The sequence below is a fragment of the Bos indicus x Bos taurus genome, chromosome 13 (genome assembly GCF_003369695.1).
Source record: "Bos indicus x Bos taurus breed Angus x Brahman F1 hybrid chromosome 13, Bos_hybrid_MaternalHap_v2.0, whole genome shotgun sequence".
Lineage (NCBI taxonomy): Eukaryota > Metazoa > Chordata > Mammalia > Artiodactyla > Bovidae > Bos > Bos indicus x Bos taurus.
The window spans coordinates 55,473,880-55,618,058 of NC_040088.1; the positions used below are offsets into that span (position 1 = coordinate 55,473,880).

General features: G+C 40.9%; 3 protein-coding genes across 14 annotated transcripts in view; 1 reads left to right on the forward strand and 2 right to left on the reverse strand.

Moving 5' to 3' along the window:
* UCMA (upper zone of growth plate and cartilage matrix associated) overlaps window positions 1-6,694 on the forward strand; it is a 7,320-nt gene extending 626 nt beyond the window's left edge. Inside the window, exons 3-5 of the mRNA XM_027559914.1 lie at window positions 1-84; window positions 2,653-2,751; window positions 6,255-6,694. The exon at window positions 1-84 is cut by the window's left edge and continues 9 nt beyond it. Of these exons, the coding sequence (XP_027415715.1) occupies window positions 1-84; window positions 2,653-2,751; window positions 6,255-6,352 (281 nt within the window). The 3' untranslated portion in view covers window positions 6,353-6,694. The remainder of the gene's footprint in view (window positions 85-2,652; window positions 2,752-6,254) is intronic.
* Window positions 6,695-12,419: 5,725 nt separating this feature from the next.
* MCM10 (minichromosome maintenance 10 replication initiation factor) lies at window positions 12,420-49,202 on the reverse strand. Of its 8 annotated transcripts, none has more exons than XM_027559916.1 (21): window positions 49,112-49,202; window positions 46,685-46,769; window positions 43,323-43,664; window positions 41,882-41,986; window positions 41,615-41,746; window positions 39,579-39,750; window positions 37,386-37,551; window positions 35,503-35,670; window positions 34,016-34,132; window positions 31,599-31,798; window positions 29,981-30,081; window positions 29,271-29,381; window positions 29,066-29,183; window positions 27,053-27,281; window positions 26,373-26,514; window positions 25,302-25,420; window positions 23,944-24,057; window positions 21,762-21,907; window positions 19,775-19,817; window positions 19,589-19,688; window positions 12,420-14,051 (listed from the first exon to the last, which is right to left on the reverse strand). In XM_027559916.1, the coding sequence occupies exons 2-20, from the start codon at window positions 46,689-46,691 to the stop codon at window positions 19,605-19,607; spliced, it is 2,616 nt and encodes an 871-aa protein (XP_027415717.1). In that variant the 5' UTR covers window positions 46,692-46,769; window positions 49,112-49,202; the 3' UTR covers window positions 12,420-14,051; window positions 19,589-19,604. The 8 variants fall into 8 exon arrangements, with proteins under 8 accessions (XP_027415717.1, XP_027415723.1, XP_027415718.1 ...); XM_027559922.1 differs by having other exon boundaries at window positions 41,615-41,743; window positions 49,112-49,201; XM_027559917.1 differs by having other exon boundaries at window positions 49,067-49,151.
* A 13,586-nt stretch (window positions 49,203-62,788) lies between these two features.
* On the reverse strand, window positions 62,789-103,066 carry OPTN (optineurin). 5 transcript variants are annotated; one of them, XM_027559924.1, is made up of 15 exons: window positions 102,840-103,057; window positions 98,850-98,856; window positions 96,206-96,382; window positions 94,259-94,461; window positions 89,830-90,012; window positions 87,512-87,585; window positions 85,593-85,727; window positions 79,682-79,784; window positions 78,409-78,524; window positions 77,083-77,232; window positions 76,621-76,714; window positions 75,654-75,812; window positions 72,235-72,365; window positions 68,794-68,876; window positions 62,791-64,255 (listed from the first exon to the last, which is right to left on the reverse strand). In XM_027559924.1, the coding sequence occupies exons 3-15, from the start codon at window positions 96,369-96,371 to the stop codon at window positions 64,131-64,133; spliced, it is 1,722 nt and encodes a 573-aa protein (XP_027415725.1). In that variant the 5' UTR covers window positions 96,372-96,382; window positions 98,850-98,856; window positions 102,840-103,057; the 3' UTR covers window positions 62,791-64,130. The 5 variants fall into 5 exon arrangements, with proteins under 5 accessions (XP_027415729.1, XP_027415725.1, XP_027415726.1 ...); XM_027559925.1 differs by lacking the exon at window positions 98,850-98,856 and adding an exon at window positions 98,958-99,048 and having other exon boundaries at window positions 102,840-103,032; XM_027559928.1 differs by lacking the exon at window positions 98,850-98,856 and having other exon boundaries at window positions 62,789-64,255; window positions 68,794-68,873; window positions 102,840-103,032.
* Window positions 103,067-144,179: the final 41,113 nt, after the last annotated feature.

Here is a 144,179-nt window from a genome sequence, read left to right on the forward strand (position 1 = left end):
AGATTTTCATGCAGGAATCAGATGCCTTGAATTTCCTCAAGAAGCACAGCAAGCGGTCCCCCAGATTCCAGGACGAGGTCAATGGTAAGACACTGTGGCCTGCCTTCTGCTCTTGCTCCTTCCTGTTCCTTCTCTCTCCCACAGTCAACTGGGCTGTGGGGATGGCCAGGGTCGGAGGGCTCAACCCAGGTCCTCGAGTGTCAAAGTAACTGTGGCTCTGAGTCAGAAGTTACACCACGTTTCTTTGACTGTAGGTCAGTCTTGACTGCCTATGCCGTCAGGGTAAGGAACAAAGAGGGAAGGGCCACATGACTGCACTGAAGTCGATGAACTGGCCCTCAATTTCTGAAAGTTAAAATGTTAAGAGGGAGAACTTCCCTGGTGGTTCAGTGGTTAGGACTTTGCACTTTCACTGCAGAGGGCACAGGTCAATCCGCAGTTGGGGAACTAAGATTCCACATGCATGTGGAGCAGCCAAAAAAAAGAAAAAGTTATGGGGGAAATCTATGTTCTGGTGGAGTGCAGACACCGCAGCTCAGTGTGTGCTTTCTGGATAATTTGTGGTGTACCTTTATAGCCAAGAGAGCAGCACTGCAGGCAGGAAGAGGCACGTGGGACAGGGAACTGGAAATGTGGGCTTGGTGACAGCTTTGCTGCTAAGTGGCCTTGACCACTTCCTCTCACTGTGCCCAAGTTTCCTTCTTTATAAGCCCCTTATTTAAAGAATGGTGTTCAGTCAGCAGTGTTTTTAAGTTTTCACTTCCAATGCAGTTGGGAGACTTTTGAGCTTGGAAGAATGTCTGCTCAGCCTAAAGTAGGCTTTGGTGTCTACTTGCCTGCCTGTAACAACCTGGCAATGGCCCTCATTTCCATGACCTGTCAACCCTTGAAGGCATTTGAGTTTTCTGTCCTTGAACTAGATTCTTCCAAGGACTCAGCTCTGACAGTCACTGAGTCCAAGGCTTGATTCGTCACTTCTGTGTGTGTCTGAATAAACTCTTTGTGCCTCTCAGCACACTCAGCAAGGTAACTCGCTCAGTGAAAATAACAGGACTGTTTTCAAATGATGGGCAAGAAGTGAGATGAAAATGCTTTGAGATAAAATTAGTATCTATTTATTTTTTAATTGGAGAAGTACAATCCACACTGGAAATATCTCCAGGCCTCACACAATTTGAGATTTAGAGGTTAGCAAATCTCAAGAAACACTGAAAAGACTGTGATGGAGCTTGGACTGTTCTTGATGGAAATGAGAGAAGCAACAGTCTGGCAGACTCCCAGTGGGGAATGGGCGTGAATTTAGGAGGTGAATAGTTTCCATCCTTTAAGGGGATTCAGAACGAGGCACATGATTAAGCCAGAGGTCTGTCACCTGGGTTGGAAGCTCAGGGTTTCAGGCATTGCCCAGGACAACCTGGTGAACACCGAGGACACACCTGAGTTCACCTGCTGTCGCCCAGTCAGCTCTGGCGCTGGGCAGCAAAACAATGCCCACTTATGTCTCAGGTTCAGTAAAGGAAGGCGACACTTTGATAAATGAACTTGGAAGCAGAAAACAGGCATCTCCTATCTCTAAGCTTCTGGGTAAAGACGCAGGTTACTTTATAGTGAAAGGAACTAATCGGAGGAAAGGCACATTCCTGAGGAGGGATGTATTCTAGGTACGCGGTGCATGGTATAAAAACAGCATCTAGCATCTTGTCTTATTCATTGCCGAGTCAGAGGTCCAATTTGTGGCTCTCTTAGTTTCAAGATACTGATTTTGATGAGGCTTTCATTGGAAAGATCCATAGGCAGGAAGGCCATGTGTGGGGAGGGAGAGCTGGCCCTCAGAATGCCTCACACAAATATGGTGTGATTCCCTCACGTCACAGTGGGGAGACTGAGGTGCTCTTGAAAGAATTTCCTCCAGACAATCACAGTTCTCACACTGAAGAGGTCAATGTAAAGATGATTACACCATCTTCAGGCCCTGTGGTGATTTCTATCACAGCAGCCACAATGTTGAATGCAATTTATTTTCCTATCTTTTTCCTTAAGCAGACTACAGACTTCTTAGGCAGAGGGATAGATAGGATCTTTCTTACTTGCTTTTTTAATCCCAGTGCTTAGCATATATTCTGGCCATGACAGGTGCTCAAAGTTGCAGAATGGATATGCAAGTGTTAGTGTCAAGTTGGATTATTCCCTCAGGGAATTCATTTCTATCATCTGAGAAAGAATTCCTAGCTTCTAAGAGAACCAGCAAGCTTGGCTACACTGCTCATTTTATGACTGGAGCTAAATGGCTTCTGGAGAAGGAAATGGCAACCCACTCCAGTATTCTTGCCTGGAGAATCCCATGGACAAAGGAGCCTGGCAGGCTAGTCTATGAGGTCGCAAACTACTGAGCGACTAAGCACACAAACGGCTTCACCTTTTGGGGTCTCAGTCCTCTTAATACACAAAATGAGGTGGTTGGCTGGGATGCTCTCCCAGGTCCCTCAGGTTTTAAAGTCTATGTCAGGGGTGAACCACTGCAGTAAGGCCCCGCATTTAGCCCCTCACAAACAGCCTCATCTGCACCTGAGTTTCTTATGCAGAATGACTGGTGTCCCCCTCAATGCATGTGGCTGCCCCTATTCTTGGGGGCAACTCTCACCTTTCCCTCAGTGGAGAACAGGCAGAAGCTGTGGGCAGACGAGCTGCGGAGAGAGTATCATGAAGAACAAAGGAACGAGTTTGAGAACTTCGTGGAGGAGCAAAACGACGGTAAGAGCTCATCAGCCGGTGACTTTTGGGAACTGGAAGTTTGTGGGAAAACCATGTGATCTGTCTATACTTTTCCTTTTGCTGCTGCGTCGCTTCAGTCATGTCCGACTCTGTGCGACCCCATAAACGGCAGCCTACCAGGCTTCTCCATCCCTGGGATTCTCCAGGCAAGAACACTGGAGTAGGTTGCCATTTCCTTCTCCAATGCATGAAAGTGGAAAGGGAAAGTGAAGTCGCTCAGTCGTGCCTGACTCTTAGCGACCCCATGGACTGCAGCCTACCAGGCTCCTCCATCCATGGGATTTTCCAGGCAAGAGTACTGGAGTGGGGTGCCATTGCCTTCTCCCTACTTTTCCTTTAAGTTTTATTTATTTATGTCCCAAGTTTTAATTAGAGGAGGGAGATAAGAGCAGCTCTACTTTCAATTCGTATCTATGGGAGTCTCAAAAAAAAAAAAAAAGGGAAAAAGTCACAAAAGTAGCTACAGAACCTGAGAAGGCATGGAAAAGGTCAGAACACGTAGGGTACCACTGGCTGGGGACTGTGGGGCTGGGGAGTTTTTGGTTGATAGTATTTTCTCCTCCTACTTGGGTGTGTTCTGTCTCAGTACCTACACTTGTGCCTTCATTCCCAGAGTTGGGTTGGGAGGATTTCAAACTCACTTTCAAGTGGTTTGGATTTACATCAACGTCATGGCTCTAGAACTGCCCATCCTGGAAAACCTAGGACTTCCATATCCCTAGTCACTATTATCAGCGTTTGGTGACTGGTGGAAGCAAACCCGACAAATGAACTCAGTTCTGTACCCTCCCTGCTCCAACCTGAACATCCACAGCCCTCAGGACAGCTCCCCTCACTCATAGCATTGGGCCCCTGCAAGTTCCTGTGTGGTTTGCAAACCCATCCAGTTGCTGCAAGTGTTTGTTTGGAAAGCCTTGGCCTTTGCCTGTGTGTCTCGCACCAGGCAGTCTGCACACCTTATCCCCACCCTCTGTTCCTGGGAGATGGCTCCAGCCTCCCCTTGGGAATGCTGGTTTCAACAGGGCCTCTGGGTGTGGGCATGGGTGGACAGACACTCTACCTTCGAACCACAGCCTCCCACACTGAGGGGATTCGACTTTGTATTTATTGACTATTATCACGTGTCACTCATGGCCAAAAATCCACAGAACATGTACAGGGTTCAGACCGGGCAGGCCAACATGTGTGTTTATTACTTTTTTGGTCTTTCTTGAAACTTCAAGATTGAAATGCTTCTGAGTAAGTTTCTGGATGCAGGTGAGAGTAGGCATTAAGACCCCAGTTACGGTGACCTTTGTTAGAGAAAGTGTGATTTCATTTCTGAAGTCACCAACCTCCTTACTTGCTCGCTCTGGTGCAGTTGAGAGGTGAGGTGCCCTTAGGGCATCTCTTAGTGGAAAGGACACAATCACCAGGGCCCAGAGGGCTGCAGGATCCTGGCAAATCAACTGTCCCAGAAAAAGCTAAGACTGTTGTAACTCGGAAGCAAATATTTCTGTTACAGATTTGTTTAACTTGGTGGACAGCTTGGGGCAAGGCATTTAAAAAATGAGGATGTGGCCTCTAAAATTCTTTCAGTGTTTTTTTTTTTTTAACTCATAGTATTAATAACAGCATTTTATTTTGTGCATTTTTAAATGTTTCAGGTCGAAATCCCTAGCACCTGGATGGAAAATGTTCACTGTTTTCCTTCCACAATGAATCAGGATGAGGGGTGAGGCACCTGAGGGATGCCAGGTCCTCCAGCAAAGCCAGAGGAGACTGAGGCTTAGGCCTCAGGTGCTGCCCACAGACGGAGAGGCTGCAGGACACAGGCCTTCGGGGAACGCTGTGACAGCAGCTGTTGTCATCGGTTGAGCACCTGTCCTGCCAGACTCTGTGCTGAACCACATAATCCTTATGGCCAGTTCTCAGGTCTTACAATTTCCAGTTTACAGTTTCAAAAACCCAGTCTTTGAAAGAATATGTGAATGTCCAAGGTGAGACAGGTAGTAAGGAATTTAAACGCAGGTGTTTGCCAGCAAAGCCCATGTTTTTGTAAACGAAGGATGACCAAATGCATCATAGAGCTTGCAATTATCTTCTATTAACTTTCTCTCTTCCCAACATTTTCCCCAGATACTCAAAAAAAGTGTGGTAAAATATACAGAACATTAAAATTTGCCACCTTCACTTATTTTAAGTGTACAATTCAGTGGCGTTTAGTACATTCACAACAACCATCATTATTTATTTCCAAAACACTTTTATCACCTCAAACTTTGCACCCATTATGCATTAATTCCCCTATCCCCACAGTCTCTGGAAACCTCTAATATATTCTCTGTCCATACACATTTGTCTATACCACATACTTCACAGAAGACAAATCACACAATATCTGTCTTTTTGTGTCTGGTGTGTTTCACCTAGCATGTTTCAAGGTTCATTCATGTTATAGCAGATATTAAAACCTCATTCCTTTTCATGGCTGAATACACACAGACATATCTAGACATTATAGTCTATCTTCTCACATTTCATCTTTTCATCTCTTCCCACATGGTAATTCTGTTTAACTTTTTGAGGATGCTTTTTAAACACTGATGGCCTTGGGATGTCTGCTCGTGGTTCAGTGGTACCTAACAGTGGCTAACAAAGACAGGGAAGTTCATGCAGTCGCAAAGAGTCAGACAAAACTCACCAATTGAACAACAACAGTGGCTAACAGGCAGTCCTGAACTGGCACCAGGAGCCTAATTCTATAGCTTCAAAAATGCATTATTTGGATTCTTTATCAGTTGAGCCACAACGGAAGCCCTATTCAGAAACACATCTCATCAAAGACAGAAAAATTGAGACTTCTTACTCATTAAAAATTCCCTTCTGTTCTTTCTAGCTTTTTACTATGAAACATTTCAAAAATATGGAAAAATATGTATTATAACAAACCCTCATATAACCATCACCCAGAATCAGCAATTATTAAGATCTTCCTGCACTTGCTTGGTCCAGTCCCTTTCCCAATTAGTTCTAACAACGTAACTTTATTTTTAAAGCTAAGAAACAGAGGGAAAACCTCACTCACAATCCCATCACTTGAAATTGACAGTGATTTCCTTCCGTGAGTTTTTCAACAGTATGCTTTTGCAATCTATTTTTCTGCTGCTGTGATTTTGTATTCTGTCTTAGTTGGTGAGTCTCCGGGCCAGTTTTTGCACGTGGCTATCCCGTCTTTGCTGGCTGAGCAGGAACATGCACTGAATGGAATGTAGGATCCTGGTTTTGCTCTCCTGGCAACTCGCTCTAGGCCAGATCTGTAAAAGGGAGGCTTTAGATTTGGCATCCTTTTAGGCCCTTCCAGCTGGGACATTCTGTCACCCATGTACACAGGCACAATGGTTCATGTCATGGGGGCAGAGTGGATACTTTGGGGGACTTGATGGCTGTGCCCAGATCCGAGCCCTCCATCCTCACATGAGGACTTCATCTCTTGTCCCCAGAACAGGGAGAGAGAAGCCGGGAGGCTGTCGAGCAGTGGCGCCAGTGGCATTACGACGGCCTGTACCCATCCTACCTCTACAACCGCCACCACATCTGAGCTCAGTTTGAGGGACACAGAAGATTGAGCCTGAGACACCCGCTTACCCCTGGTATTCGGGCACCTCTCCCGCACACAAACAGGCCCCTTCACAGGGCCTCAGTCACCTAGGGCCTTCTGTTCTCATGGATGGAAACGCCCAGGCTTGCGCTTCTTGGCAGATGATTTTCTGAGGTGAGCAAAGGCCTGTGGGGCCTCTTGGTATCCCTCCTAGAGGTTCCCTGTTGCTTCACCATCGCTCCCACACTGAGACTCCTGGTCCACACAAAGATGAGAAATCACAGTAGAGAGAAAAGATCGTGTATCTGCTTACAGCTTATGAATAAAAACGCTGAGTCAACACTGTATCGTCTTCTTGAATCTCATGCTGAGTGGCGCCAACTTGTCCCTCCCAAATGACAGTGGGGCTCACACAGACTTGGGTATCAGGAAGCTTGGACTTGGGAGCATGTCTCACTATTTCATCAGCCTGTCTCAGTAGTTATGTGACTGAAAGGGACCTGTAAATGCAACTGTTTGGGTAAAAACCATTCTCTGAGCCCAGGTGCTTCTCACGTCTCTAAAAAGTCTTAAGGTTCAATGGTGGTTTCTTAATGGCATCAATCAAAAGCCAGGGTTACAGTGAGGCCAGCTGTAACCAAAAGTAGCCAGCAGATAAGGTTCAGTTTTAGTACCATCTCCTTTTTCTTCATAGTGTTAGTTTGCTAGAGCTTCCGTAACAATGTGCCAGAAACTGGGAGACTTAAAATGAACACTTATCCTCTCACAGTTGTGGAGGCTGGAGTCTGAAATCAAGGTGTTGGCAGGGCCACACTCCCTCCCAAGGCTCCAGGGGAGGTCCTCTCTCGCCTCTTCTAACTTCTGGGGGCTCAGCTGTCCCCTGGCTTGTGGCAGCATTGCTCCAGTCACTCCTTGCACCATCACATGGCCTTTACTCCCCATGTCTCCACACACTCCTCCCTCTGTCTGTGTCTCTTCTCTTGTTCTAAGGACACCCGTCGTTAAGGGCCAACCCATTCCAGTACTTCTGCCTGGAAAATTCCATGGACTGAGCAGCCTGGTAGGCTACAGTCCATGGGGTCGCAGAGTTGGACACGACTGAGCGACTTCACTTTCACTTTCTGCTACCTCAATAACAGAATTACATCTGTAAAGACCCTATTTCTAAATAAGGTCAATATTCACAGGTCTCAGGGGTTTGGTTTCTGTGTATCTTTTCCTGGAAAACAACTCAGCCCGTAACAGTGCCCTCTCTTGTTCCAGTGGCTCTGCCTTCCTGCCACAGACTAAGCACTAGGTTATTTCCAGCCTTGCTCCCAACTGTCTTCAGGGATTCCACACTAAGAATGCAGAAAACTCAAGAACAACGTTAAGTGGGCACCTCTGTGGGATCAGAGGATCATCTTTCTTCTCAAAGATGAAGAAAAAGCACCCACTCCTGGCCATCTCCCAGTCCCCTCCCCTGGGTCTTCTGCTTCCCCCTTGCCTTGGGTCCCTAGCTGGTTAGTCCAGCCTACTTTGGAAGCCGGTTTCCAGGCCAGTATAGGGCAACATTTTTTTTTTTTTGAGAAAAAGCCAGCTGAGGTGGAGCAATTAGTTAGATCTGGACACTTGGCAATGAATACAAAGTAACTTTTTTAAAGACTAGGATAAAAGTCTTGAAAATACTCTAGTGATCAAGCAATTATGCACATTCCAAATTGCCTCATGTATAGTCATCACTGTATTTCCTCACACAAACTCCAAGCAGGAGCTGAACTAGCCTTGAGAAGGTAGGAAGGGGACTGGGCAAACTACCACTAAATGGTATTACCTGGGCAGGGGGAAGAGGGGAGCCACTCTCTTCTTAGGAGTCCTGCGATTCATCATTTGGAGAGAGAGGCTTGGGGCACAAGTGAAGACCCAACACAACAAAAGTCAAAGCTGTGCCAAATTGTTTTAGACATGACACAATTGTGTTTGCCTATCGGCAGCTGAGGCTTACAGTATTTTGATTATGCTCTTTTGGGGATCACTGAGATGTCTGCTCTAATGTTATGCAAGTCTTAGATGTCTCTGTGTATGTAAACTCAACCTAAACCAAACCAAAAGGAAATCAGTGAAACCCAACCTACTCAATCCACATATTCCCAACAGCCACCCACCTGCCTCTGGGCGTGTTTTCAACACACAGGCTTTGTAGGAAACCCCCTGCTCCCCACAGTGCTCACTGCAAGTACCAGGCACTTCAAATTAGGTGAAAGCAGAAGAAAAAAATGGCAAGAAACAAAAACTGCAGATGCTTCAGTACTTCATTAGTTTTTTATTATCTGATGAGACTGAAATTATTTGGAAAGAATGAGTATTTCTAAGTTTTGGAAAAAGCTAAACAGACCAAAATGGAATTCTGCTGTTTGTCCTCCACCTCTGCAGGCTCTGGTTTACACTGGAGAAATCAGTCAGCTTGAGGGGGGGAAAAGGTCAGAGATCGTCCTCTCTGAGCTACAGGGGAGACTCAGATGTGCATCCCACCCACTTCCTATTCCACTCTGCAAAGTAGCACGACAGGGAGGCTTGGCAAATGGGCCAGGTAGACCCCCTGTGCTCTCCATAGCGAGGCTCCCTCATGTACCCAGCCCCACACACAGATCAGAAATTTTTACTAACAGGCATGCAGGAGCCACAATGCCTCTCCTCAGCTTGGTTACCCAGGAAAGGTGGGTTACCTGAGAGACGAGGTTGTTATGGGGCAGGTGCAAGCTCTGCTGACAGCCAGCTCAGGTCCTGAGCCAGGGTTGCTGGCTGCTGGGTGGGTCTATCCTCTATCCACACAAAATGCCCTCTTGGTTGGCCAAAACTCAGACATCATACCAGTAAATTCAGTCCCTGACCTTTAAGTTGGTAACCCCAAGTTACGAGGGTGTGTGTTTTCACATGCCCAGATGTTACTACAGAGAAAAGGCAAAGCACTGCTCTCTCAGCTCAGCCAGGGAACAAGAGGAGCCACAGATTGGCTCATATGGTGACAATCACTCAGCCGTTGCCTTCTGGCAGGAGAGCCAGCAATTAGATGCATGGCAGCCGATGATGAGGTCTGACTCAAGGCCATACCCTGCAGCCACCTGGGTCAAAAACCCTGCTGCATGCAGAGGAGGGAATGCTGGAGTCATAGATGTCAAACACCAACAACAGTCTAGGTGAGTGGCCAGATCAAAATAACAAAATGGCCCGTCCTGGCCTCTTCAGTGACTACGTTTGGCACGTTAACTCGAGATAAAGATCTCTGGCAGAAAAAATTCTGAGTTCTACCCCCATCCTTAACAAGGGCTCCACTGTATCTCAGAGTTTTAGAATTTCTTCATTCAAATCCAATTGCAGCCATTTCTCGGGCAAGGAGAAAGATGCCAAAGGAAACAGGACTGGAATCTGGGCAGCAGAATTTCATAGGAAATACACTAATGGAGAATCCATATTTTCAGCAACTGGCCTTATCAAAAGGGTGGCCCTTGGGACACTCTCTTAACTAACTCTTCTCTGTCCTTTCCTTACTATTTCCTAGTCCTTCAGGGTTTCCAGGAAAGAGACTGAAAAACCTTGTCAAAAGATGAACTGGTAAAAACCCATTGTCTTTTCACACAATTTTGTATGTTGTGATTTTCTTCATTATCTTCTTTTTAGAGTGCATGTGCTCCAAGGAGATTTTGCAACTTATTATCTTGTGCCTTTGTTTATTTAGATTTTTGGAAGGAGGTGGTAATTTTCTTGAGACCCAGAATGATTTTAAAAATTTACAAAACAAAAAACTTGACATGTGCTTTTTATCAGTTTGATTTCATTGGGAAAGTTCATTTCTAATTTCTTTTCAACCAATTATGTTCTAATCCTTTGGCAAGATTTTCATAATTTAAGAGTTAAGGGATCTGTCCAAAAGCAAACTGGTTACGTACTAATAATCTGGTCCCATCACTTCATGGGAAATAGATGGGGAAACAGTGGAAACAGTGTCAGACTTTATTTTTTTGGGCTCCAAAATCACTGCAGATGGTGATTGCAGCCATGAAATTAAAAGACGCTTACTCCTTGGAAGGAAAGTTATGACCAACCTAGACAGCATATTCAAAAGCAGAGACATTACTTTGCCAACAAGAGTCCGTCTAGTCAAGGCTATGGTTTTTCCAGTGGTCACGTACGGATGCGAGAGTTGGACTGTGAATAAAGCTGAGCGCCAAAGAATTGATGCTTTTGAACTGTGGTGTTGGAGAAGACTCTTGAGAGTCCCTTGGACTGCAAGGAGATGCAACCAGTCCATTCTGAAGGAGATCAGCCCTGGGATTTCTTTGGAAGGAATGATGCTGAAGCTGAAGCTCCAGTACTTTGGCCACCTCATGCTAAGAGTTGACTCATTGGAAAAGACTCTGATGCTGGGAGGGATTGGGGGCAGGAGGAGAAGGGGATGACACAGGATGAGATGGCTGGATGGCATCACTGACTCGATGGACGTGAGTCTGAGTGAACTCAAGGAGTTGGTGATGGACAGGGAGGCCTGGCGTGCTGCGATTCATGGGGTCGCAAACAGTCGGACACGACTGAGCGACTGAACTAAACTGAACTGGAACTTTGGTATACTCTATGATCTTACAATGTATGGCACTTTAAAAAAAGTTCTGTCCACTTTCCGTATTATTTTGATTTTTCAAATAGGAGTCTATTTACAAAGTTGGTATATTAGTATGCAAGTTTTGCATGGTCCCAGGATACAAAGCCAATAGACAAATATACATTTTATTTCTGTATACTAGCATGTATGCAAAATAACTGGAATTTAAAATGGAAAAAAACGCCATATGACACCATAAAACTATTTAAAAATAGATACGTATACTGAAACCAGTAAACACTGCTGAGAAAATTAAAGGAGATTCAGATAAATGAAGAGACATATTATATTCACAGATGAAAAATCTTAAAATTATATTTTAATCTTAAATTTTCAGCAGGGTTTTTGGGGTAGAAATTGATAAGCTTATTCAAATTCACATCAAAATGCAAAGGACCTAGAATTGCCAAAACAAATTTTAAAAAGAACAAGCTGGTACTACCTGATTCCTACACTTATATAGCTACACTAACTAAGACAATAGTACTAGCGTAAGGAATAACATGCAGATTAACTTAACAGAACTAAGTCCAGAAGTAGACCCTAATGGTCAACTGATTTTCTGACAAAGAAGTGAATATAATATGAGAAAATTATAGCATCTTAACTGAATGGTACTGTAACAATTGAATGTTCATTTGGAAAACAATGACCCATAATCTTTAACTCACAGCTTAAACAGAAATTAATTTGAAATGGATCATAGACCTAATGAAAAGTGAAAGTCTCTCAGTTGTGTCCGACTCTGCGACCCTATGGACTATATAGTCTATGGAATTTTCCAGGCCAGAATACTGGAATGGGTAGCCTTTTGCTTCTCCAGGGGATCATCCCAACCCAGGGATCGAACTCAGGTATCCCGCATTGCGGGCAGATTCTTTACCAGCTGAGCCACAAGGGAAGCCCAAGAATACTGGAGTGGGTAGCCTATCCCTTCTCCAGCAGATCTTCCCAACCCAGGAATTGAACCGGGGTATCCTGCATTGCAGGCGGATTCTTTACCAACTGAGCTATGAGGGAAGACCTTATAGTAAAGCTAAAACTAGGTAACACATATATCTGCAAAAAGCACTTGCATCTAGAACACAGAATTTTTTCAACTTGACCTAGTAAGAAAGTAAATAGATACATCACCAAAAAGATACATACAAATGGCCAACTGCACAGGAAAAAATGTCATGAAGGAAATGCAAATTAAAACCACAATAAGATACACCCATCAGAATGGCTAAAATTGAAAAGGCTGACAATACCAAGTACTGGTGAGGATGTGGAGCAAATGGAACTCTCATGCATCATTAACAGGCATGTAAAATCGTACCACTTGGAAAATAGTTTAGTGGTTTCTTACAGAGTAAACTTACACTTTCCAGAAATCCCATTCCTATTTACTGACACCTAAGAGAAACAAAAATATATCCACAGAAAGACTTGTATCTGAATATTGTTATTTATTCATAACAGCCCCAAATTAGAAACAATTCAACCCAAATTATCTATCAATAGGTGAATAATGACATAGTAACATAATAAATGACATAAGTGACATCCATATTATGAAATATTAAGCAATAAAAAATGAACTATGGACACAGGCAACAACATGGCTTTATTTCAAAATATGTGAAGTATAAGAGTATGTTCTGTTTTGACTCCATTTATATGAAACTCTAGGAAACACAGATCTAAACAGCTCAGTGATGGATGTGACCAGGGCATGTGGCCTGACTGGGAAGTGGCAAAGGCAACATTTTGGGGTAATGGCAATGCCCTCTATCTTGCCTTTGGTGGTGGTTATGTGGGTATATAAATTCGCCAACATTTACCAAACGATATATTTAATATGTGTGCTCTTTGCTGTGTGAAATTTAGCCCTTAATAAAGTTGACTTAAAAAAATACCAATAGTGAAGTCTCTGTTCAAGCAACATTATCACAGACTTAGTTGCAATCTATGTTTCAAATCACTTAATTTTCTAATCTGCAAAATGAGAACAATTCTGGTCTGGCTCTGTTTGGGGAAATATTACACAGTTGTGTTCCTCATTATTTGTGGATTCCGTGTTTTTCCAAAATCACCTAATAACTAAATTTTACTTCTAATTCCAAAAACAGTACCTGTGGTGTTTTTTTGTGGTCACTACAGACACCCACATGTGCAGACTAACAAGAAACTTGAGTTGCTCCTAGCTAAGGTCAAAGCAACATTATTGCTACTTTCAGCTCTGATGTGTAAAAAGATGTCCTTTTCGTGCCACGTTTGTCACAGTGTTGTGCTTTTTTGAGGTGCTTTTGATGTTGAAAATGGCTCCCAGGCGGAGCGCTGAAGTGCGATCTACTGTCCCTGAGGGTAAGAAGGATGGGATGCACGGATCATCCAGAGAAAATGCATGTGCTGAGATCAGCTTCATTTGGTGAGGAGGTCACAGGGCTGTCGACTGTGAGTTCCATGTTAATGAATTGACAATATATATTAAATAAGGTGTCTTTAAACAAACATGTATAATATAAAGTTATTTACTGAGCCAGTGAAGAAAACATGACTAGAGGCTCACAGAAACCTAACCTGTATTTCCTCTAGGAGCAGTGACTGTGTATCTACTAGCTCTGTTGGTAACTTCATGAAACAATTACTATGAATAACAAAAACCCACTGTATATATATTTCTAGTCTTTCTTTCTCAGTGAAAATGCTTTGAGTTTTCACCGCCTCAATTACCGCTGTCTGGCTTTTCTCCAAAACACAAGTCAATTTCATTGGCTATGTGGTCTGACTGTAGGACATGGCAGGTCTCTTCTCCATTTGATCTGGAGAGTTCAGCTGTGTGGCGATATTCTTGGCTCTCTTTAATCTTCAAAACTTCCACAGCTTTTTCACAAACTACTGTCAAGCTGTGCCCACTGATTTCTTCCACCTTTTGTACCTGTTATTTTCTTTAGAAAATGGTTCTTTCTTTCCTCAATACTGACAAATACAGAATTTCATTTTTGGAGCCCATCATCCTTCTTGTGAGCGGCGCTGTTTCCAAATCTCTCCCCACGGCATCCAAAGTGTCTGCTTTACCTGTAAGAGCAGAGGCCGAGATGGGCTGCTATCAGTGACAACTCGGGCAAACAGATTTACACTCCTGAATTTAAAAAAGTAATGTCGTCAGACACATTTAGTCTCTTATAAACATCTAGCTTTACTTCTATCATCAACTTTTACACAAAAACTCAACTCATGCAATCGCTCTCTGTCAACTTTCCTATACATCAATTTGTAATGTTTTTAAAAGTTGAAAACTGGCAAATTTTAAAAGCTGAAATTCAATGTTTTCAGTTCTCTTTGGAGACAATTCCACACTCCTCATTCAGAAGCTTCTTGTTTGCTATTCTGGATCATTGCAACATAAATTAGTTCAGTTTTCCTTCTGTTGTTCGGAAAGGGAAAGTAGTTTAAGAAAACTCAAGAGAAAGATAATTTTCTTTAAAAAGCCACTTATTTCCTCTAAACAAAAAAAGGCACAGGGAGTTCTCTGTGGCCTACTGTTAGGATTCTGGGCTTTCATTGTTGTGGCTTGGATTTAATCCCTGGTCAAAGCACTAAGATATTACAAACTGTGCAGCATGCTCAAAACAAACAAACAAAATAAACCCCCCTCCCCCCAAAAAAAGTCTATTGTGAAGATCAGAATACTGTGATCAACCATGGAGGACATGACCATTTTTGTGTACTTAGACCACCATGTGCTTACCCTGTTCTGATTATACAATAAGCCCTACACTGCTATTAATACACATTGGTAAAGAGGGTAGGAGGATTTAAAGATTGGCCTTGTGATGAACCATACTTTTAATGTAAATGAGTATGTGCCCCCTCCGGCCTACCTACCCCTCTCATCCCTAAATATTCTAACAAAACACACACAAACAGCATCCCCCAGTGGAAGCCCCCCAAAACCTAGAGTAAATGAGAAGTAACTCAATTATATTTTTAATTATTCAAAATTTAAAAGTCAAATTTAAAAACAGGGGCATCTACATTCAGCTCACCCATCCACCTTTATAAGAATGTTACTGCACAACATATACAGAAGTGAATCTGAACTCTCACAACACCCTTGGTTCAAACAAGAACATGTTTCTTATACAGGGAGGGGTCTTCAAAGAGCAACCTGCAGCTCAGTGTCCAGGTGGCTGCTCAGGTGTGACCTACTTCAGACCCACAGCTGTTTTAAGTTTATGGGACAAGCACATCTACTTGAAATGAGCCATCAAAAATATAAGAATTTCAAGTGCTTTTGATTGTTTTTGAGATTTAAACATTTTCTCTGTTTAGAAAACAAAACAATACATTCCTCCTGGAAAATGAAATACTCCTAAAAGTGTGTGACCTTAAGGGGAACACAAGCCTCAGACACAGAAACTTCTACACACAGAGCAGACTTTGATGGAATCTAAGGCATGTGAAATTTATTCCAGGCTCTTGAAAACCTGAATCAACTATCTCCCACAACCACGTCCTTTTAAGAGTTATGTTCCTACTATAATACTATCCTGGGAGAAAGATGTATTGTTTCTAGCTAGAGTTTAAATTTCAAAATAATAATCCTATCAACTGATTCAATCGTTAGGTGGCATTCACTTGGGTCAAATGGTGTTTGCAAACTCAGGCTGCCCAAGCAGAGGACTCTCCTAAATGGAGTAGCCTGCATGTTTGACCTATCAGTTCAGTTCAGTGGCTCAGTAGAGTCTGACTCTTTGTGATCTCATGGACTGCAGCACACCAGGATTCCCTGTCCATCACCAACTTCCAGAGCCTACTCAAACTCATGTCCATTGCGTCGGTGAAGCCACCCAACCATCTCATCCTCTGTCATCCCCTTCTCTTCCCGCCTTCAATCTTTTCCAGCATCAGGGTCTTTTCCAATAAGTTGGTTCTTTGCATCAGGTGGCCAAAGTATTACAGTTTCAGCTCCAGCATCAGTCCTTCCAATGAATATTCAGGACTGATTTCCTTTAGGATTGACTGGTTGGATCTCCTTGCTGTCCATGGGACTCTCAAGAGTCTTCTCCAACACCATAGTTCAAAAACATCAATTCTTCGGCACTCAGCTTTCTTTATAGTCCAACTCTCACATCTGTACATGACTACTGGAAAAAACACAGCTTTGACTAGATGGACCTTTGTAACATCTCTACTTTTTAATACACTGTCTAGGTTGGTCATAGCTTTTCTTCCAAGAAGCAAGTGTCTTTTTAATTTTATGGCTGCAGTCACCATCTGCAGTGATTTTGGAGCCACCAAAAATAAAGTCTGTCACTATTTCCATTGTTTCCTCATCTATTTGCCATGAAGTGATGGGACTGGATGCCATGATTTTAGTTTTCTGAATGTTGAGCTTTAAGCCAACTTTTTCACTCTCCACTTTCACTTTCATCAAGAGGCTCTTTAGTTCTTCTTCACTTTCTGCCATAAGGGCGGTATCATCAGTGTATCTGAGGCTATTGATATTTCTCTTGGCAATCTTGATTTCAGCTTGTGCTTCATCCAGCCCGGCATTTTACATGATGTACTCTGCATATAAGTTAAATAAGCAGGGTGACAATATACAGCCTTGATGTACTCCTTTCCCTATTTGGAACCAGTCTGTTGTTCCACATCCAGTTCTCAATGTTGCTTCTTGACCTGCATACAGATTTCTCAGGAGGCAGGTCAGGTGGTCTGGTATTCCCATCTCTTTAATTTCCCACAGTTTTCTGTGATCCATACAGTCAAAGGGTTTGGCATAGTCAATAAAGCAAAAGTAGATGTTTTTCTGGAACTCTCTTTATTTTTCAATGATCCAGCAGATGTTGGCAATTTGATTTCTGGTTCCTCTGCCTTTTCTAAATCCAGCTTGAACATCTGGAAGTTCATGGTTCATGTACTGTTGAAGCCTGGCTTCAGAATTGTGATCATTACTTTGCTAGCATGTGAGATGAGTGCAATTGTGTGGTAGTTTGAGCATTCTTTGGAATTGCCTTTCTTTGGGATTCCAGTCCTGTGGTCACTGCTGAGTTTTCCAGATTTGTTGGCATATTGAGTGCAGCACTTTTACAGCATTGAACAATTCAGAAAACATTTATTAAGTTCCTTGTATTCACATTTTTTAAACTCTCTCCATCCACCCAACATTTACTGAACACCAGTAGGGTAGCACTGGGCTTGACACCTTGAAATTGAACCACATTAAAATATACATGCTAGCAGTTTGTATATTTGTGGATAAATATATGATATTTATATCATATCATATAATATATTGTGGATAAACAAACCCACTACAATAAGTTTTCTGCCATAGCAACGCTCAAAATACAGCAATAGACAGGAGGAAGGAGCAATAACTGGCCCCACGGATAATGGGTGGGTATCACAGAGAAGAAAAACTGGAGTTGCTTGTTTTTACCTTTCATCATGATATCTTACAACATATATGACAATACAGACACAAGCACCAGTCTCCATGTACCCATGACCCGGCTTAAATAATTAGGAACTCGGCCCCTTTTGGTTCACTGAAACCCCCACGTGCTGCCACCCAACCCTTTGTTTTGCTCTGAAAGCCAATCCTCAACATTTTTATCTGTGTTTGAAGACTGACCTGGAAAGGATCTTCGATGAGTAACTCACCTCCCCATCTATTTTCCTGCTTGCGACCCTGTCAGAGTCATATACCCTAATTCTTGCTGGTGACACCAAAACCCGAGCTGGTTCAGCACAAAGACCTAAGACGTTATGGGCACCTCTGAGTTGGGTGCAGGACAAGATGGAGCTGATCCAATGAGACCCCATACTGCCTTATCCGGAATGCTGACCGCATTCTTCTAGCCCTTAGTGCTCTTACAACTGCTCTTTCTTTAGAAGCCTGAGGATGTTTGTATACAACGTGGTTACAGTCCACACCGGACTTCCCTCATAGCTCAGTTGGTAAAGAATCCAGTTTGATTCCTGGGTCGGGAAGATCTGCTGGAGAAGGGACAGGCTACCCACTCCAGTATTCTTGGGCTTCCCTTGTGGCTCAGCTGGTAAAGAATCTGCCCACAATGTGGGAGACCTGGGTTTGATCCCTAGGTTGGGAAGATCCTCTGGAGAAGGGAAAGGCTACCCACTCCAGTATTCTGGCCTGGAAAACTGTAGTCCATGGGGTCACAAAGAGTCAGATATGACTGAGCAACTTTCATCTCACTTCACAGTCCACATTCCCATGAGTCCACTCCAACCTCAGACTGTATGGGTCTTGCCCTGGCGGCTAAGCTGCCCTGTCAGTAATGCCTAACGCGGCTCCCGAGTTAGGCATTACTGACACTGCCCCAGAGTTGGGTCCTGTCACCACCTTGATCTACCATTGGTGGGGAGCCTGGTGCATCTGAATGTCTGGGCTATCTACCTCCCATTCCTTCAGAGTTTCCTCTCAATATCCATGCAGTTAATTACCTAACCCAGAGCGTGACCCTGGACTCCCTCTCCAGCACAATCTGTCTGTTCCTTTGAGGCCATCCACCACTGTCCACCTCCATCATCACCCTTCTGTCCAGGCGCCCGTAACATCTCAGGTCTCTGTGCTCTTACATGGGAAGCTCCATTTCTCTCACTGATGACGAAAGTCACACCTACTGCGCTCCTGCACACATGCACCATCTCACAAGAGTCCATGCCACCAAGATATCACCTTCATTTTGCTGATGGGGAAACTGAGGACGGGCACCTCAGCCACAGTCCCAGAACCAGTGAGCAGAAGGGCCCAACTTGAGCGTAACCACAGGTCCCAGTGATCCCCGATCTAAAATTCTTAGTGTGTCTAATAAACAATATCTGCAAATCGGAAACTCCACAGGATTCTCCTTGTGAGATGTTTCTGTTTTCCAATTGGGTTTCATGGTTTCTCTAGTTTTACAGTTGTTTTGGTTAGAGGTTTCAGTTTCTTTAAGCCATATTTAAACAAAACCATATTTTAAGATGATGAAATTTTAGGTATTTCCATTACAGAGCTCTGCAATAATGTAAGGGCACAAAGAACCATATAGATATGAACTGAAATGCCACGTGGGTCAGTGACTTGACTTCCAAGAACAAAATGGAGGTAACAGCAGAATCAACAGAAGGAACCTGGGTTTTATTTAATATTAATATAGTGAAACTATATCAAGGGTGATGGTCATAATTTTCTAAATGGCAAAATGTTGTATTAACTTTAGAGTTGTGAATGCACATTTCAAGATCATTTAGTCCAACCTTCCTCATTTTACTGATGAGGAAACTGAAGCACAGAAGTTAGGCAAGTCACCTAAGCTAAATTCATTCTTTTGCCTCTGGTTGTCCACATAAATACCAGAACCTTACTGTGATTAAGAAGTGACGTCGTATATTCTATAACCCAACAGACAGAGAAACACAACTCTTCATCTACCTTTTAGTATCTCGATTTTCCACTTAAAGGTCATGTTAAATTTGATGTTAAACCAACGCAAAGTTGTAGGCTTAACAGTATTCGACTGTGTCAATCAGGAACATGGGCAATTCAGAGCCAAAACTGTTTTTCCAGAACCACAAGGGGCAATGTAAGCTACGGGTACCTGTTTGAAGTCAGGGCTATTTAAGGCTATTCAGAAATTTGGCATGTTCTTCTCCTCTTGGTAACAAGGTTTCTCCTCCTATCTTTGGACCTGTCTTTTCCTAGAAAAACAGAAACAGTTTAATAAGAAATGGGTCAACAGTATTTGCATAGGTCACTAAAATCTATCACCTTACAGATGACATACCTTTAACATTCCGTCCCGTTCCCATTTGAAGAGGCCACAATTACTGAAACAGAAAAGATCAGATTGACTCAGTGATGAAGTTACAGGTCCACATACATGAAGGTAATAGTGCTCCTTGCACTTGTGGGGAGATCCGCCTCATTTAAGCAGAAGCTCACTAAGGTGAGATTCATATTCCAGTTTACATTCTACTGCTACTGAAAATACACACATCAGTGATCTGAGCAATGGGTTTTGAAGTCTGTCAAAAGCCAGATAGATACTTCAGAAAAGGAATTTCAAATGGTAGTGCTGCATAGGGCTATGCACTCTACAGGCGAGGAGAGTGAGCTTGGTTTCCAGTGAAGATCACTGGGATGACCCTCAGATTGAGAAAGCCAGCCTATAGCGACAAGAAGCCCATGGCTTGTTCCTTTCTCCTTTTCTGGAACTCCACGGTTGTAGTAAGAGAGGATTACTCTTCCTTTGGGTTTGAACAATGCTTTCCCATTTTCAGTATTGAGAACAGGGAAGACAGTGATATCTTGACTTTTCCACTGAAAGGTCACTGTTAAATTTGGGGCCAAAGCAACACAACAGGAAGAAAATCTTTTCCTGGTCCAGAGATTTTTCACTCTCTTTTCGTCAAAGGGCCTAGAGACTCATTCTCATTGTTTAACATGGTAGTTGAGTCCAACCCTGAGAAAGCAGGGAGATACTACAAGGAAAGCTTATTTTCTAGCAATTTTACACTGGGGAGAGAGAAACAAATGAAATACAGTGAAGTAATGGGACTGTGGCTCCCAGGAGCCTTGGATCTGAGAGGGTCCTGGGCATAGGGCCACCCCATCAGGCTCATCCTTTCTCCCCATCTTCCTTAGACCCCACTCTGAGCATCAGCTGCAAAGGACTTAGCCGGGAGCCTTTCCATCACCTTTCCCAGCTACAGTCCTGTTTAACATCTACTGAGAGAACTTTCACAGCCTATTACCAGATCAATGATGATATTACACACAACTCACTGTCAGACAATTGTAACACATGGGCCAACTCCAGCCTGCCACAGTTTTCATGAATTCTTTTTTAACACAGCCATGTCTGTTTGAGTATTACCTATGACTAGCACAACAACATGTTTGAGTAGTGGTGAAACAGACCACAGGGCTGGCAAAGCCCAATATATTTACCATTTGGCCTTTTACAGAAAAAGTTTGCCCATTTCTGCTCTAGATCAAGAATTGACAAGAGAGGGACCAGAGAAAGCACAAGTTCTTAACAAAGTAACAGTGCCACCTGGGGGCTGAAAAGCATCATATTCCTTCATTTGAGTTGCACTTACTGCTTAGCCTTAATGATCACACTTCTCTGATACTCTGTTTTACACAAGCTCTTGCTGTTACAATATTCTGGAGAGAAGTCAAGTATCAATATATGAATAGGTACTTTAAACAATTCTAATCTCAATTGTTTAAAAAAAAAAGCACAAACCAGCTCTGACAAGGGGATGAACCAGCATGGGGTTTGGGTTCCTCCACCCCCACCCTCATTCCAAATCAGCCATGGAGAAACTTGACATGAGAGTGAAGTTTGGGCTCCAGGAAATAAACAACAACCCAAACGAAATAAGTGAACAACAACAAAAAGTAGTGAGGATATGCTGGTGAAACATTCTTGGGAAGACTAAAAGTGACAGCAAAATTGCCTCAAATTCCGAAGAATCAACATCATACAACCCACACCACCCAGGCTCCATTTAGTCAACAAACGTTTCTGATAACCTAGTGTCAGGCAATATATTTAGTACTGGGGTACTGTCGTGGAAGGGGGAGGATCCCCTCCCTCCAGGAGCAGTTGGGGATACCCAGGAGCTGTAAGGAGGCACAGAACAAGGCTGACCCTCTCGGGGTCAAGGACCGTCCGAAGTTTCTAGGGAACAGCATCACCCGGGAATTGCAAAAAGGAACGTTCAGGAAGCCTGTGGGACCAAGAACCCCAGGAATTCTCATACCTGCAGTGCTTCTGGGGGAGTCTGTCAAGGGAGATAGTTCTGTTTCCACAGGCACACTTGAAAAACCTCTTCACACCGTCATGCCAGTGGTAGTCATGCTGCTCACTGACGCAGGTCTCCAGAGGCTTGAAGTGGGTGTAGGCACACTGCACAGAACCAGCGCAAAGATCTGGTCAAGAGCTCTGAAGGAGAGAGGAGCTGGCTGCCATGAAGGTGGCCTGTTCCTCAGAACTTCTGTTCTCTTATCATTAGCAGGCAGTGATTAGTGGAGTTACCATCTTTCAGGTGCAGTGATCCCTGTGATTTCTTGACTTTCCCCCTATTATTACCATTTTTTTCTCATGTTTGCCCCCAACTTCAGGTGTAAAATTCACAGTAATCTTTTGTGACATCAAGACAATAGCTAGGGAGAAAAAAAGGACTAGAAATTTCTAGTAGCTTTAGTTGGTCTACCCTGTATTCACTCTAGGCCCTGATTATAAGACTACAGGTTATAGGCATGGGGCCTATTTAGGAAGGATGATGAGCTGCTTTTTCACTTTCTCTTATAAGGCCTCTGAAAAGGATTATAAGCTTATTACTACTCCTATTTCATAAGCAGTAAAACCAAGAAAGATCTTAAGTAATTTAATTTTGATCCTTAAAAGGACTGAACAGAACAAGAAATGGTAGGTGAGGGTTGAAACACAGTCAGGACAGTGCTATGTAATTTCTGGTAATCACACTGAGTCTAGATGAACAACTTTTGGTCTTGGCAGCCTCAAACAGGGCAGAATATGGTGGTATGCCAATTGTGTTAGGCAAAATAATCCTCTCATGATATGCACACCCTATTCCCTGGAACTCACAAGTATGTTATGTTACGGGCAAAGGGGAATTCAGGTTGCAGATGGAATGAAGGTTGCTAATCTGTTGATTTTAAGATTGGGAAATTATTCTGGATTGTCCAGGTGGGCCCAAAGGATTCACAAGAGTCCTCAAGAGTGGGAGAGAGGAAAGGAGGTTGGAGCCATGCGCTGAGAGGACCCCACCTCCCACTGCTGGTTCTGATGACGGAGGAAGGGGCTACGAGTCAAGGTATGCAGGCAAGCTCTAGAAGGTGGAAAAGGCAAGGACACGGATTCTCCCCTAGAGCTCTAGAAAGGAATGCACCCTACTGACACATGGATTTCACCCCAGCAAAACCCACATAAAATTCTGACCTATAGAACTGTGAGATAATATATCTGTGCTGTTCTGTGCCCCTAGTTGGTGGTCATTTGTTAAGCAGCGACAGGAAAGGAATACACCATCTCTGTCCTAATATGGCCATCTTGTCAGAGGAAAAGCTGTCCTCTAAGGTAAAGGCTTTACCGACTCCCTAGGGTCTGTTCTTCCTCAAAGGAGTAGTTGGTTCAGTGCTGCCCCCACCAAATATAAAGGAGAATCTAAGGTTTTAAAAATAAAGTCAGAGTAAGTTGTAAGCTAAGCCTCTTCTTCCTCTTACACATGCTCACAATGCTGATTAGTCATGTAGGTATACTCAAAAGGAATGGTAATACCAGGAAACATGTACAGAAAGAACTTTTCCAGGGGACATTTACATTAGGCCCTGAGGAGAAGGGAACAAAAGTGGTTGATCACATCTGATGCCAAGGCAAGTTTTTCAATTAAGGGCCCAAGGGACTGGAAACTAAGGGTTGAGGACATGTTAAAACTTGAGAAGGGTGGCTTCCCTGGTAGCTCAGTGGTAAAGAATCTACCTGCAAGAGACGTGTACAATCCCTGGGCCAGAAAGATCCCACATGCCACAGAGCCACTAAGTCCATGCGCCACAACTATTGAGGCTGTGCTCTAGAGCCCACAAGCTGCAATGACTGAATCCCGTGCTCCCTAGGGCCTGTGTTCTGCAACAAGAGAAGCCATTGTAATGTGAAGCCAAAACTGTAACTAGAGAGCAGTGCTCCCAATGGCTGCAACTACAGAAAAGCCCACACAGCAACGAAGACCCAGCACAGCCAAAAACAAACCAAAAAAACTTGAAGAGGAGAGATAACACTGGGGTCCTGCCTAATTAAATGACCCTAAACCCAGGCAGGACTCCGGTCACAAAACATGGCCCCACACCCCACTGAGTCTCCACACCCTGCAAGGTCACAGAGCCCACAGATAGGCCATAGGAAGAGCCATCTCCTGCACTCACCGTCTTGCATGTCACGACTCGACATTTTACTTCCCGGGTGTTTCTCATCTTTTCTTCCATTTGTTCTTTTTTCACCAGAGGCTCAAAATAGCGTTCCTGCAGCTCAGCCTCGGCCTGGAGTGACATGACACCCAGGAGTCCTTAAACCAAATCTGATACAGACTCAGGCAGTTGTTTAATAATAATCAAATCAGACCTGAAGAAACAAGCTAACTATATGAATGTATGGCTCAGTGAACTGCAATCCAAAAGATGCTAAGTAGAAATACGCCCTTAATGGACAAATAGAAGGCATGAAAGCATTTGGTGATGTGTAAGACACTAAATACAAATTTAAACTATTGACGTGATTAGCAGTGTCATGAGCTCAAGTGTGCCCCAGAAGGGAAATGTTTCCATTGTTTCAACACAGACTAGTTTATGGGAGGTGCTGGATGACTCCTCAGTGATGGCATCCCATCTGTTTGATTCTATTCTCCAGACCAAGCACTTGGAAGGAGCAACCCCTGCTTGTCTGGAACAATGTGTAGAAGATATGAGGGCAGAGAGCTATTCATGACAGAATGTGGTCACGGTTCAAGTCAGCACAGCTGAACAAGGCATAAAGTGCCAGGGAACTTGGCTCTATGGTCTCTCAGGGTTTGCTTGACCTCCTCTCTTGTCTCGAGTCCAGTAGAAAAGTATTTAATTGTCTCCTTAGGCCTTTATTAACCAAAAGAAAGGTAGATCATTTGGCATGCTGGCACTAAATAAGGGACATTTAAAAAATCTGCTGTAATACTTTTTTTGTTATCTCAGTGACCACTACCCCTGCTGCTGACAGGGACCACAAGCGCTACACCTTTTGCAGTGCACGGAACAGTACCTCATACACCAAAGGATTGTTCTGAATGTTCTATAGGGCATCCATGTTGATGGAAAACCTATTATAACTTTTGAACCTAATAGCTTTATTTATATACAACCCTACGACATTTGTGCATGGTTTTAATATACACTGACTGTTCCTAAGGTGCAACCGGACAAGTCCTATGGTTATGGAGAGACAGCTGTGCCTTGATGTCTTGTACAACACAGTAACTTGATATTTTTATACAATATAAAGTTATTATAAAACATGGACTGAAACACTTTAATATCAAAGTCAATTTAAATAATGTTGAATGATACTCTTCAAAGCAACAAAGGCAAAGCTAAAATCTATTAGCAATATTCCTGTTCTTCAAAATAAATTCAAACAAACCAACATACAATTAATGTTTCAGCTGAGGTTACAGGAACAAATTCTGAGTCCCATAACAAAGCACCCGAGTCAGAGGATAGCTCTGTTACCTGTGACATTCTGGGCTCTTTCTTACCTCTTTTAAGATCCCCGTGTGCCTCGATTTTGCTTTTAGAATTGTCTGAAATTCCTCAGATTCCAGGTAGGCAAGTTGCTCTCTCCTTTTTTTCTTGGCAGGCTCCAATTCATCCTCAGCTAGAGCAGAATGAAAAAGTGTGAGCTGTCACAGAGGAACTGCAGAGTCAGTGTGCCTCACCAACTCAGCTTCCCCCAGCTCTGTTCCCCGCCATAAGACCCTTCAACTGAATTTACCTCCCCTGGTACCAACAAAGGGAGGCTCTTAGAAGAAGTGAACTGAGAAGTACAAACTAGAATGGAGGAAGGGGATGGAGGTTTAATCACTAAATTAGAATCTCTTTTTCACCTTAAAATAAGGGCCAATTATGAAAAGAGGTAACAACAACAAAACTCCTATCTACAAATTGAGGTTAAAGTGACAATTGTCAGCTTCAGTTTTAAAAATTAAAATAGGGCAATTTAAAACAAGGTCTGCTCCTTTAAAACAAAGTAAATCTTTATACTAACATATAGGTGCAAAGATCCAATGAGTAATCTCAAGATTTTAAATTGTACATAATTTCATTTTAATTCAACATGATTATAAAAAACAATCAGTTCCAGCTGCAGAAATTCTACTTAGGTACTCTCCATAGAGGAAAAGTGGAAACAAAATAATGACTTTTGATGTCGAGGGCTTCCCTGATAGCTCAGTTGGTAAAGAATCTGCCTGCAAGGCGGGAGACCCCGATCCGATTCCTGGGTTGGAAAGATCCGCTGAAGGAATAGGCTACCCACTCCAGTACTGGGCTTCCCTTGTGGCTCAGCTGGTAAAGAATCTGCCTGCAATGCGGGAGACGTGGGTTTGATCCCTGGGTTGGGAAGATCTCCTAAAGAAGGGAAAGGCTACCCACTCCAGTATTCTGGCCTGGAGAATTTCATGGACTGTATAGTCCATGGGGGCGCAGAGTCGGACACGACTGAGCAACTTTCACTTTCAGTCTTTCAGCCTTCAGGCTGATTATGTTTTGGAACATTTCCTCTATAAGTAGTGTCTCTTTCCCACTGGACAGCTTCCCATTTGGAGTACCTTGAGGAGAAAATGTGCTGTTCTTTTCTACACGTTCCTTCACTTCCAGGACATCCTGGGGTTCCTTTAGCTTCTTAATGCTATTTGGGTCTGTTTTTGTAAGAATCCGGCCTTTTGACCTTAATTTGGTTATAGCAGCTAACTAGGAAAACAGAAAAGAGAGGGAGATAAAAATCTAAACGATAAGATAGGCATCTGTAGCTCTGTATCCCTTTCCAATGAATTAACCAGTGAATTCTGGCAGTTCTCAATCACACATTAGTAAAATATATCTTCATTTTACTTAGCGTTATTAACACAATCATTAAAACTTCAAAGAAGGGAAAACAGGTCTCTAAGTTAGCAAACCAAATCTCAGTTTATTTTTTAACTTCAAATAGTCTGTAAGCTTTTAGATCCACAAAAGAACCACATAAACATTTTAGAAGTTTGTTTCTTTCATGTTATCTCCTGCAGCCTGACAAGAAACAATGTGGAAACAGTGGCTAATTTTCTTGAATTAAATTAATGGCATTGTTGATACCAATTATCATTTAAAATTCCTTTGACTCTAATTATCATGATCAATAAATAGGTATGAGGTAAGTGTCTTTTCTGGTTACGGGTATATTAAGTTTGAAGCACCAGCTATGTCTCACAGAATACAAATCCAAGTGGTGAAGAAAACAGATGCCAGTTACCTTTTTGGCTTCTGCTAAGGCATTCAGTTTTGGTCTTGGTGGTGGTGACTCATCAAAAAAGAGGACATCATCTCCTTCTGAGATGCCTCTTCCAAGCTTGGGCATCTGCGTGGTTGGGGTTCCTTTCATCTTGGGGAATTCAGCCCCCATTGGTGGAGATCGACAAGGGGGCTGCTGAGAAGAGGATGGCACAGCTGGGCTCTTGATTTCACTGGAGCTTTGCAGAAAGCTTTATAAAGAAAAAGGCAGTCACAAACTACGCACACAAGCACAAAACACACAGACTGGGAGATTGCAGGCAGGCCACCAGCTGATAAGTAGTCGTTAATAAAATAATTTTCCATCCTTGGTTATTCAGATTAGCGCACAGTAAAAACAAAAGTAACCTCACTAATTCTTCAGTTAACTGATTTTTCACTGAATAAATGCTAATTGTTTCACCAATTTAGAACTGATTACTAATTTTATCAATTGGCTTTCTAGTGGGGTCGGTATATGGAGCATCTTCAGCCCTGAAGGTTTGCTGTGCCCTCTGGTTAGCTGAGATGCTTCAGGAACTCACTGAATCTGTGTATTTTGTCTATTCTACTAGGATGAGGTAACACACACGATACATTTGGAAGTCGTAGAAGAAGGGTGCTGTTAATATAATTCACACTGATTATTTTATATATGGGCTTTTTTTTAGTTTTAAGATGATATTTTATTTTTCTACTATAGTTGTTTTACAATATTGTGTTAATTTTTGCTGTATAATATACCTCCTCCTTCTTGAATCTCCTATTCCTTCATATGTGGCTTCAAGGGCTATGTAAAAACAACAAAGGTCAGAAATCACTTGTCCAAACCTCTCATTGTTGAGATGAAGAAACTGAGGCCCAAGACCCCACTGCCCATTAAGTGACAGGCTGAGGACTAGTACCAGGTAATCCTGAGCCAGTCTTCTTTTCACTACCATATTATCCCCACTTCTGTAAGTTTCAGGCTGAGTCTGCAAACAGCCTACCAGATGCTGCCCAAAGATAAGTTATGTTTGGCCAGGAAAACTTTGAAAAACTTTAAACCGTAATGCCTTTAAACTGACAGGTACTTTCCACTCCCCACAAGGTCCACATATGTCCATATACATTCATGTCATCTGTAGGCCCCTGATGAATACTGCTATAGATAGTCTACCAGGACCTCAAACTAACCCACCTGAGGCCAAATCTGTTCCCCTATTTTTCCAAAGCATCTCTTCCTGACTTGTAATAGACTTTTCCCCTCCATGGAACCACATTAAGAGCCCAGGTCTGGGACAGCAATGGTTCAACACTGGAGTAGAACAGGTAGGTATGAGTTTAAACTTGGCTCCACCATCTACTAGCTCTCTGGTCTTCAGTTACATTAGTCACAAAACAAGGATAATAACACTTCACAGATTATGGTAAGGACCAATGTGACGTTGTGTACAGTGTAAAGCATGGTGGTCAGTGTACACTGGGTGCCTGTAGACAGTAGCTTTTACTACCATTCAAATAACTTCCGTTCAAGAGTCTTTGATTCATTTTCCACACCCATTTTCACTTGATTTTGCCTCTCAAATGACTCTCCATTTCGGTGTCTCAATTTTATCACTGACCTGAACAAATGCAGAAGCCATGCACTGGCTCAAGACTATAATTAAAAAACCTAACTGGCAAAACTGAGAAACAGGTGGCAAACTGGCCACAGTCTACTTTCCTTTTTCACAAAACTGTCTTTGTATGTCATTACTTTCTCTTTTCTATAGCGACATTAATTACTACAGCCTGTAGTATCTGGTCTCAGGATTCACTAGCATCAGTCAGAAATACTTACCTTTAAATGCTTTATAACTTTAAAAGTTATGTTAAAATTATTCTTAAAAAACTTTCAAAGTTGAAAAGGTGGCCAACCACCTCAAATCCAGTCATTTCTGAAATCTACTAGGACAGCCCCAGAATTCACGAGATGAGCAATCTAAACAGGGAATATTAAACCTGTGACTCCTACCGTTTCTGTATTTCTTCTGACTTCTTTTTCCGCATCTCTAACATATGCTGCTTCTGTTGCTTCAAGAGGGCTGATGCTGAGATAGACTGGAAAGCAGGTTTCAGGCTCCCCACGATCCCTAAAACACAAACCACAGGCTGAGGAAGTTCTGAGAGGGGGCAGGGTCTCAGGTGTGGACACTTGAGCAGGTGCAGGCTGACTCTACCTGATGACTTGGCTTTGGCTAAATGATGTTTCAGGTTTCTGGCTCCAGATGTAGGCAAGTCCATCAATTCCCTGAATTCCTCAGAACAAGACAAGCTCTTCTGGGGTATTCCTGAAATATACATCAGATTTAGACGATTCAAAATTCAGTCTATTTTCTGTCATGTGTCTTATTCCTTTTTAAACTCTGCTTCATAATTTTTTCATTTGTAAAATGAAGTAGATGGAATATCAAGAGAAAAGAGAATCCTTAACCTCTAATATCAGACCAGTAGGACTGCAAAGGTAAGACAAATATCTCACTTTGAAAAATGATTAAAACACTATTATCTGAGGGGTCATTTCACACACTATTTCTGGATTATGCACTATGGGAGAGGGTCCATGCTAGACTTTGACTGCTGTTATAAACAGAGCCCCAAGGACAGAGTGGAGGTGGAATTCTCGGACCTGTTTTAGTTAAAGACAGGAAGCTGACAATACTGATTCTAGTGCCAGACACTAAGAGTTAGACCCAGATAAATCAAGACGTTTTAAAAACCTAAGACACAGCTAATACCAATATGCTGTTGCTTAAGATGCTGCCAACGAAGCTTGGGTCTCATAGTTCAGGTGACTTCACTCAGGATAATTTAGAGTTAGGAACTAACTGTTTTCAATCCTGAAGACTACAAATTTAAGATGGAGAAAGAAACAAAGAAACAAAGTTACCTAGTTTTTGTTGAGTTTCCTGAAGAATCAAGTCTGTGCCCTTAACCACCAGGTTACTCAGAGTGGTTTGAATCTTCTTTTTAGGAGCAACAGCAGCTGCACTGAAAAGGAAAATGAAAGCCACTTAAAGTCAATGCTCTATGAGGTAAAGAAGGCAGAAAAGTAGTAGTTACAAAATGTCAATGTTTCTCAAAGCTCCTTTTAAGTAGACTGTAGTTAATACCATGGTCCTACCCGTAACTGGTGTGTGCATTATGTCACAGACCTAAGACAGGCAACCTACAAACTTGCTTGAAGGCCATTCTGGAAAAGTAAATTGGCAAAAGAAATAAAAATATGCCAATACTTTGATCAGGACTAGGACTTATCAAGAAGTCTAGGATTTACGTTAAGATCTATGCAAAAATTTAGGATATTAATGGAAGGTTTGTATTGATAAAAGTTAGAAATACTATAAATGTTTATCCATAGGGAATTATTTAAATTATCAGAGCCATGTAAAAGAATACTATGTAGCCACCAAAAATAATGCTGTTAAGTGAATATTCCACAAAGAAAAATTCATTATTTTTATGGGAAAGAAGAACATTGCAAATTATAGGCATACTATGATCTCATTTTATACTCTTAAAAATTTATACTTATGGGAAATGTCCCCTCCAAACCATATTTACCAAAACTAACAGTTATGTAGATGGTGGGATTATAGATGGTTTTTATTGTTTCCTTTTGGCTAAATTGTACATATGTTTTAAAAAAAATAATGTTACGTGCATTGCATTTTGCAATTTGCTAAAATACAGACATTATTTTAAATCTTAAAAATGTTCTTGATATTACAAAATAGACAGGAGGTGAGAGTCCTCTAGCCCAATGTCTCTTGGATTGAGGACAAAATCTGTTTTATTCTTGGACCAACTGTAGCTCCCTTGAGCCAAATCCCTGCCTCAAATGTATTTTATAGAGTCAGGTGACAGGCGATCAATCACCTACTCAGGGACTCTAGGGAGAGGCTGAGATTCCCCAGGAATGCCAGCTTCAGCAGTACCCCCCTCCCCTGTGAGGTTTCTCTGCATATTCATTCACTAAATTCTCTGTGGGTTCCCTGAGATCTACAAACTCACACTCACAGTCACGATGGAAATGATTTCAAGGATGTCAACATTATGATGAACACTTTCAGTGGCCAATCAGTCCTGACAAAGTTGGACTATTCACATTTGAAGCCAAAGAGGAAGTGTGGGCTCCCTGTTAAAGACCAGGATAGCCCGACTCAGTTTCTCCTCCTTCTAAGTGTTTTCCTCTCTTTTCAGGAATGAAGTAACCTTGTTTTAGGTCTCTTCTCCTCTGCTACATTGTTTTAGGCAGCTTGTTATAAAAGATAAAACCTGTACAAACCTTCTAGGACTGGGACAAAAATGTACAACCACTGGGTTTACTTTTTGTTTTTTCCTTTTTGGCCACACAGCACAGCATGCAGAACTTCCCCAATCAGGGATGCAACTCACGCCCTCTGCAGTGGAAGCATGGAGTCCTAACCACTGAACCACCAGAGAAGTCCTGGGTTTACTCTTAAATGAAGACCCCAGCCCTCAAAGAAGCTCTGAGAATGTCTTACATTGAGGCTGCATATGAGGCTGAAGAAATGCCTCCGTAGTAAAAACCATCCTGACACAGCCGTTCTCTCAGGCTGATGCCTTTGCGAGCAAACTTCTTTGGAATGCGGCCTCCAGAGAAGGTGGACTGCAAGTCAGCTCGCCTGGCGCTAAGCCTCTTGTACTGGGCCTGGATGTGATACTGACAGTATTCACAGTCGTTCTGTGAAGAGAAAGAGCAGCTGTATCAACATTAGGGCAACAGGCCGGGGACAATGTTAATGGACACAACTCCTTTCTCCCAGCCTCACAGAGAGCTAGTCTGTGGGCAAAACCCTCTCGGCTAACTTCTGAGATCATTCTCTATCCACAGCTAAGAAGCAACTTAGAAGTTCATCCTCTAGGTAATGGGGTGGAGTAGGGGTGATAAATTGGAAGATGGGGATTCATACACACAAACTATTATATATAAAATACATAACTAATAAGGACCTACTCTATAGTACAGGGAACTCTATTCAGGACTCTGTAATGGCCTATATGGGAAAGGAACCTAAGAAAGAGCAGGTATAAGTATATATATAACTAATTCACTTTGTTGTATACCTGAAACGAACACAACATTATAAATCAACTATACTCATTAGAAATTAAGAAAAAAAAGTTAAGGGGACTGAACTCTGAACACACTATTCAGGTACAAGAAAAAGTGGTACTTTTCACTGCCTTCGTCCTCCTTCTACAGTGGAAATAAAGTTAGTTTCTAGGGTGAATCTTGAAAATGTTATGCCAAATAAAAGAAGTCAGACACAAAGGTCCCATGTTGTATGATTCCTTTTATGGCATATATCCACAGAGACAGAAAACAGATTACAGGTCATCAGGGAAATGGTTACTTATTTGCTAGGGGGTGTTTTTTAATGGCGCGATGAAAAGATTTTGAAACCTGAAGCTGGTGGTTACACAATAAAGTGAATACACTAAATATTACTGACGTAAATGGTTAACTGTACATAATGTGAATTTTACCTCAACAGAAGTTACAAAATAAAACAAAATCAATTTCCTTTCTGTTTCTCTGGTTGACTCTCAGACAAATGCTACCCTTACAGTGAAAGGAGCAAAGAGAAACTATGAAGTATTGTCGAACTGGGTGAAACTTAACAGATGCTGACAGTGGAGGTTTAATGGTCCAGCTCTTGTGATCTGACAGGTGCACTTCCTCTGAGACCTCTTTCCAACTGTCTCCTTCCTCCCTGTTTCCTGCTCACTAGTTCATCTGTTAGACAGCAATGAGAGAAATAAAAAGAGATGAAACCAGAACCTATTATCCAGTCCTTTCAAAGAGCTCTAAGAAGTACTACTTCACATGCACTTGGATGGTTGTAATCAAAGTCAGACAGTAACAAAGTGTTAGAGAAACCAGAACCCTCACATACTGCTAGGGAGATTGTAAAAGCCACCTGGGAAACCAGTTTGGTGGTTCCTCAAAAACCTAAATACAGATCCAGCAATTCCGCTCCAGGTTTATAGTTGAGGCAACTGAAATGGACTTCCACATAAAAACCTGTATATGCATGTTGACAGCACCATTATCTGTAACAGTCAGATATGGAAACCACCTAAGTGTCTATCAACCAATGGATAAACTGAGTGTAGTCTATCCATACCATGGAGTGTTATTCAAATACCAAAAGGAATGAAGTGCTGATAAAAGGCTTTGTAGCATGAGCATAGCACAGATGAATCTTAAAAACATTATTCTAAGTCCAAAGAAGCTAGATACAAAAGGCTGTACATTATACAATTCCACTGTATGAAACGTCTAGAATAGGCAAATCTATAGACAGAAAGTAGATGAGTAGTTGCCAGGACTGGAGGAGAAGGGGAATGGAGAATTACTGTTAGTGGGTATGGGTTTTTAGAAGGGGACTGAAAATGTTCTGAAATTACCTGGTGGAGATGATTTCACAACCCTGTGAATACATTAAAAATCACTAGATTGTGCACTTCAAAACTGAATGGTCTGGTATGTGCATTCTATCTCAGTACAATGTTTATTTACTTTTCAAAAAAGAGAGTCCTAATAAAAGGTAGAATACAGCTATGTACTGGCTAAAACAAGGTTGCAGTGTATTTCATCATTAGTGTTTGATCTTCAGCACTAGAAAGAATTGAGGGCAAATTAAAATTCTGTCTTTCTTAAAGTTCCCAATCAGCTGGTAATAAAAGATCAGTTTCCTAAGAGGTTAAATCCTTCCCCCGCCCTCAGCTTTTTAAACTGGCCATTATTAACCACACATTTTACTTTCTCACTTTGAAGCTTCCTATTATGTAGGAAACTCAGTTCCAAATAGGTCATTACAGGTAAAGTGCCTAAAATTTATTCCTATTAGTTTCTTTCTTTAGCAAAAACCACCCCAACAAAGCTTAAACCTACCAAATTCACAATCTGTGTACATGGTTCTCCATTCTTTTTCTTTGCTTTACAGGTTCCCAGGTCAAGAGCTTCCCCCATAATTAAGATCTTTTGAGGATGATCAATAGATAAGCACATCTGTAGAAAAAGAGGTAGTGGGAATTAAAAGCAAACAAAGGTATGGCCCCTCACCAGCAAGAATGGATATAATAACGGTTGGCACGAGTTAGGCTTTTTATCCTTTTCATCAGTGCCCTGGGATTTGAAGCCAGTGCCCTGTAAAACAGTTGTAGAAATGGGAGAGAGAGAAGACATTTAGTTCTCTGTTCCCTCCTGCATCTTTACTATCAGAATCCTAACGCTCAGCCTTGAGTGATAGAGCAGGTTCCCTGTTTTCCCAGCATTCTTTGCAGCTAGTGATTGTCATGTAACTCCACTCTGGCCAATGAGACTGAAGTAGGATTCTGCAGGGAAGGTAGCCAGGAAAGCTTCTGCTTTTCTATAAAAGCAGAGTGAAGAGGCTGGCTGACTTCCTGGCTTCAGTGGAGATGTGATGGCTAGGGTTTCAAAGCCATCTTGTGACCAAGAGGGAAATCTGAGAGACTCATGGACACCAGCTCTGGCATTAGGGCATTACGACTTGATGGACGTGGGTTTGGGTGAACTTCAGGAGTTGGTGATGGACAGGGAGGCCTGGCGTGCTGCAATTCATGGGGTTGCAGAGTCAGACACGACTGAGCAACTACACTGAACTGAACTGACACTGCCTATGTCTGGATTTTTTACTATCCAAGAAAAACAAAAACTTCAGTGTCTACCATTACAAAGAACTATAGCGCAGCTTTTTTGTTACTTGTGGCCAAACACCTTCCAAACCAATAAATGAAGATTTGTTGCTATTCTCTTGTGAAAGCAATGAATGCAACAACTTTGTCTCTTACTCCTCCTGATATAATGTGTCTATAACAGAAGCAGTAGCCTCTTGTTGACTCCTGTGGAGAAACTGTTAGTGTTCACAATGTACCTAGGTTTGCAGTTTACTAGAGAATCAGTAGGTAGTAACCCAAATTCTAATGCTGCTTAAGACAGTGAAAAGTCACTTTAAAAACCAAAATTCCTAAGTTGCAGCTATGATTGTACTAACAAACGGAACAAACCCTCCTCAACTATAAACCCTTCCTTCCTGATGCTATCAAGGATATTCATAGGAGATGGAAGGGAACCTGAGCCCAAGAACTGAAAAATAAATTCCAGGAAGCTTGGAATGAATTTGAAAAAATATAATGAAATAAGTTCTCATAAAATATTCTAGCGTAGTCTGAAATTCAGAATACTGGCAGGTAAGAAATGAACGACAAACAAAAAGCCAGTAAAATGGAGTCAAAATAATACAAAAGCTCGACTTATTACCTGGAGGTAGACCAGCATAAAGGTTTTTGATAGAACTCAGCCAAGTTGTAAAGACCACAAAAAAAAACCCAAACAAACCCATGGAAACAGAGTCTTACCTCCTCTGAACCATCCTTGGGCTTCATGGGGTTTGCATTGAGCAGCCCTATGACAGAACCCTGCTCTGTCTTCCAGAGTTCTTTGTGAACCTCTCCAAACAAGAACAGTGACACACATCGCGTCAGGTCACGAAGATCATTCAGTCGCCAGATGCTAAATGTTTTCCCCTGGAGCAAATCATTTATGCTTATCTTTAATAAATCTTGAACAATGGGTTACAAAGTCTTCATTTACAGTTCAAGTGTTCTACTGTGGAAAATATCTAAGCATGACCCAGTCTGAATAGATTAGCATCAGAATGTCTGTTAATTATAAATTAATCCTTTCTCAAGGCTTTGGTATGCTTCTTCTCATTTTAGAAATGAAGGTGAAGAAAGGCAAGCCTCAGAAAGAAATAGCTTTCTTGTTAACTTGTTAACTTTGTTTCTTTCTGTTATTAGCAGACACTAACTACTATATAAAATATTTAGACAATAAAGACTAGTACTGTAAAGCATAGGGAACTATATTCAATATCCTGTAATAAACCATAATGGAAAAGAACATGAAACATATCTACATATGTATAACAATCACTTTGCTGTACACCTAAAACACAACATTGTAAATCAACTATACTTCAAGAAAAAATTTACTGATATATATTTAATAAATATTATTTATCATTATGTTAATATTAATAAGGAAGTTTCAGTTCAATGCTTCTAAATCTTTCTTTAGCTTAGAAGAAAAACAGCATCATTTAAAGAAAACTGGTTGTATTTAACTCTAAAATTTTGGAAATACTATCACATACCAAGAAACTCAAAATGCTAGCCATATATAATATGAACAACTTCCATGTTTATAGATTTTTTAAAAAAAGCAGTTCACACAATACTGAATCAAGCTATTTCACAGAGGCAGCCCAGAGTGGGTATGGCTACAGGTTGTAGTGAATTATTGCCTAAACTCCAGTATTATAATTATTCTTCCCAGGATTTATACAACGCCATTCTTAGAGAAGTTCAGATAAATTTCACACCTATTATTTCAATGTCATTATAGCCAGTGGTGATGCAATTATGAACTTAATCAAATGAAAACCAGACTTGTTCACATTTACTGAAACAGACCAGATGTAGAGCAGGACTCAGAATCTGAAACTCAACTCCTGGTGTCAGAGCTCATAAAAAAATTTAAGGTTGAACAAGATCAAAACTGGAGAATGAAATTAGTTTTGAACAAGATAATCTGCAGTATTTTAGAGACAGCCTTTCAGGTAATCAAAAGACAATTCCTTCAATTTACAGATAAGAAAATGGATGTCCTTAAAGAAAGAGTAAGGGCCACCTAATACCAGAAGGCTCCTGATAAATGGAGAATGAGGCTTAGAATTCAGCTTTTCTGACTTAGCCACAGAATAATTTTGTTATTCCTCAGTCAACTGTGATTTTAAAATTTATCAGACCTCTTGTAATATTTGTCAAATGAAATGTACCATCCTGTACTGGCACAGGTCAGCAATATCAGGACTTCAGTGACTGACATCTTACATCTAATAAGGCTCTTCAAATGATCTTTGAGGACGTACTCCCCTTCCACAAGGGGGATTACTCAGAGCCGTAGGGCATCCACAGGCATCACCAAACAACAAGTAAAATGAGTAAGAATGATGTGGACAATAAAAAGCTCAAGAAACCTATCCAACCAGACCTTCTTTAAGTACGGCCTTCCTTACATATCTCCCCCTCTGGTACAAACCAGGTGATGGTGTGGCAATTTAAGAACTTACTAGCAATGACTACAAAATGAAACACTGATGGGCTCTAGGTAACAAATCAAGAACGTGAGTCTCCACTGCCAATCTGTGATGAAACAGCTGATTAATAAAATAGCTTACACTGTTAGAACTCTGTGGAGTGATTTTCTTCAATATAACCCCAAACGTCACCCAGTCTATTTCTTCCAGCTTCTCACTTGCCATCTTTTCCTTGAGCTGAGACAGTCTGATAAGTTTTCGGCCGATCATTTTCTTGTTCATTTCTGTGGAGGATACTCGAGGCTTTCTGGGTCAAGACACCAGTGATTTGTAGATTATTACTCTAACAGATAACCGGGCACTATAGCAAATTCGTTAGAAGAGATATTATGGAGAGAAATCTCTAAAGCACCTGTTCTCAGGGAGGCTTAGTATAAAGCCCATATTTTTTCAGTAGGTAAAACTTACCTGGTTGTTCCGTGGTTAAAACTTTGTGCTTTCACTGCAGGAGGCACGAGTTCCACCCTTATTGGGGAACTAAGATCCCCATGCTATACAGCATGGCCTTCTCCCCAAAAGGAGATAATTTTAAAGATCAGGTTTGCTTTTCCACGGATATAGAACTGGGACTTATGTAGAAAGTAAAGACCACAAATAATTTAAGTTCTTATGAATTCTAATATAATATACAAAATCATGAATTGCTTAGGTAAATTAAGATATTTCAATTCCATCAATTCTGTGAGAATTTCATAAGTTCTACTATTTCTAATTAGATTTTTCAAAAGCCAACATTTTCACATAATAAAAAGAACTGACTCGAGCTTCAATTAATATACTCTCGTTTCTAATGACTGGTTAAAACTCATAAAATTTGCAAATTGTTTTTCTCTAGTTGAATATTAAAATCTGTTTCATGTTGGATCATATAACATATTCTAGGACAAGAGAAAGCAGTCAGGAGAAAACAAGCTTTTTGACTCTTTCAGAAGTTTTCTAGAATAGAAACTCCAAGGGCTAACTCAACAATAAAGAATATTCAGGAGGGAAACACTGACATAAGTGGAGAAATCCTTTCCTTGTTTGATTTCTGAGTTAACAGGTTACTATAAAGCTACAATCCTACAGAGCATCTTCAGATTCTGAGGTTCAGGTAGAACAATCATAAGAAAGACTCAAACAACTCTGCAACCCCCTAAATTTGTAGGCCCCACAGAAGCTTTGGCTGACTAGTTTCAACTTCGTCTACTTCCATTCAGTTCAAATGTATAGCAATACTCGCATCAGCAACATCTTTATTATCTCTAGGGTGTTTCCACTGGGAAAGGCAGTATTATCTCAGAAGGGCCACATTTACCTTGAAAAAGAAGCCTGAAGTTCCGTCAGTGAGTTTTTACTATATTCCATTCCTCGGATTCTGTCTTAAATGTAATTAAAATATTGATCCGCCCCAATTTTGAAGAGTATGGAGTTATTATAATAAAGTTCTACTGCATGTCAGCAGTCACTTGTTCTCCCCTTAGTCAATAACATATAATTTAAAAGCTTAGCAGTTTTAGTTTAGGCTGACAAGGTTCAGGTGTTCTAGAAGGGTTGCACTTGGCTACTCAGACAGTACTAAAGGCAATCTGGTTTCAGAGTAAGGATGTTGTAGAGACATGAAGCCCAAGGGCTTCAAGAGCAGTAATAACAAAGGTGCAAAGCAGTAGACACAGAAGACTTAGAAGTCCAGGTTTTTCCCTGAACTGACCCTGGGATGTATTTCTATTTTTATTTTTTTCAAATTGGAGGATAATTGTTTTATAATGTTGTGTTAGTTTCTGCTGTACAATGTGAATCAGCTGTAAGTGTATATACATCCTCTCTTGAGCCTCTCTCCCACTTCCCATTTGTATTTTGCCTGAATATCTTAATTTCTCCACATAATAATACAAAAGAGCACAGTTATTTCTATTAACATTAATTATAGAAAGATACTACTATCCTAGTTAAACTGTATATTCCTTTACAAGAATACTATTTAAGAATAGTCTCTACCATTGTTCCTACTAGTTTCTGGTTAAATACAGTACTTATTATTTATTGATTTCATTTTAAAGAACATATATTTTTTATCCTCTACACAAACAGGAGAAAACTTTCCTTATTCATATGTAAATACACTGAGTCAAACTCAGTGCCAAAGGCCTAGTATGGTCAAGTACAAGAGCTATACGTCTCATGTGACTCAGCGGTACAAACACACTAATTCTGGAAGGCTCAGTCCCTAGGAAGAAGAGGCATCTTGTGGGGCCTACAAGCAGAGTGAAAGAGAGTGCTGTCACAATTACTGACCTGAGCCTCAGACCGGAGAAGGCTTCCACGGAGACTTCCTGAGCCATCTCCCCAGAGCTCCTGGGTGTCCCTGCACTCTGATCCCTAGTCACCCCACCAGGCTTGTTCCCAGGAGTTGTTCGGAGTGGTTGGGAGGGTACACTTGTCATCTTCAAAGGTGAGCATTGGGGCTCTAGAAAATATAAAAACCACACTGATAATTAAACATTATTAGAATTGTTTCTTTTTTAATCAACACATGTCAAATCTTGAGAGAATAACAGAAACCCACAGGATCATTTCTGTACTACCCCCAAACCTCTACAGTATAGTCCAGAACTTCCTGTGTATGGAAATGTTTTATACCACTGCTGTCCATGTGGTGGCCACCAGCCACAGGTGGACACTGACCACATGAAACTGACCAGTGTGTCTAAGGAAATTAATGCCTTAATTTGTAATCTAATTAGTCACAAGTGGCTAGTGGCTGCATCAGTTCTACTCTAAAACACGGTTTCTCTGTGCAATGCCATTTCTTGAATATTCACCATATACAGAGCACTGTGGTAGATTTCATAAGGGAGTAACAGCCCTCCTTCTGAAATCAGTAATTAGTGGAGATTTGTGCACAGGTCAAATTCTACCTGAAAGACATTCAAAGTTAGCTTCCCTTTGTTTTCTTGTTTCGTTTCAATTCATTTCACTTGTGTGAGAAGGCAATGGCACCCCACTCCAGTACTCTTGCCTGGAAAATCCCATTGACGGAAGAGTCTGGTAGGCTGCAGTCCATGGGGTCGCTAAGAGTCGGGCATGACTGAGCGACTTCACTTTCACATTTCACTTTCATCCACTGGAGAAGGAAATGGCAACCCACTCCAGTATTCTTGCCTGGAGAATCCAAGGGACAGAGAAGCCTAGTGGGCTGCCGTCTATGGGGTCGCACAGAGTCAGACACGACTGAAGTGACTTAGCAGCAGTAGCAGGAGTGGGGATGGGGGGGGGCGCGCAGCAGGAGTGTTAGGGGACCCAGGATATTCTGATATGGTTCTTTTCATATTTTACAAGCATTTGATAATGTTCCTGAGGGTCGGAAAGTTTGGGTATTCTCCTTAATAAGTATAACTCTCTCTCAAATAAGATTGGTATTTACTTTCAAAGTGACTTTGGATCACTACTCCCAAGGCAGAGGCCAGGGTAACCTTGGAACTTTTTAAATCGCCAGAAACCATGCCCTTATCTCAATGCCCCAAAACCCAACTTTGAACACTAATAAAATACCTTAGTAATATCAGAGGTCCTAAGGGAATGAACACTATAATAAGTGGATGCATGGAATATATCATCTGTTGTCAAATAAATATGAACACAGAGACTACAGCCATTCTGTATTGCTGTGTCATAAGCCAATGGTAGTCAAAAGGGCCTTTTTGAACATGTGTGATCAATAAAATGCTGCTTACTCTAAGCCAAGTTATCTTCAGGTCATTTTCTCTTAGATCTTCCAAAGAGTAATTGCTTTGGGCAAAAAGACAGTACAACAAAACCAATACAGAGTTTACAAATCCTTTACATTTTATTTTGTGCATATATACGTTATGTGCTGAAATAGGATTTTATTTGAGTACCACTCTATCCTCCTGGCAAAGATGACTTTTCATAAGAATGAACCCTCTGGCTTCAAATAAAACTTGACCATTTTATTAAAGAGTTCACTGTGCCTCAGTCTCACAGCCTGAAGATTAAATCTCTAGCTTTCTAGCATAAGAACTTAACCCAGTGGTTATACTTCACTATAATTCAACTACAGGACTATAGAACCAAAAAAAATTGAATCCACTAAGCATTTAAATACTTATTCTCTACCCAAGTATTTTCTAAGCACTTTGAGATGTACACAAAGATTATGAAATATAGAACGTAGTTCCCATTTCCAAGAAACTTACTTTTCTCAATGGGCAGGTAAGACAGACCAACACACACACCCATACATAATAGGACCAAAATATATTGTAAACAGAGCCCAGGCAGTGAGAAACTAGGGGCCATGAGTACCACACCTGCAGGTGAGACCTTTGGTGTCCGAGCCACTCGCTTGGGTTTTGGTAGAGTAGGGACGTCAAGTTCCGCAGAAAAGCACAATGACTCCTGAATTTTCTTCTCCTTAAGAGGGGGACGTGGAGACTTATCTACTTGATTAAAAGAAATTAGTAAAGAAAATTTAGAAAGGGGTTCAAAAACTGTTTTACCAGGAGTTGGATGCAGAAGTAATGTTATGATTTCTTTGTAATAGAAATGCATACTATCCCTAGAATTAGTTTGATTACCTGGGGTTTTACGTGAAAGGGCTGGACTTGCAGGCTGTTTAATTGTCGCTAGTTTCAGCTGTTCTTGTAAGGACTTCATTTGCTCTTGCAACTTCCTTAATTCATCTAGGGGGAAAAAATATACTGATTTAAAAACCAGACCAGATGAAATATCATACATAATGAAAGTGCTGAAATTATTTTTGATGTCTACCCATCACCTCTAAAACTTGAGACTCACAACAGAATCACATACTGAGAACTCACAATTAACTTTTGCACCTTAAATAGTTCCCCTTAGAGAAGTAAACATGGTATTTCCAGTAAACAAATCTCTAATACCAAAGCTGATTATGAATTTGTACTACTGACAGTTAGATACATGTCCATGGTTGACAAGTTTTTAAGAGTCAAGAAATGATTATGGCCCCTAAGCAAGGATGACATACAAATTTGTGAATCTTTCCATATTTAAAACACAAAACAAATAAGATACAAGGATATAATGTACAGTACAGAGAATAAGCCAATATTCAGTTAATAACTTTAAACGGAGTATAATCTATAAAAATGTCAAATAATTGTGCTATACACCTCAAACTAATAACACTGTAAATGAACTATATTTCAATTAAAAATATATATGTAAATTAAAAAAATACGTATCAGAGAAGATGTCAGGAATAAGAAAATGGCACTCCTCCCTGGAGAAGGAAATGGCAACCTACTCCAGTATTCCTGCCTGGGAAATCCCATGGACATAGGAGCCTGGTGGGCTATAGTTAGTCCACGGGGTCTCACAAGAGTTGGACACTATAGTGACTAAACAACAACTTCATAAAACTAACTAATATGTATAAACCTTTTCTAGTTGGGATTAAAATACAAATTCTGTAGCCAAAATCCACCTGGAATCCTAATCATACAGATTAGGATGAGTGACCTGGGACAAGTCACTTACATGCTCCAACGCTCCTGAAACAATGAACTAAAAAACCTGCCATGCTGCCTTTTTGTGAGATGATAAAAATAGGAAAAAAAATCTGTAACACTAAAAAAAAAAAAAAAAAAAAGAAAGAAAGAAAGAAAGAAAAAGCCACTCCTAGATGGATCTGTTCAGAAAAGGTCTTCTGTTCAAACAGAGTATGTGGTGGCTTTGTAGTCTTGTCCCTGGCTCCCTTTGCTAAATTCCAAAGTATTATTTTTCTGTAGTAAGTGTGAGAAATGTTAGAGCCATTTTGCAAAGGCTCAATTATAGCTGGCTGACTCTAATATCAGGGACTGACCGCTGTGCCCTCAAATGCTGGCTTTAAATGCTTGCTCCACTAACTTCTACAATTTTTTTTGCCAAGTCATTTATCTCTACCCCTGACTCAGCAGATATTTTGAAGAAAGCTGTCAGATGGGTAGTCTTCATCTGGTCTATCATAAAGAAATTAGAGAAAGCAAGTGGTTAGGGCACCTTGCAACTCCTGATTAGTTTTCCCTTGACTGGGACCAGGAGCAGGGACGACCCTCTCTTTAGTTGATTGTGATGTAGGAGCTTCTTCCTCATCTGTTAAGTCTCCCATGTCTCCAAAGAGAGTGGCCAAATTCTCCTTTTGGTTTTCAGCCTTTTCCACTTCTCCCTCATCAGTCTCCTCTGTGTAAGATTCACCATCACCATCAGCATCAAAGAGCTCATCATATGAGTCAGGTTCACCATCTTCCTGGGTCAAGGGCTGACTCTCTTCTGAATTACAACCCAAGGCCGACTCATTCTCCTCCAGCAATGCAGTCAGCAGAGACAAATCATCTTCCTCCCCTATGGGAAAAAGAAGAAAAAGGAAAGAAAGGAAGCCTATCTGTGAAAAACAGCCATTGACAAGCAGAGTTAAAACACTCCACATTCATAATGCAGTTAAAACGACTGCAGATTCACCATTTTGCCTGGTACATGTAACTATTGTTCTGGTTTCTACCTTTCTTCTCCCTAAGTGCTTCTTGGAGGGCACTAGGCTAAGAAAGTAGGGGCCAGTATCTACTTAGTTATCTCACTGGGCTAGCCACTGGGCTAGATCTCTTTACCTACACTACTTAAGCTAATCAGATGACTTCCTGCATATGAAATTCAATCCACAATGGAATAATTGAAAATCATGCTAAGTATACATTTAGTTCCTAGATGTATACATTCCCCTACTTTTTAATTGTTTGAGCAATTTTTAAAAACTACAGAAAGTTACAAAGCATTACATTAAATGTACTCATATCCCATCATCCAGAATTTGCCATAATTAACTTTTTATTAGAGAAGGAAAGGGCAACCATGCCAGCATTCTTGCCTGGAGAATCCCACGGACAGAGAAGCCTGGTGGGCTACAGTCCATAGGGTCTCAGAGAGTCAGACATGGCTGAAGTAACTTAACACACACACAACCTTTTATCATGTTTGCTTTTGGCTTTTACGTTAGAAGTTTATTATGTCAAATCTTATCCCAACTCCTTACTGTAGCCACCAGGTGCCAGTGTAATCACTGTCATAATTTTGATGTATCACTTAAGGCCATTCTCCATACTTTTAACATAAATACATATTCATTAACATATCTGGCAACTATTTACATAGCATTTACATTGCACTGGGTATTATAAGTCATCTAGAGATTAAAGTGTACAGGATGATATGTGTAGCTTGTAAGCAAAAAATATATGCCATTTTATTAACACATCATGGACTTGAACATCTGGATTCTGGTATCCATGCAGGGTCCTGGAATACATGCCCTGTGGATACCAGGGATGACTGTATTAACTGATTTTATCCTCAGAGCAAAACAGACAAGAAGACAGATGTTTGGTGACTTGTTACAGGTGAAACTGTCAAGAGCAGGAATTTGAACCCAGGTAGCCTCACTTCAGAGTTCACCTTTGATACTGAAATCTGTTGAAGTTTTAGTCTAGCTCTGACAAATTTTTATACTACTTGTAAATTTTGTTCATTTTGCAGGGATATGTGCAAAATATTTATTAGTACATAGTGAGAGAGGGATCAGCCCTGGTTCTCTCATGGAAAGATGGATTCAAGGTCAAGAGTGTGGAACCACTAGGCAGCCTTTCTCACCCAAGGTTCCCAGTGGTGTGGGCACAGGCCTCTTCCAGGATGGGCTCTCTATAACAGCTTGGAATGGGAGAGAGAGGTGGGCTTCTTGGCTCCGTTTTGGGTATGCGGTTATCTCACTTGGAGCCTGGGTAGCCAAGTAGCCTCTTCTCTCTTGCTACACCCTGCAGTCTTAGAGTCATTGCTGACTAAGCAATTCAGATTAATCATTATGCAATCTCTGACTTTAAGCTTTAGGTTCTTTCATCAGATTCTAGACCCTGAGTTGGCCACTGGCTCATTTCCTCCCAAGGTCAAGGAGCGTAGAGTGGTAGAAAGGGTATTGGTTTGCTGACCTAGAGGTCTCTCTCCTCACCCAGGCTCCTGTGCTGACCTGTTTCATCATGTGATCCTGAACAGGCCCTTAACTTCTCTAGATTTCAGCCCCTGTCTTTTCAGTGAGGGACTGTATCATGTATCCTTAATGCCTGTGCTTTAAATGCCTCTGATTTTATAAAGGAATCATGCCCAAATTGTGGGAAGGTAGGAATGAGCAAATAAAAGAAACAGGTAAATCAAGAATGAAGAAATCCAACTGTCCAATAAATAAACCAACAGTTCTCTATCTCACTAGTAATCCTGGAAATGCAATTAAAATAGGGAGCTACCTTTTAAAATCATCCATAAGATTAGTTAAAAAATCTTGGATGATGTCTCAGATGCTGGTGAGGTGGTAGAGAAACGCTCACACATGTGCCAAACAAAACAAAACAAGACAACATAATTGCAGCACAGTTTATAGTAGGAAAAGACTGGAACTAACCCATATGCCTTTTACTGGAAAATGGATTACTAAAATGTGATTCAATCTTACCATGGATTGTAATGGAAGGAAATACAGCAATTGAAAGAAATAAAATGAAACTATATTTTGATTTGGATCAACCTTACATGCAATGTTGAATGAAAGCAGGAGAGGAGTAATACATACAGTGTGAAATAATTTATATAAATATTTTAAAGTAACATGGATACCAAAACCCACACATGCTCAAATCCCTGATATATTAATAAAATGGCTTATGTATTTTTTGCATACAAGCTATGCATATCCTCCTGTACACTTTAAATAACCTTTAGAAGACTTATAACACCCAGTGCAATGTAAAAGCTATGTAAATGGTTGCCAGAGCTTAGCAGACTCAAGTTTAGCTTTTTGGAACTTTCTGGAATTTTTTTTCCCCCTAAAATATTCTCTATATGCAAGGAGTTGGTTGAATCTGCAGATGGGCAACCGTCAGATATGGAAGGCCAACTGTATGCATAAGATCTTAGAGCAGTGCCTGGCACATAGTAAGTATATGCCAACCATCATTATTATGAAAGACAACCAATGTTAGGAACAGAAGGTGTACCTGGTTAAAACAAATAACTTTCATTGACTGAAGTGAGATTTCTATTGAACTACTCAGACAATGCTTGAGGGTAAGGTAGCTATTTTCACTACTTTATAAGTGATTTAAGTAACAACTAAAGAAGGAAATGGCAACCCACTCCAGTATTCTTGCCTCAGAAATCCCATGGAAAGAGGAGCTTGGCAGGCTACAGTCCATGGGGCAGCAAAAAGAGCTGAACACGACTTAGTGACTAACAGAGAGAGAGAGAGATAAGTAACAGCAAGCCCATGGGCAAAAGATTGAATTTTCATGAAACAAAGGGAAATTGAGAAAACTGCCAGGACTCACCATCCATGCTGTCAAGTGAACAGTGGTGATGGAAAACTGAAGGAGTATCAGGTGCCCAGGAGATGGCAGCAGTGCAGAACCTTGGCTGTGTGGAATCAACGTAGGAAAAAATCACTCTCAACTGTTCTCTCTCACATTACATATCCAACCAATCCAGCATCCTACAAATTGTAGGAGCTTAAGCTCAGAATTAATCCGGGCTCTGGCCATTTCTCACCCCACCACCAACTTTCTCTCCCTCCTTGTATGGATGTGTCTTGTCTGCAAGCTACTGTTATGCAAACTTCATTGAGGTACAGAGTTGTTTGTGTGATACTAGATTACGTGGATGAGATAAACTGTGAACAGGTATTATGATGCTCAGAGGAATAGCTGGCATAGCTAAGTAGGATAACTTTATATTATCCTGTGCACTTTCCTCTTTTCATTTAAAATGATTTTTAAAACTACAAGAAAAAAGTGTAAATGTTCTAGGCTATTGTTTAACTTATAAGTGCTCTATAATATATATGATCTTGACAAGTTCGATGTCAAGGATTAATTACTGTGCTTTCTTTTCATTTATTCACCAGACATTCCCACAATCCATCATGTGTCTGGCACTGTGCTGTCAACTGGGGAATCTGCAAGACTGTAAGGTTCCTGAGGGTTGGATAGGGGAAAACTGTCTTGGTCATTTCTATAACCAACCCACCTCCCACCCTACCCCCCACCCCCATCATCTAGGACCATCTGACAAATGCTAAGGGTTCTTTCTTCAATATATTGCTAAAATCTTCTATGCTGTGCTCAGTTGCTCAGTCGTGTCTGACTTCTTGTGATCCCATGGACTGTAGCCCACCAGGCTCCTCTATCCATGGATTCTCCAGGCAAGAATACTGGAATGGGTTGCCATGACCTTCTCCAGGGGATCTTTCCCACCCAGGGATCAAACCCACATCTCCAGCACGGGCAGGAGGATTCTGTTACCAGTGAGCCATCTGAGAAGACTCTGACCTAAGCAGCCAGGTGGGAAAATCATGAGAGTACTGATGTCTTAAGGAGAGCATCTGGGTGCTGAGCCTTGTTTAGTATCTAGAACTCAGTGTATAGCTCAGAGCCCCCTACTGGGGAAAGATTAATTACAACACCGTTCCCTGATGGCCAGTACAGACCTCCTGCTCAGTCACTCTGGTTTTCAACTCTTTCAGTCGAAAATCTTCTACTTCTCCCCAATTTCATCCATAAACCTAGTCCAAGTCACCATCAATCTTTTGCCTGGAATACTGTATTAGATTCTCTGTCCCTCTGAAATTTATTCTCTGTGTAAACACGACAATGATCTTTTCTTTCCTCAGCAATATCTGCAATCTTTTAAGAACATAAGTCAGATCGCAGTATTCCCTTAATAAAATTCTAATTAGTTTTCCATTGCCCTTAGAACAAAATTTACAAAGCCTATTCGCTCTCCTATCTACTTTCACTTCCTCATTTTTTCTACAACCACTCCACCCGACCCCAACCCCGCAATAATGCTTCATCCAGACTAGCCTGCTTTGAACTTCTTGAACACGCAAGTGCTTTCAGGCCTCTTTGGAAAGCTCTCCCCTATCTCCTTCTCATTTCTCAGTCTGCTTAACTACCAGTTTTTCTAATCCTTTCCAGACCACTCTATCTGACCAGGCCCCTGGAATCCTCTCACCTCACTGCTTTACGACTTTATCGCACATTCCACTATGGTGTACTTGTTTGTTATCTGTTCCCTGGTGGCTCAGACGGTAAAGCGCCCGCCTACAATGAGGAAGACCAGGGTTCAATCCCTGGGTCGGGATGATCTCTTGAAAAAGGAAATGGCAACCCACTCCAGTATTCTTGCCTGGAAAATTCGATGCACGGAGGAGCCTGGTAGGCTACAGTCCATGGGGTCGCAAAGAATCGGACACGACTGAGCGACTTCACTTTCACTTTTTCACCCACTTTAAACTGGATAACACGAAAGTAAATGTGATGAGAGCCTTGCAGCCCTATTAGCAAATCATAAATTTAAGCATAAATTTATAAAAGAGAGAGTCCAAACGGCATGTATTTAGAAAACGTTTTAAACGGTTACCTTTAAAGAGAAAAAAATGGACCCTTACACAGCTTGGACGGCCGAACGCCTGGCACCTCTCGGAACTACCCGCCTTTCCCAGCTCCGGAACCGTCCACGGCTCCGCACACAAGGCCCTCCCTCCCGCCCGCCCGGCCCCGCGTCAGCCCAGCGCCAGCCCAGCGCTCGGCCCAAGCCACCTCCGCGTTCGCGTAGTTCCAGTCTCACCCACCTAAGCGCCCCCGAGCTCCGCGCCTCTCGCCCTAGGAGCTCGTTAAACTCACACAGACGCCTTCGGCGGCCCCTCAACCTACCCCTCAATACTCGCAGACCCGCTTCTTACCCGGCTCCTCACTCACCCCTCTACTCTGCACAGCCGGACCCGCCAAAATTCCAACTCCTCTCCGCCCCTGCTTCTGACGTCAGACGCACGCCTCCTCGCGCCTGTACGATTGGCTACTTCAGAGCTCTGGGCGGAAACGACCTCAAGGGGGCGGGGAGGTGACCGTTGCGTTTAGCAATCAGATTGGCTCACGTGACCGGCGCCCTTTTGGGGGGGTGGGGGGCAGGGGAACTTCCGGTCGGTGAAGTCCTAGGCTTCTCCGGTTAAGTCTTCCGGCGTCGGGAAGTAGATGTGTCTTTTTGTGTCCTGACACTTTCTGGGACTGACTGTGTCATCCGATTCTGAGCCTCGTTTTCTCTTCCTGCGAGGTGGAGGGTAACTCTTGATGCCGACAAGCCTAGACATTGAGGCTTAGACCGCGGAACCCATTGCAAACTTTCCCCCTGCCCTCACCGATTGCCGGTGGCTGCGTTGCCTGTATACAGATGTGGTTGATTATTTCTTTTAGTTGATTATTTTACAATCTTGTGTTGATATAATTGGACTAAAAAGTCTGGTCCACTTTTACCTCTGTCTTATCTTGGGGAAGTAATATCATCATCGTCTGTAAAATGAGAAGGAAAGACTAGGTCACATTCTTTAACACAGTAGAAACCACTGTTTCTAGAGGAGTGCGTGCTCCTTAGACTTTGGCAATTGCGTCAGAGTTGGGAGTAAATGTTTTCTACTTCTTCCCATCAAAATGTCAGCATCTGAAGACAAGGGACTGTATCTTCTTCATGGTCCTATCTCTTCCTCTCTCTCCTCTTGCTTGTACCTGGCACACACGAAATGTTTACAGAGAGAAAATGTTGAGAGCATTGCCTCCTTAGCAAATCACTTAGCTTTGGAGGGCTCATTTTTTTTCGTCTCTAGAGTGCTGATGAAAGCAATACCTGGGTTAGGCGGTTTCAGGAAGGATCAAATGAGAATTTCCAGTACATTTTTACACACTGGTTATCAGTCATAGCAGAGACATTACTTTGCCAACAAAGGTCCATCTAGTCAAGGCTATGGTTTTTCCTGTGGTCATGTATGGATGTGAGTGTTGGGCTGTGAAGAAGGCTGAGCGCCGAAGAATTGATGCTTTTGAATTGTGGTGTTGGAGAAGACTCTTGAGAGTCCCTTGGACTGCAAGGAGATCCAACCAGTCCATTCTGAAGGAGATCAGCCCTGGGATTTCTTTGGAAGGACTGATGCTAAAGCTGAAACTCCAATACTTTGGCCACCTCATGTGAAGAGTTGACTCATTGGAAAAGACTGATGCTGGGAGGGATTGGGGGTAGGAGGAGAAGGGGACGACAGAGGATGAGATGGCTGGATGGCATCACTGACTCGATGGACGTGAGTCTGAGTGAACTCCGGGAGTTGGTGATAGATACGGAGGCCTGGCATGCTGCGATTCATGGGGTTGCAAAGAGTCAGACACGACTGAGCGACTGATCTGATCTGATCTATCAGTCATAATCACTTAATGCTTCTTTTGGGCAAGGGTGGGCAAAGACGTCTAATTTGGGAGATGTGATCTATGCATAAAAGACAAATTACATAAGGTGACTGCTGCTACTGCTGCTGCCAAGTCGCTTCAATTGTGTCCGACTCTGTGCGACCCCATAGACGGCAGCCCACCAGGCTCCCCCGTTCCTGGCATTCTCCAGGCAAGAACACTGGAGTGGGTTGCCATTTCCTTCTCCAATGGATGAAAGTGAAAGTGAAGTTGCTCAGTCGTGTTCGACTCTTAGCAACCCCATGGACTGCAGCCCACCAGGCTTTCCATCCATGGAGTTTTCCAGGCGAGAGTACTGGAGTGGGGTGCCATCGCCTTCTCTGAACATAAGGTGACTAGGGGGCACCAATTTTGCTGAAGAGGTGAAAGAGTAGGTGAGGTCAAAACATTTTTTTTTTAAGTTGGTAAATCAAAGTGTGTGGCAGATGATAAATACCAAGTCAAGAACTTTATTCTGTAAGTGTTAAAAGGACCATGTTTGAGCAGGTGGGGGAGGAAGGTCCAAGAGCTAGATAGGGGAAGGTGTGGCTAAGTGCTTAGGCTCTGGAGTTAAGACGGTGTGATTTTTAACTGCCACATACTAACTATGCAGCCTTGGCTAAATTAGTTAACCTCTCTGAGCGCCAACTTACCCACCTACAAAACAAGAACAATCATAGTTATTTCACAGGGAATTCATGACAAAAATTTAAAAATTTGCAGTGTGCCCAGCACATGTAAGTAAGCATTAAATGTGTATTAACTTTTATTCTTACTACTTTATCAAGCAATGCTTAGGATGATTAAGCTAACAAAGATAGGTGCTCAGGAATTGGATATACCAGAAACTGGAGGCAAAGAAGCTCCATAGGAGATCGTGAGAGTCTCAGACTTTGAGAGCTGAAGGGAAGAGAAGAATGGGAAATATGTTATGAAGGAAATTTACCTGCTTTGGTAACTAACCAAAGGAAAGTTGTCTTTGGCAGGAAGAAGAGAGGATGATCGCCACATTAGCAATAGCTGGGAGACCAGCAGAATTATAGAGGCAGAATTTGGTTTACACAGTGTAGACATGGTGAGTTCAGCCTGAGGTGATGGTGTGGAGGTTTCAGCACTACCTTTAGGTTTGTGACCCAAGCCAAGGGGACATATCAGGGCTTCAAGTGTAGGTTTATTGAGTTCTCTAGAGATTTTAGAAGCAGAGTATCTTAGAGTATGTTTCTGGGGGTTAACATGCCAGATGATAGGCCCAGCAGAAAGCAGTGCTATTCAAAATCAGATCTAGGAGTAACGGCCAGTTTCCATAGCACCCCTGTCACCTGCCTGTAGGCATCTGTTTACACATGCCTTCATGTCTCATGCTTCATGGTACCGAATACTCTCGAGTCTTATCCCAAACTTGGATTTGTCCAGCTATCTGGACAAAACTCTTTACTGAAAAAAATATTATCCTTCCTCAGATGTAACACTCTACTGAGAGATGAATGACCCCTCTGAGAAAGAGGAACCCCAACCTCTAGTTTTCCTAATAGAATATTGTCTCTGTTGCCCAAATAAATGTCTGTTGCTTTTCAAACTATCTAGAGGTTACTTTAAGCAATAGGGTATGTTCTCCATCTCTACTGATGTTTTACAAGAGAAGCTAATAAACTCTCTAGCCTTGCTGGTTTTAATTAATTCATAAGAACATTCAACACATTGCTTCCTTGGTTTTTGCTGAGTTAACTACAATATATACTTTATGTATGTGGAATAAATGTTACCCATGATTATGGATCCATATATTTAAAGGACAAAATTGCTACATAAACAGTGAGAGTTCCTGAGCCAGTATTTTTTTTTGTATTATACTTCATATCTTTGTAATTATTTGGCTAGAAAAGAAGAACACCTATGGTATTCGGTGATGACTAGCATCTTCACAATGAGAACATAATGTTCCTTCAATAATTTTTAAAATGACAAACTCTGGAAGTCAAAAGATACCAAAGAGGATATAAAATTATTTCTACTTTTTGCCCTTCATACCAAAGCAGTTTTGGTACCTTTCCTTCTTTCATGGAAACATTTGAATATTGGTTCATATACTTGATTCCTGTTACACTTAATGCTGCAACTGGCTGTTATGTCAGCTTTCTTCCATTGAACTAATGATAGCATAATGAATCTGATACCTCATTAAAACCAATTCCAACAGAGTCTGTTCATTATGGGTCAGATGAAATTGTTAGGCAGTTTTTACCAGAATCTTGATTGTATGATGTACACAATATATGTGTATTCATATTAATCATATATAGTTCAAAGGTTTTTTCATTTTTTAAGAAAATACTTATTTTTTAGAGTAACTTTAGGATTACAGAAAAATTGAGTGGAAAGAATAGAGTTCCCACATAGCCCCTTGCACAATTTTATTATTAACATCCTGCTTTAGTATCAGACTTTTTGTTACAACCAATGAGCCAATATTGGCACATTATTATTATTAACTAAAGTCTATAGTTACCCTGAACATTCATTGGAAGGACTGATGCTGAAGCTCCAATACTTTGGCCACTTGATGTGAAGAGCTGACTCACTGGAAAAGACCCTGATGCTGGGAAAGATTGAAGGCAGAAGGAGGAGGGGGCAGCAGAGGATAAGATGGTTAGATACCATCACCAACTTGATGGACATGAACTTGAGCAAATTCTGGGAGATAATGGAGGACAGAGAAGCCTGGTGTGCTACAGTCCATGGGATTCTACGTCCGGCAAAGAACTGGACATGACTTAGCAAATGAACAATGATGACATAGTTTACATTAAGATTCCCTCTTTATGTTATACATTTGATAGGTTTTGACAAGAGGTATCCACCATCAGTATTATCCAGAATAGTTTTATTGCCCTAAACATCATCTGTGCTCTTACTATTCATTCCTCCTTCCATCTAACCCCTGGTAACCACTGATTTTTTTTTTTTTTTTACTATACTTACAGTTTTGCTTTTTCCAGAGTGTTACACAGCTCAAAGCATACAGTATGTAGTCATTTCAGAATAGTTTCTTTCACTTGACAATATGCAATTAAGGTTCCTCCATGTCTTTTTGTGGTTAGATACTAGCTTATTTCTTTTTATTAATACCACTGAATAGTATTCTGTCATATGGATATGATATCCATAGTTTGACTACCCATTTACCTTTTGAAGGACATCTTGGTTTCTTCCAAGTTTTGGCAGTTATGAGTAAAACTATTACAAACATTCAGGTGCAAGTTTTGTGTGGATGTAACTTTTCAGTTCATCTGGGTAAATAGCAAGGATTGTGTGCTTAGTTTTGCAACAAATTGCTGAACTGTCTTCCAAAGTACCATTCGGCAGTTCCACCAGCAATGAATTCCTGTTGTTCCACATACTCCCCAGGTGAATTTGGTGGTGGTATTGTTTTGAATTAGTAGCCATTCTAATAAGTATGTGATGGTATCTTGCTGGAATTTCCAATCCCCTAATGACATATGGGCTTCTCAGTGGTAAAGAATCTGCTTGCAATGCAGGAGACCCGGGTTCAATCCCTGGGTCTGGAAGATCCCCTGGGGAAGGGCACAGCAACCCACTCCAGTATTCGTGCGTGGGAAATCCCATGGACAGAGACGCCTGGGGGGCTACAGTCTATGGGGTTGCAAAGAGTCGGACACAACTGAGCTACTAACACTTTCACTTTCAACGACATAAGATGTTTAGCATCCTTTCAGTATTTGCCAACTGTACATCTTTGGTGAGGTATGTATTATCTCACTTCCCTTTAAAAAATTGGGCTGTTTCCTTATTGTTGCATTTTAAGAATTTTCATACCAGTCCTTTTTCGGATATATGTTTTGTAAAGATGTATTCCTGGTCTGTGGCTTGAGTTAGTTTTTGTGAAAGGTGTAAGGTCTGTGTCTAGAATCTTTTTCTCGCATTTGGATATTGTGCCAGCATTTCAGCATTTGTTGAAAATACTGTCTTTTCTCTATGGAATTGCTTTTGCTTCTTTGTCAAAGACTAGTGGACTCTCTGGGTCTATTTCTGGGCTCTCTACTCTGTTCCATTCATGTATTTATCTACTCTTTCACCAGTACCACCCTGCTTTTTACTGTAGTTTTATAGTAAGTCTTGAAGTTACTGTCATCGTCCAACTGTTCTCACTCAATACTGTGTTGGCTATTCTGGATATTTTGCTTTATTAATAGCCACAAAATAATTTGGGATTTTAATTGGAATTACTTGGAATCTGTAGATCAGGTTGGGGCAGTCTTCACAATATTGAGTCTCCTGTACAAGAACATGGAGTATCTCTCCATTTATTTAGTTCTTTGTCTTTCATCAGATCTTATACATATTTTACTAGATTTATAACTAAGCATTTCATTTTGGGATATTAATGTAGATGTTAAGAGTGTTTTAATTTCAAGTTCCACTTGTTCATAGTGTATTGATATTGGTAATATGTGTTTCTTCTTAATTAACATGACTAGAGGTTTATCAGTTTTATTGATTGTTTCAAAGAACCAGCTTTGGTTTCATCGATTTTCTCTAATGATTTCTTGGTTTAAATTTCACTGATTTTTGGTCTCATTTTTTCCCATTATTTTCTTCTGCTTATTTTGTGTTTAACTTGCCATTCTTTTTATAGTTTTATTTTCAAAAAAGCTTTAGTTATTGATGTTAGATTGATCATCTTTTCCACTTATGCATTCAGTGCTACACATTTCCAGTGCTTTCATTTCATCCCCAAATTTTGATGCTATATTTTATTCCATTTAGTTTATATTTAAACTTTTCTTGAGACTTCATTAGGCATGTATTTACAGAGTGTATTTAATCTCCAAGTGTTTTGAGAGTTTCTAGGTATCTTTGTTACTGATTTCTAGTTTAGTTCCATTGTGGCATGAGAACACACTGTGTATAATTTCTGTTGTTTAAAATTTTTAAAGCTGTTTTATGGCTTGGATGTGAGCCTAAGAAGAATGTGTATTCTGTCATATATAGAATATGAAGTTAGATCTAGTTGACTGATGCTGTTCAAGTCAACTATGTTAATGATTTTTTTGGCCTGTTAGGTCTGTTAATCACCAATAGAAGGATTTTGAAGTCTCCAACTACACTAGTGGATTCATGTTTTTCCCCTTACAGTTTTATCAGCTTTTGCCTTATGTATTTTGATGCTGTCTTTAGGTACATATATAACAGAGATTGTATGTCTTCTTAGAGAATTGATTCCTTCATCATTTCATAATGGCCCTTTATCCCTGATAATTTTCCTTGCTTTGAGTCTTTGTCTGAAATTAATATAGCTACGCCATCTTTTTTTGATTATATGTTCAGTCCATCTTTTTACACTTAATGTGTATGTGTCTGTATATTCAAAGTGGGTTTCTTGTATGTAGCATATAGGTGAGTCTTGTTTTTATTCATTCTCAAAGTTTGTTTTTTAACTGGTGTATTTAGACCAACGATGTTTAAATTGATTCTTGGTAATTGGATTAATATCTATCTCATTTTTACTGTTTCCTATTCATTGCCCTTGTTCTTGGTTTCTTCTGTTATCTTTCAATCTATTCTGACTTTTCTGGTTTTAATGCAGCATTTAAGTTACTCCATTTTCTCTCTTCTCTTCAGTTCAGGTCAGTTGCTCAGTCGTGTCTGACTCTTTGCAATCCCATGGACTGCAGCACACCAAGCTTCCCTGTCTTTCACCAACTCCCGGAGCTTACTCAAACTCATGTCCATAGAGTCAGTGATGCCATCCAACCATCTCATCCTCTGTTGTCCCCTTCTTCTCTCACCTTCAAGTTTTCCCAGCATCAGGGTCTTTTCTAATGAGTCAGCTCTTCGCATCAGGTGGCCAAAGGACTGGAGTTTCAGATTCAGCATCAGTACTTCCAATGAATATTCAGGACTGATTTCCTTTAGGATGGATTGGTTGGATCTCCTTGCTATCCAAGGGACTCTCAAGAGTCTTCTCCAACATCACAGTTCAAAAGCATCAATTCTTCAGTGCTCAGCTTTCTTTATAGTCCAACTCTCACATCCATACATGACTACTAGAAAAACCATAGCCTTGACTAGATGGACCTTTGTTGGCAAAGTAACGTCTCTGCTTTTTAATATGCTAGGTTGGCCGTAACTTTTCTTCCAAGGAGCAAGCGTCTTAATTTCATGGCTGCAGTCACTCACCATCTGCAGTCATTTTTGGAGCCCCCAAAATAAAGTCTTTCAATTTCCATTGTTTCTCCATCTATTTCCCATGAAGTGATGGGACCAGATGCCATGATCTTAGTTTTCTTAATGTTGAGTTTTGAGGCAACTTTTTCACTCTCCTCTTTCACGTTCATCAAGAGGCTCTTTAGTAGTTCTTCACTTTCTGCCATAAGGGTGGTGTCATCTGCATCAGTTCAGTTGAGTTCAGTCACTCAGTCATGTCTGACTCTTTGGGACCCCATGAACTGCAGCACGCCAGGCCTCCCTGTCAATCACCAACTCCCGGAGTTCACTGAGACTCATGTGCATCAAGTCGGTGATGCCATCCAGCCATCTCATCCTCTGTCATCCCCTTCTCCTCCTGCCCCCAATCCCTCCCAGCATTGGAGTCTTTTCCAATGAGTCAACTCCTTGCATGAGGTGGCCAAAGTATTGGAGTTTCAGCTTTAGCATCATTCCTTCCAAAGAACACCCAGGACTGATCTCCTTTAGAATGGACTGGTTGGATCTCTTTGCAGTCCAAGGGACTCGCAAGTCTTCTCCAACACCACAGTTCAAAAGCATCAATTCTGCATTTAGCTTTCTTCACAGTCCAACTCTCACATCTATACATGACCACTGGAAAAACCATAGCCTTGACCAGACGGACCTTTGTTGGCAAAGTAATATCTCTGCTTTTGAATATGCTATCTAGGTTGGTCATAACTTTCCTTCCAAGGAGTAAGCGTCTTTTAATTTCATGGTTGCAGTCACCATCTGTAGTGATTTTGGAGCCCCCCAAAATAAAGTCTGACAGTTTCCACTGTTTCCCCATCTATATGCCATGAAGTGATGGGACCAGATGCCATGATCTTAGTTTTCTGAATGTGAGCTTTAAGCCAACTTTTTCCTCTCCTCTTTCACTTTCATCAAGAGGCTTTTTAGTTCCTCTTCACTTTCTGCCATAAGGGTGGTGTCATCTGCATATCTGAGGTTATTGATATTTCTCCTGGCAATCTTGATTCCAGCTTGGGCTTCATCCAGTCCAGCATTTCACATGATGTACTCTGCATATAAATTAAATAAGCAGGATGACAATATACAGCCTTGATGTACTCCTTTCCCTATTTGGAAACAGTCTGTTGTTCCATGTCCAATTCTAACTGTTCCTTCCTGACCTGCATACAGATTTCTCAAGAGGCAGTTCAGGTGGTCTGGTATTCCCATCTCTTTCAGAATTTTCCACAGTTTATTGTGATCCACACAGTCAAAGGCTTTGGCGTAGTCAATAAAGCAGAAGTAGATGTTTTTCTGGAACTCTCTTGCTTTTTCGATGATCCAATGGATGTTGGCAATTTGGTCTCTGGTTCCTCTGCCTTTTCTAAATCCAGCTTGAACATCTGGAAGTTCACGGTTCATGTACTGTTAAAGCCTGGCTTCAGAATTTTAAGCATTACTCTGCTAGCATGTGGCACCCCACTCCAGTACTCTTTCCTGGAAAATCCCATGGACGGAGGAGCCTGGTAGGCTGCAGTCCATGGGGTCGCTAAGAGTCGGATACAACTGAGCTACTTCACTTTCACTTTTCACTTTCATGCATTGGAGAAAGAAATGGTAACCCACTCCAGTATTCTTGCCTGGAGAATCCCAGGGATGGGGGGAGCCTGGTAGGCTGCCGTCTATGGGGTCACACAGAGTCGGACATGACTGAAGTGACTTAGCAGCAGCAGCTGCTAGCATGTGAGATGAGTGCAATTGTGTAGTAGTTTGAATATTCTTTGGCATTGCCTTTCTTTGCGATTGGAATGAAAACTGACCTTTTCCAGTCCTGTGGCCACTGCTGAGTTTTCCAGATTTGTTGGCATATTGAGTGCAGCACTTTCACAGCATCATCTTTTAGGATCTGAAACAGCTCAACTGGAATTCCATCACGTCCACTAGCTTTGTTGGTAGTGATGCTTCCTAAGGCCCACTTGACTTCACTCTTTAGACTTCATGATTGGGGGCAGGAGGAGAAGGGGACGACAGAGGATGAGATGGCTGGATGGCATCACTGACTCGATGGACATGAGTTTGAGTGAACTCTGGGAGTTGGTGACGGACAGGGAGGCCTGGAGTGCTGCAATTCATGGGGTCACAAAGAGTTGGACACGACTGAGCGACTGAACTGAACTGAACTGAAAAACCCCATGGACAGTTCATGGTATTCTTCAGGCCAAAATACTGGAGTGGGTAGCCTTTCCCTTCTCCAGGGGATCTTCCCAACCCAGGGATCGAACCAAAGTGTCCTGTATTGCAGGCGAATTCTTTACCAACTGAGCCACAAGGGAAGCCCATTCTTCTCTTAGCACATCAATTATACTTCTAAAACTTTTTTTTGCAAGGGGGAGGGTGCCCTAAAGTTTGCAATATACATTGACTACTAATCCAAGTTCACTTTCAAAGAATACTATACCACGTCATGGGTAGGGAAAATACCTTGTAACAGAGATTCCCCAATTCTTCATTCCTTCCCTTAAAATATTATTGTCATTTATTTCATTTATCCATTAAATAATCATGAAATACATGTAGCTATTGTTACTCTGAAGAAACCATTGTCTGTTAATTAAGAATAAGAAAAATAAATGACTTTATCTTCATGTATTCTTTCTCTTGGGGCTTCCCAGGTGGTCAGTGGTAAAGAATCAGCCTGCCAGTGCAGGAGACATGGGTTCAATCTCTAGGTTGGGAAGATCCCCTGCATAAGGGAAGGGCAATCCACTCCAGTATTCTTGCCTGGGGAATCCCATGGACAGAAGAGCCTGGTGGGCTACAGTCCATAGGGTCACAAAGAGACGCAACTTAGCGACTAAAACAACATTGTCTAATGCTCTTTTTTTCTTATGCAGATCAGAGTTTCTGGTCTATATAATTTTCCTTTTCTCTGATGAACTTTTAACATTTCTTGCAAAGCTGGTCTACTGGCAACAGATTCCATCTGCCTACTTCTCCTTCACTTTTGAAGGATGATTTTCATACACACAGAATTCCAGGTTGGTGGTTTTTCACTCTCAGCTTTCTTGATTGTATGGTTGCTGAAGAGAGGTCTCATATATGTCTTATCCTTGCTCCTCTACAGGTAAGATTTTTTCCCTTCTGGCTTCTTTCAAAAAAATTTTGTTTGGTTTTGAATTTCTGCCTTTTGCACATGATATACTTAAGTGAAGATTTCTGGGGCATTTATCTCAAGTCATGTTCTCTGAGTTTCCTATATCTGTGGTTTGTGCCTGTAATTAGTTTTTGAAAATCTTCAGCCATTATTACTTCAGACATTCCTTTGTCCCCTTCTCTCCTACCTGGTATTCTCACTGTACATTTGTTATGCTTTTTATAACTATCTCACATTTCTTGGATATTGTATTTCTTAATTTCTTGTTCCATTTGCTTTTCAGTTTTGGAAGTTTCTCATGACATTTCTTCAAGCTTACCGAGTCTTTCCTCAGCCATGGTCAGTCTTCTGATAAGCCCATCATAGGCATTCTTCATTTCTGTTACAGGATTTTTGATTTCTAGTGTTTCCTTTTGACTTTTTCTTAAGAGTTTCCATCTCTCTGCTTATATTACCCCTCTGTTCCTGCATATTGTCATTTTCTTCCATTAGAGCCTATAGGATATTAATTGCAGTTGCTTTAAATTCACATTCTTATTATGTCTGAGTTTGGTTATGATGCCTTCTCTATCTTTACAAACTGTGTGGGTTTTTTTTTTTTTTGTCTTTCAGTTCAGTTCAGTTCAGTCGATCAGTCATATCCGACTCTTTGCAACACCATGAACTGCAGCACACCAGGCCTCCCTGTCCATCACCCACTCCCAGAGTTCACCCAAACCCATGTCCTTTGAGTCAGTGATGTCATCCAGCCATCTCATCCTCCGTCATCCCCTTCTCCTCCCGCCCCCAATCCCTCCCAGCATCAGAGTCTTTTCCAATCAGTCAACTCTTCACATGAGGTTAAACTCCGAAGTATTGGAGTTTCAGCTTTAGCATCAGTCCTTCCAATGAACACCAAGGACTGATCTCCTTCAGGATGGACTGGTTGGATCTCCTTGCAGTCCAAGGGACTCTCAAGAGTCTTCTCCAATACCACAGTTCAAAAGCATCGATTTTGTCTTTAGTATGCTTTTTAATTTTTTGTTGAACACTGAACATGATGTACTAGGTGAAAAAGAGCTACAGTAAACTGGCCTTTAGTTTGCGCTCGTTTGTTATCTGGTGAGGAGCTGGGCCATGTTTGTTGTTTGCTGCAGCTGTAAGTGTCATATGCTAAAATTTCCTCTGGTGTTCGCTTTTGTCTCCAGGTTTCCTTACAGACTTCTTCTTAGATAAAGTTTAAGACTGTGCAATTCTTTCTGTTGTAACCCACTGTTATTATATATGAGCCCTGTTGATGTGATGGTGAGGTGTAGTGGGGAGGGGACGCATTCTATAGGTCTATGATCACTCTTTTTTGTGAGACTGTGCCTCTGGGCAGTGACCTTTACAAGTATTTTCCCTCCTCCTCTGGTGAGAATAATAAGGCTAGAGGGGACAGAAGTTAGGTATATCTGTTTACCCAGGTTTCTTAGGCTCTGATAACTTCCCAGCAAGTTAGGCTCAGGTGAAAGAGTTTCCCTTGAGGGCAGGCCTTCTTAAGAAGAGCAGAATGTTCTGGTGTCTTTTTGAATGTCTACTTTCCCCCTCTCCCTGCTGCAATTATAGGGGAGTTTTTTTCTAATCTTTACTGTGAGAATCTGGTAGGGCTTGTGGAAGTAAAATTCACAAAAGTTCAGGGGTGCCCCCAAGACTCTGCTCCCTCTAGAGTTTTTAACTTTTGAGTTCATCCATGTGAGACTTTAGCAATTCTTCAATAATAGCTTTAAGTTTTTCTGCTTAGGTACTTGCTCTTACCGTGGTTTCTGCTTCTGAGACCTTGGTCCTCTAATCAGTGATGCTCTATGCCTGCCTGTCTGTCCAATTTGGGAACAGAGGTTTGCCCTGTGGCCTCAGATCTCTGAAGGATTTAAAAAGCATTGATGACTTTAAGTTTGCTCAGTTTTTCTTCTTATTGTAAGGATAGGAGTGATCATGTCCAAACTCCTTACATACCAGACCAGATCAAAATTACTTTTACATGTAATATCTGAAGACTGAATTTTGTAAAATTATTACATGTGACATTTGCATTTGCTCATGAAGGAGATCAGCCCTGGGATTTCTTTGGAAGGAATGATGCTAAAGCTGAAACTCCAGTACTTTGGCCACCTCATGCGAAGAGTTGACTCATTGGAAAAGACTCTGATGCTGGGAGGGATTGGGGGCAGGAGGAGAAGGGGACGACAGAGGATGAGATGGCTGGATGGCATCAGTGACTCGATGGACGTGAGTTTCAGTGAACTCCGGGAGTTGGTGATGGACAGGGAGGCCTGGCGTGCTGTGATTCATGGGGTCGCAAAGAGTCAGACACAACTGAGCGACTGATCTGATCTGATCTGATTCATATTTCTTCACAGTTCCCATCTTTCTATTATTCCCATTAAGCCACACAAGGCTACAGCATGGCTAAAATTCCAATGAGGTATATGGTAACCTAGAACAAGACCTTTGAAGATGAAATTAATGGAACAAGACATGTGCAGATTTTACAAGTTGTTTACCAAACTGTTTGAGTCCCCCAAACAATAGCCTTAATTTAACTTCACCATATGAACTTGCCTTCACCTGCAGTCCTAATTACCAAGGAAACAATTTGATGCCAGACTTAATAAGCACATTCACACTGTTACTTCCCATTGGGATCAGATTAATATTTTTACTTGAACAAAGCAAAAGGGTATTGCCAGTAACTTAAGGGTGGAACCATTTGGTTTGTTTTCTATTTAGGATACTATAGAAATTTATCTACTCCAATATAAAATAATAAGGAAAAATATTTTAAACTAGAAACTATAAATAAGAAATTAAAAATTTAATAGTTATTTTAGAAATGTCTTAAACAAACATTCTCTGTGGGGTCAGGTAGGGGACTCTAAATTACTATTGAATTTGTGCAATGTGTTCTATTGTAATGAAGCTGTAATTACCTGTTTTAATTCCTGTTTAAAAAAAAAAAATATATATATATATACATATATACACACACACAAGTCAGGTTTGTCTAGGAGAAAGTCTTAGGACAAAGCCAAACAGAAGAGATTTTAAACTTTTCTCTTAAATGTTTTAGTATATAGATACATAAGGACATTAATAACTTCTAAGCATGGCCCAATATTAGCTCATCTTGGTAAACTATATTTATAAAGTATGGCAAAGCCCTATCTTTCCATCTTCCTAGAAAGAACAATTTCTAATTCAAACAACACTTACTGGTCTCTAATAAAGAGATTTTGCTTATATTCATGGAATTAACAAGACAGATCTGAATAAGTATTAAATTTATGTGAAGCTGAATACAGAAAACACATCCTGTGAAATTAGCTAACCATATATGAACAATGTGTAAGACTCATAAGCAAAATTTTGCGGTAACTATTTTTGTGACTATGAATATAGAGCCTGGTCCAGGAAGAAAATTGATAGCCATTCTTTTTAGACATTCATAAACTATCTACTCTATAGTAGATAACATGTACCTTCATCACAAGGGAAGGAAAAGGGGACTTCACACTGTGGATGGTTACATGAAATCCAGTAAACCTACTGTATCTGCTTTGTGTAGGCCAGTAGTTTTTCACTTGTCCTGATGATCAAGTAAAAGCTCACAGGGCTCATCTGAAAAGAGCCACATCATAACTTTGGTGCTGTGCTTGAAATAAAACTGTAAGATATATACACAACCCCAAACAGATCTGTCTTAAATGGATAAAGAAAGATAACAATTTATTTAAAAATACTTCAAAAACACTTTTCTCGACTAAATCTGTGATGACTTCATTTTTCCTGCCTCCTTAGAAGGTTCTAATCAGTGAGGTTCTAATCTAATCTAATCTTACTACCGCCTTTACTCCATCCACAATGTCACACGCTCATTACCTGCATGAACAGTTCAGTGTTCACATCAACTAAATATTAAAAACAACGAGCCTATTAGAAGAGTGGTACGCTAAAGATTCTATTTTGCGAATTAAGGAAATGTGCCCCAAAATGTCCTTTATAGAACATGATTTTTCTTTCTCCTAAAATAAAAATAATGAGCCAAAATAGTTGCATGAAACAAATGACACAAAAGTACAACTCTTGGAGGAAAAAAAAATGAGATTTACCAACAGCTTGGGGGAGGTAAAAGGTCAACACTTAAATGATACAGTCCGTAACATGAATCAGTAGTGTATCTATGTCAGGCAGAACTTCTCCACATTTGGGGCAAGAATGAATTGGAATATTTTGTTGCTGCTGCAGCCAGTTTCTATCCTCGGCTCCTGGGAAGAAGCATTAAATGAAATGTTAATCCATTCCTTCCATAGTGCAAGCAGTTTTTAATAACAGATGGTTAATTTTAATGTTCAGGTAAACTTTGTAATCAATACCTCGTGGGAAAGGAATACAGGTTTTTCAGTCTTTAACTGAAGTAATCTATACACACAGAAAAAAAATCTCCAGAAGCAGTGCCTGCTTCCCTGTGATATTAGGATTTAGCCTCTATTCAAGGTTCTAGGTATATGAAAACATGTGGTTTCAGTTCCAGGTACAGGACAATACATGTTCTAGTGAAAACTAGGATATTTGAGAGAAGAAAAGAGATGAGGATGTAAGCGAAAGGGAAGGAGAGAATGTGGAGAAGACAGCGAGCAGAACGCTGAGAGGGATCCGGGAACAGCAGGTACCTTCTCAGAAGCGGAGACAACAATTAGGGTCAATCAGCAGTTGTGTTTGAGCACCTGGGGCTGGGCCAGAGGGACACAGACATGATGGGGACATCAGGCAAGAAAAGTGAGTGATAGGGGTGGGGTGTGCGAGAAGCGCCATGGTTGGTTTCCTGGGAGGGCAGAGAAGGGCTCAGACTGCTTGATGCAAACAGGCTCCCCTGATGAGATCAATTCCACATGTGAGAGGAGTTTTAAGAATGAAGAGTTATCCAGGCAAAGGAAGTGAGAAGGGACTGAAGAAAGAGTCCTGTCATTTCCCTCAATTTTGGAGTGGGACTGAGGTTCAAGTCTAAATCAAAGAATGCTTGATGTATGACAGAAATCAAAACAATATTGTAAAACAAACATCAACAATTAAAAATAAATAAATATATAAAAAAGAATGCTTTAAACAAGCCTTGACTGTTGGCAGGTCCCACGTGTGCGAACCATACTCCATGCAGGAAATGATTTCTGGCTCCTAGGACACCTCTTTGATCTGACCTTGCTGCACTGATGCAAACCATTTTTAGCTTTTTAGCACCTCTGCCCAGGTCTCTAGACTTGTTCAGGTCCCCCCAAATGTTTGTTTTTGCAGATTATAGTGGAGGTAACGTTTAACATTATTATCTACTTCTGAGCGTATTATTTGAATTGAATAACACGGGAGACTATTATGGATAGTTTGTGTCCAGCAAACTTTAGAAGCAACTTTGAATAGAAATTGTGATCACAAGGCATGATTTCTGGAGCAGTGGGCTTGCTAATGGTCTCATTGTTTTAGATCAGGGGCAGTAAACTTTTCCTGTAAAGGGCCGGATAATAAGTATTCCAGGCTTTACAGGTCATAAATTTCTGGCATAACTACTCAACTCTGCCATTGTTGCAAGAAAGTAGCCAGACAGTATGTCAACAAGAGAGTATGACTATGTTGCAATAAAACTTTACTTAGTCAAACAGCTGACAGACCAGTTTTGGCCTGTAGGCTGCAGTTTGTCAAAATCTGCTCTAGATGACAACTAGCCACTTATCAGGGACTGTTATTCATCCCTTTAAACTTTATGACATCCGTTGGCCCTTTTCTTTTTGTCCTGAAACCCTGTCTAGGTTTCAAGATGCAGACTTGGGCTGTTGTTATCACACAGCTAATGGTTCCCTCCACCTCCTGGCTTTTCACTGTAAAATAAGCTTAGTCAGTTTTCCTTATTTACACACCACACTCATTTCTGCCTTTGCCCTTTTATTCTCATACAAAAGTTATGGCTTCCAGGTGAAGCTTACAGTCACATCTTTCCAAGGCCTTTCTCAAGCCTCCTGGCCCTTTGGTGTCATCCTTTCCTCTTATTTCCAGCACTATTATTTCTGTCCTTTACTTGTTATATTATGAATTCATCTTGTTACATGCATATCCTGTCTAACTAGACCACAGGCTTTCACGGATCTGACCGTGCTTTATGCTTGCCTGTTCCCTCATGCTCAGCCAAGTGCCCTAGGCCAGAGAAGACACTTACATGGCTGCAGAAGACAACCATGATGAAATAACACTGAGAAGAGTTATACTGTTTAAGGCTGCTATGTTAGGAAACAAACCAAAAATTTTAGGACAATCTCTGTTTGGAATATTGTTACTTATATGACCAAAAACTTATTAGGATAATTATGAATACATTTGTATTTTGTGGCGAGTTTTAGATTATAAATAGAAGTCTTTGTGTTTGGTCAGTTTTTTTTTTTTTTTTTTCCCCTAAGTGTAAATAGATATTTGCCTTATATAGTTATGAGAAAGAAAAATTTTCCCGAGAAATCTAGGTGTAAGAACTGTCCTTTTTTTGAACCAAGACAATCGTGGAGGCACTTATAGATATATGGGTATTCCTAGGATATTTAAATTCAGGTTAGAGAAAAGGCCTGGCAGTGCACTAGTGGGTAGATGCAGCTTTCTCTTCTGATCCTAAAAAATGCCTAAGGCTAAAATTTAGACCAGTCCCTGTGCTCCTTCTGGGTATCTCCCCCCGCACCCCACCCCCCCACCACCAGGTGGTGCTAGTGGTAAAGAACCTGCCTGCCAACTTGGGTTCAATCCTTGGGTTGGGAAGATCCCTTGGAGGAGGAGATGGCAACCCACTCCAGTATTCTTGCCTGGAATATCCCATGGATTGAGGAGCCTGGCGGGCTACAGTCCTTAGGGTCGAAAACAGTGGGACACAACTGAAGTGACTTAGCATACACTGTGCTCCTTCTGCATATGCCCCATGAATACTATATGCACCTTTTTGGAATTTTTTTTTTATGTGTATTTTTAACCTGAATCACTACCTCTAATATTTACTTTAATCTATTTTTTCATGTAAAAGGACTTTGGCAGCGGCATGTTGGCAGAGACAGGTGGTAGAAGGGATGCTCAGAAAAATTTTGCTGTAATTTAACAGTTAACTATAATGGCACCCCACTCCAGTACTCTTGCCTGGAAAATCCCATGGACGGAGGAGCCTGGTGGGCTGCAGTCCATGGGGTCGCTAAGAGTCGGAAACAACTGAGTGACTTCACTTTCACTTTTCACTTTCATGCATTGGAGAAGGAAATGGCAACCCACTCCAGTACTCTTGCCTGGAAAATCTCATGGACGGAGGAGCCTGGTGGGCTGCAGTCCATGGGGTCGCTATGAGCTGGACACGACTGAAGCGACTTAGCAGCAGCATACGTACTATATTGCTTCCTTGCTGTTGATAACAACACTGATAGTTCCTTTTCAATAGTCAGTTGGTATGTGGAAGGATTCAGACTGATCTAGCATTAAAATATTAAGAATCAGTTTTATGTAAATTTAGATAACATCTTTTTGATAACATGTAATCAAATCACATAACATCTGATTCTCCTTAGTGGCATTGCTATTAACCTTTCATCTAGTTATGTCAGTCTTTGATCTTTTGACTATTAAGTTTTTTCCTATCTAGACTCAAGAATAATACTTCCCTTTCAGTGACATAATTTACTATAAATGACAGAACATTATTCCTGGAGTATTAAAACCATGTAATAAACACAGCACTATATTTTGTGTAAGTATTATGATCAATTTCACTAGGGAATTAAAATCTGGATATAGAACATAATGACAGGCTTATTACATGTAGTACTGTGTAGTGGCAAAGAGTAAAGATAACCTTGGGCTCCATGTTCAGTTATGCTCCTTAGAAGCCTTGTGATCCTGGGTTATTGAACCTTGTCTTCTGGAAGATGGTGATACAATATACCTGATGGAATTTTGTGAGGATCAGATGAAGTAATTTGCATGAAGGGATCAGCATAGCACCAGCACATAGTAAACTCTCAATAAATGGTAACCTTACTATGTGCATAACACCAGGTATTGGGTGAGGATATCAGCTCTGCAGGAGCTTATTTAATAGAGTACTTACATGCATATTTAGAACACATAAGTAACTATAAAATAGAAGATAAGTACTGGAACAGAAATAAAGTACTTTGGAAATTCAGGAGGGAAAGGTCACATTCTGTGGGATTCATGGGGATGGTATTTGAGATGGGTTTTAAAGATGGGATATTCTTGCCCAGAAAATCCCATGGATGGAGGAACCTGGTAGGCTACAGTCCATGGGGTCGTAAAGAGTCGGACACGACTAAGTGACTTCACTTTCACTTTCACTTTAAAGATGGGGTAGGAGTTCACTGGAAAGAGACTGTAGGAAGAGAGAGATGAATAAGGAAGGGCCTTTATATGAAGGATACCACATAAGCAAGTGCACATAGGTGTATAAGTTCAGGACAAGTTCAAGGAACAGGGAGTGATTCTGTTGGCTAATATCCATAGGGGAACAGAGTGAGAGAAGGCTCAGAATTTTGGCTATGCCAAGTGTTAACTGCCAATGTGAAGAGTCTGGTCTGGATTCAGGAGGGAATGGATGGAGTTTGGGGCACTCTGGAAATAAGCCTGATTTTTGCTGTATTTTGGTAACTTGACCTGGAATGTATAGAATGTAGTGAGATTTTAGTGTATATAGAATGTAGTGAAATTTTCCTTCAAGCAACTTCTTCACAGGATAGCAAACCCATGGAACCTCTACTACTTGGTATCACACGTGACTCACCTCTTTGAACGAGATAAGCCTGCTGGTCAGCGTCACTTGCTCTCGCCCCGTGACGGCTCTGCATTTCCATCAAGGTCTGCCTGCTGGGATAAAAAGTAACGTTATCTGTGAAACCTTGAAATATGACAACATTAAGCAGGCATTCAACAGAAGTATGAGAAAAAAGAGGTAAACTACAAAGCCAAGGTTCATAGAAACCAGAACTTATGAGTAATTTGAGTTTTAAATATGACTGGCACTAGGACTGCTGCTGCTGCTGCTAAGTTGCTTCAGTTGTGTCCGACTCTGCGACCCCATAGACGGCAGCCCACCAGGCTTCCCCGTCCCTGGGATTCTTCTGGCAAGAACATTGGAGTGGGTTGCCATTTCCTTCTCCAATGCATGAAAGTGAAAAGTGAAAGTGAAGTCGCTCAGTTGTATCCGACTCCTATCGACCCCATGGACTGCAGCCTACCAGGCTCCTCTGTCCATGGGATTTTCCAGGCAAGAGTACTGGAGTGGGGTGCCATTGCCTTCTCCGGCACTAGGACACAATGTAGTAAATATGATTTTTTAAAAATCAGGAAATAAACAGAATGTCAATCGATGGGAAATAGGTTGGAAAAAAGTGGCATATTTCTAAAGCAGGACACAACAGAGCAAACAATGAATTAAATCTGCATATACACACAGATTTATAGATATATATATATATAGTTATATATATATATAAATAGTTCAAAATCAGTTATCTATATAAAACAAGTTGCAGAATAATACCTTTAGTGACAATTTTGTAACCTATGCACCTTGTTCTAAGAAATTAATATTACCTTGTTTTAAGATATTATATAGGTGTGTATATATGCAAAAATACAAAACAGCTGGAGATGCTACACACGAGTTCCAAGCACTGTGGGAGAGGGAGAGAGGATTATACTGAGGGGTAGGGAGAAAGGAGACTGCAACTTCATCTACAGTTCTTTTTCTTCTTTTTATAAAATATACTTTAAGCAAATAAAAGAAATATTAGTAACTGTCAATCCTCGATGGGTAAGTATTGGCTTCCCTGGTGGCTCAAATGGTAAAGAATCCACCTGCTGTGTTCATGGATCGGAAGAATCAATATAGTGAAAATGAGTATACTACCCAAAGCAATCTATAGATTCAATGCAATCTCTATCAAGCTACCAACAGTATTTTTCAGAGAACTAGAACAAATAATTTCACAATTTGTATGGAAATACAAAAAACCTCAAATAGCCAAAGCAATCTTGAGAAAGAAGAATGGAACTGGAGGAATCAACCTGCCTGACTTCAGTCTCTACTACAAAGCCACAGTCATCAAGATAGTATGGTACTGGCACAAAGACAGAAATATAAATCAATGGAACAAAATAGAAAGCCCAGAGATAAATCCACGCACATATGGACACCTTATCTTTGACAAAGGAGGCAAGAATATACAATGGAGAAAAGACAATCTCTTTAACATTTGGTGCTGGGAAAACTGGTCAACCACTTGTAAAATAATGAAACTAGAAAACTTTCTAATACCATACATAAAAATAAACTCAAAATGGACTAAAGATCTAAATTTAAGACCAGAAACTATAAAACTCCTAGAGGAGAACATAGGCAAAACACCCTCCTACATAAACCACAGCAGGATCCTCTATGACCCACCTCCCAGAATATTGGAAATAAAAGCAAAAATAAACAAATGGGACCTAATTAAAATTAAAAGCTTCTGCACAACAAAGGAAACTATAAGCAAGGTGAAAAGACAGCCTTCAGAATGGGAGAAAATAATAGCAAACGAAGCAATGGACAAAGAATTAATCTCAAAAATATACAAGCAACTCCTGCAGCTCAATCCCAGAAGAATAAATGACCCAATCAAAAAGTGGGCCAAAGAACTAAATAGACATTTCTCCAAAGAGGACATACAGATGGCTAACAAACATATGAAAAGATGCTTGACATCACTCATTATCAGAGAAATGTAAATCAAAACCACAGTGAGGTACCATTTCACACCAGTCAGAATGGCTGCTATCCAAAAATCTACAAGCAGTAAATGCTGGAGAGGGTGTGGAGAAAAGGGAACCCTCTTACACTGTTGGTGGGAATGCAAACTAGTATAGCCACTATGGAGAACAGTGTGGAGATTCCTTAAAATACTGGAAATAGAACTGCCATATGACCCAGCAATCCCACTGCTGGGGATACACACCGAGGAAACCAGAATTGAAAGAGACAAAAGTACCCCAGTATTCATCACAGCACTGTTTGTAATAGCCAGGACATGGAAGCAACCTAGATGTCCATCAGCCCACGAATGGATAAGAAAGCTGTTGTACATGTACACAATGGACTATTACTCAGCCATTAAAAAGAATACATTTGAATCAGTTCTAATGAGGTGGATGAAACTGGAGCCTATTATACAGAGTGAAGTAAGCCAGAAAGAAAAACACCAATACAGTGTACTAACGCATATATATGGAATTTAGAAAGATGGTAACGATAACCCTGTATGCAAGACAGCAAAAGAGACACAGATATATAGAACAGTCTTTTTTGGACTCTGTGGGAGAGGATGAGGGCAGGATGATATAGGAGAATGGCATTGAAACATGTAAATTATCACATGTGGAAAAAATCACCAGTCCAGTTTTGATGCACGATACAGGGCGCTCGGGGCTGGTGCACTGGGATGACCCAGAGGGATAGGATGGGGAGGGATGTGGGAGGGGGGTTCAGGATGGGGAACGCATGTACACCCATGGCAGATTCATGTCAATGTATGGCAAAACCAATAAACTATTGTAAAGTAAAATAAATAAAACTGAAAAAAAAAAAAAGAAAAAGAATCCACCTGCAATGCAGGAGACTTGAGTTCAATCCCTGGGTCAGGAAGATCCCCTCAGGGGACCTTGCCTAAGGAAATGGCAACCCACTCCAGTATTCCTGCCTGGAGAATTCCATCAGCAGAGGAGCCTGGTGGGCTACAGTCCATGGGGTTGCAAAGAGTCAAACATGACTGAGCAACTAACATACACACCTTGGTGTGTGTTATTTTATTCTCTGTATTTTTATGTTTCTTACTCCTCTATATTTTGTTCTCAAAGGAAATTTTTAAAGATAGAAGTAATTTTAGCAGTACTTTCTTGTAAAACATATTACAGAATTACTTAAAGTATTAGGAATATTTCATCTATGACAATGACAGGATATGACTGGAACCCAGATTATTATGTTTTTACAATTTATCTAGAAGCAGAAACTCAATCAGGTTCCCACAAGATACTGCCAAGCCTTTTAAAGTAAACCAAGTGTCAGGAACACCGTCAGGCCAGGTGTACTCAAAGCGAGTCTTGTAGCTCAAACAGCTAAAACACTGTGGGTCCCTCTCCCACAACCTGGGTAATCTGTACTCCAAGTCTTTCCCTCATTTACCTGCCTCCATCTTCGAAAGCATTGTTTTCTTTCAGTAGAACTGCCAGCTGCAATGCCAGCTGCTCCTTTTCTTCATGAATCTTCTCTCTTGCTGCTCTTTCAGCATGAAAATCAGAACAATAAACCTCCATCTGTTAGAGGGAAAAAAAAAAGAGAAGTTACTACCCAGACAAATGTGGATTCTCTACAGCCTATCTGCTGATAAGTAGAAGAGGCTGTGCTACATCCTGTGACACGTCTTACAAATATTAATAACAGGTACATGCTCCTGCTAGAAACCAGTGTAATGACCATGACCATGTGAGTGAGCCATCCTGAAAATAGATCTTCAAGTCCATCCTGAGTATAGCCTCATGAGAGACCCTGAGTCAGAATCACCCAGCTAAGCTGCTCCCGGATTTCAGATCCATAGCAACTGAGATAATAAAAGCTTGTTGCTTTAGCTGCTTCATTAGGAGAATAATCTGTTACCTCTAAATAAATAAATATTATGCTATAATATGTAATTTCTTCATTGTTACAAAATTATAAAGTAAAAATGAATGCCTTCATAGTGAACTGAGCATTATTTTAATACCAATTTTTAACTTTCTATATTTTCAATTAGATTTTCCTTTTCAGATTTAGTGGTTCTAGGATATATTTTTTATCCATTATTTTAAAAAGTTAATAAAAATTTAAATATTCTAATCACAATTTTAGTTGCCAGAAAAAGTATGAAACAGATCATTTTAAGGGACTTCCTACCATTTGTGAGTGCTCTAACATTTTATAGTTTTCATTGGTAGATCATGGGCTTTTTTTGAGTCAGACATAAATCTGTGTTAGAATCTCATTTCCATCAAGTCATTAAGTTTGAGCCAGTAAGAACTAGGCCTTTGTTTTGTCCATCTCTATATCGCCAACATTGCTTTTAATTACATAAGCAATGAGGTGGTAGGAAGACTAATTCTGCTGCTGCTGCTGCTGCTAAGTCACTTCAGTTGTGTCCGACTCTGTGCGACCCCATAGATGGCAGCCCATCAGGCCCCCCGTCCCTGGGATTCTCCAGGCAAGAACACTGGAGTGGGTTGCCATTTCCTTCTCCAATGCATGAAAGTGAAAAGTAAAAGTGAAGTCTCTCAAAGACTAACTCTACCAGACATCAAAACATTTGTCAGGCCCAATCAAAGGAAATATCTGAAAAAGCTCAAGTTGAAATTCTATTCCTGAAGAAATAAAACCAAAGCTGTAAAAAGTGAAAGTTGCCAGTCATGTCTGACTCTTTGTGACCCTGTGGACTATACAGGCCATGGAATTCTCAAGGCCAGAATACTGGGAAAGGGTAGGATAGCCCTTCCCTTTTCCAGGGGATCATCCCAACCCAGGGATTGAACCCAGGTCTCCCACATCGCAGGTATATTCTTTACCAGGTAAGACACTAGGGAAACCCCAGAATACTGGAGTGGGTAGCCTATCCCTTCTCCAGCGGATCTTCCCAACCCAGGAATTGAACCAGGGTCTCTTGCATTGCAAGTGGATTCTTTACCAGCTGCGCTACCAGGGAAGCCTATAACTACAGTATCAGGCCCAATCAAACAATCAAAGAAAATAACTAAAAGAGCTCAGGTTGAAATTCTATTCCTATAGAAAAACTAAAGCTGTAAGTCCATTCAACCACTTCTATGCCACTATGGGCAGCAGGTAATGAGTATGTATATAGGGAATAGTAAACTTCTGGTATTGTTACATTGAAAATAATCTGTTTATCAGTTTGGCAAATGTTTAAAAGAGTAATGCAAGGATATAGGGAAATAGGGGCTTTCAGCTACTTTTGGTGAGCAAAAAATTTTGATTAAGCACTTCTGGAAGACAACTTGGAAATAGTTATTTAACTTAAAAACAATCTAACCCAATGACCCAACCATTCCATTTCCGTATCTTACTAGAGATTCCACAAATGCACAAGGATATACATACCAGAATGTTCAGTTCAGCATTGTTGATAAAAAGCAAAAATATTGGTACAAGCTACATGTCCATTAATAGAGGGCTGGTTAAATATATCAGGGTAATGCACACTTTGGACACCATACAACTGTTTTAAAAAGTACATATGGCTGTGAATAATAACATGGAGAGATATCCAAGATAGGTCAGGAATGAAAAAGTAGTACAATATGTATGGCATGATCCCGGTTTTAATTACACAAGCAATGAGGTGGTAGGAAGACTAACTCTACCGACATCAAAACATTTGATTATTTATAATGAGACAGTATGTACCAGACCGACAATGTACAAACAGCCCAATGGAACAGTGTAGAATCCAGAAATAGACCTGCGGGTACATTAACATAATATGTGACAGAGAGGGCAACAGAGTCCTTAAGAAAAGACGACCTTTTAAATAAATGGTGCCAAATGGATATTCATGTAGGAAAAAAAATATGAATCTTTACCCTTACTTCATTGCATATAGAAAAGCTAACTTCAGATATTTTTGTATCTTAATGTAAAAGACAAAACCATAAATCTTTTAGAAGTCAACACAGGAGAATATATTCATAGCCTTGAGGTAATGAAAGCTTTTAAAACAGGACACAGAAGTACTATAATCAAATGAAAAGACTGATAAACTAGACTACGTTAAAATTAAGAATTCTGTTCATCAAAAGACATGCTCATGAGTGGAAAGGCAAATCACAGAGTGAAGAAATCTGCAAAAAGCACTGGAAAGGGCTTATATCTGGACTCTATAAAGAACTCCTATAAAATTAAGAAAAAGCCAGCAAACCAGAAGAAAACTGGGCAAAGACCTGATCAGGCACTTCACAAAAGGAGATCCTTAAAAGGCCAGTAAACATTTCAAAAAGTACACTTTCAAACCAGCAGGGAAATGCAGATTAAATGAGACACCATTATAAACCCACCAGAATGGTTAAAAATTAAAATACTGATAATACAAGTATGGGTCAAGGTGGATGTAGAGCAATAGGAACTCTCTGCTGATGGGAGTGAAACCTGGTAGGTAGATCCACTCTGGAAACCTCTTTGGCATAATCAATGAACACTGAGTAACCTGCCTACTCTAGGAACAAGCAGTTTTGCTCCTAGGTGTGTACCCAAAAGAAATGAGTACACAGATGAATAAAGAGACTTGCGTAAGAATGTCAGAGCAACATTAAACACCAAGCCCCAAGCTGGGAATGATCCAGCTGTCCATCAACTATAGAATGGATAAATTCAATGAGCAGTACACTTAGAAGTGTGGTATGCTTTCCACATGTGATAAACTTCAGTAAAAAGGTTTTTTTTGAAAATATATTAGCATAAATAGTGTAAAATCAAAAAAATATATCTTAAGCACCACCACTTTCCTGTTTGAGAATATAATCAAGGTTGGCTTCCCTCAGCTCACTCTTGGGAACGAAGCCTACCTGAGCCCTGAGGACAGCCATGGTCTCCAGGTCCTTCTCCTGCTTGGCAATGGTCTGCTTCATCCCATCCATTTGGAGCTGCTTGGAAGCCAGGGCCTTCTCTGCCAGTTCTAGCTTTCCACTCAGTTCCTGCAGCACCACCTTATCCACTTTTTCTGACTGAAAAAGATAAGCTTATTCTGGACTTGGTTTTGAAATAATTCAACCTATTTTAATAAAATGTAACATGAAGGCTTAAATTAAAAATTTACTAGATCTTTAGAGAGGAACCATATTCTAGGAAAATTAAACAAAAAACAAAGTATATTTCTAAGAATATAAACTCAAAGACCCCTTCTAATTCAAAGCTCCCCTGGTCTTTACTTATTCCCACTTTTGTCAGGTAAAACTGACAAAATTGTAAAATATTTGAAGTGTAAAACGTGATGATTTGATATACATATACACTGTGAAAGGTTCCCCCAATTGGGTTAATTAACTCATCTCTCATTCTGACGTATCTATCCATGGTGTTTAAACTATCACACCATGCTGGGGACATTATTACTAAGTTAAGTTGCAGCCCAAGAAGTCCAGGGTCTCAAGTTCACTGACAGAGGCAAGCTAGCCTTGTGAGACCTCCCAGCAGCAGTCTTACTATACATCCATTACTCATGTAGAAGCCCATACTCGGCTTTCCTGCAAACTCACCCACCATTAGAAATGCTAACAGCTTACTCCATGACCATAAGGCATGCACCCCATCTTTGACTACATGGCACATTATACATATGCGGCAGGAGTTATGAACCCTTAGACACAAGAAATCAATTATAAATGGAAAAAAAAAAGATATAAAAGGAAAAAAAAAAACCTTTGAAACCAGACTTAGTTAAGGAGTAACACAACTACCTCACATATTTACATAAAACGTTCAATAGTTCCATTCACTACTAGGCTATGAAAATAATTTTTTTTCGATGAGTACCTCTCTCCTTTTCAGTTCCTCAATTGTCTTCAGTGCATTATTGTATTCTTGAAGAAGCCTGTTGTGTGTCAACTGTAGAGTGCCTAATCTGGACCTATTTAAAAAGAAATTAAAAAGGAAATCTTGGGGAAAGTACATCGAAACTTAGTCTTGCCTCCCAACTTTCTTCTGAATATTCAAGTAGCAAAATCTCTTCCACCTTTACAATCCCACCACCTACTAGCATATTCTTACTCTCAAAGAAAATGATTTTTCTTCAAATAATCAAGATAGACTACAAATAATTTTCATAATTGTTAAAATAAAACTTAAATTTTATCTCTTCAGAAAAGTCTACTAATTCTCCTTCAAATAAACAAAAGACAAAAAATAAATTTAATTTATTCTCAAATGATTCCAACTGCATAAAACTGCTCTTCTATCTTCTTTCAGCAAGTAGCCATCCAGTCATCGCACACTCACTTTTCATCTTCTGTTTTAGCTTGTTCCATTTTGATTTCTGATCGCATGCTTTCCACTTGGAGCTCTAACTTTTTGTTTTTATAAACCAGCTCTTGTTTTTCATTCAGTTCTGATGGGCTTGCAGAATTTTTCCTTTCAAGGGCCTGACATCTAAGAAAGAGCAAAATTTCATGAGGACAAACAATGTGCCTTCACATTTCTCAGTGGCTTTTAAACAGATTCTCAGATTATGTAGCAAATACAAAGAATTTCATGATGACATTCTTCAAAAATTTAACAGTACAAAATTAAATATTTTATCCTTCCTGCTTTTTTACTAGAAGTATTTCTGAACCGTTATGACTGAATATAAAAATATACAGATTTTTATAGAAGAAGTTTATAGGCTCTGTTAAGTACAAAAAATATGGTTTCTGATAAAGATTCAGGAGGAGAGAAGGAAGTGCTTTAAGTCCTTTTAAAGATCAGACTGAGAATTTCAATGTAATAAGAGCAAAATGAGCCAATGGCTGCTGTGTGTAAGGCATTAATGCAAAAAGCATGTTAAACATTAGCTTACTTAATACAAAATTTGAGTTATGACACACAGTTTACAAATGATAAAACTGAGGCACAGAGAGGTTAAATAAATAACTTGTCCAAGGTAATACCACAAATAAGGGGTAAATCTGTATTTCAACCTGGGTCTGTTTATCCAAAGTCCTTTGCATCAGCTGCTATGCTGTCCGTAATACTGTACAGCCTTGGTCAGTGTAAGTCCACAGAAACATACATTTGTATATTGTGCTGGAAATATGCTTGCCAATTAATCTAAGAGAACAACATCAACTTAGCTTTTCTAAATTTGGGGCAACTCCTCACATCAAGAGAAACAAGCAGATGCAAAATTCTCTCAATTTAGATATTAGCCTTTATAACTGATAGAAAATCAAGTTTTTTTTCCCCCTAAATCTCATTCAGGTTCTTCTTGCCCTTTGTAGTTTTCTTTTATGTTTGTTCACATCAATGCTGTCAGCTTACATAAGTCACAGGAAATCTGAATCACTGTTTTTTCAGGTCCACATATATGCTTAAAATGCCCCCGAAAAGCAGAATCAGAGTCCCCTGGGTCCATTCCCCCAAGGACTTCATGGTTATATATTAACCGGAACATTGGTGTTTTCTGAATTCATATTTCAATTAGGTGTCTTTTTCTTTTACTCAGTAATAACACAGTAACAAAACGATGTTTTTGTATATTTGTATATATACAAATATATTTTAACAAAATATGTTAAACAGTACACTTTTTGAAGGGGGGGGGTAAACATTATCTCTCATTCTTACTTTTCTTGAAGTCTCTTCTTCATTAGCTCAGCTTCACTGAGTTTCGTGTGAGCTTCCTGAAGCTCCTTAAACAGGGTTGTCACCTGAAGGTTCAGTGTTTCCACTTCACTTCCAATCTGTCATCCAGGAAATTCCAAACATGCACTTATTAGAACTTAAATGAACCTCTTTATGAGGAAACAGTGTGAACCAGTGGCGTCTAACTAAGCCTGTGAACTGATTGAACTTTTGGCACTTAATACCCCAAATATCTTGCATGGGAAAAAAAAAAAAAAGCTTTGGATACAACTCTGTTTCCTCATAGAGCATTAACTGATCGATTGGATACTCTTGTGATAATGCCTTTATCATAATCACAATGGACCCTGACCACACTTCAGGGGATCACAGATCACGGTGCTGTCAAAGCACAACCTACTTTACCCAGCTAGCAACTCACGCCCACATTCCCTGACTGTTGTGTGTTTCTAGTTTACTCAGCTGTTTTCACTGTACTGGCTTCTTCCTGGCAGCTCTAGAAGTTTTATCAATGAGTTTTACAGTGCCAGGGAAGTCTCAATACTTCTTTATAATTAGTTGTTCATTAGTTTTGGTCTCTTCATCTCAGTTTTTAACATATTCTCCATTCTCTTGAAAGTAGGGGACTCAGCTCAGAGCGTGGCATACAGCAGGCATCTGATACAGGCTTGTTGAGTAAGTTAGCTAAAGTGAGTGTTTCATGTAAAAGCCACAGTGGGCTACTGTGGGTCTTACAACTTCCTGCCCTCATCACCTTTCCCTAAGCTTTGCACTGTGTTCGCAGGTTACAAGGCATGTTTCTGAGTTGTCACACAAGTGTATATAAATATGTATGTAAACAAATGTCTTTTTTGTTCAAACTATTATATTCAAATGAGTAGTGGGAGAGAACAAAGACCCTTCAATTCTACCTGAAGTTTCTGGATCATATCCTCAAATGATTTCATTATATATTGGACAAAATTCCTTTCTCAATTTGTGGGCCTGTTCACTTAGGAATTCTGGAGAGGAAATCAGTCAGGAAGAGATAAAGGAGTGATTTCCTACAATCACTGGGATAGGAATACATCTCACTGCAATTTATAGTGAATGAAATTCAGATCAGGACAAGGAAACAGGAGAGAAATAGAAAATATTCAACATGACAAATTCTCCTCTATTTCTAAAGCCACAGAGCACACGACCTGGCTGCAGTGCCCTCACTACCCTCCATCCACTGAGAGTGTGGTAACAGTCTTAGACTCTGAGTACCCACAGTTTTGGTGTCTTTCTCCTCTTCTTTCTCTTGTTCTGTGTGCTCCTCTGTCTGGGTCTCAGTCTCAGAATGATCCTTGGCTTTCTTTTCAAAATCAGAAATTCTAAAAAATTACAGAATATAGAAAAGTTACTTTTTCTTTGGCTTCCAGAGGAATACAATTGCAGACGCATTAAAAAGAACATTGTCTAAAATTTGGATAAAGGATGAACGTTTTCAAAATCTCTTCATATGCACTGTATTAGCTGTGGTTTTGCTTTCAACCAGATACTGGCTGGAACCGATTTAAGGGATGAATGCACATGGAGGTATAAGATGGGTATACTTTATCTTGAACACTGAAAGACACTGCCTTTTCCACATCACTGTAATGCACAGAACTGTTTTTTTAATTTGTATTTTTGTGCGTGTATGCACGTGTGCTACATGAGAGTGGGTGCCTCTTTATAAGGATTCAGCAGAGAGGGAATCCTTATACTTGTTATAAGAAGATCCATCTAAGTTTATGAGGTCCTAAAACAAATATAGCAACATTCTGATACTGAATCAAAGTCATATGAAAACCATCTCAATACAAATGGAATAAAAAGAAACCTGTGATTAAAGATGGTAGATTAAATGTATGCATGTAATTTTTCTCCCACCCTGAATGCCACTAAAATGACTTTGAAAGAATGGAAGAAGAACATCCAAAGGAACTGCACCCTCCCTCCACCCCTGCCCAGCAAAAAACAGAAGATGAAAGTTGGTCAGATGTGTCAGAAAGCAGAAAAAGAAAGCAAGAGTGAAGGGTGAGGAGGCAGAGGGAGGAAGAAAGAGATAAGGAAAGAGAGACAAATGGCAAAGAGGAACACCAAGTTAAGAAAATGAGAGGACTGGTTCAGGAGTCCAGTTCAAAGTAATAGTCATTGCTAGAATGAGAGAATAGAGAAAACTGAGGGTAATTAAGTCAAGATCATTTTTCAAGAACTGAAGAATGAATGAGGCCAAGAGTGTCCAGAACAAATGGATGAAAACAGGCCCCTGACCAAAGCACACGTGAGATGTCAGAAAACTTGGGATGGAGCAAAGAACCTTTGGGGGAGAGGACAAACAAAAGAAGTTTTATGCCAAAAGATCAAGAATCAAAATAGCAATGAATTTCTCAGCCTCAACACCAGGAGCCAGAAGACAATCAAGTACTAATGCTTTCAAAATTTGGTGGGAAAATTATATCCAATATATCAAGAGAATTCTGTATCTAGCAAAACTATCTGTTAAGTAAAAAGGTAGAAAGAGAGATTTTCACATACGCAGATTTCAGAAAATAGCCTCCCCATATATTCTTTCTTAGTAAGTTAGTGGAGATATTTAAAGATATTTAGTGAGTAAGATGGAGAAGGCAACGGCACCCCACTCCAGTACTCTTGCCTGGAAAATCCCATGGACGGAGGAGCCTGGTGGGCTGCAGTCCATGGGATCGCTAAAAGTCGGACACGACTGAGTGACTTCATTTTCACTTTTCACTCTCATGCATTGGAGAAGGAAATGGCAAGCCACTCCAGTGTTCTTGCCTGGAGAATCCCACGGATGGGGGAGCCTGGTGGGCTGCCATCTATGGGGTTGCACAGAGTTGGACATGACTCAAGCAACTTAGCAGCAGCAGCAGGATATGGGGTAAAGACTTACAATTCATAGCCATCATTCCTTTTCACCTTTGAAAAGAACTGACTATCAAATAAGTCATTGGAAAAACACTGATTTCTTTCAGATAACCCTCATTCTGAATAAATAACTTTTTTTCATATTTTAAGAACAGATTTTCTTATACTTTTTCAACTGCTTCAGTTAGAAAGTGCTATAGTTTTAAGATTAATGAAACATTTATAATGTCTGAGAGAATTATGTATGTATATTATATTTATGTATACTTTAGTATATGCTATATACAGTATACTGCTGCTGCTGCTGCTAAGTCGCTTCAGTTGTGTCAGACTCTGTGTGACCCCATAGACGGCAGCCTACCAGGTTCCCCCGTTCCTGGGATTCTCCAGGCAAGAACACTGAAGTGGCTTGCCATTTCCTTCTCCAATTCAGGAAAGTGGAAAGTGAAAGTGAAGTCACTCAGTTGTGTCAGACTCGTAGCGACACCATGGACTATTTATGACTAAATGTTGCAATCATTGGAACCCTAAAACTGTTTCATTATGCCCCCTTGTCTTATGTGGTTTAGCACTCTGCATTTCTAAGAAGTTCATTCACACATAGAAATTCACTGACTTCACAACTCTATAAGGTAAATAAATTTTATCTCAAAGTGTGTGTGAGTATGTCACATTCTATGAGGTCAGTATTTCTCTCATACCAGAACCAGACAAAGACATCACAAGAAAACTATAGACCAACACCCCTTAGGAACACACATGCAAAACTCTTTACTAAGAAGGCTAGCAATCCAAGCCAGCAATATAAAGCAGATCATATATCATGACCAAGTGTGATTTATCCAGGAATGAAAAGTTAGTTTAACATCAGAAAATCAATCAATATGATACATTAATAGAGGTTTAAAAAAACACACACAATCATCTTCATAGACTCAGCAGAAGCATTAACAAAATGTAAAACCTTTTCATGATAAACACTACAACCAGGAATAGAAAAGAGTGTTTCAACTTGACAAAAGCATCTATAAAAAACAAAGCTAATATCACCAATTTAGTGGTGAAAGACTGAAAGCATTCCCCCCAAGATCAGGAACAAGACAAGGATATCTACTATCTCTACTTTTATTTAACATTGTACTGGGCAATCATGGAAGCAAAAAACAAATAAATAAAAGGAATAGTGGTTGGTAAGGAAGAAGTAATACTATTTCTTTGCAAATGACATGGTCTTGTATAAAGAAAATACTAAGGAATTCACTAAAAAAAAAAGATTAGTGCTAATAAGTGAATTCAGCAAGGTTGCAGGCTACAAGATCAATATACAAAAATCAGTTATATTTCTCTACACTAACAATGGGACAGTAAGGATACCAAACCAGTCAATCCTAAAGGAAATCAACCCTGAATATTCACTGGAAGGACTGATGCTGAGGCTTTAGTACTTTGGCCACCTGGTGTGCAGAGCTGATACTTTGGAAAAGACCCTGATGCTGGGAAAGTTTGAGGGCAAGAGGAGAAGGGGGTGACTGAAGATGAGATGGTTGGATGGCATCACTGACTCAATGGACATGAGTTTGTGCAAACTCAGGGAGATAGTGAAGGACAGAGGCACCTGGCATGCTGCAGTTCATGGGGTTGCAAAGAGTCGGACATGACCTAGCAACTGAACACTAACAATGAAAAATCCAAAAATCAAATCAAGAAAATAATTTCATGTATTATAGCACCAAAAAGACTGGAATACATAGGAATTAATTTTGAATAAGAACTGCAAGACCTATATGCTGAAAACTATAACACATCATTGGAAGAAATTAAGGATGACCTAAGGAAATGGAAAGAAACCCATGTTCATGGATCAGAAGACTTCATATTGTTAAGATGGCAATGTTCCCCAAATTGATCTCCAGATTCAATGCAATCCCTAACAAAATCCCAGCTTAAAAATAACAAACTTATTCTAAGAGTTATATAAGAAAAACAAGGGACCCACCAAAAGAATCTTTTTAAAAGAAGAACAAAATTGGCAGACCTACATTTCAGAATTTCAAATTTTACTACTAAACTAATTAAGACAGTGTAGTATCGCCATTAGGACAGACACTTAGATCAACTGAACAAAACTGAGCATTTAGGAATTAATCTTTACATTTGTTTATGGTCAACTGATTTACACCAGGGGTGTCAGTGAGAAAAAAATTATCTTTTCAACAAATGGTGTCAGGACAAATATGTATCCACATACACAAGAATGAAGTTGGACCTTCACCTTACACCATGCACAAAAATGCACTCTCAACATAGAGACTTAAATGTAAGAGCTAAAACTATAATAAAACAATTAGGAGAAAACACAGGAGTGAATCTTTGTGGGTTAGGCGGTGGTTTCTTAGCTACAATGCCAAAAGCAGAAGTGACCCAAAAACCAAACAGATAAATTGGATTAGAGCAAAATAAAAAAGAATTTTGTGCTACAAATTATACCATCAAAGAAATGAAAAGATTATTCACAGCATGGGAGAGAGTATTTACAAATCATATACCTCACGTCATTCAATAATTAAAAGACAGTCTAAACTTTTTAATGGGCAAAGAAGAAGATGCACATATGGCCAACATGCATATCCATCACTGGGGAAACAGAATCAAAATCACAATGAGACACCACTTGACGTCCACAAGGATGGCCCTAATCAAGAAGTCAAACACCAAGTGTTGGTGTGGATGCTGGTGAGAATGGAAAATGGTGCAGCCACTGTGGAAAACAGCTGGGTTGTTTTTTAAAATATTAGACAGACAGTAACCATGTGACCCAACAATTTAACTCCCAGGTACCCAGCAAATTAAAAAACTATGTCCACACATAAAACTGTGCATGAATGTAGAGAGCAAATATTATTCATAATAGGAAAAAAGTGGAAACAACCCAAATGTTCATCAAATGATGAACAGATAAACAAAATGTTGTCTAGTCACACCATGGAATATTATTCAGCAACAAAAAGGAATGAAGATTGACACATGCCACACCATGGATGAGCTTTGAAAACATTATGCTAAATAAAATAAGCCAGTCACAAAAGACCACATGTTGCATGATTTGATTTGTATGAGAGTCCAGAAAAGGTAAGTCTATGGAGACAGAAAAGTAGATTACCATGAGGAAAGAGGAATGAGTGCTAATAAGGGACTTATTTGGGGGAAAAATGTTCTAAAATTATAATGTGGTAAAGACTACATAACTCTGTGACTATTCTAAAAAAAAAAAATAAAACGTACACTTTAAATGGATGAATTTTATGGCATCTTAATTATATTTCAATAAAGCTTATTTAACTTATATGCAGAGTACATCTTGAGGAACGCTGGGCTGGAGGAAGCACAGCTAGAATCAAGATTGTCGGGAGAAATATCAATAACCTCAGATATGCAGATGACACCACCCTTATGGAAGAAAGTGAAGAGGAACTAAAGACCCTCTTGATGAAAGTGAAAGAGGAGAGTGAAAAAGTTGGCTTAAAACTCAACATTCAGAAAACTAAGATCATGGGATCCAGGCCCATCACTTCATGGCAAATATATGGGGAAACAGTGGAAACAGTGTCAGACTTTATTTTTTGGGGGGCTCCAAAATCACTGCAGATAGTGATAGCAGCCATGAAATTAAAAGACGCTTACTCCTTGGAAGGAAAGTTGTGACCAACCTAGATAGCATATTGAAAAGCAGAGATATTACTTTGCCAACAAAGTTCCGCATAGTCAAGGCTATGGTTTTTCCAGTAGTCATGTATGAATGTGAGAGTTGGACTGTGAAGAAAGCTGAGCACCGAAGAATTGATGCTTTTGAACTGTGGTGTTGGAGAAGACCCTTGAGAGTCCCTTGGACTGCAAGGAGATCCAACCAGTCCATCCTAAAGGAGATCTGTTCTGGGTGTTCACTGGAAGAACTGATGTTGAAGCTGAAACTCCAATACTTTGGCCATCTGATGTGAAGAGCTGACTCATTTGAAAAGACCCTGATGCTGGGAGGGATTGGGGGCAGGAGGAGAAAGGGATGACAGAGGATGAGATGGTTGGATGGCATCACCGACTCAATAGACATGAGTTTGGATAAACTCTGGGAGTTGGGATGGACAGGGCGGCCTGGTGTGCTGCGGTTCAAGGGTTGCAAAGAGTCAGACACGATTGAGCGACTGAACTGAACTGAAAGCCATTAAAAAAGCAATGTATGCATTTTCCATGTTGCTTATTTCCTTCCTTATTACCTTTCTTTGGCTTCCTTGAGGGCAACTTCAAGTCTCTCCACCTTCTGGTTTCCTTCCCTTAGACAATGCAGGAGCTGGCTCACAGTTAATTCCTCAAACTCCACATAATTCCTGGTACCTTCTGCAGATTTGCTCCTGCATCAGGACAGCAGAAAGGTTAAAAGGTTTCAAGAGAATATGAAAATGTCGGAGTCTAAGGATATTACTGGAACTAGTTAAAAAGAACAGCTTTCCAGAACATTCTCCAGTTAATTCTCATTTACAGACCAAACACAGCTGGCCTGGTGACAACCAGCGTCTGGGTCCTCCACGCTGTCCGGGGAAGGAGTGAGGCTGATGAGTTGGCTGACCTTACTCTGCACATGCTCACTCCCTCCACGTGGTCACAGTGTCCACGGCACCAGACCCCAGGACCCACAGAGCCAGTGGAGCAGAGGCAGCCCCGGTTTCGGAGCCCTGCTTTCCTAGAGGACTCATTTCCAAGAAGACCACAGTCACACATGTGCTGCCTGTGGTGACATGCAGACCACTGGTCTTCCTCCAGCTTGACAGAAAACACCATATTCTCAAGTCAGGAGAAGAAAAAGCATTTTTGTTTTTGGTTTCTAATAACTAGAGCACAGAAATGTAGGCCCTGTTGGTATGTCGAATATATTTCTTGACTTCAAACTCAGATTAAATCAAGAGGCAGTCAATGATGAAGAAAACCACGGCCATCACTGCAGTAACTAAACATTCTGGAAAGCTACACTGATGCTAATAGCAGCTATGCCTTCAGTAACCTACCCAAGTTCACACATCTAACAAAGAGCCAGGATTCAGGATTCAATCCCAGTTCCCATCACCAAAGCTCAAACTCCAACCCCAGAGATCAATCTCTGACTCCTTAAAATACTTTCAAACAAGGTAAAGAAGCTGTTATTAAAACACAGCTGTGTGGTTTAAAAGAAGAAGTAGTATTCACACAGCTATACATGGAGAGGAAGTGGCTTAGAAATTTCAAACACAGCTTTCTTCCTTCCCACCACTTTCAGGAAAGTCTTCTGATATTAAAAAGGCAATACGGGGGGCAGGGATAGTTATTTCTAACTAAAAAAGGGAGTAACTTTCATTTCTGCCAACTGCCCTGTTTGGTGAAAGAAATCTAATCCTGATATGCTTATAAAAAAAACATTTTTATAAGTCTATTCATCAAATTATAGAAAAAAGATATTAAAAGTCTCTGAAGGAAGAGATGCTTAGGGAAATTTCAGGTAAATCTTCTTAAGCAGATTCATACAGTAGTAACCTGCTTACAGGGGATGAGCTAATAGTACATTCTAGGTCACAGCTACTTGTAAGAGACTCAGGTGCCCAGATCCCCTGTCATCGCCTCCTTAAGGTCCCCCTACAATTTAAGATAGCTGTCTACTAGGCACAAGTCTACTGAAGACTCCCCAGGTAAGATATCTTGGCACTTTCAAAAAAACAGCAATCACCCAGAGCAACAACAGTCATTGTGATGGAAGACTATCCTATATTAGTCACTTTGCCTTGTACTTGGGAATGAACAGGGAAGCGAAAAAGGAAACATTGCCCTTATCAGTGGGGCAGCCTGGTCCGGGGCAGACTGCACTCATAAACACATTAGGAAACATGGGTCTCTTAACTGAGGAAAAAGCTCATTTTCACTTCTCACCTGATGGAGAGTGGCAAGGGGTTAGTTAGCCTACCAAGGCACCAAACATAGTTTTTATTCTCTACCAGTGGGCTGCAACAATAAATATGAATAGCATTCAAACTGAACATTCTGGAAAGGCCCCAGTGTAAATCAGTAAGTGGCTTTTTCAGCCCACCATGTTTGGCCTCTCAAGGGTGAGCCCAAAGTGACAAGACTACCCAGCGTGCCTGTCTGACAGCCCGACTCTGTCTTCACATACGTGTCAACGGAATCAGTTCTTGTGGGCCCAGGACTTGGCTTGATTTCTTTTGCTGCCACAGCTGCTTCGCCCTCCTGTAAAAGCAGAAATGACAGAGGTTTAACATAGCATGCCGGTAAGACAAATTCTCCAGCAAAAGAGAAAAAAGGCGAAAGATCAAGAATTTGGATGACACATAACCCAAGGAATCTACCAAACACAGAAATGTGAGATGCTTCAGTTCAGCCACTCAAATGGAATGGTTTAAGTTTATCCTTCCCTCAACCTGCATGCCCAGTCAGGATTATAAATATCCAGACGAAGACGAGAAGGCCGGGCTCCTCTCATTCAGCACAGTCATCCTGACCCCGCATACAGGAAAGCTTATCTCCTCTCTCTCTCGTTGGCAGTTCCCTTCTCTACAAGTTAAGGTCACACACAGCTAATGACAATTCCACATACTTTTCCCACACACTCCTTCAAAATGCAAAATGTGGGACTTGCCTGGTGGTCTAGTGGTTAAGAATCTACCTGCCAGTGCAGGACACGGGTTCAATCCCCGGTCCGGAAAAATTCCACATGTTGCAGAGCAACTGGGCACAAGTACCACAACCCCTGAGCTCATGCACCTTCAGCTTATGATCCTCAACAAGAGAAGCCACGGCAATGAGAAGACTAGCTCCCACTCGCTGCAATTAGAGAAAACCCGTGCACAACCACAAAGACCCAGAGCAGCCAGAAATAAACGAATAAATCTTTAAAAATAAAAAAATAAAATGCAAAATGCTAGAACTTGCTGGAGCCACTTTGGAAAGAAGGCTGTCTTCTGTGGGCAAGGCTCACAGAGCAAAAGGCTGGCTCCCATTTGAAATTCATCTGCTTTTGGGGCCACTTAGGGAGCAGTGGGGGCTAAGACCACTTCAACGATTTGCAAGACATTTCTAGTCCAGTGAGCTAGTGGAAAAATACAGGGGTGGTTTTAGATAATTCTGTATGCGCACACTGTTCCTAAGTCTTGGGCAGTGTTTTTCTGTTCATAGGAGCAAGGCAAGAAAAACATATTTACACTAGAAATAACTGTCACTCATCAGTGAGGGAGAACATTATGGTAACCATGCACCCCAAAGAAAGAAGCCTCATTTGGAAACTTCTGATACGCTCCTTGGACTTCCTGAATTTTATCAGCTATTTGCAGAAGGTGAAAGCTCTTTGATCAACGTTTTCATAATCTTTGCTCGTGTGCAGAATGAGTGCTCTGACACGGTACTTCCTGATTAGTATTTTCTCTTGACTTCAGCCCCTATTCATCTAAAATTTCTGAGAGGCATGGGTGGCAGGGTTATTAACAGCCATTTTTCACTTCTGTTCATCTTTAGTGCAGCAAATAAATGAGAAAGTAAAGAGAGTCATGCTCATATCCAGAGTCAGACATATCCAGTAGTTGAGCTTTTTGTAAGGTGCACTTCACCCCGCCTCACCCCCACTTGTCTACATGTAGGGTTTTCTCTTCTAGAGACACAGTTAAGCTCTCTTCCTGTATCAGACGTGTGCTCTGACGAAGCTGGACCAACTGTACAGTGAAGGACTGGACTTTCCTGTGCTTGTCTCCCTCAATCTGTATTCCATTTTTTTTTTTCTAGTAGCAAAGAAGGAGGTTTCCCTTCTAGCAGGACTGCCCACACACCAGCTACCCGCTGACACATGCTTCGCATCAGAACAGGCCAGCCTGTGCTGCCACGCCCAGCTTGCTTCATTTGGGGCTGGACATAAAAGCCAGTCAGACAATGCTGGCTTCAGAATCTGTTCTCGGCGCTTCCCTAGCAGCTGCTGTTGGAGGGGAGGGAGAAGCCGGGTATTCCCTGGGGCTACAACCAGAGCACCTCTGCTCTTGCTTTTCTCCACTTCTTATTTTTAATATACCTACGTTCCTCATAAGACTTTGCCTGAAAAGAGGGTTCTATGATTAGTAAGTGGCGAGCCTTTTGATTTTACTGCATCTGATCATGATTCTGCTTACCTAAGTGAAATGCTGAACACAGCTTTGGAACCTGGGCTGAATAAGTTTATACCCTTTTTTTTTTTTAAATTTTAGGTCAGCTAAATTATTCAGGATGTACTGGGGAAAAAAAGGACTATCTCTTCAGTCATAAAAGGTAATCAGTATTTTCCATTTCAGCTGTGATAGCCACAAGTATGATGTTTTATATTTATGCTGACTACGCTGAAATTTCCCCACTGTTTGGCTTTCCCGTGTTGAAAGGAAGCGGTGATATTTCTAGCAGTTGTCCAGGTGAGGTTTTGTAACTTGCTTAAGACAAAACCAAAACCAATACACTTACAGCCATCCTGATTTCAACAAAGGAGTCTTCGGAGGAGCCGCTTGAGTTCAGCTTGAGTTGCAATTCAGACACGATGCCCAGCAGATCTGCCTTTTCAGCTTGGAGGCGTGCCACCTGGGTCTTCAGCTGTTCCACTTCTTGTTCCACTTCTGCCTTGGGGACCTTGGGGTCCCCAATGATGTCCTGGAAACAATGTGGAGCAAAGTGAACGAATGAATCAAGCCAAGGACTCAGCCATCAGACTCATGTGCCTCTATACCTACTGGTAAGACAGCTGTGCTTTACAGTAGGGAATTCTAGTTTTTCCTCGGCAATATATTTTGACATACCATTTAAAATGGAAAAATTTACTTTGTTGTGGCAAATAATAGGAAGTTAAAATAAACTCAAACAAGGAACGTTTCCTCAACATGCTGAAAGAAATAATCTGATTATCATGAAAATAACCAACCAGACTTTGGCAATGGTTGACTAGTAAACTGCAGCCCCAAATCCCAGAAAATAAAGATAAAGAACTGCCACAACTCAACCTCTTGCTTTTTTCCTTTTTCTCCTTCTACCCTCTCTCTCCTCATACTTGTCATTTCTCCTTAGAAGCCAAAGCATGAAGGGCATGACAGTACAGTGATAGCAAAACACAAGGAAAGGTCCAGAATCCTCCCAGGCATGTAGGTTGGTTGTTACAATATTCTATGCTGGTGCTTTAAGGTTGCTAAAGGTAAATCTGTTGAGAAAGAAGAAAACTGAAAATTCAGAGGCTGGTACCAAGCGTGGAAAATTAATTTTGGCCTCTATAAACATTAATGGGCTTCCTTTGATAAACTAATAAACATTAATATTTTCCTAATATCGAGTACCTGTTGTGTTCATCCTGTTGCAATTACCACATATGACAAAGTCATAAAAGAAAGAGCCTGCTGACATGTGTTGTTTTTACTTGGGAGAAGGGAGAACAGACTCTAGTCTGCACTCTGCTAATCAGAGCATGTGTTGCCTTGAGCAGATTCCCTAAATGTCTTGGCTTCAGTTTTCTTGGATCAGAAAGACTTGGTACCATGTGGTCTCTGTGGTCTCCTCCAGCTGTGACCTTCTTGGCCTCCTGATTTCTTCCCTCACGGTTCTTATGGACATGGCACCACCAGAAATATGTATACTTGAGATTACCAGAGGACTGCAACATTGAAAATTCACCCACCCACTCACACACACACATACATACACACACACACACACAAACACCCTCTGACAGATTTCATAAGGAATGGTAAACAGGCCCAAAGGCTCATAGTAGAACCAAAAAATTATCAGAAAGGCATGTGTATAAACCATAAACCAGCTAGTCTGTGAAGTGTTAAGAGAGTGAGGGCTAGGTAGTAATTGGCACATGGAAGTACCCCTCACACCAGTGGAATCGCGCTCTGCCTTCATCTGGACCATCCCCTTGCTAGGAAACTCTCACAGGCTTTAGGAAAAAGCAACTCATAAAACTGAAGAGTTAGGTCTGCAAGGAAAAGTTCAAAGCTTGTGCAATCTCTCCTGATAATGATTCAGACCACAGAAATATACATTTAAAGGCATAAAAATGAAAAAAAGGAAAGGTACTGCCTAGGCTGGAACCAGGAAGCAAGCAGGGAAGGGGAAGACCATGCCCTGTGAGAAACCTTCACATCCACCCTCTTGACCTTCCTGAGGACACTGAGTGGAATGGACTTCTAAAAACCATCTTTCCACAAAGGAAGGAAATAGAGTTTTAAACAAGTGTCTGAGGACCAGGGATATAAGGCGATGACTCTTGAGTCTCAGAAGTCAGGTTAATTTTCTTTTTTCCAATTGTGTGGATCTCTTCTTTATCCTTGGGCTTCCCTGGTGGCTCAGACAGTAAAGAATCTGCCTGCAATGCAGGAGACGCGTATTTGATTCCCATGAATCAATCAGGGATCAGGAAGATCCCCTGGAGAAGGGAATGGCAACCAACTCCAGTATTCTTGGGTGGAGAATTCCATGGAGCCTGGCCAGATAGAGGAGCTTACAGTGCATGGGGTTGCAAAGAGTCGGATACTGCTGAACGACTAACACTTAATTATCCTTGGGAAATTATGGATCTGCAAAACACCTTGTGAGGTGACACTTAAATTTCTCTTCATTTCACTGTTAAGGCTCTGTCCATCATCTTCCTGGACGAAACTTCCAGGGTTAATGTTCTCTGGGATCTCAAGCCCAACTAAATTATTTCTGTCTTTCATCACTTTTTGAGCACTTAGCATTGATTAGCCTTCGGGAAACAACAATTTCCCTTTTTCTGTGCTTCTATTGTCTTGGAAATGTGCCCAGGCTGATATGTCATCTTATAATACAAAACAAGTCTAATGACCTTTGCCTGGCAATCTGTAGTTAACAGTCAAAAAGGATTCTTTAGACATATGTATACCTATTGTGGCTTCCCAGTTGGCACTAGTGATAAAGAACCTGGCTGTCATTGCAGGAGATGTAAAAGATGTGGCTTCAATCCCTGGGGAAGATCCTCTGGAGAAGGAAATAGCAACCCACTCCAGTACTCTTGCCTACAGAATTCCATGGACAGAGGAGCCTGGCGAGCTACAGTCCACAGGGTCGCAAAGAGTCGGACAGGACTGAAGTGACTTCAGTTCAATTCAGTCGCTCAGTCGTGTCCGACTCGTTGCGACCCCATGGACTGCAGCACATCAGGCTTCCCTGTCCATCACCAACTCCTGGAGCTTGCTCAAACTCATGGCCATCGAGTCGGTGACTTACCACCGCACAAACCTATGGCTGATTCATACTGATGTATGCCAGAAACTAATACAATATTGTAAAGAAATTGTCCTTCAATTAAAAATAAATGGAAAAAAAAAAAAAAGGATTCTTTAGGGATCACCATGATGTCTGTGAAAAGTGAAGTCGATCAGTCATTTCCGACTCTTTGCGACCGCATGGACTATAGCCTACCAGGCTTCTCTGTCCATGGGATTTTCCAGGCAAGAGTACCGGCTGCTGCTAAGTCACTTCAGTCATGTCCAACTCTGTGCGACCCCATAGACGGCAGCCCACCAGGCTCCCCCGTTCCTGAGATTCTCCAGGCAAGAACACTGGAGTGGGTTGCCATTTCCTTCTCCAATGCATGAAAGTGAAAAGTAAAAATGAAGGCACTCAGTGGTGTCCAACTCTTAGCGACCCCATGGACTGCAGCCTACCAGGCTCCGCCGTCCATGGGATTTTACAGGCAAGAGTACTGGAGTGGTTGCCATTGCCTTCTCCAGGGGATCTTCCTGACCCAGGGATGGAACCCCGGTCTCCTGCATTGCAGGCAGATGCTTTACCCTCTGAGCCACCAGGTCTGTAATACAGTGAAATCAAGACAGAATCAGTCATATCTCAGCCTCACCCTGAGGATTGAAGGGCAGATCTCAGTGGAAACTCCCTGCTCCCTTCCCTGTGCCTCACAGAACACAGGGGCAACCCTAATGGCTTGAGGGGGTAGGGGAGGGGTGTCTGCAGAAGCAGCAGCAAAGACAGGTCAGCGTGAGTGAGTGAGTGAGTGAGAGGTCTTGAGAGCCTCAGTAAATCAGGAAGATGAGAGGCTAAATTACAAATAAACACCTCAAGTGGTCCATGAAACAAAAATTGAAAGAGAGGTGGGAGGGGCAAGTGGGGGCCTGGGAGGCACAGCTTGCGGAGAAAAAAACTGATGACCAAGGGTTTTGAAGAATCCTCAGTGTCTCTTTGTCCCAAGGACTCATTCCTGAGTCCTGCCTATAGTTTGCTTCAGCGGATCTTCTACACTGAAAGAAGCTGTCCAGAGCTCCAGCTTCCGATCTCAACTTCTTCCAATATTGGGACCTTTCTGGAAAACCTACAGGACTTTTCATTCACATCTTTGATACCCGTTCTCAAGGGTATCAAAGCACATTTCTCAGGTTCTTTGAGTTAGTGGAAACGTGGCAACCTTACAGCCTCATATCACACAATAATATTTGTCAAACCATTTTTCAAAAGTAAATGTAAAACACAAAGTAAGGAATCTATTGTAGATGGAGAGAAAGGACAAGGTCAGTAAGAAAATTCTGAGCGACAGATTTTAAAAATGTAATTCTATATCAAGGACTAAAGACCAACATTTGAATGGTTCCAGGCAGAGGTCTTTCTGTACTATGTATAACGAATACAAAATATTGATTTATAACCATAACACTTTTGACTATAATCAATAAAGTCAAAGTTTGACCCATTTCTTTTCTTCACCAGAGATTACACACGACCCTTAAAATTGCAACCAATCTTCTCATCACTCTTCTTTCAAGATAATGCAAGCATCTAGCCGGAACTGTGAGTTTTGATCTCGAAGTCTAGACAGGTAAGATCCCACTGCAAATATGAACATGATAAAATTACAACTGATCAATCCACTCACCTCGAATGCCCTTTCAGTTTTCCCTGTTAGCGTTCCGAGTTCTTGCTTCAGTTTTTCATTTTCAAGGCTCAGTGCCGTTAAACGCTCTTTGGCTTCTTTGCTCTGAGTCTCAAAATAAAGGCGTTCTTCCTTCTGCTTCTCTGTCCAAGCTGAAAGCTCCTCAAATCGCCCTTTCATAGCTTGATTATTTAGCTTCATGGCTTCTGCATGGGGTTTAGAGGGAGAGTGTTAAAACACCAAGGGACGGAACTTGGGGTCATGAAGAGAACCTCCCCATAGGTCACCTCACCACATAGCTGTGAACCTCAAAATGCCAGGGTTGGCCTGGGCTCCAGGGTCAGCTGGAAAGACTACATAGCAAAAAAATGAGTAGTTTCTGCTTTCAAACAGGACTAGGAGGTCTAATGTCACCGACTGCCCTCAAGAGTCTCAAGAATATAAAACTGATTTTATTGATTTATTTCAACAAAATGCCTATTAATAACTAGCTAGACTGAGGTCCATACTCCTGGATTCCAATACTGGTTCTGCCAAAAGCCATGGCTGGAGATATTAGAATCCTTTCTCTTAAGGTAATATTTAGAACTAATTCTGTAATAATAGCAGCCTTTTTATTTTTCCTTTTAAATTTAGGGCTAAATGTCATTCTGCCATTTCCCAGAAATACATAATTTTATTCTTACCTGTATCCAAAAGTAAACAATAGGAATAGCTTTAGCCTTGCTGTTGTTTAGTCACTAAGTCACGTCCAACTCTTTTGCTACTCAAAGGACTATAGCCTGCCAGGCTTCTCTATCCATGGGATTCTCCAGGCAAGAATACTGGAGTGGGTTGCCATTCCCTTCTCCAGGGGATCGTCCTGACCCGGGGATCAAACCCACGTCTCCTGCATTGGCAGGCGGATTCTTTACCACTGAGCCACCTGGGAAGCAGTTTTAGTCTTACTGAGAGCTAGTCCTGAGAAACGCTGGACTGGAAGAAATACAAGCTGGAATCAAGACTGCCGAAAGAAATATCAATAACCTCAGATATGCAGATGACACCACCCTTATGGCAGAAAGTGAAGAGGAACTAAAGAGCCTCTTGATGAAAGTGAAAGTGGAGAGTGAAAAAGTTGGCTTAAAGCTCAACATTCAGAAAACGAACATCATGGCATCCGGTCCCATCACTTCATGGGAAATAGATGGGGAAACAGTGTCAGACTTTATTTGTTTGGGCTCCAAAATCACTGCAGATGGCGACTGCAGCCATGAAATTAAAAGACGCTTACTCCTTGGAAGGAAAGTTATGACCAACCGAGATAGCATATTCAAAAGCGGAGACATTACTTTGCCAACAAAGGTCCGGCTAGTCAAGGCTATGGTTTTTCCTGTGGTCATGTATGGATGTGAGAGTTGGACTGTGAAGAAGGCTGAGTGCCGAAGAATTGATGCTCTTGAACTGCGGTGTTGGAAAAGACTCTTGAGAGTCCCTTGGACTGCAAGGAGATCCAACCAGTCCATTCTGAAGGAGATCAGCCCTGGGATTTCTTTGGAAGGAATGATGCTAAAGCTGAAACTCCAGTACTCTGGCCACCTCATGTGAAGAGTTGACTCATTGGAAGGGACTCTGATGCTGGGAGGGATTGGGGGCAGGAGGAGAAGGGGATGACAGAGGATGAGATGGCTGGATGGCATCACTGACTTGATGGACATGAGTCTCAGTGAACTCCGGGAGCTGGTGATGAACAGGAAGGCCGGGCATGCTGTGATTCATGGGGTCGCAAAGAGCTGGACACGACTGAGCGACTGAACTGAACTGAACTGAACTGAAGAGCTAGTCCTGTGCTCTATCTCTCCCCAGGGAACCAGGTGCAGAGAAAGGGATTCACCTACAAGCTATTACCAAAGGACTGTGTTCCCAAAGGCCGCGGGTGAATGGAGAAACATGGGGTTAGGTTTCGCTTACCTTTCAGCTGATGGTTCTCGATTAGAAGCTCTCTCATCTGCTGCAGCAGCTCATGTGGGGTGAACGTGTCCAGGTTTGGGTGAGCCAGATTGGGGGGTCCATTTCCTGTGGTTTCACTGGGGCTGTCCCCCTTCTCAGTCAGGCAGCTAAGTGGTTGGTGGGACATGGTAGCAGTTCCTATAGAAAAATCACAAACTGAAAATATAACCATCTCCCTCTGCATTGGGTCCCCAGGAGTCCACAAACCCATGTGCAAGTCCTAAGAAGTATTCTAGAAGGGGCTGACTTTCTTTCCCATTACATTTTGAGCAAGCTTGATTCTTCCATTCAAACAAGAAAGATACATCCTTGCTTCAGTCTGTATGTACATGTCTGTGCATAAGAATATATAAAGGAGTACAGAGAGGAGGTGGATGATGGAGGAGGAAGAGATGGGAATAATATCAAGATGGTAAGAAATCCTAATATGAAGTGTTCAAGAGGGTTTCTGTGTATGTATTTGTAGATGTGGGCAAAGTATTATGAAGTTGATTTTTTCCCAGAAAAATGTTTTAAGCTCAAATCTCCATATTTTGGGTGAACTATGGTATATGAATTATATCTCAATAATTAACTGTTACAGAATCTCCATATTTTATTTCTCATATTTTTGGCTAAGAGGAAGGGGAGAACTAACATATTTCAGATAATTACTATGTGCTCAATCATCACACCAGAGTGTCAAGGTCTAATCCTCACTAAAACTCAACTAGATGGGTATTTCCTGGGTGACAGAGCTGAATTCATGGAGCTCATCCAAGGTCACTTAATGAAAGGCACAATCGAGCATTAAGGATGATTCTAAAACCCAGCCCTCTCATACAATGAAGGTACCACTGAATATCTAGGCTTTCATAGTTTACTTTTGCAAATCACGCTAAAAAGACTAAGAAAATCTTGCTTAGTTGTTGCATATTCTGAGACTATTTTAAGCATATAATTTGTAAAGGGGTCACTGTGGCCACAAATAAAATGCAGGGTTAGTTGCTCAGCCGTGTCTGACTCTGCGACCCCAGGGACGGTAGCATGCCAGGCTCCTCTGTCCATGTGATTCTCCAGGCAAGACTACTGGAGTGTGTATGCCCTTCCCATAAATAAGATAGATGGGTATATCCCAACTGTATTTCTGTATGGCCTACCACACCTCAGCGAGCACAGAAATCAAAGACTGTGGGCAAATGTTTTCATTTCCACATTTCACAAAGATGATGATTCGTCTTTTCATGAGGCACTGCAGGGTCACTGGAAGCTGAGGGGAGAGAAGTGCTCTCTCATCTAGCACTGTGTCATAACCTCTGGGTGTGTGCTCTAGATGAGCGTGCGAGGCTGCCCCATTCAACTTACCCAAAGTTCAGATTCTACCTCATCCATGCATCCTGCACTACCAGCAATCTTAAACAAATAACTAAGGCTTCCAGAAGCCTTTTTCTTCCTACTTCTTAGCAATGAATTGCTTACAAACAGGTTACTTACTACTAACTTACATTGTCACTGTGTCCCAAGAACCACATCCTTGTAAATAGCTCCCACACGTGCCAAAGGAACCTGGCACTGCTGGCAGGAGGGCCAAGTACAAACGACTGTTTCTCTAAGAGACTACCAGGGACACTTTGGTTATGGTTTTTGTTAAGTTCCTCAATGTGTGAGGGGAGAAGCTGGGGAAAGTACCAGCTATTAGTGCTCGTAAGTGAATGCAACAAACCCTCGGAGGGCAGAGCACTGCTTCTTCCCCACTCTGGCAGGAGGCAATTCCTGGGCTCTCTGGAGCCCTCCCAGAACTGAGAGCCTACTGATCTGCTCTCGGTCTAAAGGCACCTATAGGATTAGAGACAGTGCAAGATACCTGTAGGATTAGAGACAGTGCCACTGCTGAGGGGAGAGCGGGCCCTGGCACTGACGGCCTGCTGACTTCTCTAGAGCAGCCAGCACAGGAAAGGCATCCTTGGAATTCTTTAATGAGGATGGCGATTCTATGAAGTGTTAAACATGGATAAAGCATTCTAAGTCTTTTGAAAGCAGCTGTGTTTTACATATCCTGATTATTAAGAAAGAGGTACACTGCCGAAGTGTGCTGTTTCTTGGCATGAGGTGACCAGAAGAGACTACTTTTGTTTTCCCCAATAAAATTATTTGGGTTATTTTGCATAAAATAATTTGGATGATAATAATTTGGAAAAAGCCAGTTTCTGGCTTTCCATAAAACTCACTTTTTCACAGAACTATGCTGGAGCTGAAATTTCATAAAAATGGGTTTTTACTAAATAAAAAGTGCTCCTATCTATTTTGCAGAGAATTCTAAATACCTGACAAAGGCAAAATCCTTGTAACATGTTTTATTCACTTGTCAATATTAAATTTCCTCAAATTTTCAAGGATTAGACTATACTTTTCAAAAGTAAAAGGAAACATTTAACAGATTAAAAAAAAGTATCTAAAGCAGAGGGAAAGATGAGGGGAGGGGATGCATGAACAGAAGGGAGGAGAGAGGAGGGAAGGGAAGGGGAAGAAGTACGGTTCCTTTAGATACTTTTCATCCTTGACTTTTTGTTATATCTCCACCAAGACTTGAGATACAACCATAACAATTAAAACCAGTTCTGCTTACCAACTTTCTGGTTGCCCAGGTTTTAATAGAGCATGAGGAAAAAAAACAAAACAAAAAACAGAGTTATAATAAGGGAGACAATACAAAAATAAACTGGAAGACACTAACCAGATGTGTGACCTTGAGAAGACCTCCTGCGATGGTTTACTGACTTGTCTAGCAAATGATGATCATTATGGTTGCTTTTGGCTCAAAAGAGCTGTAAAAAGTATTTTTAAGGTTCTATCAAGATCATGGTCTAGTTCCCACTGTTCTACACATATATCCCAGTACCCTCATGGTCATGCTACCCTCTCTCACTAATACAAATGCCTGTCCCAATTATAGTGAATTCTTTGTTATGCAGCATTGCTAGAAAAAAATTATTTGGTTATTTAAACATCATAGCAATAAGAAGTTAGCATAAATGCCAAACATAAGCATATAAATACTATAACCAAACTTTTGCTAAAAGCAATTTAATTGATTTTTGGTGACTCAAAGTGCATTTTATGATTTTAAATATTTGAGGGGCCATCATTAGAAGCTGTCACAATACAGTGTATATGTGTGATGTCTACTTGTAGAATGCCAGGTAGAGAAAGCTGAATTCTCTAAATGTTTAGCATCCCCTTGAACTATTTTCAATTGAGAAAATGCAGATAGGATTAAATCCTTAAATCCTTACATACAAACATCCTTAAAGGTAATGGAAACTGGACCTAAGCCATTTACTGCAAGGTTCTGCCTGCTTAGTAACTGAATTTCTCATAAAAACCCAACCAATCTGAATCAGAAATGCATCATTTCTAGGCAGAAGGGTGAATTAATAATTAAGCATGGATATGTCAAGATTTCACCAATGAGGAAGAATGGGAACCACCTGGAAGGTGGAAATCAAAAGCAAAATCTCTAGATTTTATTGCCAGATTCGCTATTTGAATTCCTGATTATAATAATCCTTCTTAATTCCAGAGGTCAAGTAATTATAGCAGTGACTTGGCTTTGTAGGCATGAGCTTGAATTGCATTCCTGAGTCGGTCTTAAAAATGACCCTGCCCAACTTCTTATTTGATGCAAGAATGTCCTGCTGGTTTCCATGGCAGATGGGCATATAGACCAGGCTTGAATGACTTCAACGACAGAAGAAATAGGCACATGACCTTAGCAGGCAACTGCCCATTCTATTCCAGGATGGCTGGTGACTGCCAGAGTCATTTTGTATCCAACAAAAATCTGCCTTATACTGACTTCCACCCACTGGACTTTGGACTAGCAAGAATAATACAGAATAAACCCATGCCCTTACCCTGGTGTGGCTGATTCTCTGAATTTGCTAAGTACTCCCAGGTTTACCCCTCACACGCAAAAATTAGTTTTAAACAGTGAAAACCTATTTCCTGACCGTAGAGAATAGTTGGCTATTGGCAGATTCGGGCTTGGCTTTTCAAGGGGATTGAGTAACATTCTAAGATTGCACCAACAAAATTCTTCACAATCCTGGAAAAAGAACTCAAAGTACACACCCTATTACGGGGCAAAAGAGGCCTTACCTTTTATGCCAGAAATGGCAGTCTGACTTTTGGACATACAGAAAATGGAAAAAGACTTAGCCTCATCTACCAGGGCAGGAGCTACACTTGATGACTCCTATTTCCTCTTCCCTCGAATCTAAAGGGTCACCCAGTCCTGTCACTCCCACTTCCTCTCAATCTCCACCAGCTTAGGTCAGGTTCTCTTGTCTTATCTGGCCTACAGCAATGTTGTCTTCCATAGAGGAAAGGGCTTTTGTCTATTCTGTTCACTGCACTGTCTCTAGCACCCAGAACATTCCTAGAAACATATGGGGGTTCAACAAATAGATGCTGATCAATTTACATAGCTTCCTCCATTGTCTGACTCATCTCTTTCCATTGCAGCCCCAGTACCTCCATGGTTTCTTCCCCAGCATAAGAGCATCCTCCTACTTTTACCCTTCCCATACAGACAGAGCTCCAGCTCCCGAGCAAAGCAAACACGGCTTTTCAGAGTCTGGCCCCCACTTACCCACCAGTACCATCTCCTGTCACCAACACCACTCATGCCTGGGGCACATTAAAGAGTTCACAGTTTCTGGCCTTCTTTTGCTTTTCTATCCTTCCTCGAGATGCCTAGACTTGCTATTACCCTGGCAAACGTCTACTGGACAGTTTAACGTCCAGCTCAAATAGCTGTCTTATGTAAAAAGACCTACACTTTCCTCTGAGTACCCAGTAGTGCTTTATGTATTTCAGTCGCTTGGTTCTTTTATGCAAAGTACTGTATTATCCCATGCCAGTCAACTTTCCCATCAAACCTAAGTCAAGGTGTTTATTGTTCCTAGAGACTGACACACCGAGAGCAGGCTCTCAGTAAACATTTGTTGAAATCAAATGAAACTATCAAGTTATGAAGTAAAAGCCTTACACTTGTAAAACACTTTCTGCTCAGTAGGCAACAAATCCAACATAACTAGTATTACGAGTTTTTCCTACAGTTTTTCAATGGCACTCATTTCCAGATTCTTGAACTAAACTTATTTTGAAAATTACTATTTTAAAAACATCACTACAAAGGTATCTGGGCGTCATTTCATAACACGTATTTCATCACTCAACCCATATATACATATGTCAAAATGAAAAAGAAAACTTAATTTTTTTTCTGAGTGAAACAGATTTTATTTTCAAAACACAGTTTAATTTCCCTCTTTTCCTTTGAATTTACTATTCCATAAATTCCAAAGAACATACCAAACACTCCAAGTCTTTATAAAATTCAGAAAGAGTGAGGCTGGGAGAAGAGAAGACACCTGTGCCTCTACCTAAGGTGGGGGATCGCATGGGAAGGTAAAACAATGACCAGTTCCTTTCAAAAATACAGTCTGATTTTGTTTTTTTTTTTTTTTTTTTGGTGTTTAGTCAGAGTCCACAGCATAATATGCAACTTGTGGTCAATTACCAAAAAAGAAAAAAAAAATACTACACCTGGCCAGTCCCTTCCAAACTGGGCCTATCTTGGAGTTGGGGGAGGTGGCCAGGGCCCCCTTGCTCTTCTCTCCTTCAGTCAAGGAGCAAGCATGAAAGGTTCTTCTGTTAATAATTGTTTAGTATTTCCCAGGCAAGGATACTGGAGTGGGTTACCATTTCCTTCCCCAGAAACCTGCATCTCCTGCATTGCAGGAGGATTCTTTACCACGGAGCCACCACGGAAACCCATTGCTAATAGTGACGCTTGCTTAACCAGATCGATCCTAGGCTTTTGATGTTCAAAGTTTCGGTTTCCCACTTCAACCTTACGCAGTTCTGTGGCACATAATTTCCAACAACAGTTTTCCTGGAGGAGGAAGGAGCCTAGCTGGAACCTGAGTTACATTTTCTCTTAGTGATGCTTACTGCCTACTGCTTACACAACAGAAACAACCCCTCTGAGATTCTCGCCTCAGCAAATATTCATATTCTCTACGTATGTATCTATACCTACACACACAAACACACACACAAGCTCCCCCAGACACAACGGTTTATGAAGATTCCTTTCAGCTGTTCAGTAATCCCATCACCTTAGAGAGCGGCCACTGGCTCTTCAGTGTACTGGGTCTTCTCGTGGAGCTAGTTTTTACGTCTCTCGAAGGTGTGTCCTTAACCCCTTCTCTTATAATGAAGAACCGGCTGTATAATCATCCCCAATCTGCGGAAGCATGTCACCCTTAAACCACCTTCATGACCTACAGAGGAAGTCACCTGCGGCCAGCCTGGCGGGTAAAAAAGGGGGAAGGGCACTTTGGGATGGACGCCCCTGCTGCCCTTTGGCACCAGGTCAAGATCGCCAGGGCCTGGAAACCCTCCTAGCAAGCGCCGCCGTCCCACTGGAGGAGACGCCCCACCCCTCGCCACCCATGTCCCTACCGGCTCCGGGTCGCAGGGAAGGGGGCTTCGGAACAGCTTCCAGGGCGGAAAGGGAGACCCTGCCCGCCCCCCGGCCCTAGCTCACCGGCGCCCGGGCTCCGGCCTCCCTCGGGTCACTGCTTCCTCGGCATGATGCCCGCTGGGAGAGGGCTCCGGACCCAGAGGCAGACGCCAAGCAGGAGACCCGCCGGGGCAGCGGCGGGGGTTGGGGAGCTTTAGGTTGATTTGCGGCCTCGCGACCCCGCCCAGCGCTGCTCAGCTGACCGCCGCGCCAGCCTACTCATCTCCACCCGGGAATTTCCCAGGCCCCGCCCATCAGGCCCTGCCCCTCAGGCCCCGCCCTTCGGTAGGCCAACCCCGTAGGCCCCGCCCCAGCGCTCCGCCCCTCCTTTTTCCTCCACCAGCCCGTGGTCAAGGCCCCGAGCCGGGTTAATGCAGACTGCGCCAAGGTGTTAGTGTGACGGCCGTGAAGGACGGGGTTAATTAAAGCAAACTGTTAAGTAAATGAAGTGTGAGCAATCGGTCGTCGTCGAAGAAAGTCCTTTTAGAAGTCGAGCCACAGGGGGTCGCTGCATCCCACAGAAAGAGGGAGATGAACCCTCAGTCTCTTGTTAAAGGGCTTACATTTAGATACAGTTAATTGAGCACGCACTGCTTTCCACCCGATTTTGCCCTTGAAACAGACTTTTAATTAAAAACACAGAGCCAGCAGGATTTTTCTGAGGCTTTTGTTGCCGGGGAACAGGCCAACCGTTGACACACAGAGGCTTCAAATGCTCCAGACAGGTGGGATTCCTGGATTAACCTGGATTGTATCTGAAAAGCAGTGGTACTGATTTACTGAACTAGAGGAGGGTGGATGCCTCTGGACACGACAGAGTGAAATGGGAGGAAACAAGACACAGAAAGAGGGAGAGCCGCCCTGGTTTGCAAACTAAACACTGCAAGAAGGGATTAGCAAGGGCGCAGACACAGGCGTCTGATCCCAAGGTCAGGGTCTGGGCCAAGCCAGTGCGGCCGGTTCTCCCGGTAATAGGCCCCCGGTGTAAGATAAGAAAACAAAAATTAAGGGAGAGAGGGCCTAGGGGCAGGTTTGTGCCGAAGACCAAGAAGGACATCACAAGAGAGAACTTAATTTATGAATGAAGTGGCTGACGCCGCTTAAATCAGCGGGATGCCAAGCACATTGATGCACATCGAAGCTGCTCTCTGGTTAGAAACGAAAAAAAAAAAAAAAAAAAAAAACCCAGACAAAAAAAACCCCTACACACAACCCTAATCCAAATAGAAAAAAGGGAAACGCGCCCTCTCCTGGTATCCTGAAGGATTCAACTCCTCTATTTAGAGATTCAACTCCTCTATTTAGACGGCCTGCTCCAGGCCAGCTCTTCTTACCCGGCCCTTAACACCATCCTGAGATTTAACCTCCTGCTCAAGGTAGAAAGAAAGTAAAGTCGCTCCGTCGTGTCAGACTCTTTGAGACCATGTGGACTGTAGCCTACCAGGCCCCTCCGTACATGGGATTCTCCAGGCAAGAATACTAGAGTGGGTTGCCATTCCCGTCTCCAGGGGATCTTTCTGACCCAGGGATTGAACCCAGGTCTCCCACATTGCAGGCAGATGCTTTACCCTCTGAGCTACCAGAGAAGCCCACTCAAGGTAGAGAGGACAAGCAAATCAGGGCCTGCCCCACACCCAGTTCCAGTCCCTCCTGGGCTTGTTAGGGGCAAGTCAACTCTGCTGCCTTACTTCCATTATTTTAAATAGAATCCATCTGCAATGCAGGAATCCCAGGTTTGATCCCTGGGTGAGGAAGATCCCTTGGAGAAGGAAATGGCAACCCACTCCAGTATTCTTGCCAGGAAAATCCATGGACAAAAGGAGCCTGGTGGGCTACTGTCCATGGGCTCCCAAAAAGTCCACACAACTTGGCAACTAAACCACCAAGGAGAGAGAAAATGAGTATCAGAGAATCTAATACTCATTAGAGGGGCAGGGGGGAGATGGGATGGTTGGGGAATGGCTGGTGGGGGTCGGTGTTATACACAAGACTGTCCCTAGTTGTGGAGTGCGAAGGTTGGGAGTGGATGAGTTTCTGGTAGGAAAACTGATCAGAACCACTTGTTTCAGAAACATTGAGCATTCCCACCACATCATAGTTGTGTGACCCTGGACAAGCTACCTAATCTTGCTGTGCTTCATTCTCTTTATCTGTAAAATGGGGCCTCTAATACAGATCCTAAATTCCAAAGATCTCAGAATTCAATGCCTTCCCCAGTTCTTTTGGTGGCAAAACTGACCCAAACTAATGTAAAGTTACTGTCTATATTTGCACCACTTGATATGATTGTTTCATTGAAGGCACCTTATTTAGTTTATATGAGATCTGTTTTGGAGCCTCTTGGGGAAATTATGTTTTGTAAATTACATGCACCTTATTACCTTGTAAAGTCCAAAAAATTCTGGGTTCAGGAACAGCTTGTGCCAAGGGCTTTAAATAAAGGATTTGGATACACAGAGCTTACTGCCTAATGTCACTGTGAGGATTAAGAGATAATACATGTAAAACACTAAGAACCATGCCTGATGCACAATGTGAGTTGCTATTCTTACTGCTGGGGTTAGAACCAACTCTGTTTCTTAGCCTAAGTAGTTCAGAGGGGTGCCTCCTTCCTCTCTCATGCTTCTGTAAGTAGATAGAATCTAAGTGCAGCTAAGAAAACTGAAATTATGATATGCTTTCCGCTGTTCACTGATGTGGTTTTGTGGTAGGTGAATGCAAAGCAGTGTGGTAGACTATTTAGCGAGATACTCATTTGTTTCATGCTTTCGGTGCCCCTCCTTTTTTTTTTTTTTGAGAAGGCAGCTAATCACTTTGTGTTTCCTGTCATAGGAGTGTTTGCAAGATCAACCTTTCTCTTGTCTTTAGAGAAAGCCCAACCCCAGTAAATACATCATCTACCCCAGGTGTCCTGGAGGTAGAGTGCAGAGAACCCAGGTGCGGGGGGGGGGGAGGGGGGGCTTTCATGGCAGTTGAGAGGAAGAGTGAGTCCCCCAGAGTGGGAGTTGGGTGGAGGCTGGTCGTCTCCTGAGCATCAAAGAGTGACGCCTCAACCTCTACACTATTAGGACCATAGCCAGCTCTGGGAGTGACACAGCTGATGAGGCATCTGTTGGACCCTGGAAACTGGGTCCACAGTTCACAGTCTGGGTCACAGCTTCAGCAGGCTCTGGAATCCAGGCTTGTTACTGGAAATAACAGAGTGACCTGCCTTCTCCTTAGTAGAAGCTTTACGGTAGATGGTGAGGGTACCAGCATCAATGGGCTGATCAAGTTAACGTGGGCTGAAGAATAACTGGCCTGAACTCCAGTGGATACCAAAAGCCCTCTTGGATTGTTCCATGACCCCATGAAAGGAGAGCCTTCACTCAAGGCCTCCAAGATGTTCAAGAGTGGATTTTCCTACACTCCTACAGGGCCAGGACTGGCTGGAGAGGAAGTAAAGATATATTATATTTTAATGCACATCTGAGCTAGTGGTAGAAAAATATACACACTTGGGAACCAGATCCAAAGACTATCTAAATTATGATCTCCCTATACCGTGATTCCATATATATGAAATGTCAAGAAAGGGGTAGCATAGACACAAAGCAGACTTGTGGTTGCCTGGGGCTGGGAGTAGCTTTGACTGCAAATGAGCTTGAGGAGATTTTGGAGAGTTGATGGAAATATTCTAAAACTGGGTTGATGAATGCAAAGATTGGTAATGAGGATTGCACAGCTCTATTAGAATAAACATGATTGAATTGTACACTTACAATGGGTGAATTTTAAGGCATGTAATCCTAAAGGAAATCAACCCTGAATACTCATTGGAAGGACTGATGCTGAAGCTGAAACTCCAATACTTTGGCCACCTGATGCAAAAAGCCAACTCATTGAAAATACCCTCATGCTGGGAAAGATTGAAGGCAGGAGGAGAAGGGGCGACAGAGGATGAGATGGTTGGATGGCATCATTGACTCAATGAACATGAGTTTGAGCAGACTCTATGAGATAGTGAAGGACAAGGAAGCCTGCTGTGCTGCAGTCCATGGGGTCGCAGAGTCGGACATAAGAGACTGAACAATAACAAGTTATATCTTAACACAGCTGCAAAAATAGCGCCAAGGGAATTCTTTGGTGATCCAGTGGTTAGGACTCTGATTTCACTGCTGAGGGCTTGAGTTGGGTCCCTGGTTGGGGGAACTAAGATCCCACAGCTGTGTGGTGTGGCCAAAAACAAATGAAAAAACAACCCACTGAAAATAATGCCAGAAGTAAATCATCGTGCTGTCTGGTAAAGTGTATACCCCTTCTGCTGTTGGGCCAGCATTGTAATGGCCACATCAGTCATCTACTGTGTAACTGAGCTGAGTCTGCATTTTGTTTGAGCTTTAGTTAGACTCAGTTCACCATTGGCTCCAAATATCCTGAGAATGAGTTCCTCAAAAAGTTCAACAGAATTAGCACGTGACCCAACAATTCCACTCCCAGGTATATACCCTGAAGAACTGGAAACAGGGATTCAAACAAGTGCATGTAAATGCCTCTAATAGGTTGCTTTCCTCTTATTGATACCTGGCATTGCAGTGTCTCCCAGGATGAGAAGTGAGGCTTCTGTTCATCAGAGCATCCTCAGACAAGCATCTGGATACCAAGGCCAATGGCTCTGCTTTTGAAGAGCCAGAGCAAGTGTGTGTGTGGGGGGGGGTCTACACTTCCTTCCTCTCTTTTGCCTCACAGCTCTAAACTTTGAAATAGTCAACTCCCTGGGAAGAAGCTGAGGGTTTATCTTTTAGATGATCTTCAGTCCTCTGTGAACACTGAATAAGAAGACCATAGTTCAGTTCAGTTCAGTTGCTCAGTCGTGTCTGACTCTTTGCGACCCCATGGACTGCAGCATGCCAGGCTTCTCTGTCCATCATCAACTCCTGGAGCTTGCTCAAACTCGTGTCCATCGAGTTAGTGATGCCATCCAACCATATTGTTCTCTGTTGTCCTCTTTTCCTCCTGCCTTCAGTCTTTCCCAGCATCAGGGTCTTTTCCAATGAGTCAGTTCTTCACATGAGGTGGCCAAAGTATTGGAGTTTCAGCTTCAGCATCAGTCTTTCCAATGAATGCTGCTGCTGCTGCTGCTGCTAAGTCACTTTCAGTCGTGTCCAACTCTGTGCGACCCCAGAGACAGCAGCCCAACAGGCTCCCCTGTCTCTGGGATTCTCCAGGCAAGAACACTGGAGTGGGTTGCCATTTCCTTCTCCAATGCATAAAAGTGAAAAGTGAAAGTGAAGTCGCTCAGTTGTGTCCGACTCCTAGCAACCCCACGGACTGCAGCCTACCAGGCTCCTCAGTCCATGGGATTTTCCAGGCAAGAGTACTGGAGTGGGGTGCCATTGCCTTCTCCATTCCAATGAATATTCAGGACTTATTTCCTTTAGGATTGACTGGTTTGATCTCCTTGCAGTCCAAGGGCCTTGAAGAGTCTTCTTCAACACTGATGAAGAAGATCATTGATGTTCAAAATGTTCATCATTGAACATTTTGAACTGTGTTCATCAACATGATGAATCTTGATGCTCAAAAGCATCAATTCTTTGGCACTCAGCTATCTTTATAGTCCAACTCTCACATCCATACATGGGTACTGGAAAAGCCATAGCTTTGACTAGATGGACCTTTGCTGGCAAAGTAATGTCTCTGCTTTTTAATATGCTGTCCTTGTCTAACTCAGTGAAACTATGAGCCATGCTGTGTAGGGCCACCCAAGACAGACTGGTCATAGTGGAGAGTTCTGACAAAACGCGGTCCACTGGAGAAGGGAATGGCAAACCACTTGAGTATTCTTGCTTTGAGAACCCCATGAACAATATGAAAAGGCAGAAAGATATGACACTGAAAGATGAACTCCCCAGGTCAATAGGTGCCCAATATGCTACTGGAGAAAAGTGGAGAAATAACTCCAGAAATAATGAAGAGACAGAGCCAAAATGAAAACAGCACCCAGTTGTGGATGTGACTGGTGATGGTCTGCTGCTGCAAAGAACAATATTGCATAGGCACCTGGAATGTTAGGTACATGATCATAGTAATACTACTTATTAATTACTTCCTACTTCTTCTCGTTGTGTAAACACAGAAGCTGTCATAGTCCTTGCCATTTGATTTTCAAATTCTTGTTTCTTCATTTTGCTGTAAAGCTGCTAAGAATTCCTGGTGCAAATTTTTCTTGTTAAAGTATTAATTACCCATCACAGTTGATGGGGGCTTCCTTTGTAGCTCAGTCAGTAAAGAATTGGCCTGCAATGCAGGAGCCTGCCTGCAGAATCCACCTGCAATGCAGGAGACTCTAGTTCAATTCCTGGGTCAGGAGGACCCCCTGGAGAAAGAAATGGCAGCCCACTCCAGTATTCTTGCCTGAGAAATCCCATGGACAGAGAAGCCAGGTAGGCTACAGTTTATGGGGTCACAAGAGTTGGACACAACTTAGCAACTAAACCATTACAGTTGATTTGGGAAAATAGTCACTATGAGATGCCACAATTCTTTGTAGTGGTCTGAAAAGCATTCCTGTTTTCTTTGTCTGCCTTAGTGAGAAATGGCCTTGGTATCTCATTTTCTAGACAGTTTTTTGCTTTTGATTAAGTAATTCATCTGTCAGTATTGAAGGTCATGATTTTTCTTGGTCTTATCTCCCTTATTTTTTCCAAAACAAGATGTCTTACTTCTCAGAAGAATTGTATGGTGGAGTGAGGGACACAGACCTGGGTGTCAGACTACATATTTTATATTATGTTGTATATCATTGTTATATTCTATATTTATAGTATACATTGCATATTATATATTATACTATATTATATTAATATAATTATGCTATATATTATATAATATGATTATATTATGTTTATAGCATATACTTATATATTACCTATATGTTATATATATATACACATATATATTACAGAGGATGAGATAGTAGAATGGCATCACTGACTCAATGGACATGAGTGTGAGCAAGCTCTGAGAGATGGTGAAGGACAGGGAAGCCTGGTGTGTTGCATCCATGGGGTTGGGCATGACTGAGTGACTGAACAACATTATCCTTATAGTATATATTATATTTATGGTATATACTTATATATTACATATATAAGTCATTTTGATTTTATGATTTGAAATACATATATATATAGAGAGAGAGAAAGAGAGGGAGAAATACTGACTTATTATGAATAATTGGCTCATACAATTATGGAGGCTGCTGTTGGTAAGCTGGAGACACATGCAGGCTTGGGTGTGATGGAGAGATAATATTGTGATTCCAGGCCCAAAACTGGCAGTTTTGAGACCCATGAAGTTGTTATTTCAACTTGAACCTGAAGGAAGGAATAAAACTGATGCCCTAGCTCAAGGCAGGCAAACAAGAAGAATTCCTTCTTATTAGGGGGAGAGTCAGCCTCCAGTTCTAGTCAGGCCTTGAATAGATTGGATGGGGCCCACCCACTTTAGAGAGGGCAATATGCTTTTTTTTTTTCAGATCAATTTAAATTTTAAATTGATCCCAAAACTCCTTTACGAAAATACCTAGAATAATGTTTTTCCAAATACCTGACAGAAGAAGGGAAAGGAAGTGGGAGATGGTAGAGCTGAAAGATCATTAGGAATAGGAGAAAGAGGGCAAGCTACAGTTTCATTCACACTTGGCGTTGATGGCACAGGTTGTGGTTCCTTGCTGGATTCAATTCTATCTACCCTCCTGAAAAAATGAGCCAGGGATGTCTGGATGATAGCTCTTTTTTTCCTCATCATAGATGACATGGTAACACTGGATTGCATGCAGAACCCATGCTCCAACCTTCATCTACCGTTCTATGTTTTTATCCTCTGCCTCAAAAACACAAGCCTTGTTTCTTGTTTGTGGGGTTGCTTGGGATTTTTTTTTTAATCGTGAGATATCAGGAAGGGGCATATTTCCAGTGTGAGTTCAACAACAGCTTAAATGTTGTAAAAGAAAAAAAGATGAGTAGGCAACTTCAGAACCCACTCTAGTGTTCTTGCCTGGAGAATCCCAGGGACGGTGGAGCCTGGTGGGCTGCTGTCTATGGGGTTGCACAGAGTCAGACACGACTGAAGCGACTTAGCAGCAGCAGCAGCAGGCAACTTCAGGGAGAAAAGGTTACTTATGATTCTATAATCTTGTCCCCATAAATGTATGGACTATCACTGTGGCTTCCTTTTTATCCTTGTACTTCAGCACTTTTGGTTGTAATCTCTATGTATATGGAACCCGTTTATATGAGATTTCAGGAATGAATTGTCCTGTATGTGGGAATGCTTAAAGAGTACTTACAAAAAAATTTTCTCCTGATTCTTTTCTCTAAACTATGGAAAATGTTTTTAGGGCTGTCTAACTGTGAAGAAAGCTGAACGCCGAAGAATTGATGCTTTTGAACTGTGGTGTTGGAGAAGACTCTTGAGAGTCCCTTGGACTGCAAAGACATCCAACCAGTCCATCCTAAAGGAGATCAGCCCTGGGATTTCTTTGGAAGGAATGATGCTAAAGCTGAAACTCCAGTACTTTGGCCACCTCATGCGAAGAGTTGACTCATTGGAAAAGACTCTGATGCTGGGAGGGATTGGGGGCAGATGTGAGAGAGTCAGTTCCTAGGCAGGTTGATAAGGAGTCTAGGGGTCCCCAAGGAGAGAAGGGTCTGGAATTCTCAAGGAGGAAGAAAGGACAAACCTTTTTTTCCTTCTCTACATTCCTTAGGATTATATAACAATAATGTATCCTGCATGAGGATAGTCTCTGGATTAAACTTTCTGGCTAATTCTGTAATCTTAAAATGTAAATTATGGGAGTAGGTCTGGTGAGGTCTTTACAACCTCCAGACGTTCTTTGGATTCATTGGAGAGTATATAACTTCATTGCTAACACTAGCAAGCGGGTACTCTTTCTGCCCCCTTCTGATGCCTATGTCAGAAGCTTTCTCTATCTCTTTTATACTTTAATAAAACTTTATTACACAAAAGCTCTGAGCGATCAAGCCTCGTCTCTGGCCCCAGATTGAATTCTTCTCCTCCGGGGGCCAAGAATCCCAGTGTCTTCACGTGATTCAATGACAACCTTTTAGGAGGAAAAGGGGACAACAGAGGATGAGATGGCTGGATGGCATCACTGACTCGATGGATGTGAATTTGAGGGAACTCCGGGAGTTGGTGATGGACAGGGAGGCCTGGCGTGCTGTGATTCATGGGGTCGCAAAGAGTCAGGCATGACTGAACGACTGAACTGAACTGAACTGAGTGAACAATACAGTGCTGCACTCAATATGCCAGCAAATTTGGAAAACTCAGCAGTGGCCACAGGACTGGAAAAGGGCAGTTTTCATTCCAATCCAAAAGAAAAGCAATGCCAAAGAATGCTCAAACTACCACACAATTGCACTCATCTCACACACTAGTAAAGTAAAGTAAAGCTCAAAATTCTCCAAGCCAAGCTTCAGCAATATGCGAACTGTGAGCTTCCAGATGTTCAAGCTGGTTTTAGAAAAGGCAGAGGAACCAGAGATCAAATTGCCAGCATCCACTGGATCATGGAAAAAGCAAGAGAGTTCCAGAAAAACATCTATTTCTGCTTTATTGACTATGCCAAAGCCTTTGACTGTGTGGATCACAATAAACTGTGGAAAATTCTGAAAGAGATGGGAATACCAGACTACCTGACCTGCCTCTTGAAAAACCTATATGCAGGTCAGGAAGCAACAGTTAGAACTGGACATGGAACAACAGACTGGTTCCAAATAGGAAAAGGAGTACGTCAAGGCTGTATATTGTCACCCTGCTTATTTAACTTCTATGCAGAGTACATCATGAGAAATCCTGGGCTGGAAGAAGCCCAAGCTGGAATCAAGATTGCTGGGAGAAACATCAATAACCTCAGATATGCAGATGACACCACCCTTATGGCAGAAAGTGAAGAGGAACTAAAGAGCCTCTTGATGAAAGTGAAAGTGGAGAGTGAAAAAGTTGGCTTAAAGCTCAACATTCAGAAAACTAAGATCATGGCATCTGGTCCCATCACTTCATGGCAAATAGATGGGGAAACAGTGGAAACAGTGGCTGACTTTATTTTTCTGGGCTCCAAAATCACTACAGATGGTGACTGCAACCATGAAATTAAAAGACGCTTACTCCTTGGAAGCAAAATTATGACCAACCTAGATAGCATATTAAAAAGCAGAGACATTACTTTGCCAACAAAGGTTCATCTAGTCAAGGCTATGGTTTTTCCAGTGGTCATGTATGGATGTGAGAGTTGGACTGTGAAGCTGAGTGCCGAAGAATTGATGCTTTTGAACTGCGGTGTTGGAGAAGACTCTTGAGAGTCCCTTGGACTGCAAGGACATCCAACCAGTCCATTCTAAAGGAGATCAGTCCTGGGTGTTCATTGGAAAGACTGATGCTAAAGCTGAAACTCCAATATTTTGGCCACCTCATGTGAAGAGTTGACTCATTGGAAAAGACTCTGATGTTGGGAGGGATTGGGGGCAGGGGGAGAAGGGGATGACAGAGGATGAGATGGCTGGATGGCATCACCGACTCAATGGACATGAGTTTGGGTTAACTCCGGGAGTTGGTGATGGACAGGGAGGCCTGGCATGCTGTGATTCATGGTGTCGCAAAGAGTTGGACATGACTGAACAACTGAACTGAACTGACCTGAACAATACAGTGCAGTGATTTTTTTTTTGGTCACAATCCATTTCCAATAAAACAAACAGTACTTTCACTTTTTCTTGCTTGTTCACATGGCATGATATTGTTGTTGTTCAGACTCCAAGTTGTGTCCAACTCTTTGTGACCCCATGGACTGCAGCACACTAGGCTGCCCTGTCCCTCACCATCTCTCAGAGTTTGCCCAAGTTCATGTCCATTGAATTGGTGATGCCACCCAACCATCTCATCCTCTGTCACCCTCTTCTCCTTACGCCTTCAATCTTTCCCAGCATCTGGGTCTTTTCCAATGAGTTGGCTCTTTGCATTAGGTGGCCAAAGTACTGGAGCTTCAGCTTCAGCATCAGTCCTTCCAATGAATATTCAGGATTGAGTTCCTTTAGGACAGACTGGTTTGATTACCTTGCTGTCCAGAGGACTCTCAAGAATCTTCTCCAGCACCACGGTTTGAAAGCATCAGATTTCGGCACTCAGCCTTCTTTATGGTCCAGCTGTAATGTACATACATTACTACTGGAAAGACCATAGCCTTGACTATACATACCGTTGTTGGCAAAGTGATGTCTTTGCTTTTTAATACACTGTCTAGGTTTTTCATAGCTTTCCTTCCAAGAAGGAGTCTCTTTCTAATTTCAAGCCTGCAGTCACACTCTGCAGTGTTTTTAGAGCCCAAGAAGAGGAAATTTGTCACTGCTTCCAACTTTTCCTCTTCTATTTGCCATGAAGTGATGGGGCTAAATGCCTTGATCTTAGGTTTTTTTAATATTGAGTTTTAAGCTGGCTTTTTCACTCTCCTCTTTGTCACCCTCAAGAGGCTCTTTAGTTCCTCCTTGCTTTCTGCCAGTACAGTGGTATCATCTGCATATCTGAGGTCATTATTGTTTCTCCCAGCATGCTATTATTTTTATGTTAATTCAAACAAGACTCTTTAGATAAAGATTTCATGCATTCATTCCTAAGCCTCCCTTCCTTTGGAGCATGCTGACCCTTGACTAGATTGCGGAAATGAATGTTGCATAAATGGTCATAGTGTTTCCTTTGACCTGAATTTGGCCTTTTTATCTTTCTTTTAAACAAAACAGTACACTTAGAGCACTGGTGAATGACCAAACAAATTGAGTTTCCCATCCATAAAAATCTATGTGGTGGTTTTGTAAAGAGTTACATGTTTCTCTACTTAATCTTATCTTCATTAACTCCCCAAATGCTATTTCTGAAAGATTATAAATCTCATATTCTCTTTTCAAAACCATTTCCTTTTCACACACTTAAAAAATCTCTGGCTGATAAAGTAAAACAGCAGCTGCATAATTCACACAAGCAAATCTGCCCTTGGGAATAAAAAAAGAGGTTTATTTTGGCTAAAGTCAAAGTGTTAGTCTCTCTGTCATGTCCAACTCTTTGTGACTCCATGGACTGTAGCCCCTAGTTTCTTCTGTCCATGGAATTCTCCAGGCAAGAATACTGGAGTGGGTATTCCTTTCTCCAGGGTATCTTCCCAACCTAGGGATTGTCAACTAAAAAAAAAAATGGACAACTTGAGAGTTGTGAGTTAAGCTTTATGTGGGGCAAAATGAGGACTGCAGCCTGGGAGATAGCTCTGAGAGACTGCTCCAAAGTGGCAATGGGGGAAAGTCAATATACAAGATTTTGGTGAAGAGGGAGTTCAATGCCATGAAGCACTCATTTTACAACAGGCTTTTGTTAGTCATGAGGATCTGATGTCACCATGAAGGGATTTAGTGGTTCTCTAGATATGAGGAGATGCAAGGATTGAGATCATAAAATCTGTTCCTAAAAGCATCTAACTATCTAAAGACCTGTCCCACCAGATTCCCTGGAGCCAGAGTGCCTCACACCACCCTGAACTCCCTTAGGGATTGTTGAAGGGCCACAGCTATAGTGGCATGGGGTTCAGTCTCCATAGAGGCAGATGGCAAATGCCTTTGTTGTTCAGTTGTTGGCAAAGCTCTTGGTAAGTGCCAATTTGTAGTTGACAGGATTAAACCTGGGTCTCTTGCATTGCAGGCAGATTCTTTCTTTATAGTCTGAACCATCAACAAAGTCCTAAGATGACTTTAACTGGCAGTCTTCATTGAAAAATTTGCAGATGATATACCCCTTTACTGTGTTAGCAGAAAAAAAAATGAAGAAAACCATTAGTATCAAGAAAGTCATTTGTTTGTAAAAACTCTACTTTATCTAATGTATTTTGTTCTTAGCGTCTAAAAGGCAGTTGTCTTCTTGTCTCCTACTTAAACAGAAACACACAGCATCATTCCCATGTTAGCATTTAGCCTTCCAGTTGTTGCTTAGAGTCATTCTAAGTGCTTTGTTGTGATGTGTGCAAAAACTTCAACTGATCAGAATGGGCTTGGAATCATTGCTGCTAGTGGAGCAGGTTTAATTTTTTTGTTTGTTTATCATATGTTTGATGCTTCCTGGGCTGCTAGCATTTCCGTTGTCTAGTTTCCAGGCAACCCTCAGCTTCCTCACCCCCCAGCCTACTTTTTCTGTCTCCCACATGTATTTGTCAGCCCATTTGCCAGGAAACAAAGGCTGTGCTTCCTCTCCTCCTTGTCTCCCTAAACATCAGGATAATACAGTGAAATCATACTCTTTGCTCTATTGTTTAGAAAGGAAATCCAGTTCCCAAGTCCAGGCTTTCCTGAGGGAACAGCACACAGGTAGGAGGAGTGGACTTGTGATATAGTGAAATCCCATATGCCCTGGTGGGTGACCCACAGACTGGATAATAATTATATTACAGAGACTGTCCCACAGGAGTGAAAGTTCTGAGCCCCATGTCAGACTCTCCAGCCTGTGGGTCTAGGACTGGGAAGAGCCCCTGGAACATTGAGCTTTGAAGGCTGGCAGAACTTGACTGCAGGAGCTCCACAAGATGGGGGAAATAGGGGCACACATTCTCGTGTGCACCAGGACCCAAGGAAAAAGCAGTGATTTTATAGGAGCTTTGACTGGACCTAACTGCTGGTCTTGGAGGGTCCCCTGAGGAGGTGGGAGATAGCTATGGCCCACCTTTGGTTCATAGACACTCATGGTGGACATGTCAAGGAACATTCATCTGCTTGAATTCTCCTGGAGACTGGCTTTTTGACATCAAGACCTGGCCCCTACCAACAGCCTGTAGGCTCCAGTGCTGGGATGTTTCAGACCAAACAGAAAACTGGGCAGGGACAGCCCCACGCATCAGCTGACAGGCTGCTTAAAGGCTTCCTGAGCCTACAGTTGCTTCTAGATGTATTCCTTGACATGGCCTTGTCCACCAGAGGGTCAGGACCCAGCTCCACCAGTGGGCAGGCACCAGTCACTTCCACCAGGAAGCCTTCTTTTCTGACGCTATTTCAAAAACTGCATAGGAAGGAACACTTCTAAACTCATTCTATGAGGCCATCACCACACTCATACCAAAACCAGACAAAGATATTACAAAAAATAAAATTATAGGTGAATATGACTGAGGAATATAAATGCAAAAATCCTCAACAAAATACTAGCAAACTGACTCCAACAAGACATTAAAATGTCACACACCATCATCAAGTGTGATTTATCCCAGTGATGCAAGGATTGTTCAATATTGGCAAATCAACTGACATGACTACATTAACAAACTGTAGAATAAAAATTATATGATCGTTTCAATAGATGAAGAAAAAGGTTTAGATAAAATTCAAGATCCATTTATGATAAAAAAATCCTTCACAATCAACGTGATACACCATATTAACATATTAAAGAATAAGAACCATCTCAATAGATGCAGAAAAATCTTTCAACAAAATTCAACAACCATATATGATAAAACCTCTCCAGAAAGTGGGCACAGAGAGAATATACCACAGTATAATAAAGGCCATATATGACAAATCCACAACTAACATTATACTCAATGGTGAGAAGCTGAAAGCATTTCCTCTAAGATCAGGAACAAGACAAGGATGTCCACTCTGGTCACTTTTATTCAACATTGTTTTGGAAGTCTTATCCATAGCAATCAGGGAAGAAAAAGAAATAAAAGGAATCCAAATTGGAAAGGAAAAGGTAAAACTGTCATTGTTTGTAGATGACATGGTATATACATAGAAAATCCTAAAGACCCTACTAGAAAACTAATAGAGCTCATCAGTGAATTAGATGAAAAATTAATATATAGAAATGTGCTTCATTTCTATACACTAACAATGAAATATCAAGAAGAGAAATTAAGGAAAAAATCCCATTTACCACTGCATCAAAAAGCATAAAAAAAAATACCTATCAATAAGACTTAGCTGGCTATTGTAAATAGTGCTGCAACAAACACTGGGGTACATGTGTCTTTTGGAATTATGGTTTTTTTAGGGTATATTCCTAGTAATAGAATTGAGGGTTGATATGGTAATTTCATTCCTAGTTTTTAATGGAATCTCCATACTGTTCTCCATAGTGGTTCTATCAATATACATTCCCTCCAACAGTGCAAGAGTGTTCCCTTTTCTCCACAGCATCTCCAGCATTTATTGTTTGTAGAATTTTTGTTGATGGTCATTCTGACTGGTGTGAGATGGTATCTCATTGTAGTTTTGATTTGCATTTCTCTATAATGAGTGATGTTGAGCATCTTTTCATGTGTTTGTCTGCTATCTGTAATGTCTTCTTTGGAGAGATGTCTGTTTAGGTCTTTTGCCCATTTTTTGATTAGGTTGTTTGTTTTTCTGAGACTGAGCTACATGAGCTGCTTGTATATTTTGGAGATTAATTCTTTATCAGCTGCTTTGTTTGCAATAATTTTCTCCCATTCTGAGGGTCTTTTTATCTTATTAATAGTTTCTTTTGCTGTGCAAAAGCTTTCAAGTTTAATTAGGTCCCGTTTGCTTATTTGTTTATTTCCATTACTCTAGGAGGTGGGTCAGAAGTTGTGTTACATATATACAATGGAATATTACTCAGCCATAAAAGGAACAAAGGTGAGTCAGTTGAACTGAGGTGGATGAACCTAGAGCCTGTTATACAGAGTGAAGTAAGTCAGAAAGAGAAAAACAAAAATCATATATTAAACCACATATATGGAATTTAGAAAAATAGAACCTAATTGCAGGACAGGAATAGATATGCAGGTGTAGAGAACGCACTTGTGGACACAGTGGAGGAAGGAGAGGGTGGGATGAACTGAGAGAGTAGCATTGACATGTGTACACTACTACGTGTAAAATAGATAGCTAGTGCAAAGCTGCAGTATACACAGAGAGCCCAGCCTGGCACCAACACAACTTTGTAAGCAATTATCTTCTGACTAAAAAACCAAAACAAAACAAAAAAACTATCCAAGGAAGCAAAAGACTTGTTTTCTGAAAACTGTAAGATGCTGATGAAATAAATTGAAGATGAAAGAAATAGATGCAAAAATATACTGTGTTCTAGGATTGGAAGAATCAGTATTGTTTAAATGACCATGTTATCCAAGGCAAACTACAGGTTCGATGCAATCCCTATAAAGTTGCCAATGACATTTTTCACCCAACTAGAACAAAAATTTTAAAATTTGTATGGAAATACAAAAGATCCTGAATAGTCAAAACAATCTTGAGAAAGAAGAACTGAGCTGAGGAAATTACACTCCCTGATTTCAGATTATAATGCAAGGCTACATTCATAAAAACAGTATGGTACCAGCAGGAAAACTGACATATAGATCAATGGAACAGGATCAAAAGCCCAGAAATAAACCTACACCCTTATGGTCAATTAATCTATGACAAAGGAGGCAAGAAAATACAACTGAGAAAAGACAGTCTCTTCAGTAAGTGGTGCTGGGAAAACTGAACAGGTACGTGTGAAAGGATGAAACTAGAACATTCTCTAATACCATGTGTGTGCTATGTGCTCAGTCTCTTCAGTCATGTCTGACTCTTTGTGACCCTGTGGACTATAGCCCACCACTCAAAAATAAACTTAAAATGACTTAAAGACATATGTGTAAGATTAAACTCCTAATGGAAAACATAGGCATAGTACCTTTTGACACAAATCATAGCAATAATTTTTTGGATGTCTCTGAGAGTAATGGAAATAAAAACAAAAATAAACAAATGGGACCTAATTAAACTTCAAAGCTCTTGCACAGCAAATGAAAAGACAACCTACAGACTGGGAGAAAATATTTGCAAATGCTTCTACTAGCAGAGACATTACTTTGCCAACAAAGGTCCGTCTAGCCAAGGCTATGGTTTTTCCAGTAGTCATGTATGAATGTGAGAGTTGGACTGTGAAGAAAGCTGAGCACCAAACAATTGATGCTTTTGACAATTTTTGCTGTGGTGTTGGAGAAGACTCTTGAGAGTCCCTTGGACTGCAAGGACATCCAACCAGTCCATTCTAAAGGAGATCAGCCCTGGGTGTTCTTTGGAAGGAATGATGCTAAAGCTGAAACTCCAGTACTTTGGCCACCTCATGCGAAGAGTTGACTCATTGGAAAAGACTCTGATGCTGGGAGGGATGGGGGCAGGAGGAGAAGGGGATGACAGAGGATGAGATGGCTGGATGGCATCACTGACTCGATGGATGTGAGTCTGAGTGAACTCTGGGAGTTGGTGATGGACAGGGAGGCCTGGCGTGCTGTGATTCATGGGGTTGTAAAGAGTCAGACACGACTGAGTGACTGAACTGAACTGAACTGAACTACTGACAAGGGATTAATTTCCAAAATATACAAACAGCTTATACATCTAATAAGAAAAAGTCCAATAAAAAAAAATAGGCAGAAGACCTAAATAGACATTTCTCTGAAGAAGATATACAAATGGCCAACAAGCACATGAAAAGGTGTTCAATATTGCTCATTATTAGAGAAATGCAAATCAAAACTACAATGAGATATCATCTCACACCAGTCAGAATGGCCATCATTAAAAGGTCTATAAGTCATAAATGCTTGAGCAGGTGTGAAGAAAAAGGAACTCTACTGTTGGTGGGAACGTAAGCTGCTGCAGCCACTATGGAAAATACTATGGTATTTCTTTAAAATAATAAAGTTACCATATGATCCTGCAAACCACCTCCTTGGCATATATCTGGACAAAATTGTAATTCAAAAAGATACATGTACTTTAGTCAAGACATGGAAGCAACCTAAATATCCGTCAACAGATAAATGGATAAATAAGATCTGGTCTATAAACACAATGAAATATTACTCAGTCATAAAAAGAATGAAATAATGCTATTTGCAGCAACATGGATGGACCTAGGGATTATCACTAATCTCTAGTGATAGTGAAGTCAGTCAGACAGAATGAAGTCAGTCACACGGAGAAAGACAAATATCATAGGCTATCACTTACATGTGGAATCTAAAAAACGGATACAAATGAACTTATTTGCAAGAAATAGACTCTAACAGAAAAAATAAACTTCTGGGTTAGCAAAGGGGATAGCGGCGGAGGGGAGAGAGAGAGTTTGGGATTAGTAGTAATATATACACATGGTGCTTGCTGTGCTTGGTTGTTCAGTTGTGTCTGACTCTTTGTGAACCTTTGGACTGTAGCCCGTCAGGCTCCTCTGTCCATGGGATTTTTCAGGCAAGAATACTGGAGTGGGTTGCCATTTTGTCCTCCAGGGGATCTTCCTGACCCAGGGATCTAACCTGGATCTCCTGTGTCTCCTACACTACAGGTGGATTCTACACCTGCTGAACCATCAGAGAAATCCAATATATACACACTACTATATATAAAATAGGTAAACAAGAAGGATCTAAGGTATAGCACAGAGACCTACACTTGCAATATCTTGTAATAACCTATAATGGAAAAGTCTGGAAAAGAATATTTCTAAATCTATATCCATAGCTATATATATATATATATATATATAGCTATATATATGTGTGTATATACATATATATACATCTAAATCATTTTTCTGTACACCTGAAACTATCACAATGTTGAAAATTAGCTACACTTCAGTAAAAAAAACCCACATGGAACCAAAACACACGCTTTCTATACTTAATAATTTAAAATATATACATACATAAAATAAAATGATTTCTGAGTCTGTATCCTTGAAAGAAAACGTATTTTCCAGATTTTTTTCTCATTAATATAAAAGAACTCCTTAAACAGGAGTCATTTCTGGTATAGAAAGGATTTATGTGTGTCAAAGATTTCTAATTTATTTTCAAAAGTTATTCTCTCCTTTTTTTCATAAAAACTTGAACACTATTTTTAGCTGACATTATCTTTCAAGTAAGGACTACACTCCACAGCCTCTCTTGCAGCTCAGTGTGGCGGTGGAACTTAAATTTGGGAAGGTTAGTTATGGGCTGAGTTGTTGTGTGTCTGTGATTTTCTGGAGTTGGTAGCTGTGTTTCCTTGCAGCCACATTTGGCCATGAGTAAATGAGCCATATTCTAGCTTCAGTTGGAGGAGTGTGACTCCAGATAACTCATGAAGTGGGGTTGCCATACCAAACCTGGATGGTCAACTTAATGTTTAATTTTATATGAGCAAGAAATATACTAATTTATTGCATTCATTATTATCTTGAGCATTTTCCGTCACTCATAAATGAATATTATTCTAAGGAACTGAGGTGGTTACACACCTGTAGTTTATAAGTAAAAGTTGTAGAGGAGTATCAGAAATTATATGTGGATTGTTACCTTGCCAGTCATGAATTAATCAAGGTTTTGTGTTGTTGTTTAGTTGCTAAGTCGTGTCCGACTCTTTGGCAACCCCATGGACTGTGGCCTGCCAGGCTTCTCTGCCCATGGGATTTCCCAGGGAAGAATACTGGAGTAGGTTGCCATTTCCATCTCCAGGGGATCTTCCTAACCCAGGGATCAAACATGTGTCTCCTACTTGGCAGGAGGATTCTTTTTTTAAATTCACTTTTAGTACTTTGAGTATAGTGTTTAATCCATCTTTCTATTTTCTCTTTATCGGATTTGAGAGCAGTAAGTGGGCCTCTGAGCTAAACAAGGAGAGCCCTTTCACTGAGTATGCAGCGTGTCCAGATTCACATCACAGTGCAACATCTGTGCCGTTTGTGACACGATCAGAGAAAATACAAGAGAAAAGCGAAATAAAGATGTTGCTCTCTTGCTGTCTCGTATACAGGGTTATTGTTAACATCTTAGACAGCAAAAGAGACACTGATGTATAGAACAGTCTTATGGACTCTGTGGGAGAGGGAGACGGTGGGAAGATTTGGCAGAAAGGCACTGAAACATGTATACTATCATCTATGAAACGAGTCGCCAGTCCAGGTTCGATGCACGATACTGGATGCTTGGGGCTGGTGCACTGGGACGACCCAGAGGGATGGTATGGGGAGGGAGGAGGGAGGAGGGTTCAGGATGGGGAACACATGTATACCTGTGGCGGATTCATTTTGATATATGGCAAAACCAATACAATATTGTAAAGTTTAAAAATTAAAAAAAAAAAAGATGTTGCTCTCAATGCTGACATGAGTATTTCCTTAAATTGAAGTCAACAGGAAAATATAGGTATAAGTTAGAACAGGCAGTCCAAAAACAGTCTTTTAAATGAGGTCACACAAACGATGTGGAAAGTTCATTTAAAATATTGAACTCTTTAAGACACGGTTGTGTGCGCCTCTGCGTAGCAGGTTTCCTTTCTTGAAGGGTGATGCCTTTCTTATGCATTTCTTCTTTCTCCTTTCTCAGAAGCCCCGGGTGCAAGCAGATGTCTCACAGGAAGGCTTCCGGGGACTGACTAGGTGCTTTTCTCTACTGCTGGTCACCCAGGCGCTGGACCAAGGGACCACTGTGCCCTGGAGATGGCTGGGTTCTCATCTTCCTGTTGAGGGAGGAAGGGGGAAGGCAGGCATGATGAAAATCTTCTTCAAATCACTAAGGAATATATTTAAGATTCAAATAAAAATAAATTGGAGATCTTACAGAAACATGTAGGACTGCACATCAAGCTTATGTCACTTTAAAATATCTAAAGATGTGTACAGACCTATGAATCTACTTTTATCAAAACTATTGCTTTGACTGTCGTGGTTGGCATTATTCTTAAACCACTATCATCTTAGACTTTCAGCCTTCTTCACTTTTAACAGCTCAACACATCTTCCAAGCAGTCCTTGGAATACTTTTCCTGGTTTGATTATTTAGGTGATGTGTATCAGATCAGATCAGATCAGTCGCTCAGTCGTGTCCAACTCTTTGCGACCCCATGAATCGCAGCACGCTGGGCCTCTCTGTCCATCACCAACTCCCGGAGTTCACTCAGACTCATGTCCATCGAGTCAGTGATGCCATCCAGCCATCTCATCCTCTGTCGTCTCCTTCTCCTCTTGCCCCCAATCCGTCCCAGCATCAGAGTCTTTTCCAATAAGTCAACTCTTCGCATGCGGTGGCCAAAGTACTGGAGTTTCAGCTTTAGCATCATTCCTTCCAAAGAAATCCCAGGGCTGATGGTGACATGTATGACCCCTTTCAACTCTGAAACTCTCTGATCTGGATCCATTGGGTTGCATCATGTCTGAGGAAGCCAAGGTCATCCAGTGGCTTTACCCAGACCAGGTCCCCTTCCATTGTCTCTGGTTCTAAAACTGGCTGGTCATTTTGAAAATGCCAGTTAGACAAATGCCTCGGGATTCCTGCCCAGCTAATGCAGAGCCAGTCATTATTAATAAAAGAAATGACATTGTTTTGTTTTACTCAATGGTATTAACTTAGCAAACATTTATTGAACACCTATTCTGAGCAAGACATTAAGGAATATACAAAATTATAATAAACAATCTCAACCTTAAGAACAGTAAGGAAAATATGACAGCTTAAGGAAAATATTCACAAATCATCACAAATTAAGACATAATATAGTAATACAATAAGAGAATGAGAAGGAGATATTTTCATAAACATGTTCTAAGGGATGCAACATTTGGACATTTACAGGTGGCTCAAATTTCAAAAGGACCTGGTATCTCTGATTGAAGTGCTTTAGCTGACAGATAAAGCCTTTCAGTCAGAGCTACCAGCAAAAAGTAGTTTTGAGGTAAGGATAAGAATTTTCAAAACATAGTTTTCTTCAGATTTTGTAGAAGTGCATTTATCCATTAACAGTGAAGTGCTTATCTAAGCAAACATTTCATGAAAGAATTAATCAGGATCAGCAAACTCATATCCTTCAATCTCAACACAGATCTGAAACATTGTAATTTAAATTATTTAAGTAACTCCTGTAGGAAGCACCACTGAAGATAAAAAGGATAAAACTTCATAAATGGTTATTGAATGATCCTTACAGTAATACGTAAACTAAGTATTCTATAAAGTCCTGTCCTACACGCACACAATTAAAAGGCAACAATTAAGTAACAATTCAGTTCAGTTCAAGTGCTCAGTGGTGTCCGTGTCCAAGTCTTTGGATTGCAGCACGCCACATCCAATAACCATTTATGAAGTTTTATCCTTTTTATCTTCAGTGGTGCTTCGCAAACTACCCACAGTGAAGGTCTATTATTTTTTGTAAAATGTAATAAAAATACCTTGGCAATGTCATGTGACAAAATTTTCCAAATCTGTAACTCCCAGTTACTGCACGATTAGTTGCTGACTAGTACATACTGTCTTAATACTATTGAAATGGCTACACTAAGTAATGAGTTGATACAAGAAAAATGAAAAGATATTGTAACCATCACAGATGTAAGAATGTCATGGAGAGGACTAGGTTAATATATGGGACCAAGAGGAAAATTGGTTCCTAAGGCACAATTGCTAAAGAGAGATACGAATGGGGAGAAATAGTTAAGACAGCTGACGTGTTAAAACTAGGCCTTGTAGGAAGGGGAGAATTTGAAAAGAAAGAGAAACAACACTGTAAATGAAGGAAGCGAAGCAATGCCATGTGTTGGTGGGAAGCGTGGTGTCTGGACCACGATAAAGAGTCATTTTCCACCAGATGCTTTAGAAATCGAGGACCTTTAAGGGATGTCATGAGGTAAAAAACCTATTCAGGACCTCAGTTTCTGAGCTTTGGCTCAAGTTACTGCTTCGTTCACAGACCTCACAGCCCTGCCTTCAGGATCCCCCATGTCTACACGCAGATGAGGGAGTGTTTACTTCACCCTCAGCTCCCTCCTAATACAATCTCACATTTGGAAAATAAAGACAAACCAATCAAGAAGCTAGCCCAAACTTTTAATTTATTGTCCATTTAATTCTAAAAGTTATCCAATGCTTATAGTATGAAACTTTGTTTTCAAAAAGTATATTTAAAAAAATGGGTGTAAAACAACGAAAGCTCTTTGTCTCCAAAATATAAAAGGAATTACAATTAAATACTCTTCAGTAAATCTGGAAAACATTCCCACTGTTCACCAGGAGCTATAAAGTGTCTTAGACCCATGGCTGCTTCTTACCACCAAGTGGCAGCAAAAGCCAGGTGATGACATAGATATACTGAGGGGAGATTTTCCACAATATACTTTTTTTTTTTTCTTTTTTTGACATATGTCGAGATAAACATCTATGTGTTCTGCTTCCCAATCATTTTATTTTTAATTTTTTTAAACTTTTTATTTTGTATCAGGTATTCTCTCATGGCTCAGATGGTAAAGATTATGTCTGCAGTGTGGGAAACCTAGCTTCGATTGCTGGGTCAGGAAGATCCCCTGGAGAAGGGAGAGGCTACCCGCTCCAGTATTCTTGCCTGGAGACTTCTATGGACAGAGAAGCCTGCAGTTGATGGGGTCACAAAGAGTTGGACTTGACTGAGCGACTAACACTTTCACTTTCATAGCAGATTAACAAACAATGTTGTGATGGTTTCAGGTGAATAGCGAAGGGACTCAGCCATACACATACAGGTATCCATTCTCTCCCAAACTCCCCTCCCATCCAGGCTGCCACGTAACACTGAGCAGAGTTCCCTGTGCTATACAGTAGGTCCTTTTTCATTATGCATTCTCAATATAGCAGTGTGTACACGTCCATCCCAAACTCTCCACAATATATTCTTAAAGGAACTGATGTGAGATTGGATTTTAAACTTCCACATTAAGAATAGAGGATTGGAAGGAAGAGGGAGAGAGAGAATGGAGCAGAGAGATCTGAACAAAAGATCTGCTTTATCACTCATCTTTAGGAGTGCTAATTTTGATAACACTTAAATGCTGAAACCATTGCCTCTGAACACCGTCATTAAAACATACTAATTGTCATTTCTCTGAGGCAGAACTCCCATCTTGACCATATTTTTTATGCCTTTACCCTTGAACCTTACAGGGTGTTACCCTCCGGTCTGAGTGTCCTCTCTAACCAGGACCTGCTCCCTCCTTTAGTGTCTGAACTTAACGCCACTGCTCCCCTTACCACTCTTCCTATCACTTCTGGCGGCTCCGGCCCAAGTGTTCACGGGCAAGTCAGCTGGCTCCCTCTCTCTAAATGCACACCACCCATCACTCAGGTTCTTTTTAATTTCATTCAGCTGAATCATCATAATTTTCATCTCTCATGTCAACAGAGTGAGTGTTTTCTTGATTTTTTTTTTCTGAACAAACATCTCATGCTATTTAAAATTAAATCGCATTTCTTGAGCTAAAATTTTCCTGTTTAGGAACTCTACTCAGTACTCTATAATAATCTCTATGGGTAAAGAATCTGAAAAAGAATGGATATATTTATATGTATAACTGGGTCATTTTGCTGTACATCTGAAACTAACACAATATTGTAAGACAACTATATACAATGTAAAATTAAAGAAATTTAAAAAAAAATTTTATGAGAAAATTGTCCGTATCATACACATCAGGGTCACCAAGAGGTCATTGTCTTATTTCATAAATATCTTCTCTGTAAATAGTCTTTAAGAAAAACCCCTTATATTACTGAACAAAATTTATTTAACAAAAGGACAGATGTGCATGAGATGCTGATTTGAGAGCAACCATATTGTGAAGACAGTTGTAGTTTTGTAATTAAAATCTAGAACTCAGACTTTAAATTATTCAAAGTCAAGATATAGTCAGTAACCTTTTATGCTGGGGAGTATTGTCTCCACCACCACTACCAGCATCATCACCAACTTTCTGACTGTTTTATCACAACAGTTGTAAGCATGTCATATTTATACGTTCATTTATTTAACTCAGAATGATATTAGGCAGGTGCTGTTATTGTAACCAAAGAACTTTTGCTTTGGCAGCCCTTTACATTTCTATCAAGTAGAAACACTACAGTGAACAGAAAGCCAGATACTCCTCTCACATTTTTCCAGATTTCCAAAAGATTGTAGAGCAGTAGCTCTTTAAATCTGGGGGGAGGGTCACAAAAATTATCTAAGGTTACTAGAGATCCATATTCCAAAAGAGTTTACATGCAAACATAAACACAAAAGTTTACGTAGAATTTTATGTAGTTCATAAAACTCCTGAGACAGAGCAATGGATTTAGGTGAAATGTTATAAAATATTTTAAAGAAAGAAATAGAGAATTATTTATTTAGGATTTATCTTGTATTTCTCAGCCTCTGGTCCAAGAATTGATATTGTCGATAGACTCCTTATCTGTCACAAATGGCTGCTTCTGACATTGGTTTGCACTTACAGCTAAGGTCTTTGATATTGACTTCTGAGTTCATACTCTGTGCTCACACTTACATTCCCAGGCTAGAAGTTCTAATCAAAGTTAGGGACATGACCAACAACTTATCATGATGAACTTTTTTTTCATTTCAAGGGATTCTGGATATATGCAGTAAATTTATGCACCATAGAATTTACAGAATATGGGATTCTAGTGGTAAAATGATTAGGAATCAGTTAGCATATGTTTGACTTGAGGCAGGAGGATTAACAAGTGATATCCCAAAACATCATGTCTTGATTCCATGATTAACATCTGTCTAATGTGCAAATTGATAGGCAATCAGCCAATGCTAAAAGCTTTAATTTTTTCTTTACACACTGAATCTTATCCACCTTTTCTCATTTACTCAAATATTTTTCAGAATGGGAAAGCTAATCCTTACAAAAGAAGAAAAGTTAATTGAAAAACACTCTCAGATTTTTTTCTTAAAATTCATTTCACTGAGTCCTCATTGGCAGGTGTTTCAAAGAAACTGCGAGCAACATAATACACAATATCTTGCTTAGTTAAAAACCAAATGCTTATTGGAGATCACTGGTTTACAGAATACCCTATCCAATTTCATCGCAAGGCCCCCTTGCTCTTTCAAGGCTCTTCAGGGTAGATTAACAGCATCTGTTATGCACCCCCTCAACCCTCAATAACCTCTGTGCCTCAGCTTGGTTTAATGCCACAGAGGCATTCAGCCATAATAACAGGGGAAAGGAGCAAGGAGAAGAGGACATAAAGGTAAAAGGAGAGGTAGACACACAAAGGAGGAAAGAAGTGCAGAGAGACAAAAGGAATGAAGACGTGTATAAAACAGACCAAGTTATTTTTCACACTGCTTGCTTTCTTATATCAATCCCTTCTCCATTTGGCAGGGTTAATTAATTAATTAAATAATTTATGGTAGTTGAGATGTAATAAGATGGTATATGACTGATGTGAAAGGGAGTGATGGCTACCCCTCCTCACAATACGGTAGGCAGGCTTCTGATGCAGGATGTCAAGCAGTTATGAACTCTGCTGACTTTCACTTGCTGTATTTCTCCCTTCTTTTATTCTTCCCTTACTTGTTGAGCAAGTCCTGTGTTCTTAGCACGGGTATATGATAATTAGAAAGCAGATTAAAAACACTTACCTCATGGAACAGATGATTCTGGTGATGAAATATTATTGACAGTTAAAATACAAACTCTGACAGATGGTGAAAACTTTATGGAGAAAAAAACAGAGCAGGGAAAGAAAGATTGAAAGTTTGGGGAGACGCAGAGATTGTTACCTTATATAAAATAATCAGAATATGCTCCATCAATAAAGTAAAATTTAAGCTCAGGTACTGGAATAAGCCATCAGGACATCTAGGAACAGAGCTACAAGCCAAGAAGCAGTGAGTACAAAGGCCCCGTGGCGGAACCATATAAATTGTTTTTGAGGAAAACTAGAGCCAGTATGTTTGAACAGCATGGGCTGGAGAAGCGTACTAGTGGGTGAGCGAAGATCATCAACTGGACTGATTGCCACAAAACCCAATGCAAGCCAATTTATAGTTATCCTCTAAGGTGTGCTGCTTATAAGAAGGCTTCCCAGGTGGCTCAGCGGTAAAAAACCCACCTGCCAATGTAGGAGATGCAGGTTCAATCCCCTGGGTTGGGAAGATTCCCTGGGGGAGGAAATGGCAACCCATTCCAGTATTCTTGCCTGGGAAATCCCATGGACAGAGGAGCCTGGTGGGCTATACTCCATGGAGTTGCAAAGAGTCGGACATGACTGAGTGAGCACACACACAAAGAGGAGAATAGTGAAGAAGTTGCAGATTAATGAAAATATATGAACCCACATAGAGTGACTAAGTTGCAATAAGCGAAACAGAACTTCAGATGGGTCCTAGGTTCAAGCCTGTTGTTCACTAACTGTATAATTATTAACTAAATCACTGATGTCTAAACTATACTTGTTGACAGACTTGAGCTGTTGGTTCTGGGGTTTGGGGCTGAGTTGAGGTTTATACAAAGTTGGAAAGAAAGTTTCAGAGCATAAGATCCAAAGAGGTGAATAAACAGCATCCCGGGGACAAAAACAGCTAAACCAGGCTGTGGTGATAACAGAAATATCAATGTGAAAGTGAAAGTTTTGGACTTCCCTGGCAGTCCAGTGGTTAAGACTAGGTTTCCGCTTTAGGGTGTGCAGTTTCTGTCCCTGGTCAGGGGATTAAGATCTCGCATGCCTCATAGTGTGGCCAAAATATTTAAAAAAGGAAAGAAAATGGAGTTTCAAAGATGAGGTATCAGGACACATTTTTGGTTAATGCAGACCAGAGTTTCAAGGCTGAGGATCGGTTGATGGTAGGACACAAAATCAGAAATGGATTGCCTGTGTTTCATCAGTTGTTGGAGCAAAGCAGCAAGAAATTTCACACATTTTCTGAGATCTTAACAATGTTAGGAGGAGTTTGTAAAGGAAACTAAGCCATTTTGGACAACTTGATTTCACTATACTTCAGTTTCTTAAATAAGAATTAAACTAAAGTCCCTTCCAGCTACAAATTTACTAAACTACACTAAATTCATAGAGTAAATTAATAGATTTACAGTCTTACAAATGAACCATTGCCCAGAGGAAATTGTTTATTCCTTAGAAGTTTCACCATAATCGAATACGTGGATTAAAAACCAATTTGTGTGTGTATATCAAGTGCTGCCTAGAATGACATCAATCTAACAAATAATATTTGAATACCAATTCTAGGAAATAGAAGAAAAAGTAAAATAGTCCATTAATTGGGAGTTTGTAATTTAAATGGTATATTGCACTTTTTAAGAGAAAGAAATGGGCAAATATAGTCTAAAATGTTTGTGTCTATATCTCTAAACATCTAAGATATAGGACTTGTAAAAGAGGCACATAGTGTACATGTGTAGTTTAAAGAATGGAATAAAATGTCACTGGGAATGTGCCAACCTCCTTATGGAGATATTTAAGAATGTGTTTGGAGCTCCTGGGGGCTCTGTTAAGATTGCACCCCTCTGCCTCATCTCCACTAATGTACAGAAGTGAACCTGAATAAGGAAGAACAAACATGTAGAGCAATTCAAACTGAGTTGCCCATATATAATCTTATGAAACAGGTGCAATTATTACCCCATTTTTACACGAGGAAACTGAAGAACAGAGGTAGGGCAACTGACTGAGGTCACACAGTGAATTAGTAGCAGATCTGGAACCAGAGCTATTTAACTCCTGCTTAAAACCACTATTTCTTCCTGTCTCTATAATCATTCCCCATTAGTCAGGCACTTTCTCTTCTTTATAGAAATGTATCCCCCTCAAATAAAGCTTAATTTGGCTTATCTTGATGCAAATGGAAACATGCTGGAAGATTTTCTTGACTTGCATTTATTGCTCAGTCATCGGTTTTCTCAGATGTATCCGAGTGGTTCCTTTAGGTTCTAGTTCTTTCATTTTTCCTGCTAGATGTTATTCCATTGAATAGCCAATGTGTTTGCTCTTTGTGCATTCTATTGTTGATGTACATTTGGGTTCGTGAAAGTATTAGTCACTCAACTGTGTTTGACTCTTTACAATCCCATGGACTATAGCCCTCCAGGCTCTTCTGTCCATGGGATTCTCCAGGCAAGAATACTGGAGTGGGTTGCCATTCCCCTCTCCAGGGGTTCTTCCTGACCTAGAGATTGAACCCAGATCTCTTGTATTTCAGGCATATTTTTTACCATCTGAACCACCAGGGAAGCCTTGGGTTGTTTACACATTGATTCTAACACAGACAAGGCTGATGTACACACTCTTGCAAGCATCTTGAGCATGCCTTGTTTTCCTCGGTTATAACAGAACTGAAATTTTAATTTTGGTGTGCATATCTTCACGTTTTCTAGAGAATGCCATATTGTTTTCCAAGATGCTCTGACAATTTACACAGCCTTTATCCATGCTAGAGAAAGCTCATTACTCTATACACACATCAAAACTTTCTGACCTTTTAATTATGTCAGTCAAATGTATATGAGTTTGTGTCTCATTGTGGTTTAATTTCCCTGTGCTTGGTTATAAATTAACTTGAGGAAATTTTCATATCCTTATTATGCATTTCTTTGTCCTTTGCTATGAAATGACTATGTATCCATTTTGTTTATATATATATATATATATATATATATATATAAAATGGGTTCAGATTTTTTGATTTCTTTGTTTCAGGTACTAAACAGTAACCAATTACATGTATGTTCTTATGAAAGTGAAAGTGAAGTTGCTCATCTGTGTCCGACTCTTTGCAACCTCATGGACTGTGGCCCGCCAGGCTCCTCCATCCATGGGATTTTCTAGGCAAGAATACTGGAGTGGGTTGCCACTTCCTTCTCCAGGGGATCTTCCCGACCCGGGGATCGAACCCGGGTCTCCCACATTGCAGGCAGACGCTTTGCCGTCTAAGCCACCAGGGTATGTTCTTGTAGCTTGTCCTAATTTTAGAGTAAATGCATACTTTTACATTTACCTTACTTCCATGTTTACTCTTTCTGGCTCTTATTTAAGAAATCTTTTCTTTCCTCGGGGAAATAATATTCTATTTTTTTCTAAGATTTAATCTTTTATATCTCACATTGAAGTCCTAGATCTATGGGGAATTACTCTTTTTGTATGATATGAGAAAAGAAACCAATTTACTTTCTAGGAATAAGAAATTCTTATATGATTTGTTAACTAATTATACTTTTCCCCACTAATTTTCAATGACAGTTTATAATTAAATAATCAGTAAACAGATTCAGAAATATTACAGCATGAAAGAGGAGGGTCAAGTTGTACAACTAGAAAAAATAGCATAAAATGATTCTAGAATGGGAGTATATGGGAGTAGATTTTGTTTTTGTTCTTTTCCTTTGAAAAGCTTTTTTTTTTTTTAATTTCTTTTATCCACTTCTGACCTAATACTAGAATAATATATTTAACATAATAAATATTTATCCAAGAACTGAATACAAGATCAAATGCTCATATTTTGTAAACCTCTATTTATTTTGTGATAACAGAAGACTTTGAAAATCTATTTTGCAGCAAGTCAGGATTGCACAGCTTTAAATACGTTGTTCTCAGTTCAGTTAAGTTCAGTCGCTCAGTTGTGTCTGACTGTTTGTGACCCCATGAATCGCAGCACACCAGGCCTCCCTGTCAATCACCAACTCCTGGAGTTCACCCAAACTCATGTGCATTGAGTCGGTGATGTCATCCAGCCATCTCATCCTCTGTTGTCCCCTTCTCCTCCTGCCCCTAATCCCTCCCAGCATTAGGGTCTTCTCCAATGAGTCAACTCTTTGCATGAGGTGGCCAAAGTATTGGAGTTTCAGCCATAGCCAGTCCTTCCAATGAACACCCAGGACTGGTCTCCTTTAGGATGGAATGGTTGGATCTCCTTGCAGTCCAAGGGACTCTCAAGAGTCTTCTCCAACACCACAGTTCAAAAGCATCAGTTCTTTGGTGCTCAGCTTTCTTCACAATCCAATTCTCACATCCATACATGACCACTGGAAAAACCATAGCCTTGACTAGATGGACGTTGTTTGGCAAAGTAATATTTCTGCTTTTTAATGTGCTGCCTAGGTTGGTCATAGCTTTCCTTCCAAGGAGTAAGCGTGTTTTAATTCCATGGCTGCAATCACCATCTGCAGTGATTTTGGAGCTCAAAAAAATAAAGTCTTACACTGTTTCCACTGTTTCCCCATCTATTTGCCATGAAGTGATGGGACCAGATGCCATGATCTTCGTTTTCTGAATGTTGAGCTTTAAGCCAACTTTTTCACTCTCCTCTTTCACTTTCATCAAGAGGCTTTTTAGTTCCTCTTCACTTTCTGCCATAAGGGTGGTATCGTCTGCATATGTGAGGTTATTAATATTCCTCATGGCAATCTTGATTCCAGCTTATGCTTCTTCCTGCCCAGAGTTTCTCATGATGTATTCTGCATAGAAGTTAAATAAGCAGGGTGACAATATACAGCATTGACGTACTCCTTTTCCTATTTGGAACCAGTCTGTTGTTCCATGTCCAGTTCTAACTGTTGCTTCCTGACCTGCATATAGGTTTCTCAAGAGGCAGATCAGGTGGTCTAGTATTCCTATCTCTTTCAGAATTTTCCACCATTTATTGTGATCCAAACAGTCAAAGGAAGTAGACTTGGCATAATCAATAAAGCAGAAGTAGATTTTTTTCTGGAACTCTCTTGCTTTTTTGATGATCCAGCAGATGTTGGCAGTTTGATCTCTGATTCCTCTGCCTTTTCTAAGACCAGCTTGAACATCTGGAAGTTCACAGGTCACGTACTGCTGACGTCTGGCTTGGAGAATTTTGAGCAGTACTTTACTAGTGTGTGAGATGAGTGCAATTGTGTGGTAGTTTGAGCATTCTTTGACATTGCCTTTCTTTTGGATTGGAATGAAAACGGACCTTTTCCAGTCCTGTGGCCACTGCTGAGTTTTCCAAATTTGCTGGCATATTGAGGGCAGCACTTTCAACAGCATCATCTTTTAGGATTTGAAAGAGCTCAACTGGAATTCCATGATCTCCACTAGCTTTGTTCGTAGTGATGCTTTCTAAGGCCCACTTGGCTTCATGTTCCAGGATGTCTGGCTCTAGGTGAGTGATCACACCATCGTGATTATCTTGGTCGTGAAGGTCTTTTTTGTACAGTTCTTCTGTGTATTCTTGCCACCTCTTCTTAATATCTTCTGCTTCTGTTAGGTCCATACCATTTCTGTCCTTTATTGAGCCCATCTTTGCATGAATGGGTATCTCTGATTTTCTTGAAGAGATCTCTAGTCTTTCCCATTCTGTTGTTTTCCTCTATTTCTTTGCACTGATCGCTGAGGAAGGCTTTCTTATCTCTCCTACCTATTCTTTGGAACTCTGCATTCAAATGGGAATATCTTTCCTTTTCTCCTTTGCTTTGCGCTTATCGTCTTTTCATAGCTATTCGTAAGGCCTTCTCAGACAGCCATTTTGCTTTTTTGCATTTCTTTTCCATGGGGATGGTCTTGATCCCTGTCTCCTGTACAATGTCATGAACCTCTGTCCATAGTTCATCTGGCACTCTGTCTATTAGATCTAGTCCCTTAAATCTATTTCTCACTTCCACTGTATAATCATAAGGGATTTGATTTAGGTCATACTTGAATGGTCTAGTGGTTTTCCCCACTTTCTTAAATTTAAGTCTGAGTTCGGCAATAAGGAGTTGATCTGAGCCACAGAGTCGTCTCCCTGTTTTGTTTTTGCTGACTGTATAGAGCTTCTCTATCTTTGGCTGCAAAGAATATAATCAATCTGATTTCAGTGTTGACCATCTGGTGATGGGGTATCTCTTCACGGCTGTTCCAGGAAAGTGCAGCCACTGCTCCTTACCTTGGATGAGGTCGCCCCTCCTGACCTTGAACGTGGAGTAGCTTCTCTCAGCCCCCCTGAGCCCACGCAGCCAATATGTTGTTCTAAATCACATCATTTCTCTATAATTATTAATTTACCCTTTTTATAATTGATTAAACAGCAGAAAATTCTATAAGAAATTTAAAACAATTATAACTAAAAACTCAGTGAAATTTGAGAATATTTTTTTTGTAACTTCAGAAATTCTTTTCCAACATTCATTGTTCTTATTTCATTGCTAAGTTGTGTCTGACTCTTTTGCGACACCATGGACTGTAGCCCATCAGGCTCCTCTGTCCGTGGGATTTTCTGGGCAAGAATACTGGAGTGGTTGCCATTTCCTCTTCAGGGGGTCTTCCTGACTCAGGGTTGGAACTTGGATCTCCTGCATTGACATGCAGATTCTTTACCATCTGAGTCACCAGGGAAGCCCCTTTCCAACATAAGAAAGTTGTAAAGAGAACTTAAGAAGCAAGACTAGAGATCTCTTCAAGAAAATGAGAGATACCAAGGGAACATTTCATGCAAAGATGGGCTAAATAAAGGACAGAAATGATATGGACCTAATAGAAGCTATAAATGATATACTCCAGTACTCTTGCCTGGAAAATCCCATGGATGGAGGAGCCTGGTGGGCTGTAGTCCATGGGGTCGCTAGGAGTCAGACACGACTGAGCGACTTCACTTTCACTTTTCACTTTTATGCATTGGAGAAGGAAATGGCAACCCACTCCACTGTTCTTGCCCGGAGAATCCCAGGGACGGTGGAGCCTGGTGGGCTGCTGTCTATGGGGTCACACAGAGTCGGACACGACTGAAGCGACTTAGCAGCAGTAGCAGCAGCAGCATAGATATATAGATACATATCTATAAATGATATAGACCTAACAGACCTAACAGAAGATGTTAAGAAGAGGGGGCAAGAATACACAGAACTGTACAATAAAGATCTTCATGATCCAGATAATCACGATGGTGTGGTCACTCACCTAGAGCCAGACATCCTGGAATGTGAAGTCAAGTGGACCTTAGGAAGCATCACTATGAAAAAAGCTAGTGGAATTCCAGTTGAGCTATTTCAAATCCTAAAAGATGATGCTGGGAAAGTGCTGTACTCAATATGTCAGCAAATTTGGAAAACTCAGCAGTGGCCACAAGACTGGAAAAGGTCAGTTTTCATTCCAATCCAAAGAAAGGCAATGCCAAAGAGTGCTCAAACTACCGCACAATTGCACTCATCTCACACACTAGTAAAGTAATGCTCAAAATTCTCCAAGCCAGGCTTCAGCAGTACATGAACTGTGAACGTCCAGTGTTCAAGCTGGTTTTAGAAAAGGCAGAGGAACCAGAGATCAAATTGCCAACATCTGTTGAATCATCAAAAAAGCAAGAGAGTTCCAGAAAAACATCTATTTCTGCTTTATTGACTATGCCAAAGCCTTTGACTGTGTAGATCACAATAAACTGTGGAAAATTCTGAAAGAGATGGGAAAACCAGACCACCCAACCTGCCTCTTGAGACACCTATATGCAGATCAGGAAGCAACAGTTAGAACTGGACATGAGACAACAGACTAATTCCAAATAGGAAAAGCAGTAGATCAACGCTGTATATTGTCACCCTGCTTATTTAACTTCTATGCAGAATACATCATGAGAAACACTGGGCTGGAAGAAGCACAAGCTGGAATCAAGATTGCCGGGAGAAATATCAATAACCTCAGATATATAGATGACACCACCCTTAGGCAGAAAGTGAAGAGGAACTAAAGAGCCTCTTGATGAAAGTGAAAGAGGAGAGTGAAAAAGTTGGCTTAAAGCTCAACATTCAGAAAACGAAGATCATGGCATCTGGTCCCATCACTTCATGGCAAATAGATGGGGAAACAGTGGAAACAGTGGCTGACTGTATTTTGGGGGGCTCCAAAATCACTGCAGATGGTGATTGCAGCCATGGAATTAAAACACACTTACTCCTTGGAAGGAAAGTTATGATCAACCTAGACAGCATATTAAAAAGCAGAGACATTACTTTGTCAACAAAGGTCCGTTTAGTCAAGGCTATGATTTTTCCAGTAGTCACGTATGGATGTGAGAGTTGGACTATAAAGAAAGCTGAATGCTGAAGACTTAATGCGTTTGAACTGCAGTGTTGGAGAAGACTGTTGAGAGTCTCTTTGACTTCAAGGAGATCCAACCAGTCCATCCTAAAGATGATCAGTCCTGGGTGTTCATTGGAAGGACTGATGTTGAAGCTGAAACTCTAATACTTTGGCCACCTGATGCGAAGAGCTGACTGATTGGTAAAGACCCTGATGCTGGGAAAGATTGAGGGCAGGAGGAGAAGGGATGAGATGGTTGCATGGCATCACTGACTCAATGGACATGAGTTTGGGTAAACTCTGGGCTTTAGTGATGGACAGGGAGGCCTGGCATGCTTCAGTTCATGGGGTTGCAAAGAGTCAGACAGGACTGAGCGACTAAACTGAATGGAAGAAGCAAGAAGTTTAGACTCAGGAGGTTCAAGATACTTTCATTAGGGATTCCAGCAGGAACAAACAAACCATATAGATGGAGAAAAGAAAATTGTGAATGACATGATAGAACAGATTTGTTTGAACTGAGAGGAGATATGAATCTCTAGGTTAATCCTAGTTATCCTAATCTGAAAACATAACATGATAAAAAGACAGTAACTGTGGGAGATAAGAGAACTCATTACTGGAACACATAGAGGAAACAAAAATACAAATATATTTGTTGTAGGAAGAAACCTATGAAGACCACGAAGGTTTCTGCTCCACAGTGTATAAATTCCTTCCTCATAATTCTGTGATTATAATGGAGTAGCTACCCCTCAGTTGGATTACTTGGTTGTATAAAGTCCTGCTAGTTTGAAGAAATGAATCGGCAGGAGTCCTGCAGTCATGAGCACTGGATTCTGTCAACAATTAGTAAGCCTAACCAAGTGACCAAGTGAAGTTGCTCAGTCGTGTCCTACTCTTTGCGACCCTGGGGATTGTAGCCTACCACACTCCTTCATCCATGGATTTTCCAGGCAAGAGTAATGGAGTGGGTTGCCATTTCCTTCTCCAGAGAATCTTCCTGACCCAGGGATCGAACCTGGGTCTCCTGCATTGTAGGCAGATGTTTTACCTTCTGAGCCACAAGAGAAGTCCTTCAGTAAGCCTAAGGAGGACCCAAAGACTTATACAAGGTTGAAGTCTTAGCCAATACCTTGATTTTAACTGAGTCTTGATTTTCATCTGATTTTCAGCCCAGATTCCTGACCAGAGACACTGTGAGGTAATACATTTATATTGATTTAAACCAGTAAATTGTGGCAATCTAAAATGAACCAGTGAAAAATTACAAATTTTGGTACTTGGAAATGTAGTGCTGCTGGAACAAATTCCTAAAGTGTGACACTGGATAATAAGAGTTGTTTTTAAGTTAAGAATGAAAATTGATACCCAAACTCAAATACCATTGAGGCAAAGGCTACTACATATTTAATGCCAAAGTATAATAGGTCCTGTGCTAAATTGTAACAGGTATTTTATATATTATTCATAATAACTGCTATAATTCTGCAAAATATAAATATCATCTCCACTTTACAGATATGAAATGAAGTTTAATGAGGTTAAATATCTTGTCTGAGGTTTCAAGTAATTTATATAATTAAATAACTAAAAAGAATCTTAGATTTAATCTGATGTTTCCCAAAATGTGTTCTTTGTATATTAATATTTGGAAAATTATTCATTAGTTAAATAAGGTGTTGAAAACTAGATTAAACAAATCAAACATACAGATATTTTTAAACTTCAGAGTGGAGTGAAAGGAATTAAGGCAACTGGCCCATGATCCATTTCTTCCCCATTACTGTTAAGAGTAAGAGAATCATTCTTACCTGTTAACCTGACTGAAACTAACTTCCTGGTAAACAGACTCATAGTCTTTGCCAGCAGTAGAATCCTTACCTGTCAAATGCTTTTAGTAAGAAGTTTGTGGTTCAGAATTGCTTACTGAAAACAAACTTAGAATCTATGGTTTTTTTAAAGCGTGCTGTTCAGAAATGTCAGATAAGACATACAACTATCTGATATACAATGAAAGTGAAGTCGCTCAGTTGTGTCTGACTCTTTGCAACCCTGTGGACTGTAGTCCACCAGGCTTCTCTGTCCATGGGGTTTTCCAGGCAAGAATACTGGAGTGGGTTGCCATTTCCTTCTCCAGGGGATCTTCCCCACCCAGGGATCGAACCCAGGTCTCCTGCATTGGAGGCAGATGCTTTACCCTCTGAGCCACCAGAGAAGCTATCTGATATATAAGATGGAGTCATTTTATAACCTACATATTCGAGGCTTGTGACATCATAGTATGTGTATCTGATTCTCAAAGCTCATCAATATTATGAGCCGGAAAGCCCATGTGTGATGTTGGAAGGAAGCACAGGGAGCATCACCCTTTGTCTTTGGGCATCTTCCTGCTTCACTTGCACCAGCTGACCATTTTTATGAAATTATTAGTAATGCGCAGGAAAGATTTCTGATTAGTATGTCTGAAGTAACAATCTCATCCTTTGTGTTACCTCACAGGATTTCTCAGAATCTTTAGAATGCTGCTATATATTACAAATAAATTTCCCAGGGAAGAAAAGAGCATTGTCTTTTCCAAAGTTACATTGCTATGCAATGTTTTATCCAGGTGTATACTCTAGAAAACATTTCCTGTATCCCCAGTATAGCTTAGCTTTACTCATCTATGAATGAGTGATACAGAATCCAAAGGTTTTAGTCTGACCTTAAGTGTTATATTCACATTAGTTTGCTGCTGAATAATATCTATTTTGTTATTTAGAAAAAGGATTATATTTTATATAATATGCAAACAGAGTAAAACATGCAACGTATATTTTTAAAAATTCTTCATGAAGTACTAAATGCTAGACTGTGAAGTGAACTCTAAATCACCGTCTTGCACTGACAGGTACCTGCCAAGCTTTGTCTTTGAGAAATGAATGAGACCTGTGCAGGCTGTTTTTAAAAATTTGTACCTGGTAAATTCAAAGGAAACTCCACACTTCTTCAGTATATAATGTACGTATGTATGCATATAATATATATGCTACAACATGATATCTAGGTCCTCACAAATGCCCTTGGGGTATCTGAATAGACTGCACATCTTATCTGTTTATTAGACACACACATATATTATATATACCTACATACATATATAGATTAATTTATTGAAATTTATATAAATATTTAAAATAATGTTTTATTTTCTGTTATCAAAAATTTAACAGCTTAAACAATGCAATTTTTTTAATCTTACAGTTTTCCTTGGTCCAGCTTTCTTTGCTCCTGTCTCTGGTGCCTTGTGTCAGCTCACCTCAGCCACTGTACATGGTCCTTTCTAAAAGGCATGGGAGACACACAAGGTCAAGTAGAAAGTCAGAGAGAAACTAGGGAAAATTATAGTTTAAGTGTAAGAAAAAAATTAACAAAGGCTAAGATCTTGCTGTGGTGGCTTTGTGTGGACTAAATCTGTAACTATTTTATTGCTCTGTTTTCTTTCTGCAATAACCACTTGCAGCAGAAATGACCTGAAAATACTTAAAAAATCAAGTTAGAACTGGCTTTTCATTTCTCAGGAAAGCAGATGATAAGTATCAGGAAAATACTAGTGACATGGTACTAATAAGTGGATAAAGTACAAATATATGTAATTATTCTGTTTTCTATTTTTAATATTCAGATACACATAGCAGCTTTTTAAAATTTTGCTTTAAATATATATATATAGCTCTCACTTTTAGAAATAATTTTACTTCTGAAAATAGTTTTTGAATATAATGGTCAATACACCAGTATATCCATGTTGATTTCATATTCATTAAATATTTCATAAAATATAAATTTTAATCACTCTCAAAGTCAACACTGAACAATAAAGTAAGACATCACTCTTCTTGTAATTTATGTTTTTTTGGCTGTGTGATTATATTTCCCCTTTTTAATGAATGAAAGTGAAGTCGCTCAGTTGTGTCCAACTCTTTGCAACCCCGTGGACTGTAGCCTACCAGGCTCCTCTCTCCATGGGATTCTCCAGGCAAGAATACTGGAGTGGGTTGCCATTTTCTTCTCCAGGGGATCTTCCCAACCCAGGGATGGAACCCGAGTCTCCTTCATTGCAGGCAGACGCTTTAACCTCTGAGGCTTTTAATGAATCAGATCAGATCAGTCGCTCAGTCGTGTCCGACTCTTTGCGACCCCATGAATCGCAGCACGCCAGGCCTCCCTGTCCATCACCAACTCCCGGAGTTCACTGAGACTCACGTTCATCGAGTCAGTGATGCCATCCAGCCATCTCATCCTCTGTCGTCCCCTTCTCCTCCTGCCCCCAATCCGTCCCAGCATCAGAGTCTTTTCCAATGAGTCAACTCTTCGCATGAGGTGGCCAAAGTACTGGAGTTTCAGCTTCAGCATCATTCCTTCCAAAGAAATCCCAGGGGTGATCTCCTTTAGAATGGACTGGTTGTATATCCTTGCAGTCCAAGGGACCCTCAAGAGTCTTCTCCAACACCACAGTTCAAAAGCATCAATTCTTCGGCGCTCAGCCTTCTTCACAGTCCAACACTCACATCCATACATGACCACAGGAAAAACCATAGCCTTGACTTGACGGACCTTTGTTGGCAAAGGAATATCTCTGCTTTTGAATATGCTATCTAGGTTGGTCATAACTTTCCTTTCAAGGAGCAAGTGTCTTTTAATTTCATGGCTGCAGTCACTATCTGTAGTGATTTTGGAGCCCAAAAAAATAAAGTCTGACACTGTTTCCACTGTTTCCCCATTTATTTCCCATGAAGTGGCGGGACCGGATGCCACGATCTTCGTTTTCTGAATGTTGAGCTTTAAGCCAACTTTTATTGGTGACAAAAAGTGAGATTTCAATATTTTATAGTTTTGTTAAACTATAAATAATACAAGTCTTCAATGGTAGAATTGCTCCTAAAACCTGAACTTTTAATATCACATAGCTCTCAGGCAAATAAAGGCACCTATTAAATATTATTTAATATTATCTATTTTAATGAATAGATAATATTAAATTAAAATAATATTAATGAATAGATAATAAAAATATTAGTTCACACTAAATTGTTTCTACTACTTCTAGTTCTAAATGCTTCCCAGGTGGCACAGAGATAAAGAATCTGCCTGCCAATACAAGAGATGCAAGAGATACAGGCAGGTTTGATCCCTGGGTCAGGAAGATCCCCTGGAGGAGGAAATGGCAACCCGCTTCAGTATTCTTGCCTGGAGAATTCCATGGACAGAGGAGCCTGGTGGGCTACAGTCCATGGTGTTGCAAAGAGCTGGACACAACTGAGTATACAACTTACATTCTCTATTTTCTACATCCTCAGTACGATTTTTTTCATTGCTATAATAGAGTCTGTAGTATCCTAGTTTTCTGCTACTACCCAATATTTTACCTTATGATTCAAATTTGCATTTTGATTCTCTCTATAAATCTGCCATTGTTGAGGTGGGGCTGGGTTTGGAGTGATGATGGTGCATAGACAGGAAAGAAGTTTGAAAAATGCTTATACCAGTGGAAAATTTCCTTCTTTGCTCCAAGTTTGAGGTTGTCTGAGGCATTATTTCCAAGTCTAATACTAGTTTCCTGTCAGAGTCATTTACAGCTCAAAGCCATGTTTCTTTGAGAATTGTGATTTTTTTTTTTTTTTTTTTTGAGAATTGTGATTTGAAATTTTTTTACCTTAAGTTTCTTATGCATGTTGAAACCCAGATTCTAAATATGTAGAGTGTAGTAGTGGCTTCTGTTGAAGGGTTCCAGTGTGCTCCTTAAAAGATACTGAGGTTTCCACATAGAGGTTATACCCAAATTATGAATATTCAAATTCTCTTTTTAGGCTTAATAACCTCACTCTCTGGAAAAATTCCCACAATATCAAATGAGAGGCAAATGACCTAGAATGATGTCGTAAGTGACTAGCTTTCCACACTTGCTCTTCCTCATACCCTCATCCCTGCCTGCCCCCTCCCGAAAAGGGTTTTTCCACAGCAAGTGTGACCTGGTGGGTCTGCTGTTGGTCCAGGTGTCAGCTCTGGCAACTCCCTCTGCAAGTGTTTCCTTGCAAGTGGTTACTGGACCTGATTTTAAAAACTGCCACCCTGGTGATCAGAGTTGAGTCAAATTACTCTCCATCTCTGTGGACACTATTCTATGGTTGATATTGGGAGCTAGTATGATTGAAAAGGTTCTTCACTTGAAAAACAAACAAACCTCTTCCATTTAATAGCTAATTTAAACGCAAAGCTTTATAATTTAGCCTGTTTCTAAGCCACTGATTGCCTGTATTATTCCCATTCTATTTGTTATTGGAGACTCATTCGTTGGCTATATTTTAGTTATTTTTCAAACTGCACATTTATGCTGATTGGGTCACTGATCTTTCAATGAGTCATCTAAGGATGCTGGAGGAAACATGCACTGCTGATCATTTCCCTTTAAGACAACTTTGCTTTGGGGGCTGAGCAAATATGGGCAA

Coding starts and splice junctions, on each gene's coding strand:
- MCM10 (XM_027559916.1), bottom strand. Junction 41,747..41,881: donor CCTTTCACGTAAAACCCCAG/GTAATCAAACTA, acceptor CTTTTAATCAAG/TAGATAAGTCTCCACGTCCC. Junction 30,082..31,598: donor GCCTCATATGCAGCCTCAAT/GTAAGACATTCT, acceptor TTTCCTTTTCAG/TGCAGCTGCTGTTGCTCCTA.
- OPTN (XM_027559923.1), bottom strand. CDS start 96,371: ATGTCCCACCAACCACTTAGCTGCCTGACTGAGAAGGGGGACAGCCCC. Junction 94,462..96,205: donor CGAGAACCATCAGCTGAAAG/GTAAGCGAAACC, acceptor AACCCCATGCAG/AAGCCATGAAGCTAAATAAT. Junction 78,525..79,681: donor AGGAGAAAGACACCAAAACT/GTGGGTACTCAG, acceptor CCTGGATGACAG/ATTGGAAGTGAAGTGGAAAC.